General features: G+C 40.2%; 7 protein-coding genes across 8 annotated transcripts in view; 3 read left to right on the forward strand and 4 right to left on the reverse strand.

Annotated features, from left to right (window-relative positions):
* The window catches only part of hhat (hedgehog acyltransferase), a 24,821-nt gene extending 13,574 nt beyond the window's left edge, over positions 1 to 11,247 (reverse strand). Inside the window, exons 1-8 of the mRNA XM_030786433.1 lie at positions 11,204 to 11,247; positions 9,879 to 10,008; positions 7,266 to 7,333; positions 6,907 to 7,020; positions 6,511 to 6,705; positions 4,509 to 4,760; positions 3,763 to 3,925; positions 3,356 to 3,506 (exon numbers count right to left, since the gene is read on the reverse strand). Coding sequence (XP_030642293.1) covers positions 3,356 to 3,506; positions 3,763 to 3,925; positions 4,509 to 4,760; positions 6,511 to 6,705; positions 6,907 to 7,020; positions 7,266 to 7,333; positions 9,879 to 9,984 — 1,049 coding nt within the window. The 5' untranslated portion in view covers positions 9,985 to 10,008; positions 11,204 to 11,247. The remainder of the gene's footprint in view (positions 1 to 3,355; positions 3,507 to 3,762; positions 3,926 to 4,508; positions 4,761 to 6,510; positions 6,706 to 6,906; positions 7,021 to 7,265; positions 7,334 to 9,878; positions 10,009 to 11,203) is intronic.
* Positions 11,248 to 12,268: 1,021 nt separating this feature from the next.
* crip3 (cysteine-rich protein 3) lies at positions 12,269 to 19,929 on the forward strand. 2 transcript variants are annotated; one of them, XM_030786461.1, is made up of 7 exons: positions 12,269 to 12,384; positions 14,100 to 14,194; positions 17,064 to 17,121; positions 17,330 to 17,458; positions 18,447 to 18,521; positions 18,665 to 18,759; positions 19,343 to 19,929. In XM_030786461.1, exons 1-7 carry the CDS (start codon positions 12,342 to 12,344, stop codon positions 19,475 to 19,477), a joined length of 630 nt encoding a protein of 209 aa, XP_030642321.1. In that variant the 5' UTR covers positions 12,269 to 12,341; the 3' UTR covers positions 19,478 to 19,929. The 2 variants fall into 2 exon arrangements, with proteins under 2 accessions (XP_030642321.1, XP_030642322.1); XM_030786462.1 differs by lacking the exon at positions 17,330 to 17,458 and having other exon boundaries at positions 17,064 to 17,122; positions 18,451 to 18,521.
* A 3,622-nt stretch (positions 19,930 to 23,551) lies between these two features.
* LOC115822556 (solute carrier family 22 member 7-like) lies at positions 23,552 to 29,636 on the reverse strand. Its single transcript, XM_030786455.1, has 10 exons — positions 29,253 to 29,636; positions 28,541 to 28,644; positions 28,095 to 28,249; positions 27,774 to 27,942; positions 27,279 to 27,402; positions 26,930 to 27,039; positions 25,212 to 25,426; positions 24,234 to 24,342; positions 23,843 to 24,049; positions 23,552 to 23,745 (listed from the first exon to the last, which is right to left on the reverse strand). Exons 1-10 carry the CDS (start codon positions 29,631 to 29,633, stop codon positions 23,706 to 23,708), a joined length of 1,614 nt encoding a protein of 537 aa, XP_030642315.1. The 5' UTR covers positions 29,634 to 29,636; the 3' UTR covers positions 23,552 to 23,705.
* Positions 29,637 to 34,344: 4,708 nt separating this feature from the next.
* On the reverse strand, positions 34,345 to 59,750 carry dop1b (DOP1 leucine zipper like protein B). Its single transcript, XM_030786420.1, has 38 exons — positions 59,610 to 59,750; positions 57,969 to 58,150; positions 57,409 to 57,579; positions 56,482 to 56,671; positions 56,194 to 56,292; positions 55,190 to 55,313; positions 54,335 to 54,444; positions 54,003 to 54,114; positions 53,138 to 53,255; positions 52,137 to 52,256; positions 51,764 to 51,872; positions 51,249 to 51,470; positions 50,369 to 50,694; positions 49,776 to 50,182; positions 49,555 to 49,616; positions 48,832 to 49,029; positions 48,210 to 48,362; positions 47,516 to 47,616; positions 45,388 to 45,578; positions 43,424 to 45,062; positions 43,166 to 43,265; positions 42,731 to 42,901; positions 42,248 to 42,373; positions 41,996 to 42,130; positions 41,709 to 41,764; positions 41,125 to 41,229; positions 40,630 to 40,696; positions 40,114 to 40,267; positions 39,861 to 39,943; positions 38,985 to 39,094; positions 38,413 to 38,562; positions 37,670 to 37,731; positions 37,253 to 37,381; positions 36,940 to 37,076; positions 36,287 to 36,342; positions 36,029 to 36,166; positions 34,731 to 34,866; positions 34,345 to 34,575 (listed from the first exon to the last, which is right to left on the reverse strand). The coding sequence occupies exons 1-38, from the start codon at positions 59,748 to 59,750 to the stop codon at positions 34,345 to 34,347; spliced, it is 6,921 nt and encodes a 2,306-aa protein (XP_030642280.1).
* A 5,620-nt stretch (positions 59,751 to 65,370) lies between these two features.
* Positions 65,371 to 91,632, reverse strand: helz2b (helicase with zinc finger 2b). The gene is made up of 19 exons (XM_030787520.1): positions 91,162 to 91,632; positions 89,004 to 89,060; positions 88,319 to 88,426; positions 86,580 to 87,109; positions 85,764 to 86,396; positions 84,179 to 84,980; positions 84,007 to 84,082; positions 79,625 to 83,705; positions 79,116 to 79,201; positions 78,330 to 78,467; positions 77,626 to 77,781; positions 77,212 to 77,356; positions 71,536 to 71,655; positions 71,225 to 71,417; positions 68,718 to 68,858; positions 68,185 to 68,400; positions 67,867 to 68,023; positions 67,577 to 67,744; positions 65,371 to 65,477 (listed from the first exon to the last, which is right to left on the reverse strand). The coding sequence occupies exons 1-19, from the start codon at positions 91,630 to 91,632 to the stop codon at positions 65,371 to 65,373; spliced, it is 8,385 nt and encodes a 2,794-aa protein (XP_030643380.1).
* Positions 91,633 to 111,393: 19,761 nt separating this feature from the next.
* On the forward strand, positions 111,394 to 129,587 carry morc3a (MORC family CW-type zinc finger 3a). Its single transcript, XM_030786421.1, has 18 exons — positions 111,394 to 111,480; positions 113,253 to 113,325; positions 119,277 to 119,409; positions 119,687 to 119,913; positions 120,364 to 120,523; positions 120,779 to 120,926; positions 121,437 to 121,568; positions 121,871 to 121,987; positions 123,165 to 123,262; positions 123,463 to 123,570; positions 124,151 to 124,279; positions 124,387 to 124,461; positions 125,872 to 125,914; positions 126,553 to 126,607; positions 126,713 to 126,779; positions 127,115 to 128,408; positions 128,647 to 129,002; positions 129,171 to 129,587. The coding sequence occupies exons 1-18, from the start codon at positions 111,442 to 111,444 to the stop codon at positions 129,310 to 129,312; spliced, it is 3,396 nt and encodes a 1,131-aa protein (XP_030642281.1). The 5' UTR covers positions 111,394 to 111,441; the 3' UTR covers positions 129,313 to 129,587.
* A 3,442-nt stretch (positions 129,588 to 133,029) lies between these two features.
* On the forward strand, positions 133,030 to 141,999 carry chaf1b (chromatin assembly factor 1, subunit B). The gene is made up of 13 exons (XM_030787522.1): positions 133,030 to 133,155; positions 133,471 to 133,603; positions 134,549 to 134,669; positions 137,404 to 137,507; positions 137,875 to 137,971; positions 138,209 to 138,293; positions 138,914 to 139,007; positions 139,221 to 139,290; positions 139,491 to 139,582; positions 139,666 to 139,819; positions 140,043 to 140,594; positions 140,922 to 141,010; positions 141,839 to 141,999. Exons 1-13 carry the CDS (start codon positions 133,030 to 133,032, stop codon positions 141,997 to 141,999), a joined length of 1,878 nt encoding a protein of 625 aa, XP_030643382.1.
* Positions 142,000 to 144,179: the final 2,180 nt, after the last annotated feature.

A 144,179-nucleotide genomic window follows, 5' to 3' on the forward strand; every position in this document is an offset into this window, starting at 1 on the left:
AGAGAGAGAGAGAGAGAGAGAGAGAGAGAGAGAGAGAGACAGGGAGAGAAAACGAGAGAGAGAGGATCTCTATGACCATAAGGCAGTGAAGCTGTGAGGTGATTAAAAAAAACAACATATTCACTCACAATGACACTGATTTCAGACTGGCAGATGCATTCATTTAAGGAGTATGGAAAATGAAGGAAATAAAGTGTGTGTGTGTGTGTGTGTGTGTGTGTGTGTGAGTGAGTGATACTGTGAAAACTGTGTCTGTAAACTAAAACCATTGCCACAGGAATCATCTCATCGACTCATGGAAAGCTGCCATTAACAAGAGGCAGAGAAAACCCTAAAACGGCCATTTCATCCCTAGTGACTCCGTTGGCATGAAAACCTACTGACGTAAGTCCAATTCAGCCTTACATCTGTAAATCAGAACCTGAACAAAACAAGTGGGGAGACCTTGTGCAGGCTGATCTGATCTGATCTGATCTACAGGGGAGATGGGGTTAATGTTTGGTATGGTGTAACTGCCAGGTTAAGGTTACTGCTTTAAGCAGTGGGTATGTGGCTAATGTTTGATGGAACGGTTTAAGCTACGGAAACTTAAAGTACAGAGTATCTCATTTATGGGAGGGAGAGTCATTCTGTTGTCGGAGCAGTCTGTTCTCTGTAAAACTCCAGTGCAGGTCTGAGAGCCTGTGTGTTTATGAGAAGTGTGTGTACAAAGGAGGGCGGAGGAATGTTGACATCTCCGGACTTCAAACACGCATTCAATGGGATGAAGCTGAACCTGGGACAGATATGTAAACACAAAACAAACAACAGACTCTCAGCAAGAGGTAGAGACTCTATACACACAAAACACACACACACATACTCTGTATGCTAAATACTTGGGACCCTCCATTGATTTCCATTATGACAAAAGTAAAGAATAACATCCTAATCCTAAAATAATCGCTAATCTTAACTCTAATCCCACCTGAAAATATTCGCACAGTTTACATCACCAATAAGAGTGTCTTATCAGAAAGCACCTACGTCATTTTTTAGGAGTGGGAACTATAATGTTGACCCCAGTTTCACAAGGTTCAGTGTTCTTTCAGAAAAAATGTCCTCCTCACTTAGCAAAAACAATTATACATACACACACACACACACAAACACACATGCACACGCGCGCGCACACACACAAACACACAAATCCAGCATATTTTAATGAAGAAAAAAAATAAAACAGAAAACTGTGGAGGAAGAAAATTTGTCCCTTTGGTCTAATTACAGCATTCACAGACGGACAGACACATCAATCCGTCCAGCGGCTGCAGCGGGAAAAGCATATGAGAGATTTTAAAGCACATATGTTTTCTTGTCCGTAGAGGCGACTGATTACCCTTGGGGCTCCCGGAGACTTTAACAGCAGACACAAATTTTGTGTTGGCTAATGAATTTTGCGTTTAGGCTCCATTTAGGAGAAATCCAATTTATCTAGCATTGGATTTGTAATAAAAATGAAATTGTAAAGCCAAAGGACTGAATAAAAGAGCCCCTAAATTAATTGAAGGTGTCCAATAGTGGTCTAATTCTCCATAGTGACACCTAGTACAAAACTGCTGCCTCTGAAATTCACTACACTACTTCTTGTAATATTCAGTAAACCTCTGCCCTACTGTCTCTAACACCCAATAAGACTCACACATTGACTCTAAGACTTGCTTAAATGCTACATGTAGTTCATCTAACTACTGTTCCTCAGGTCTGATTCAGTCGTGAGTCATTCCAGACGGCTCGTGAAGAGGTGGAGACACACTATGTTTATGAAGTACACAGAGACTTAACTAAATGATTTGATTCATCAACCCCCAAACTAAATCTCACTGTACAAGCCCAGAAAACTGAAAATACTACAGTGGTACAACCAATCAATAATACTTTGCAGTATCAATAACATTTCCCCTTTGTTTTGCTCAACTTATAATGATTGCCAGGAGATACCTTCCTTTTAAATTATTAATTTCTGACACTCACAATAAACCAACTGATGTTTGTGGTGAAATAAATGATTTACTGCTAAAGATGGCAGGGTGTTGTGGATGTTTTTTTTTCTTTTGTGTGTGAATTGGATTGTCTGCAGTTAGCCTGAGCCTGTGTGTTTAAGTGTGTGTGTATGTGCATGTGTGTGTGTGTGTGTGTGTGTGTGTGTGTTTGTGCGCGTGTGTGTGTTACTCATGATGGTTATGGGGCAGACTCAGCAGTATGGCTGCTGGCTAAATGAAAAGCCTTTCAGATTAGTGGACCAACCTCAATCTGCTGAACCAATAAAACACTGTGTGTTAAACTGTCTATGCTAATTTACCAAAGGCTCTCACTGTCACACTCATACACACACATACAGGCAATCAATCACAAAACTCTTTGGAAAACAGATTGTCATTTCATTTTTTCTTTTATAAATTATCCAAAAAGGAGTGTGATAATAAAGTTGACAAGCAAGCAGGCCAGAGCAATCCATAATTCATGAACGACTTTTCTCTCAGGAATACGAGCAAGATGAAACTGGTCAATACCAGAGAGAGCGCTCAAAGACACGTGACAGCCAATAATCAAATCACTCTGCTATGATGTTGAGACTGTATATAGTACTAATGCAGAGCAGATATATAAAGCATTCATTTGCGGCATTAATAGAGTAGGTCAACACAATGGAAAAGCTGCATTGTCCTATTCACATCTCTATGACAGATCACTAACATTGATGTGAATTTTGTATGCTGCTCTTAGGCCCAGGTATATATGAATGACTAGGTGTATCTGTCTTGGTTGGGTGTGTAATTATGTTAGTGAATGTGTTTTTTTCCCATGTGACTGTAAGTGCATGTTCTAATCATGTGGGTGTGTTGTGTGTATACCCTCTGTGATTATCCCTGTTCTCTTTTTGTGGGCAGAATGTTTGGCTGTTCTGCCCTCTGCAGTCCAAAGGAGGTTCTGCTGGTGTTTTACAGTGATAAATTCGTACAGGCTGACTTGTTATAAAACCGTGTATTCACCTAACACAGACTCTGAACCTTAACAGTTGGTCTGTTATGAATTCATCAGTATTTTGTTCTGTGTCTTTCTGCTGAAGGTAGGGAGTGTGTAGATATTTCTGTTGTTTGAGGGCATGACCGTGAAAACAATGGACAGTTTGTCTGACTTCCCTGCAGCTGGGAAGATATATTTACATAAAAAAACATGATATGAGAAATCTCTCAGCATTGCCTCACATCTCCCTGTGAGTACCAGTTCTCAATAAACAACAGTCCTTCCCTGTCTATGTCTGAGGAGTGTGAGTGTGTGTGAGTGCGTGCATGCGCACAAGCATGTGTCTCACCTCCACATCCCAGTGAAACTGTGCATTACGCTGACACAGCGAGGCATTCTGGGAGGGTTCAAACCGTCGAGTCGTACCACCAACGCCGGAGCACCGAACAAGACCAAATACTTCACATAAAAGAACTGCACCAAAGCTAGAGCCAAACCACCTACAGAGACAGAGAGAGATAGAGAGAGAGAGAGAGAGAAAGAGAAAGGGAGAAAGAAAGACAACATCTCTCTCATTATTATCTTCTGTATGTTTAAAAGTACCCAGCTCAGAACAGACATGCAAACACACAACACACCAAAGACTCTGGTTCATATCATCATGGTGTGTGTAAGTGAAGAAACACAGCACACAAACACAGACATAAATGTGCCCCAAACAGGAGCAGGGGTCACATGTGGTTCACTCACACTTACCCAGTGCCCAGGGTGGAAGGATCTCCAAGTAGGTCTCATTGCTCTGGATGGCATGCATATACATGAAATGAATCATAGCTTCTGCTATGCACCACCACAGAATCACACGTACTACACTACCCAACACACATACAGCATCCAACTTAAGCACTGGCCTGTAGATCTGCGGGGGGAGGGGGGATAACATATCATATATTTACAAGAGAGGAGAGAAGAGAAGAGAAGAGAAGAGAAGAGAAGAGAAGAGAAGAGAAGAGAAGAGAAGAGAAGAGAAGAGAAGAAAAGAGAAATCAATATCAAAAACAATTCCTTCCATTTGAATGCCTAAAACAAACATACACAAACACTTGTGAACATGAAACTTAATTTAAATGCTTTGCTAGGCTATAGTAATTGACAGGCACATAAACAGTATTTGCTAATACTTCATTAATTTAATATTTTAACAAATTTTGCACATGAATCATCATAACTCAATGCACATAGAAGAAACCAAGAAACCAGAAATCAGAATCTTCCAAGAAATCCAAAAAGAATAAAAGAGAATAAAAAAGTAGACATCATATGGCCCTACCAAAGCTTTGGGTACTCCAACCAAGGAGATTTACCTACCTTTAACCAGCTGATTAAACACTGATATATAAGGGCACTTATTAAACTATGAGTTTAACATGTCTCGAGGAGTGTATTTTAGGAATGTGTGTGTGTGTGTGTGTGTGTGTGTGTGTGCGTGTGCGTGTCCTCACTTGTTGGCTGAAGTCTTTGTAGGTGATGACTGGACCATTGTAGAACAGTGGGTGGTAGAAACAGTAGGATGTGAGGTTATACAGTTGGAACTGAAGTTTTCTGGCTTTCGGAGTGTAACAGAGCTGATCTGATCCTCCAGTTTGAGCAAACTGCCAGTGGTACTCCAGACTGAAGCTTATGCAGCGCAGAGCACAGACAGCAATACTGAAGAGCAACAGAAAGTACTGCTCCTCTGTCTTGTACCAACTACGCTGAAAAGAAAAGAAAATATTTTATTTTCTTTTTCTTTAACCTTCACTTAACATCAGTTTATGATTCATTAAACTTTCTTTTTTTCCACTGAGCTCTCGCCCACAAAGACATTGGTGGACCCAGGTTGGAAACATCACAGCACAAAGCAAACCAAACAGGAAACAGACAATGACTGGACAACAGCCGACGGTATCAGAGACAGAAAGACAGGACCACAGCTAAAAAACATCAAACAGAGAGACAGGACCACAGTTAAAAAACATCAAACAGAGAGACATGGGCAACAGCTGAAAATATTTAACAGGCACAGGATAACAGCTAAAACATCAAACACTGGACAACATGGTCTTTAAACATTAAAAATATGCATGCTTCTTCACAGTTCAGTATATTTCAGTCTTGAAATCCATTTGCAACACAATTCAGAAAAATGTCATATCTATTTAAAAGCACCCTAAATCTCAAAACACAAAGACAAATTCACATATTAGCCAACCACAAAGTTACAAATGGTCAAAGACAGTAAAACCTTCACTGATCTGATGCTCTGGACCTCTGATTGAAAGTTGATAGCTGTAAGTGACTCTGAACAAGAACATCAGATAAATGAATGACTCAGGTAATTAAAATGAATTGTGTTTTCTTTGTTTGGTGCGTTAAGGTACGACAAAGCAACAAACACTCCATTCAACTTGTGAATGATTGGTCGGTGAACAGGAAAACATTGTAACACTTTCCACAGCCTGTGTTTGGGAGGCATGTCTATCAGTTGTCAATCAGTAGAGTGATCAGAGAGTGGGTGAACACACCACTGTTTTAAAATGAGAGAGCAGATAAGCATCTGTCACAAGAGGAAAGATAACCTCCAAACGTAGATTAAAACAAAGACAACACATCCTTCAATGCAAAGAAGTTTGTCTTTACACTTATCTGAGACTTACACAGGGAACAAAGCAGAGAGGACAAAATAAACCCTGACAGAGTGGTCACATAGTCAAGGAAACACAAACAAAAACACAAACACGAACACACAAAGCTTTATAGGATCAAACAGCCATTTGAACTCTCAACAGACATAAAGTGATAATCAGCTGGGCTACAGTCAGGATAAAGACACAGTGAGAGACAGAGAGAAACAGACAAAGATGGAATTTCTGCTGCAGACAATGTCAGTAAAATCAACATTCCATCTGCAGAACACTGCAGACAGGGAGTGTGGGGGGAGAGAGAGAGAGAGAGAGAGAGAATGAGAGAGAGAGAGAGAGAGAGAGAGAGAGAATGAGAGAGAGAGAGAGAGAGAGAAAGAGAGAGAGAATGTGTGTGCTCACAATATTTACAGTGAGTGTAGATGGAGTAATATTTATACATTTTAAATGCATGTACAGAATGTGTCAAGATGGGATATTGCACATGTAAGTAATACAAATCAGATACTGCAGTTGCAATGAAGGCAGATAGGGTTATGTAGATGTAATGCATGTAGAAGCGGTAATGTACATGTAAGAAATGGAGATGGTAATATAGATGTAGTATATGTAGATTGCATAATACAGATATAGTAAATGCAGATGGTGTAATGTAGATGTAATGCATGTAGAAGGATAGGGTAGATGTAACAAATGGAGATGGTGATAAAAATGTAATATATGCAGACTGGGGTAATACAGATGTAAGGAATGTAGTTGTGTAACATAGATGTAATAAATGTAGATAGGGTAATACAGATGTAGGTGGGGTAGTGTAACTCACCTGTATGTCCTGCAGGCTGCTGATGTGGAGGGTGGAGAGCAGCAGTAAAGCACAGCTCCAGGACAGGGTGGGGCTGTGTAGCTGAGCAACAGCCAATGAAATGCTTAGATGGAGCATCATAACAGCCACACCCTTCAGGCCCAAGAGACAACAGGCCAACAGAAAGCCATACAGTGTAAGAATGGCCACTCGGAACTACAACACAGACACACACCCACACAGGCACATTTACACAGTGAGAACAGCAGAGGAAAGACTACAATGCAATACAAATATCAAATGCAGTTCAAATCAACGTGCAATAAATCACATGTACACACAGAGCAATATATCTAACACAAACATACACACACACAGGCACATAAACAGGGCTCTGACTGTTCATCACAGACAGACCTGAGGCAGAAAGAGAGCAGCCAGCCTGGACACCACAGCATGGCCAATCAGGGACCAGAGCAGAGAGTGCCGTGCCCACTCACTCCAGAAACTCCACTCAAAGTCTGTGGGATCCTGAGAAAACACACACAATTATGTGTAAACACAAATAAAGACACAAATTTTAAAATCCACCCCCCCCCCCACACACACACACAAATGTACACACAAACATTCACAGCCACCTTTTGAATAAATGAAGATTTATGAGATGAGTTTCCTTTTATAGTGTGAGTGTGTGATGAGTGTATGTTAAGATGTGTATGTAATTAGCGTGAGTGATGAGAGTGTTTGGGATGATTGTTGTGCTGGTTTCTGACCTTCTTGAAGCCCCAGATGAGAAATCCTCTCTCCAGGTCTACCTCTCTGCCAAGGCTGGCTTCATGTCCTGATGATCAAACACAGGAAATCACCTCATACTCACACAGAGACTCAGGAACTGAGCTTACCCTCACGGCCAGATGCAAGAAATGACTTCACACTCACAACGGAGAAAACACACAGATCACACAGTCTCACCCTCCGCTGAAAACCGTTGAACCCAATAAACTGGATCCGTTACGCAGCTAGTATCTGACATCTCTTTCAACTTGTGTTGAAGCACAGAGTTGAAACACACTTACAGTACAGCTTCACACTTGTGTTAGTACAAAGGAGAAGTTCTTGCAGACAATCGCCTCCTATTTAAACTGGTGATGTAATTTTTGTGATATCTTATTTCAGCAGAGCAATATTTGCTAAAAATGCTCCCCGTTGTTGCATGCTAACAATATAAAGCTAACACAGCTTTACATCTGTTACATCTTAAAGACCGACAGTGAGTGGCTTCTTTGTCCTGACTCCTGTGGGAATGAATGAGAGCAGAGCTACACAGGTGTCTGTGTAGACCTGCTGTATCTGTCTCTCTCTTTGTGTTTCTGTCTGTGATTAAGGGTAGACCTGCTGTTCATTTGTGTGTGTGTGTAGAACTGCAGAGTGTGTCTCTGTTTGTGTGTTTCTGTCTGTGATTAAGGCAAGACCTACTGTTTGTTTGTGTGTGTGGAGACCTATTGTTCGCTTGTGTGTGTCTGTAGACCTGCTGTGTGTGTCTGTGTGTTAAAGTGGACCTGGTGGGTGTATCTGTGTGTTGAGGTGGACATGGTGGGTGTATCTGTGTGTTGGGGTAGACCTGCTGAGCGTGTCTGTGTTTTGGGGCAGACCTGCTGTGTGTGTCTGTGTGTTAAGGTGGACCTGGTGGGTGTGTCTGTGTGTTTGGGTAGACCTGCTGAGCGTGTCTGTGTTTTGGGGCAGACCTGCTGTGTGTGTCTGTGTGTTAAGGTGGACCTGGTGGGTGTGTCTGTGTGTTTGGGTAGACCTGCTGAGTGTGTCTGTGTGTTTGGGTAGACCTGCTGTGTGTGTCTGCGTGTTTGGGTAGACCTGCTGAGTGTGTCTGTGTGTTTGGGTAGACCTGCTGTGTGTGTCTGTGTGTTTGAGTAGACCTGCTGAGTGTGTCTGTGTGTTTGGGTAGACCTGCTGTGTGTGTCTGTGTGTTGAGGTGGACCTGCTGTGTGTGTCTGTGTGTTTCGGTAGACCTGCTGTGTGTGTCTGCGTGTTTGGGTAGACCTGCTGAGTGTGTCTGTGTGTTTGGGTAGACCTGCTGTGTGTGTCTGTGTGTTAAGGTGGACCTGCTGAGTGTGTCTGTGTGTTGAGGTGGACCTGCTGAGTGTGTCTGTGTGTTTGGGTAGTGCTGCTGTGTTTTTGGGTAGTGCTGCTGAGTGTGTCTGGCTGTGCTCCTATTCAACTCCAGAGGTAGAAGTGTCTCTGCAGACTAAACACAGGGAAATCCACAGCTCACCCTCTGCCCATCACACACATACACACACACACACACACCTGCCACTGTACTCTGCAATGCAGGGACAACCTGTTTTTGTTTTGTCCTCTCTCTCTCCTTCTCTCTCCCAACCTTTTATCACCTTGACAGACGGCTTTCCTGCATGGTGCAGCAGAAATCTGCCTTCACAACAAGATGCTAGATGCACACATACATACACACAAGCATATGTGCAGAGCAAGAAACCAATACAGAAAGAGTGCCATCTAGTGGTCAATCTAAGAAACAAACTACAGCAAAATAAAAAAAGTAAAAAGTGAAGAGCAGAAAAAAACTGTTTAAGACCTGTATCACCAAAACAAAATAATACCATATAACAAAACTCCTTTAACACTTTTTTAATCCTATTACATGTAACCATGGCTAACATCTGGATAACTGTCTCCATATTTAATTCTGTTCCATGGACTTTGTGGGGACAGGATTCAGAGTATACACATATCCTTATGCTAATCTTTGGTATACACTAAACTGATGGTTCCACATGGGCTACTTCTGAAATTATATTATTTACCATACTTCATTACAGTATGCAGTGATAGACAAGGCACTGTCACGCGTAAATGACAGTCCTCTACATGTTAAAGTCAACTTAGAAACACATACTTCATGTACTCCACAGACACGGCTTACTAAATGTGATGTGTATGCACTAACTGTAATGACAAATACTGAAGTGTACCATTTCCTACACAATCAAATGCATCCAGCTTTAACAGTACACCAGCCAATCCCCATCCAGCAGTAGCACCAGCCAATCCCCATCAAGCATAACCACCAGCCAGTCCCCTTTCAGTATTAGCACAGAACTTTTATTTGTTCATTCTCCATTCTTTGACACCACCCCTAGAAAAAAGTCAGCCACATAGAAATCCACAATTTACTCACCACGAAAAAGACAAGCAAACTTTGAAGGTGTTCACCAAAACACCTATCGAAACAGATCCAACGCAAAAGGGAATGCAAGTTCTCGCATGCACTGACACACACACAGTTGCTAAATGATGTCATTGTAGCATTTAACCAGAGTCTACCTCAACTGTGATGATGTCTCTTTTACCTTTAGAGAAAATATGAAGCTCGTAGAAGGAGTAGAGGTGTGAGCCAAAAGAGAGGAGCCAGTACAGAGTCATCTCCCACTGAGGCAAAACCCCTGCCATCACCATGGTTACATACTGGTCTTAGTGATTCTGCAGTGAGGTAAAACATATAACAGCAACTGAATTTCATACATCAATATTACTGTGCATTTCACCCTACCTAGTTTTTGTGTAACTACAATGCAATCTATAGGTACTTGTTTGAATGCCAAGATTTGTGGGCAGAGGAAAAAACAGCTGATATCACTGGTTAAAGATCTGAAAGAATTACACCTGAAGATTTACTTTATGAAGTACAAGACATGTTAGATTCCATTCGAAATAAAAAAATCCAGAAAGTTTGTGTACAGTGCCAGCACTGGTTCGGATGGCACAACTTTTCATTAACTAGACCATAAGAGGAATTATTAAGTACAGCTTACTGCCCAGATTAAAAAAATGAGAACATGTTTTAATAGGTAACTGGGTTACCACAAGCTATCAGAGTAGATTCAGTCCACCTTGGTATATGTTCCACAAATGTCTGGGTCTGTACCAAACTGACATGGAATCATTCTTCTACAAAACTCCATCATTTGCTGTGCTCTACAGTGGAAATAAATACACAGTTTATCTCAGCTTCTCAGGGGTGGAGTGGACCTAAGCCATGCTGGGAGAATGTACCTCCCACAACAAAAAACTGCCAGAACCCTTCACCGTAGAGAACCAGCACCCGGCATGTAGGTCTCTTTTGACATGTACCATTGATACAGTTTTCTGACTGTTAAGAAAAAGGCGAAGAATGAGTCATAAGACTATATGTTCTAGCGGCCCACTGCCGGTGCTCTTTGCACCACTTTACCCTCATGTGTAGCCAACAATTTAGGGTTGTGAAAGTGCTTATGCCCTGCAACTTGACCGCAGTATACACCATTCTGAAATTCTCAGTGAGATGCTCTTGGGAAACCGCCTGGTTACGTATAGGAAGACTAAATTAAGCACTTCTCTACTGGAACCATTTAAGAGAGAATGACATGAAAGTTTCCTAATGATTTTTAATAATTCTCGGTAGCATATATGGCATTGTCGGACTGACCGACAAATGAAAGACTTAACAACTGCCGTTAGTTGTGATAGAAAGTGGAAACCAATGCTAACTGAAGGCTTATAAAATACACACAAAGTAGACTGAACCTCTTTAAATACACATAGAACAGGACCGTGTCACATTAATTCTGGAGACACAAAAATTGTTGAAAACATGGGGGAAATGCCATTACCTTCGCTAATCAAGTCTTATACTTACACTCACAGATTTTGGACATGCTAAGTGGTCTCCGCTGTTTCCGCTTTTTCTGCACGGCTCCTCAGTGAATGGACTGTTTGCTCAGTAAAACTCCGCCCAATATTTCCATTGGTGGATAGTCTGTTCCTGTTAGGTTGTCTGAGGCTGGAATTGAGGTGTGCTGTAATTCCATCTGATGCTGATCAGGGTTTGACAGAAGAAAGCCTGACAGGACTTAAAATGAGAAGACATGACAGAAGGAACCCTGATTCAGCGTGTCAATATATCCACTCATTACGCACATACACACGCACGAGCGCATACAGACACATAGGCATGAAGATGTAATAAATCAAATGTGTTTCTGGATAATTCTTGATAATAATACAAGCGCGGGCGCACACATATACACACAGACAGACAGAGAGAGAGAGAGAGAGAGATCTGCCATAGGATTGCACTGGGTTTATGTACTGATCATAGAAGGGGGACATATGACATAAGGAAAATGGGAATAGTGATAAGTGGTGACAGGAACGGAGAGTGGAGTAGGAGATGAGGAATAGACGATTAAAATCGCTAAAGAACTGAGAGGTCCTTTGGGCAGCGCTAAAAGGAACAGGTTCCATAAGAGTTGTAGACGAGAGATTTGAGAAAAGAGCTTTGAAGAACTTGAAAACAACAACAGCAACTTTAACAGCAGTTAAAAGATTAACTACGATCATCATAAAAATAAACACACACAGTAATGCTGATTAAACTCAGCAGACGGCGCTGTGTGACAAAGGATTTGATGGCAGTAGTATTATAAATATCATCACTGCGAAAACAGTTTGAACACCATCAGAGCAGCTTGCCTAAAATACTTAAATATCAATTTAAAAATCTAAATAAAAACAGCATTAGTTCTTTCCTTCATATTGTAAATGGCGTTGTGAAGTTGCTTTCGAGGAAGCAAACGGATTTTAAGGGTTATTGAATTTCTGACCAATCACAGTCGGCTGGGGGAAACCTTATACGAGCACGGCATTAAGAGAAGGGGCGGGAGCAAGAATGTCCTAAAAGTTAAATAAACTTCGTGGCGGTGAATGGTGCATCGCAGAGGATACCTTGGTCATACATACCGACGCGCGTCCTCATAGCCACATCGCTCCGAAGAATGACGTCTAAATGCCCGAGATGCGAGAAGCCCGTGTTTTTTGGTAAAATACCGATCACTGAATTTTAGTGTTGATGAATCGTGTTGGAAAGGAATTCATTTTTGTGGCACAGCCGTCAACTAAGGAGTTGACGCCGTAAATAATTCACGAGCATTCAGTTTTATTCTGTAAATTTAATCGAGTTTAGATTTGTTAAATTAACATGTGAGGAAGACTGAAGTGAAAGTTTGTCTTTGAAGAGGTTACATAAGAACCAGCTACTAGATGAAAAACACATTTATTCAAACTTTGTCCATTTAATGTTCAGAAATTTCTGAGATGTAAGATCTATTGATGACTGTAACTGAAAGCGAAGTGTTTTTGCAAGGCTTAGTTATTGTGATGACAAAGGAGCAGTATTGTTCAGTCAGCTGTTACTGACGGTCGATTCCATGGTAAATATTCCGCAGAGTTTCTGCTGTCCTTTGGGTCCGTAAATTCTTTTGCCAGCAAAAAAGAGGACGAGGCATGCTATGCTGTTATGTAAAGGTTGGCGAAAAAGAACTGTCACTTGGATGGCGTGTTAAAGTGCGGTTACAGAGGACACTGAGGGGTGGAATGCTTTCCTGTCTGGGTCAAGCGGACGCGCTGTGTCTTTTAAATAGTTCGTTTGTATTCAGGACCCCCCATGGTCTTGAGACCTCCACCACAAAACATTTCTCTTGGAGATTTACATGCATTTTGGGAAGCTCTCTGGAATTCCTGTGGTGGTGGTGGTGGGGATGTGTATGCGAGTGTTTATAGAGTCCAAGAGTGTCCGTTCAGTTTTTGTTTTTAACTTCCTAAGACCAGATCTAGTTTTCACAAACAAGATTAGGTTTTGCTCATTTTTTTATTGACATTTTGCTGGCTTCTGTTTGCTAAATGTTAGAGGAGATGATACAGGGAGGTCAAGAGAACCAAGAGCAGTACAGAGTTCAGTCTCTCTCTCTCTCTCTTTCTCTCTCACTCACACACACACACACACACACACACACACACACACACACACACACACACACGTGCGCGCGCACTCACACACACAGACCTACACCTATTACAAATACATACACACCAGTTACAAAGCCACATGCATACCAGTCTGAATTATAAATACACACCAGTCACAATTCAACATAACTACTGAGCCATAACAAAGCAAAAATATCCACTGTATTGACAGGAGCTGGGTTACATCGATCAAAGAATTCAGGGCAAGGATTGACTATTTGTTTACTTTATTGTTTTAAGGGGAAAAGTCAAATATCGGTTTATTTTGGGTGTTGTGCTTGTGTGTGCTTATTTCTGAGGGGCTATTATTGTTTGCAGTGTACATGACAGAGAAATGTTTTCATGAACTGGCAGAGTCCTTGTCAACTGTCGTATAATTCCCACACTCAGGCTGTGAGAGAAAGGCCTGAGGAGATGAGCATGACACAGCAGTGGCATCTTATGTAACCAGATAAACTCTTTAAACGACACAATTGAATCCTAATTATCAAGAGATAATTAGGATTCAGTCGTGTCACAATCATCAATAGATGCCTCTCTACAAAGGTTTTGCTTGTATTCTCAGTGAGGAGAAAATCATCTCATTGAATAATTCTTTAGCACTTGCATATCTATGGAAGTTCTGAATAAAAGTGCATGATGCAGTAAGATTGGTGTTGTTAAGTGGTACATATGTAGTAATGGCAGAGTTAATTGTGTGGTCATCTTTGTGTTTTGCTGTGTTTTAGCTGAGAAAGTGAGCTCCTTGGGGAAGAACTGGCACCGTTTTTGCCTGAAATGTGAACGGTGTAATAAGATTCTCTCTGCCGGCAACCATGCTGAGGTAAGAGGGGTATGTTTAGCCCCAAGATGTGTGTTGGGTGGGTGTGATGTATAGGATGTATAGGATGAGTAACACAGAGTACTTCAGTCTTCAGCTGATCATTTGAGCTTACCAAGAGAAAACTGAATATGGAAATACATATAGCATATCAAGCAAATGTGGGGAATTATCAAGATGCTATTTTTAGTTAAAATTGCCCAGCCCTATCTTTAGTGTGGTTGTCCTTGTGTTTGTGTTGAGTTTGTCTAGGATGAATGTTGCTCACCTCAGTATAAAGGTTTTGACTATAGTTGTGCTCGGGTGTGTGTGTGTGTGTAGAGTAAATGTAACTGACTGTAGAACAGAAGGAATGAAAGTTTCTGTGGTGCTGTGCTTGGGTGTGTGCATACTATTTCTTTAGTGTTTGGACCTGATTATAGCACAGTGATCATGGGAGTTTGAATATAGAGGCATGTCTTTGAATTCCTGGGTGTACATATGTAGAACTATCACCCAGCTAAAACTTGTCACTCCTTCTATGTCTACCTCCCTATCACCGTCACCCTCCTCTCCCTCATTTTCTTTGTGTCCGTCACACCGCCCTGCCGCTATTTATATACAGATAGACTCCCATGGCATGAATCATATGAAAATGTAATATTTTATCATCACCAGAGAATGAAAGGTTGGACAGATAATGTGTAACGTCAACTGAGTTCTCATAACTACACAAACACCAACTCAGTGCTGTCATCCAGCATTTGCTAATATAATACCGATATATCTACTTAAGAGTGTATCAGATAATTGTAAAGCGTAGTAGAGTTAGGGGTCAGATTCAATTTTTTGTTGTTGTTTGAAATCTTTCAGAAATTTTTACTAATGTTCAGATATCTTGAATTGAAATATCCTTTTCCTCTCTACCTCCTTAAGATGCAGTCACTCGGAACAGCCTGAGTGGAACTCACAGGCAGTGTTCTTACATCTCTGTAACACTGAAATCCCAGTCACACAAATGAACAAAGACAAGCCTTATCCACCCGCAGAAGCCCAACCATTTCTCATGGTTCATTTCTCTAGATTCTCAAGAGAAGCTTGTCAACTCTCATCGGTCATTTCCTCTCCCTGCTCGTAACTTTAGACGATTCTGAGAATGAATGCACTGGATGTCTCTGTTTGCTATAACTGGTCAATGGAAAATTGAAGCATTTTATAAACACTTTTCACCCAGCAGAGTGTGTGTTGAGAGGTGAACTTTAGGTCAAATGAAGGGAGAGTATCTCTGGATAAGAATGATTTAATGCATGAAATCGTTCACAGATCTTTGGTGAGTGGTTGAATGAACATTCATGTCGGCCATGACTAGTTGAATCAGTTTAATTGGTTAGATACGAGTGTGTACATGGAGGCAGATTATATTGTAGTTGTTTGATCAGAATTATCACATTTCTCCATATCAAACCACCTAGAAGTCACTTGTACATACTCACTCATACACACAACGTCACACTTGTGATGCACATGTGATTCTGATTCTGATTCTGGTAGAGAATAGTATGTGCTTTCTTCTTAGGGAATGCTTTTACACTTTAACACACACACACACAAACGCACACATGCCGCATGGGCACAGACACACACACACACACACACACACACACACACACACACACACACATCTAGAATGTGCCCAGTTAGGTTATGACCTCACTCATAGTGCATTTGCTCTGCTGACACTCACACATACATTTACCGTGGACCTGCACACACACACACAGACTCACACAAACACACACACACACACACACACACACACACACACACACACAAACAAAATGTCAGCGTATAATGGCATATATATTCTTGCCGTCTTAGTCACACTTTTGTGCTTCTATTTAATTAACAATTTTCCGCTATCTCTTATTTTACATACTGACATACACTTGTCTGTGGGTTTAAACAAAAACTTTTCTAGTTCTCATGAGTGCTGGGGTGAGGTCTCTTTCATTCCTTCATTACAGCAATTACAACCTTTGATGTCATCTGCTGTCTGATGAACAATTTACTCTTGCAGATTTTTCATTGCTTCTGATAATCTCCTCTTTTTTTGATGTGTGTGTGTGCGCGTGTGTGTGTCTGTGTGTCTATGTGTATTTTAAGGACTATAAAGGAAAAGCATTCTATGGGTGGGCCAGGAAGGAACTGCACTTTTAAAAACTTCATATGAAAACATTCATAAATGGCTTGGGAAGTTTGCAGTTTGTTTGTTTGCAGATTGGTGATGGTGTTTGTGTCTGTAAGTCTATTTCTGTATGAATAGTAAGGGTGTTTAGAGCTTTAAATCTCTAATAATCTGAAGAATAACTCTGGTGGTAATAATGTTTATCTGTTGTTATTTGAGGAACAGTGATAGAGTTTTCATAGTATGAACAAAACAGTCGCTACTGATCTTGAGTCCTATTTCTGATCTTGTGCCGCTGTTTTACTTGGAGTACAAGGGTGTTTTCTTGTCACTGATATGCACACCTGTCTCTTTTTCCCTGAATCAAAACTTTAAAACCTCAGATATAAAAAGCAGAAGCAGAAAGTGCTATGTGAAATGTGAGAGAGGTTTTTGCCATGTAGGAGTTGTACAAGTGTATTAACAGAATGAATTAATGGTATAACACAGATGTAAAGGCATTATTAACTTATAATATATAATATTCATATTATCTTTGCTGTGTCAAATTTTAGAGGATTATTCCATTACCCAGTATTTTTAAATTTATTTTACGGGAGAGTACTGAAGTGATTTTGTAATTCTGTGAAAACATTTAAGATTAGTTCGTGTAAATGTTCATTTTAAGAACATTATTCAAAATAATTTTGCTTTATCTCTGTCCCGCAGCACGATGGGATGCCTTACTGTCACCAACCATGCTATGGAATGCTGTTTGGGCCAAAAGGTGAAAGAAAACTTAAATTTTCACATATTTATTCTTGGACTCAATTAACGAAACATAAAAAACACATTTTGTATATCTGTGTTTGCCGCCCCACCTCTCTCTCCCCCGCTCTCTCCCTCTCTCTCTTTCTCTCTTTGCAAGCATACATTTGTCACACACACACACACACACACCATAATAAATGTTTCTCACATTTCTGTCTTTGCAGGTGTGAATATTGGGGGGGCAGGGTCTTATATCTATGACACGCCCCCTCAGACACCCGTCAATAAAACATCCGAGAGCTCTCCCACTACACCATGGACCCACTCAAACTCCGACAGACAACACAGCAAAGGTATGTTACTTACAACTGCACAGTCATTCCCACACACACACACAGCCTAAACATTCCCACACACACACGCACACACGCGCGTGTGGATACGCTGCCCTTTAGCGGGGTATGTCTGGAATGATCTTGTCAAATTCTCCTACCTGGAAAGCAATACTAGATAGATAGATAGATAGATAGATAGATAGATAGATAGATAGTTTATTGTTCTCAGATGGAAACTGTATAAAAAAAATTAAATTACAAATGAAAAAGCAGCTTCTGAAATATGCAGATTCCAGAAGGTTCCTGAATAGACATACACTTTTTTTTCCCCCTATCTCTCTCTCTGCGGCTAGTTTATCAGGTCTCCACTGTGGTCATGATGAACTGGTTAAATATAGAGACACATGTGCATGCACACTTTCTTTCAATGCGGCACTTCTAGAGCGGACCTCTCCGTCCGGACAACTGCTGGAATGTTAATTGACTGCTTTGATTAACTCACTTCCTGAACTGTTTCAGAAACTGTGCTCTCAGAGGCTTTGAGTGGAATGTCAGGGGAGGGTTTGGGAAAACACTAATTTTAGGAAAATGCTCATTTAACGAAAGGGAGGGTTAAAGACAGAAGAGAGGAATGTTAAGGAGCTGCCATGGAAACATTTCTGTCCTTAGTTTGTGACCTGTAATACAGAGTTGCATCTGTGACCGAGAGGAACCAACGTTTGAATGTGAAATGTTTAACGTGTTAGAGTTAAAGTTAAAGGTTAAGGTTTAAGGTTGTTGGTTAGGGTTAAGTTTATAAGTTACATGTTAAGGGTTCTGTTTAGTCTGATAAGCCATGAAATGTGAACCAAATTAACACTGTTCTTTTAAGAGACAGGAAACCTCCCTTTTAAGGATGCTTTCATGTGAGTTACGTTTGCTGAGGGACACAGAAAAATGCAATGAACATTGCAGTGAAATTTCTTGTAAGAAGTTGTGGTGATAAGACTCTGGTGTTTGTTCATAGTGATGCCTGTCCAGGTGAAGACATTTGCTGGTGAAACATCTCTGTGCCCTGGCTGTGGGAAAGTGGTTTATTTTGGTGAGTTAACACTAAAATAAGCTTAACTGTGGCAATGAAAACATTCACAGTGAGACTGAGAAAGCTCTCAGAACTTCCTAAGGGACTTGTGTGTGTGTGTGAAATTAATGCTTGGGGTTTCTTCTCCTCTTTCTGTCATCCAGCGGAGAAGGTGATGTCATTAGGCCGTAACTGGCACCGACCCTGTCTGCGCTGTGAGAGATGCAAGAAAACACTGACCCCTGGTGGCCATGCTGAGGTATTATACATACAGTTTTTTAACATTATCATTTGAATTTTAGTATTGTTTTCAATGGTTGCAATTCCAGGAATAACAATGTTTGTATCCTTATGTAGCAGTAAGTGAAACAATTATGATTAGTGAGATGATAGACAGTCTTGTAGTAATAAATTAACAGGTTTTAAAATTTATCTGAAGTGGAATGTTGCAATTCTGTGAATGATAAATACCAACCATATTTTTGCAGTTCTGAAATTAGGGACTGAGCATAGGACATTTTTCTGAATTAAAAATATTTAGGCCCAAGTAGTGCAGAATGCCCTTTTTCCTGATTATCTACATCAAAAAGTACAATCTATGATTAAGACTCTTTAATTAGTATATCCACAAATTTAGAGTGCTGTTCTTGACATAGAAATCTTTTCTCTTCCCTGGTGTTTGAACTTCTCAGAGGCCATAGTTTTTTTGGTACATCATTTTCTTGATCTGTCGGTCAAGACATTCCCATATTTGTTTGGTGTTGAAATACTTGATTCAGCTTTGTGCTTTTACTGTTAAATGTTATTTAATTATATGTTGATTTGTTTCATATCTGTGATAGCATGAAGGACGGCCCTTCTGTCATGTGCCTTGCTACGGGTACCTGTTTGGGCCAAAAGGTGTGAACATTGGAAAGGTGGGCTGTTACATCTATGAGAGAGACATAATGGAGGATGAGATTCCTAATCAGTCTTAAAAAAGATCTGCACATCTGCATGCACCCACACACGCCCACTCATACACACACGCATGCACACACACACACACACACAGACACACACACACACAGGTTGGATTCTATTCATCCTGATTTTTAGAATATAAATGTATCAGTAATGGAACAGTTCTAGACACTTTACTGAATTATTTAAGACTAAATTACACTATTTATGTGGTACACTGCATGACTCTGAAAGCATTTTATTTGCAAACACTTACATTACATTACACTTACTTATTCAGTCATGAAAACACACACACACACAAATGCATTTCCATGCCTTTGTGATGCATGTACCCCTTTGGAGACATATGTGGAAACTATGTGACATCACCTTAAACATTACTGTTTTCATTGTTGTAATTATTACATAATGCTACAATCTGTTGTAAAATATCAATACCATTTGATAAAGATAATTTCAGATATTCTGTTTTCTTGTGTTTTACTCTCTCTTGGCTGGCTTATTTACTCTGAACTACATCAGTGATGTAAGAGAAATTTCTGCATATTCCAGAAATTTAGGTTGAATATATGAAAAATCCCTGCTGTTTGGTGACCAGAGCAAATATCAGATTATGATAAAGTGGCTTTTAAGGAGTGTAACTATAAGCCTTAACTAACTGTTTATCACTACAATAATTCATTAAAAGTTGCATCCCTCTCTCTCTCTCTCTCTCTCTCTCTCTCTGTCGGGCCTCATTATTGTAACAGTCACTGTCGTTTACTTTTATCTGTATGTTTGTTTTAATGAATTAAGTCACAAGTTTTATAAACTGTGACTGACAGAATAATAACCAGAGAACATTAGTCAGATGTCTCACTCAGGGTCAGTTTTTTCCCACAAATTAAATCAGTGACTGTAACCTGGGCCAGAAAGATAATAAAGAGGTAAACACATAAATAATATAACCAACAGAGAGGCAGTCAGAACTATTTAGAAACACATTTGAGGCAGCAAAATTATTTGTATTTGTATTCGAATAAAAGTGGAACTAGGCGTAACAATCCTGTTTTTTTTTTTATAACACTTCTAATTTTGGGATGTTAAAGTGTTAATATAAGTGTTCAATAAACTATTATAATAATTATAATAATATTCATTTATGGTATTCATAAACCCAGCAGTAAACATGTATAACCGCAATCATTATTGAAAAGAATATTATTTTAAAATTAACAATGAGTTTCTAATCCACACTCCACACATGCCTATGTGAACATTCTGAACCCCGCCACCACCAGCCCTAATTGGAGGACGCAACCATGTGACACACAGGCTGACTGAGCAGTGAGCAGAGTGTACAGGTGAAGTAACTAATAACGACACAGCCAGAGCTAACATAAGCTAATCTTCTACGTGGAAGATCCTGTGGAGTTATACTTTAATATAGGTTTCACAAATAACGAAATACTTCACCTTTTGGCACATCAGCACCATATTATCGTAAGTATCAGGACTTTGAAAAGATTGTGCAAGAAACTGTGTCTGTTCCGAAGAAAGAACCACACGGATTTGGAGGAAATTGCAACGAGAATAAAATCCTATTTAAAAAAAAAAAAAAAAAAGTCATAATATCACGAGACTTAAATCGTAATTTTCCGAGAAAAAGTCAAGTAGTTTTAGACTACATTTTAAGGGGGAAATTTCAGAAGAGCAGCCTTCCTCCTGCGTTAAAATGAGGAACGTGGAGCATCTTGTAAAGTTTTACTTGAGTATAGGTTTCACGAATAACGAAATAATGAATCTTTCGACACATCAGCACCACATTGCGGCAGACGGCTCTGCTGATCGTCTTATGCTCTTCTGAAATTAAGACTTTATTCTCGTAATATTACGACTTCATTCTCGAAATCTCAGATTTTCTTTCCCTTAACGTGGCCCTTTTTCTCCGTTGTAATGAGGAACACCAGCTTGGTCTATTTGACATGTTGTTTTTTCTTCCCGAAAACAAATATCTTTTAAAATATTTGTATGAAATACAATACGTAAAAACCTACTATTTGTGCTTTGCCGAATATCGTATTCAGCTGCACCCTCACTATCTATCTATCTCAGATAGGTAAAACAAAGAATACACTGCGCCTTGTCACTTCATTTTGGATTCAGAATTTCCCTTAATGATACATAGATTAATTTTAATTCGTAAGGTTTTGGTAAAACAAGTGAAACTTGCCCAAAGCAAATTGCACCTGTACTCATGTAGCCTATATGATGGAGGTCTCAGGGCATGCAGCAAAGTGATTCCATATATCAGTACAACACTGGAATGATACAGGATATGGATATTGTACATTTTATTATGCTTACTTTAAAAATGCAAAACAAATCAAAGTTTTAAAAGTGGATGTAAAAAATGTTTTAAAAATACAGACACAAAGCAATTACTGAGCACACATTCCTCACAAAGCAGCCATCATGGCTGACATTACCATCATATTGAGACAGCCGTGTACATAGAACTGTCCACTGTTTGCTGTGTCAGTACAAAAGCTTATAAAGAACATTATCAAAAATCCTTCATCCTGTAAGAACATCTAGGTGTCATAGTGCTGTAATGATGTCATGCGTGGTTAGGTTTGTATGTCTTGCCCGAACCAAAAAACAGCATTTCACTGCGGGACATCTTAAGAGCAATCTGTGAACAGCGAAAATCAATCCTAATCAACTTTTAGACAACTTTGATAAATGACCTGTGTATGGGTGAGTGTGAAGCAGGGTTGCTGAAAATGGCTTTCCAAGGTTTCTGTTTTGGATAACTGAAATTAGCAAAGTGTACTATGGGGATCAAATTGAGACACTTGTTTAAAATGTTTGATTTAAGGGTCATCTAGGGTAGAGTACATGCAGAACAATACTTGTGTCTATAACTGTTTTTTTTTTTTTTTCTTCATATGTTTTCAGTATTTTATCGTGACAACATGCAGGACCATGTAGTGATTGACACTGAGGAGGTTGAGGAGGAGAATGGGACTGATATTAGACACCACCTTGATGTCTCTGAGAAGGATCTAGAAATGCTTTGTGAGGCTGCACAGGCAGCAGACAGAGACGCTGGCAGGGCAAATTAGAGACATCTTAAAGAAGGCGTGGCATGAGGAGAGAGTGAGGCTAGAGAAGGAAAGCAGGGAGCAGGAGAAAGGATGGAGGGAGCAGGAGAAAGGAGGGAGGGAGCAGGAGCAGGCTCAAATGTGTACTCTCCCCACACCAGAAAATCCACAGGGCTTGCTGATAGAGGAAACCGATGACAAGAAAAACTTGGGAACCTGTCATGAAACACTGGACAAAGAGTTGAGTCTGCTTTGAAAGAGTTTGAAGAGAAGGTGAAAGAGCTGCTGAAGGAAGGAGTGAAGATGGATGGAGAGAAAAAGAAAGAAGTGACAATAAAAAAGGCGTGCTGGTGGAGACAGCGAGAGCTTTGAGTAGTGAACAGCAGAAGATGAAGGAGAGCTGGACAGAAAGGCAGAGAGAAGACTCGAAGTGTTTGTGACGGCACTGAATCAAAGAGGGCCGTACATTACAGCCCCTCCAGAAAGAAAACCAGAAACTGAGCTCTAGAAATGAAGAACTGGAGAAAGCCTGGACTGGACTCTCTCTCTCTCTCTGCTGGCTCTCATACTTAATGATTTAAGGCATAAGTTTCCTAAAATGTGACTGATAAAATAATAACTTCCCATGGCAACCTGCTAAAGATGGCTGTGTACACTTTATACACTGTATACACTTTAGCTCACTTTACAGTAGAAATCTTAAGTAATTTATGTTTGTGTTTAGGGAGTTCCCATGGCTACGTGCCTGAGATGGCTGTTGTTTTCTTGGCTCTTCCTCAACTTCTATATTTTGTTAATTTATTTGCACTAAGTTTGACACATGATGGGGTAGATTTGTTGCTGACATTCTTCAAAGCTAAATTTCTTGTGGTATACACCTTAACTCACTGTAGTATAGAAATCTTGAATAGTTTATATCCGTGTTCTGTTGTAGCATTTAAAAAATTTACACGTTTTTTTTCTGTCACATCTGGGTTTTGGGGGGGGGGGGGGTTTCTTGCCCGCTATGAGGATTAAGTCAGGGGGTGCCATCCTGTTTTGTGTGCATGTAAAGCCCTTTAAGACTTTAAACAGTGATATTGGGCTCTAAATAAACTTGAAAATGACTGGGGTACATTGGACAGGCTTCCTCTCATCTCCACTCTTCTCTCCTCTACTCCTTGTCATTCTTCTCACTCAAGATCAGTTCTTTCCTATAAATAAAAATAATAACAAATAAAAAAAAGATAATAGAAAAAGATCTATCTATCTGTCTATCAGTCTATCTATGTATCTATAAAAATGTGTTACCTAGTTCCCTCAATGTCTTCAATGGTTTCGGGCAGACACCTGTTGCTTGTCTCAGGCAACAGACGGGCAGCCATAGCACCAATCAGAGCAGTGGAACAGAGCACCACCTGAGGTAGGTCACTCCACACATCCTCCAACAGAAGAATGAGAGGAGCCATAGATACACCCAGCCGAGCCATGAAGGAGGTATAACCCATCCCATTCTGTCTACAAAGGGGAGAAATACATTCAATTTCTATTTAAAGGGCAACATAACAACAACGACAATAATAATATTGAAGTTTAGGTTGTGAGACAGTCTCATTTGAACGTATACAGAGTATTTCAGTCACTCTTACTCAGTGTCCATCATTAAGCTGACCTGATGATGAGAATGGAATGGGCTGATTACCTAATCACGGTCGGATAGAGCTCAGAGCTGTACAACACTATTGTCCCAAAGGCAGCTGCACAGAAACCTCTGCCTAACACAGCCACTGTAGAACGAGCAATCCACTGATCTGAGAGAGAAAGAGAGAAACAGAGAAAAGAAGACAGAGACTTCTTGTTGGTTTATGGGTGTAAAACAGTTTTGATCACTGGGAATGGCTAATTTATACAGAAATCCAAGGTTTATGTTGAATATGCACGGCAGCAGAACTGACTATCAGGAGAGCAACATTATCAATTATATCAGTTATACTGATAATATCAGTAAACACGGCTCCTACACCAATAATAATATGAAATGTTGTATTTCCCCAGGAGAATCAGCCCACTCTGCATATACCATTTAAAAAAGAGAATATCACATCGAATAAAATAGTAGATGGAACATAAGACACATTGAAGGCTGCAGACCTCAGCAACAATAACAACAACAACAACAAAAAATGAAAAATATGACTTAGGCTAAAGCTTAAGGAAAGAGAATAAAAAATTTATGAGTATTACATATATATGTAAATGCACAACAACTGATTGTGTGGAGCTACTTTTGACTGTGTCCACTGATTTGTTGCCTGTACACTGATAAAAAACTTTCCTGTAAAATTACAGTAAAATACTGGCAGCTGTGGTTGCCATTGTTTTACTGTGTTTTTACAGTGTCACTACCGCAATTTATTTCTACAGTTAATTGCTGTAAAAGTTATTACAGCACTCTACTGTAGAATGTGAGGTTTACAGTGAACCAACCTAAAGCTTCAGCGAGTGCAGTGAGCTGAAGTAACGAGTGAGGAAACGTAATGGAAGTACAGAAGAATCAAAACGCAAAAACCCGGTTCAGTTTCTCGAACTGTTTGAAGGAATCGACTCACTAAAACGAATCGAACCACTACTGTTTGTGGATATACTGTTTTTTTGGTTGGATGCAACACAAATTTCTCACCTTTGGATATGAATATGTTAATCATGAGACAGACCCCAGCCAGTAGAAGAGATCCAACTTCAGTTTTCCTCCGCCCAAACCGATCAAGCAGCCAGTAGACACTGAATTTAGAGGGAATCTCGACAACGCCGTACAGAAACTGAGTCAGGTATGGATTCAAGCCAAAGCCAGTGATGTTGAAACTTATGCCATATGCAGTAGTGGCAACGCAAAGCCTGACAGAACAGAGGCCAATGAAACCAGACTGTGATACACAATCAAAGCCACAGTAAAAGTAGACTGAGTTACAGGGCGATATATACAGTAAGATGCAGAAGTCCTGTATACACCTGGTATTAAAATGCACAAGCAGTGCACCGTGTGCATCAAGCATTAATGTTTTTAATACTAGTAATTCACATAAAGGGAAGCTATTCTGAATCTGTAAAATATCAGTTAAAACAAAATAGAACTTTGACCACAGAAAACTGCGCCTGTACTCACGCATATGGTTCAGGTCACAGAGTATAGAGGGAAATGGTTCAATAAACGACACTGAAATTGTAGGCCTTTCATTATGCGTCAAAATGCAATGCGATCTCACCTTAAAATTAAGTTTATCTTTTAAACCTAATCGAATCTATACCTGTAAATAACTGTAAAAGATGAAAAAAATAAATCAAAGGGAAAACGTTGCAAAAGATAAAGAAGTTGACGAAGTTAGTGAAACATCAGCTAAAGTAAGCCAGAGCAGCAGAGGTGGGAGAAGCGAGCGGTGATAATGTTAGCACCCCCTCAACTACAAATGACGTCTTGGCTGCGATCAGCACACTGAACTTTCCCAGCGACAAGACGTTTACTGAACTTAATGCATTCCTCTCAAGTCTGAAATCTAAACTTGCCGGCATGAACACCGGGTAGTGTATAGATGCGGACGAGAATAGCATCGAAGAGCTGAAGAGACAACATGCTAATTTCGCATCTGCGTCCCTGCAGCAGCAAGCAAAGCTACATGATCGGAAGGCGCGATCTTGCCGGCAAAATATCCAGACTATTGGAATCAAAGCTAAAGATGGTAAACCGAGATCCATCGTCGCTAGGCTGCACCACCACGGATCTAGTGCCATGACTGGCCGGAGAAAGTGCCACAGGCAAATATAACGGTTCCGGGTTTTCATGTATTGATTTATTTTTTGTATGTTTGTTCTCGTTCTCCCTAAGACTTTTAAGCGAAGACCAAAAAGTGACAAAGAGCAAAATGCCCAGTAATAAGGCATGAGAGAAAAATAGCGAAGAAAGAAATACACAGATGAAACAGCAATGGCAAAAAGATTAATAGAAATCTGGAAATCTGAACCATGCTAATTACACCATAGGCTGAATGACCTGTTGTACGATCTAGAGATATTTTAATAAACGTTCACTTTAAATTTTTGGGTTGTACTGATATACACAAATGTGTGTGTGTGTGTGTGTATGTGTGTGTGTATATATATATATATATATATATATATATATATATATATATATATATATACATATATACATATATATATATATTTCACCTCACAGAATTCAACCATGCCAATGAGTGAGGAGAGGGAGAGAGAGAGAGAGAGAGCAAGGACACAGTCACAGCTCTGTGACTATATCTACAGTAAAAAGCAGTATACAACTAAAATTGAACAGATGTGAATGTATAAAATAAAACTCTATAATTTGTTGGAATCTCCACTCACCAAGCAATACCAGTGAACAAAGCAAGTCTCCTAATCTTTGGTGTTCTCACCAAATCCAGATAGGAGTACTTCCTGGTTCCTTCTTCATTCACTATGATAGACTTGAGGGTCTAAGAGAGGTACAGGGGAATGGAAGGGTGACAAGTAGTTCTGTCCAATTGACAGTTCAGTTAACAGTTCAGTTCTGTCCAACTAAGATGTTGCATTCTGCTCAGTTTTATTTGTGACCAATTTTTACAGTACACTTTCTCATAAAGCACATTTACTGAACACTAGGACAGCAAGCCTTCAAGAAGCTATAATGGCCAAGACCATCTTTCAAGGTCAGCCAAAATGTCATAAAACGCACCTGTGGTGTAATGGTGGAGATGGCTCCTTCCCTCTGGTTCATGATGGCACATTGTTTTAGGTAATGATGAGCTTTATCCAGCTGACCAGTAGCTACTAGCCACCGCGCAGACTCTGGGACCCACCTACAGGAGAAAGATATCTACTGCAGATTAACTCTTGAAAAGCAGTTTTTCTAAAATCACTATCACGAATGTGTTTAAAAAACAACGACAACTACTACTACTATTAGTAATAATAATAATGATAAGAAGAAGAATTACAATAATAATATTAATAACATACTTATACTGAAGGAAAGCCTTAGAGAGTTTACTTGGTGTCATAAAGTAAATATCTTAAAATTGTTTCATTGTCTTAGAGGAGCCTGGTGATTGCTCATGTCCTAGGTAGAGGTTACTTCAAGTGAAACTAAAGATGTGGAATTTGCCACATATGATTGGAAGGCATTGTGTGTGTGGGTGTGGATATACACGTGCATGAGGTATGAACTGACCTCCAGGAGATGATGCCCAGTGTGATGGGTAATGTGACAGCAACAGTCAGCCATCTCCAGTCTCTAACACAGTATGCTATCAGTGATAAACACATAATCCCAAACGTCCATGACAAGCTGTCAATCACCCCCACCAACTTCCTGTATTTGACATCTACCCACTCCACATCTAGGACATAGAGCAGAGAAACACACACACACACCACACATATTGAAAAAGGAATGGCATTCTTTTCTGTCTGTATGATGTAACTGCACTGTATTTTCTACAGAAATATAACATTTGATAGAAGCAGATGAGAGTAGGAGAGCAGTTCTCACTGAGAACAGTTGAGACAATGGCAATTCCTGTGATACTGAAACCAGTGAAGAATCTCAACACAGAGAACATGATGAGGGAGGAGGCAAAAGCACTAGCCAATCCAAAACCCATTCCAGAGATATATGACACCAACAACATGATCTTTCGCCCGTACCTGTGGACAAACATAGGCTCTGTATAAATGGTGGGCATTTAAAGTTTACGCTGAATGTACGGTTTATATCATTATAGGCTTTAAAAATACATAGTGTTTTAGTGTCAAGTCCAAATTTAAATGGTTTGTCACATTGTGGTACGTCTGTGCAGGTAATGCCTCTATTTATTGCGGTCTATTCTGATAAATTCTTTGTAATGTTGAGAAATGGAAAAGTACTTTGTAAATGTTTTGCAAACATTGTGATGTTTGATATTTGCTCTTTTTTCTATCAGAAATAAAAGGGTAAACCTGTCACTCAGGCTGCCAAACACAGCTGCTCCAAACATGACCCCAACAAAGAAAATGGTCGCCATGGCTTTATTCATTGCTCTCTTCTCACATACCAAATCCCACTAAGGAGAAACAGAGAGGGACAGAGTGTGTGTGTGTGAGAGAGAGAGAGAGAGAGAGAGAGAGAGAGCGAGAGAGAGAGGGAGAATGGAAGGCTTTGCACTTTTAAAGACCGACTAAAATCTTCCAACTAGGCACAATCATAGACCAAGGGCAAAGTTCACAAGTGAGATGCAAACACGTATTTTCACTCACGTGTACTCCTTCGTCCTGCCAATACACACACACACACACACACATGCAAACTTTGCTTAACATGTTGCTTAACAGCCTCTTTGATTTTTAACTGTGTACACCGTAAACGATATTTATCACTGATGAGCTGTGTGATTTTGTTTACTACTTGCTTGCTCAGTAATCTTCATTTTATTGGATCCTGTTGGGCTAAAGCATACTGTAGAAGAACGTCAGATATTTTATTTACTCCTTATCATTTACTTTCATAAATAATTAAGATTTAGGATTTGTTTTCATTTAATTATATTTTGTTCCCTAAATTTTGTAAATTCTACAAAAATAAAAAAATATTTAAATTACACTCCCAATGTGTGATAATATTAAAGAAAATCAAGCTCCAGTTATTGTCTCTTTGAGAGAGCGGTGATTTTACCTGAGAGGCCAGAGTGCTGACGAAAGTGCTGTTGTCGTAAACCCATCCATCCAGACACGCCACCGTCGGGAGGTCAGTAGAATTAGAGGAACCCGTCAAGAGCTGGAGCTGAGGCTCTGTAAACATAAGACAAGAACTCCACTTCCCATTTTTCATCACTGGAACACTGACAGCCAACCTTTGTTCCTGACTAAGGTTTCCAAAAACATCACTGACGTCCAGAGCACTGATGTCACAATGGTGAGTCGGAATAGCTGCAATGAAATTGTTCAGCAGGAAATGACATGGTATGGTGATACGACAAAAGAAATTGATGCACAAAATCATTATCTGGAACTTTCCAAAACCGTTAATCTCTAATAGAAGGTCCTCAAACTTCATCTTTAGTCTCTGAAAACTGCTACCTCACGTAAATAACTCTTGTTTCAAAAGATATTTCTCATTTCACTGGTTTTTCTACCCGTTTGGCATGGGTATTTTCGTTCTGACTTCTAACTTTTAGCTGAGGTCTATACTCTTCTCATTGTCTGTGGTGCCACTCACTCTACCCTTTACTGTGTCAGCCTCATTCTGATCGTAACAGGGTCATATACAGGGCTTTGCTTGGGTTTATGAGACTCCAAAGGTGAAGGACGGTTAATTTGTAGAAGTCTTTAAATTAACCATTAAACATACAGTGATTAGACCCTCACAGAGCTCTCAGCACTGTAGTGTGTATAAACCTGAGGTTCAAAGAGGTTTGTCAGTCATAAGGGCTCAGCCAGAGCTCCCTGAGAGAAAAATGGTGGGTACACAAAGTTTAAAGACATGAAGTTCATTGCACATTATGCTGCCTGTTTAAATTCAAGGCCCATTGAAGAACTGATATCTTGAACTATCATTAAAGTGTAAAGCAAAGAGTATGGGTCAAAATGGCTAAAAAAGAGATTATTGAGACGGTTAAAATGCAGCAGCTAAGAGGCATCACATAGGTTACACTGTGCACTTCACACTTTAAGGAGAATGCAGGGGATATTAGTTAACCACTGATATTGTTGAATAACCATTTTGATTATGAATTATCCTGTAATATTACTATATTACAGAATTGTCCATTGTTCAGGGCAAACAATGCTTTTAAGTGGACAATTATGTTAATAGGAACATAGATTTCAACTTATGGTTATGAAGCGACATTAGAAGTGCATTGCATGTTAATGTCAATAAACTAGTCCAGAAAATCAAAATTTGGCAGTCTCACTGTCCTAGCCTGGGTTCGATTCACAGTCATGTCATTCACAGCCATTCACAGTCAATAGTCATGGAAGGTAATTTTGACTGCAACTGTTACCGTCGATTCATAGAGCTGTAGTACAAGGCACATGGATGCCTCAGCTAAGGCCAGGTGAGGAAAATGTTCATGTCTCCTGTCAATGTCAGCAAAGTTCAGTCAAGATCTCCTCTAAGACATCTGGAGCGTATGAAATATGCAGACTTATAACATATCTACAAACGATTTGAAATTTTACAAAGAAATTAATCTTTGTTTAAAGTTGACAGGTGAATCACATCAAGCTCTGTGAATCATGTTTCACATGCACTTGTTTTTAAGAGACAACTGAACTCATAAAGTCCTGGTCCATTTGCATATATAAGACTTTTCCACTGAATCTGGCGTAAAGAGTCCAGTCAAGTCATTTTATCTATACAGCACATTTAAAACAACAGGAGTTGACCCTAGGTAACCAAGGTAAAACTGAGATAAAATGAACGAGTGAAAGGAAGAACACAGAAAAGGCAAGATGAAAATGATAAAAACATAAAACAAATAAAATGATGAAATCAGAAACAGGCAAGACGAAAATGAAAAATACATAAGACCAATAATCAAAATCAAAGTAGTAAAACAATAAATTAAGAAACACTGAAGAAAAACCAAGAAGAGATTAGAATCCAGTAAGAGGATGCTAAAAATAGATTAGATTAAGATAGATTAAGAGTGGACTTGACAAAATGCTTGGGGCAACCTCAGACTGAACTATAGCAAGAGAAAAAAGGTGAGTCTTTAAATTTGATTTAAAATTGTTGATGGTAGGGAGGGGCTTAATGTGGAACGGGAGACTATTCCAGAGTCTGGGGGCAGCAACAGAAAAAGCCCAGTCACCTTTGGTTTTGAGGCGTGAGTGGGGGACTGAGAGGAGTTGTGAGGATGACCTAAGAGATCTAGGGGCAGTTTATGGAATCAGAAGATCAGTAATGTATTGTGGGGATAATCCATTAAGGGGTTTAAAAACAAATAGTAAAATTTTAAAATCAATTCTGTATTTCACTGGTAACCAATGCAAATGAGCCAGAACAGGGGTGATGTGTTGTCTTTTCTTAGTTCCAGTTAAAAGTCTAGCAGCTGCATTCTGAACCATTTGTAGTCAAGACAGGGTGGCATGGGTCAACCCCATATACAGGGAACTGCAATAGTCCAGCCAAGAGGTGATGAAAGCATGGATAACTGTTTCCAGGTCCTTATGAGATAAAAATGGCTTTAATTTAGCTATGGTTCTAAGTTGATAAAAGACTTCCATTTAAACGATTACTTAAACTCTTGATGATGTGAGCTATGATTAACAGACACACTTACAGCTACACCAATCTGAGACTTCAAGAGAGAGACGCTAGCCTGCAAGTGTCTTCTTCATGAGTAAAAGAATGAATGAATGTGTGACCAACTGAATGAATCATTCATTTCTAATGGCATAAGAAATGAACATGAGAAATAAATGATTAATGACATGCCAACCTTGAGATAAAGCACTCTTACCATATCCCGTGCAGAAGGCTGGTTTTTCAAGGCTGTGATGACAAAGATGCATGGTTTAGGGAATCTGACTCACTGAGCTTAAAGCAAAGGGAGGTTCTCCACTTATACATAGAGATGATCTGCTTAATATTGTAAATGGTTTCCTCAGTATTATGACTAGCTGAATCAGATGTGTGCGTGTAGTCTTACAAAAGCCTAAACTCCATTCTACAAATACTTCAGGCGTAAGGCTACTCTGCCCCTGATCCATCCATCCATGGGCCTGCTGAGAGATTAGTGTGTAAAAATTCTGTGTTCATTCTCTAAGTTGAGGAAATCATGAAACAATTACAGCTCACACAGTAAAAATGTAGATATAATATGTTTATTTAGTTTCTTAAACTTATGTGGCACATATATGTGTACTTATATATTAATTTGACAAGCAATTGCAAGTAGAATTTCACTTTAAAACACAAAACAAATTCCAGAGAAACATTCAGGAGGAAAGGCAGGAAGAATGTACAACCCGCAGTGATCCACTGCAGAAGGTTTCTTCAGATCATACAGATGTGACTTGAAGCTTCGACAAAGGTTGCATTCGAAACCCTTCACAGTTTCTATACGTTTCCGATTCTGAGCTGGTAACACTTCAGGTATCTGCTCATTTCAGTAATGGACCTTTCAACAGAGTTCGGCAACCACTGCTACTGTTCAAGAAATGTTTAGAATGACAAGATTGGTTACAATTGTTTTCAGTGTTGAGGCTAAAACCCAGCCAAAGGCAGTATAAAAATGGATAGCAATCCAAAAACGCTTTTTGCTATTTAATGTTTTCTAACAAAAAAAAAATGTAGCATATACTATGGCAAAAGTTGGAGAAACTAAATGACCAGTTTGGAGCAATGATCCTTTTTTTGCCACTGTTGCAAATGGAATCTCAAAAAATAATAATCAGATTTAAAAACATGATGACCTATCTCACAGTCTGCTAGAATGTACCATGGAATCTAGATTCTATGTTAGAAATAAAATGACAGTATACAGGGAACAGTCCCAAAGAAAGTTCCATCACTCCAATGTGTCACAAAAACAAACCCAGAGGAGACCAAAATGTTATCTCAATGAGCAAAGCGAGCTGAACACTATCTCCTCTTCACGCACGTTTACCTTTTCTACTCTTTATTGGAAAATGAAAACATTCAAAGTTTACCCACAATGAGTGGAAAGACATGAAGAGCTTGTCCAGTGTGCACCAGTGTTGGGTTCCTGAGCTCATGTAGGACAGACACATTCACAGACTGACACACTGAGAGAGGAGAGACTCAAACTCAGCACAAAAAAGCAGGAAGAAACGTAACATTGGAAATAAACAAATACAGATACATTATTACATAACCAACATATACATTCATGGAAAACCGGAGAAACAGAGTAAGGATGCATGTGATACTGTTCAGAACTGCCACACTACCAAAAACAGAGTTCCAAAACAAAACGCTTGACAAGCGAAACATGTTCCTTTACCCGAAACAACTGAAAAGATCAAGCTACTTATTACACAACTTAAAATATTAGATCTCACGTCACTGAACTGATTTGAGATATTGCATTTCTCACAGACTTTTGAATCCCAATGGTTCTTAAATTTCATACAGTTAACTGAGTTGATAAACTAAGTGAAAGTTCCATTTTATTCCCTGTAGCTCATAGAGTTACAATAGGCTAGGATTCCCTCTTTCCCAGAATATTCTCCAAAAAAGTGTGCTTAGTCTGACAGTGCACATAATATTTACATGTGCTCATGCAGTGTGCCTTGTGGAGACACTAGGTGCACTAGCCAAAATAGTAAAATGGCACCACTGGAATAGCCGGTGATAGTAGGAACAATGGGAAGGAGTTGGGAAGATAATTTCTTTTTGATAGTTCCCATGGTTAAGCAAATGAACTGGGCGAAAACTGCACTCCCACCCACCCTGAGATGGGTGATTGGGTAACTCATCCATACCACTCCTGAGCTCACGCGCTGTAGCTCAAATGATTAAAACCCAAGTAAAGCAACAGTAAAATAAACTACAATCTTAAATCACACTGATAATCGCCCCCTAGAGAAATGCTGGGAGTTGTAAGTATTTAACAGACACATGCAAATGGTGGCCGTTAATTCTACTGACTATAAGAACCCTATAAGAGCCCATTGCTGTTATGAGATTAGCAGCCGGTCAGATCACTGCTAACAAATGGGGTTCACTCACAGTATCTCTCTCAGTTTCCCTTGCCCACAGTCCCTGTGTGTGTTTGTGTATAATGTGTCACTCTCTAACTGTCCATGCCATCCAGGAACTCTTCTTCAATGACCTGTTCCAGGCGTCTCAGGACCCTGTCTGAACTGACGGGTGGGTACTGAGTTGGTGGGTCCCCTCCATTAAAGGAGGAACAGAGCACTTGAAAGAATGGAGCCAGCTGGGTGATGGAGGCGAGAGAATGGTGCGTCAGCAAGGGAAATTCCACACGGTCTGAAGTAGATTCCCCCACAATCCCGTTCATCTCCTGCAACACAAGGGTGGTCATTTTTCTGTGGCGTTCTCAAAAACCAGTCGTTTACACATAATAATAGAGTGCCTGCACACACACGCACGCACACAAACAAACAAACAAACAAACAAACACACTTTAATTTAGTTTCAGTGTGTGAGCTGGTTTACCCCATAGTGGTGGCGCAATCCCTCCAGCACCTTGACGATGTGAGGTTTACACTCCTGTTCTCCTCCCTCTAAGAACGTGTTCTCTGGCCCACTGTAACTGTTCACATCCACCTCAGGCACAAATGCCCAGCGATACCTATACACACACACACACACATGTGCAAACACACATACACAGACTGTTAAATATTTGGCAGTCAAAGTAAGCAGGTAACACACGGGTTTTTTTTGGAGTGTGAGAAGCCAAGGATTAAACCAAAGCAGAAAAAAAGGAAAATTATACAATGAACATGATCTGCTGGACACTGCTCCTTGAACACTAGATGGACTATAGGCTCCTGAGAGCTGTTCATCTGTGGACTACGGTATATGTGACTAAGTGGACAGTGTTTTTGATGGACAGTGTAGGTAAAGGATAGTGAAGCCTCTCGATGGACAGAGAAGATGCAGAGTGACAGACCTCAGAGCATCACTCTGGCCTAACTCCAGAATACCAACCCTACTGTAGTATGATTTAATACTTAAGTTAAATACTAACCATTCAATACTGTTTGTAAACTAAACTGTAAACTACAACAGGACACTCTGCTCATCTGTTTTCTAAGAATTCTGCTAACCCTTCACTCTGTTTGCTTACGTATCATTGTATGTTTTGTGTATTATAACTGTGATCAGCCTGAGGTGATTTGGGGTCATTCTTGGCTAATTCCTACTTGTAGAAACCTAATTTCTCTGTGCAGAGTGAGACACAGCTGCCTAGAAGAGTACAGATCTCAGTCTACTCATTAAGAGAAATATGATATCAGTCACACATTTGGTCTTGTGAACTGAGGAGAGTCTATACTTATATCTCAAATGGATCTAGAGTTTCAAATATAAAAAGCAAGAAAATTCAAACAACTTTTTCCCACGGTAAAGAACAGGGGTTGAAACACTGGCGTTGCTTCCTACACCAGTAGTGTACTGTAAAATTCCAGTAACACAAATAAAATACATATCATTAGTGACCTTTGTCCTAGTTACATAAACACAGTCAGTGGCAAAGGCTGTCCTTTGACATGAACTGAATTTACTAAGTGTCATTTATGTAACATCTCAAATAAATGAATTACTCTGAGCGTTGAACAGCTGCTACACATTTCTGATATCTTGATTTGCATGAAATGTCTGTCATATTATGATTAGAACTGATGATTAGAAAACAAACCAACACAGACATCAACGCACACACACACGCAAACACGCGCACACACACACGCACAAACACACTTTAAGGCAAAAGAAGCAGAGTCGCTCACATCTGGAAGAGGGGCATGCGCTCAGGGGGAAAGGACACAGCTATGTCCAGGAACTTGCACGCTGATAGGTACATGTCTAAATCAGCCTGTGGGAACATCAGCAAACCATTTCTCTCATGACCACCACGGCCCTTCTTCCTGAGATAGAGAAAGAGAGAGATCAACAAATGATGGATTTAGCACAGGACCGGTGGAGCAGAGGGCTGAATGGAGACACAATAAGGACTGTAAGAAATGTAGCATTGTAGACAGACTCACTTCGATGACTCTTTGTCGTCCTGCAAGGCTTTTTCCAGCCGAGTAAAAGTACGCACCTGCAATGAGCAGTAAAACACACAGTGAGCAGAGCGGTATGCACACACTGATTGAGAACATTATACGAACATACACACACACACACACACACACACACACACACATACACATATTTATGCTATATGTACATAGATTCAGAAAGTTATACAGACTTTTATTCACAATGCTAAGCACACGATGATTCAGGGCACTGTACGCACACACTAATTAAGGGCACAAAAAACATACTGAAAAACAGAAACACACTGACTGACTCAATATCACAAACACTCAACTGAATTCACCCAATCTGACTTGAAACATATAATAATCATAAACTCTTAGAAGCTTTATCCTTTAAAAATATACACTCATGCCAAGTCGTTTTAATGCGCACACACACACACTCACAATGTTAAATATACTTACAATACACAAATGAACACACAATAATACATACACAGAGACAATATATACATCAACATATCACACATAAGCAATCCAAACTCATCGTAATACATTCAACTTCGTTACCCTACAATAACTACTCAAAAACAGTGTACATATGTAGGCCTATTCATAAAAAACTTTGTATTTGTTTACAGGAAGAAACTGACCAGCTCAGTGACCATGATTGGCCAGAGGGAGGTCAGGTGGTGCGGAGAGATTCTCAACAGGAGAACACGGAACATCAGGAACATCTGAGCAGCTACGGATGGTGCCTGACACGCACGCAGGTTCTCCGTCAGACGCTCTACAGCACACGCGTGTGTGTGTGTGTGTGTGTGTGTGTGTGTGTGTGTGAGAGAGAGAGAGAGAGAGAGGGAGGAAAGTCACAAATATTTATAATTTCATGTGGACATCTGATCCACACAGTCCCTGTGTAAATGAGGCATGAACAGACACACACACACACACACAGACAGGTACCCTGTATGAGAGGCAGGTAGAGATGGTACTGGTCTGTCTCTCCACTGAACACAGCAAAGGCCTGTCGCTTCAGTAACATTGGCTTCTGATCAGCACTGTTAAACAGCTTCAGAGAACTGCTCTGCATACCTGCAACACACACACACACACACACACACACACACACGTTAGCCTGCTATACACAACTACCACATACAAATCATAATACACAACACACACATCCCTGATCTAACAATTAACATTTCACATAAAAACACAAGCAGTAAACTAGAGTTATGGCAATGACACATACAACATCGAATACACAAATAACTTAAACACTCACCAACACTCCAAACACAAAAAGACAACCCACAGCATGTATGTGACTCAAAACACACACACACACACACGCACACACACGTACACACTACTTACTCATGAGATCTTTGAACACAGTCTTCTCATGAGTCAGAAGGTGGTCAACGATGGACTTCCAGCTGAAAGGTCAAAGGTCAAACCTTAGTTTCTAAACCCAAATAGTTGCTGTGATAAAATGTGGCTTTATAAATAACCAACAGTTTGTATAAATGTCTATGTGTGTGTGTGAGTGTGTGTGTGTGCGCATCTGTCTGCTAATGTATCTAAATAAGGGTTCAAAACTGTTCATAAATAAAACACTGCAGAGGCCACAGGAGCCCTGCTGGCAGGTCCTCCCTTATTCTGATCACTGCAACTCAACCTCAGCACTCATGTCTGCCACTGCTAGTTCCTCTGTTACCTTTAACACCAGTGGCAGTATGGGAATACCACTGACCTTGTGTATGCTGTACATTAGAATTACTGGCTGTCTGTCTTTGGCTCAGACAAATGAAATTAGATAGCTACACTCTAACTTTAAGAACAATAAGGGGAATGGCTCTCTGATAAAGGTAACCACTTGCAAAGTGTGAATGTATGTGAGTCTATGTATGTTTGTGTATGCACTTCGGTACGTGTGTAAGTGTTACTGTGCACGTTAATGTATGTGTATGCGTTAATGTATGTATACTATCATAGAAGTGTGTATGTGTGTATATGTCTTTGTATATGTGTGTGCGTGTGTGTGTGTGTGTGTGTGTGTGTACTTGTATTTGTGTGCATGTGTGTGGATCCTGTCTGAGGCAAGTATGAAGTCTTACTGGCAGATGCAGTTTGACTCCATGGTGAAGAACTGTGGGTCCATGAAGAGTTCCATAACCTCTTTTTTCCAGGTGCGTTTAGTGTAGGCATACCCACTGAGACTGCTTAACAAGCGCGCAGATGCACAGAAACTCCGCATATTATAGCCGCTGACAGAGAGAGAGAGAGAGAGAGACAGAGAGACAGAGAGAGAAAGAGCCACTGTGTTATTTAAAATAGCTGTGCATATTATTGCAACAGAGGCACATATATTATTCTATGTGTGTATAGTATTACTATACTGTTACTATAGTAAAAGACACAAGATTATAAGAAACAAGAGAAACATTCTGAAATTCTTCGAAGTTAAAGACCATTAAATGTTAACTAAACTCTAGGACAGACACGCAGGTCTTGAACATGATATTAGATGCAGTAATGCTTAACATAACATGACTAGAAGCATTCTTAAAGCTTAACTGTACACAGCACAAAGGCCAGACATGAAAGGCCTTTCAAATCTCAAGCTCTCATTGCAGAATACATCCCAAAGCTGGTTGTTGTGGTTACAGGGGCATGTTATCATGGTTACCTGTGGTTTTTGAGATAGGGGAAAACATAATACATGATGCGTGAGATCAGAGGCACAGCTTTCTCCTTCTCATCACTACGATACACCATGTCCAGCAGGGGAGCCAGGACCTGCCCAACACACACACACACACACACAAACAAACACAAAATCATACACAAAAACCCAGTGTTGTTCTGAAAACAGGCAACATTACGTAACATCTAGATCCTCCACACTGTATATCAGTGTTTTCTCTGTGAGTCAGTCCTCTGCTAAACTTTGGCATGAGGACTCCGCAGCATGGCATCACACTAATTACATACCAGCCAATCAATGATTATGGGACTGACTAGTCTATCTCAGTAATTAAAGGGAACCAAATGAGTATTTTTGTGTGTGTGTCTTGGACTGACCACACACAGAAAACATGATAAAACCTAGCAATTTGAAACTTAATTTACTAAGTCCTGCAGTGTAGCTGTTAGTACACTGCTACTATGTCACATATCTAGCTAATCAACAACACTACACTAGTTTCAAAAAAGGTCAAAACTAAATTGATACCAGTGAAACAGATGTCTGCCCCTCTTTCTCTGAACTGCTTTAGTGCTATTAAAGAGAATTTATCGTCATGGCCATCTGATATTATTCAGTCTCTGACAGAACAAGTCTCCCCCATGAGGGGCATTAAACACTCATTTAATCTCTAACAGAATGATTGACTGATTCAGTTCTGTGTGTTGGTGTGTAAGTTGTTTAGATTGTGCGTGTTTTTTCTTTTTTTGAAGGAATTTTGGAAATGCGTGAGTGTTAATGGGAGTGTATTTGAATGGATGACTGTGAGTGTATAGGACAGTTTTTAAGTAAGAGAGAGTGTGTGTGCGTGTGGTATACCTCAGCGAGCAGAGTCAGAGCCTGGACACTGAACACAGAAGGAGCAGAGGAAGACACCATTGCATTACCCTGATCTACAGAGTCTGAGAGAGAGAGAGAGAGAGAGAGAGAGAGCGAGCGAGAGAGAGGGGAGGGGTTAGAGATACAGAGCATTGAATGATGATTTTTTAAAAAATTATTATTTATTTATTTAAATTTTTTTTACATATGTTTGTGTGTGTTCATGCGTGTGTATGTGCGTGCATGTGTGTACCATAGAGGTCATTGTCCTCAGGGTCCTCTTCCTCTTCCTGTAAAGAGATCTGAGGCTGTGGTTTCACTTCCAGGTTACGACTGAGCCAGCTGGTCTGTTCCAGAGATGATCCAGCCACAACCCCTACTGCTTCCAGGACACGCACGGTCACTTCCTGTATGGACATTAGCATCAAATAAATAATTTTTTTTTCTCAAACTGGAATGTCTCACAACCTTTGATTCCTCCTCCCTCTCACTCACACAAGGCATCTTCTGCCTCTGACGCGCATGAGGTCAAATACAGTGACTTTTCATTTTACAACCTGAAAATGCTCTTGGCACATCACAGACTGCCAGTGACCTCTGACGAACTGTTACAGTTAACAAACATACATTCACATCACATTTCTGTCCTACACCAGACCACCAGACCATGTGTGTACACCATACACTTGTTTTCACTCACACCTTCACTCTGACTCTTTCTGTCTCTCTCTGTCACTATCTCTTTTCTTTGTACCTCTTGCGGTCTTACCTGCAGTTCCTTGGTGTCTCTCTTGTTGTCCATATTGGGAAGTCTGTTCACCATGTCATTCAGGATTCTGTGTGAGTCAAATGAACATAAATGAAATGATGTACACGGTTGTGGACTTTACTGAGTCTGATGACTCTTTTACTCACAAACTTTCAGGCTACATGAACAGTGTATATATCCAGCACCTGAATACTGAATCAAACAAAACAGAAAGTGGTGTGATTTTATATGCTATTTTAATTCATACATTTATGCATTCAGTTGTTTAAATAACTATAAATTATCAAAAATTAAATGCTATTTATTTTGAAATTGACTTCTTTGAAAATATTTAATTGGTGCTTCTGGAATAATCTCTCCTTTGTGCTCCACCTGGACTGTTGGGGTGTTTGTTATGCTAATTTAGATTAACATGTATGTGTATGACCATAGTGGGTTTTGTATTATGTGTTTTTTAAAACGTTACTTTTTTATGGATTAAATGTTGAGACTCACCCAAGCAGCAGGAAGTGTCCAGGTGGAGCAAGGTTCAGCTGCACAGATTCACGCAACAGAGTGAGAAGAGACACCATGTTCTCCTGGAGACCCTGAGCAGACAGACTAGACACACACACGCACACACACGCGCACACACACACACACACACACACATGCATGCACACACGCACACACAGGCACGCACGCATGCACACACGCACACACAGGCACGCACGCACGCGCGCGCACACACACACACACACACACACACGCACACACACGCACACACGTGTATACACGCACGCACGCACACACACATACATGCACGCACGCACACATGCAAGCACACTCAACTTTATGACTCAGTATTAACTCCAGTAGATGCAGCATCAGTGATCTGAACAGTCACTCTTAATGTTAGGATAACGAATCTCAAGTAGTTATCCGATGTTAGTATCAATAGCAGATTTTGCAAAAAGACTGTAATGCTATTTGCAGAATATACAGATTCAAGTTCAACTGTGTTTAAAACCAACTCTAAGTACATTCAGGGGATCTCAAATAAAACTGGTCGGACAGGCTGACAGGTGTGTCTCTCCTACCTCTGGATGTAGGCATAGCTGAACTGTAGCATGGGAACATCCACCAGGGCTGACTTCTGAGTGAGAAAAGAGAAAAAAAGAAAAAGGACAATGAGAAAGGAGAAATAATGAGAATGAAAGAAAGAAAGAAACTGAGAGTGAGAGAGAGAGAGAGAGAGAGAGAGAATGTAGGAATTGATGTATGTGAAAGTGTGTATGTTTGTGACAGTGTGTCGGCATGGAGTGTGTATGTGTACAGGTGCATATTTGCATATATGTGTGTCTGTGCATACGCTCGTGTGTTGTACCTGATCTCCTTTAATTTGATGTGGTTTCTTCACCACCTCTCTGATGAGCTGTAAGACTGTGTGTGTTGACAGAGTGCTGACTGACTTCACCAAATCCACCAGAGTCAACTGAGAATCACTGGCAATAGGTAGGATCTACACACATATAAACACACACACACACACACACACACATTCATACAGTCATTACTCAGCAGAGATTACATGTGGGTCTTTTGTCATTTGTAGGTTGTTTAATGGCACAGTGCTTACCATGTTTTTAGCGCGTCTTTTACGGTTCCTCCTGCTGCTCCACACAGCTGCCACAGACGCCATGATCTGTACACCAAAATGCTGAACCAGCGGAGTCAGAAATTCCAGAATCTTCTGCCTCAGAATCTGCCATAGTATGAAATACACACACACACCATGAAAACACACATAGCAACACAATGAAATAACAAGAAACAGAAGAATGTGCACAAACATGCTGCTTTTTGACAGCTGACAAAGTAATCTCAACCACCTCCAGTTAAAATGGGCTTCTTACAAAACTTTACGGCAAAAACATGGAACACAGATTTCAGAAAAACAATTTAGTGACAGCTAACTCACGCTAAAAACCTGGCATCCTGTTCCTGAATTTTATTGGACATTATTGTACAACTGTACAGAATGCCTACAGAATTTCTACATATGCAATGAAACACACACACACACACACACACACACACACACACACACTGACACACACACCTGGGAGTTCTTAAAGTACACAGATGCAGGCGTGGGTCTATTACTGTGGACAGAGTCAGAGGTCCTGACCACACTCCACAGTAAAGACATGGTATTGAGTATCCGCGGCAACTCCTCCAGGATGGCATTAGAGGCGTTCCTTATGTCTGCAGCATCAAAGGCACCCGCAGGCTGACAGAGAGAGAGAGAGAGAGAGAGAGAGGGAGGGAGAGAGAGAGAGAGAGAGAGAGAGAGAGAGAGGGGTTGTACCAGTATATTTATATGCTATGTTTTTTGGGTTCTAGTGGGTTCCAGTTTTTCTTCACTACATGGACAGGAATAGCGTATCTTTGGGGACAGAAACAATGTATCTAGGAGGTCATTATGTAGGGGAGAGTTAGAGATTCTACTATGTGTTTGTGTGTATAAGTGCTTGTTTGAGAGTTTGTGTATTACCTTCTTTTTCTCCAGTAGGCAGAAGTGTGTGATGGTGGTCAGTCCTTCCAGCAGAGTCAGAGGATAATCAGGTGCAATGTTCTCTCTTCTCAGATTAGGACTGCAGACATACACAAACATTTAGAACAAGCCAACACAATGATACAAATCATGAGTCATCACCGCGTGTATTTATCATCCCCTCAGTGTCCATTCACTCACACACAAACAACACACACTCTTCACACACAAGCCCATAATCATGTTCACAGTCTGTACCTATACGTAGACTTGATCCCGTCATGTTCATGCTGTTTGATGAGTTCGTTGAGGTTTTGACATATTTGCGAAAGTACAGGTGCAGTGATGATGCCCAGCGATCTGCCCAGATACGGCAAAGTGGCACTCAGCAGTGTCACCCAAGCAGGGTGCATGGCACAGCCGTACTGCGGGCACAGAGCCTGGACTGCCGCTGCCACAAACATGCCCTGAGCAGTGATTGGCTGATTCGGCACATAGCGCGGTGCACGAATCGCCTGCTGGAACATTTGTGCACTCTGCCACTCGCGAGCGAGGGAGGACGTCGCCGTGGAAACTTCGCTGGCGGTGTCCGGTCGCTGGTGGTGGCTGCTGCCGTTGCCGGGCGGCGCGCACACACAATGCTCCAACACAATCAGCGCCTGGAGAAGTTTGAGCAGCGCCAGTTGGAGAGGGTGCTCCACAAAGGGGTAACAGCGTCCCAGATTTACCAAACTCTCCTCTGAAATATGAGCTTCTCCTTCCTCCGCACACTCCTCCTCTTTCTCCATTTCTCCTGCTCGTGCCGGCTTCTGACACGCGTACATAGAGGCTGAGAGGGAGAGCAACACATACTGCTGCACCTTACAGTTACTCAGCAACCTGTTGATGGTATCCAGTCTAACACTGCCTGCACTGCATGTCTGAGCTACATTGACCAGCTGTGTGACCACACACGTCAGCACCTCCACGCTTTTCACCTGCACTTCACGGTTACCGTGGAGATAGCGGTTGGGCACGCCTGCGTAGGAGGGGTAGAACGAACACAGGAAATGTAGGCAAAGAGAGACGAGGAGTTCCAAAAGAAGCGACGGTTGAGGAGGAGGAGGTGGAGGGCAGGAAGGAGAGGAGGGCGAGTGGGCTGACTGAGGGGGTGTGTTGCTCTGAAGCGGGCCGTAGAAGCTGTTGCCCTCCTGTGCTTGGCGGTGTCTGTGTAGAAGGTTCTGGATGAGGTTGAGATGTGCGGTGGAGCTGTAATCCAGCTCCGTGCTGGCGAGAGCGTCTATGAAGGGTCCAGCCGTGTTTCGCAGCAGCGTCTCCAGAATGGAGAACCCGCAGAGGACCCGCTCACACTCGTACGACTGCCGGTAGAGCAGGACGTGGCGGAACAGCGAGTCCACGGCCTCTTGTCTCTCGCGCCGCTGTTTCAAACGACGGGAACGAGCCATCGCCTCTAACTGCCTGTCGTCCTCGTCGCTCGACAGCGAGTCGGACGCCTGCGTTTGCTCCGAGTCGGTACGGTGAAGGCCGTTGGCCACACCCAGCTCCTCCTCGTTGGCTCCGCCCGGGCGGGTCTGAAGGTAAAGGACGGAGCTGGAGCTGGAGTTTTCGGTGGAGAGCTGAGCTCCGCTCGTATCGGCCGACTCGGTGTGCTCGCTTTCCTCCTCCTCCTTTTCCTCCTCCCCCTCCGTCTCCTCGCTTTCACTTCGAGATAGTTCCCTGGAGTCAGGCGGCGTTTCGCACTGATTCGGCGTGCTCTCCAGCTCTGCCCACAATGCCTCACGGTCAAACAGAGTCGCAAGGCTTTCCTCTTGCTGGTTACCCAGCGACATGGTATGTCCGCGGAGAGCAGTGCTCTTTGTGCTGGACTTGTCTCTCCAGGTCAACACATCTAAATTACCTGTGAAAAGACAACATTCATTCACATCAGCTGAATATCACAAACTGGGCATCGCTTTATTAAAATCATGGTTTTATTAGCCATTCATGAGTTTATATATCAATAACAAATGAGTATTTTTATTTTAATGCGAGTTGAATTAATAAGGTTTTCACTGTAGAAGTGTGATGTTGAGAACCAGACACTTAATGGACAGACTGAGCTTTTTAATAAAAGTGCAGAATCAGTTGAACTCTCAAACTAGACTGTGACTGTCATCAAAAGCAGCACAGTCAAAGAACATGTGAGTTTGTGTGTGTGTGGGTGTGTGTCTGTGTTGACTCACCCAGAGACAAGTTGTGTTTGACAGTCTGGATGGATGTTCTCTGGGTTTTTGGGTCCAGCAGTAAGAGCAGGACAGGTTCTAGTATTCGGACAACGTCACTGAGAGAGAGAGCTCTCAACAGCCAGCTCTGTCCTGAGGCACTTACACTACCATCCTGACTACTCAGACTCTGCAACACCACAAACAGAGACCTGAGAGCCCAAGAGAGAGAGAGAGAAAGAGAGAGAGAGAGATTTAACATGCATTTATCTTATAAACAGGGCAACATGACATAATCTGTGCAGTGTGTCTGTAGATTAATGAAGGTTACTGCAGTGTGTATTTGTATAGTTTAATTCTGTGTAAGAAAACTGATGCAATTTGTATGCAACATGTATGTACATCTGTGAAGTGTCTTGTGTAGTGTGTGTATTTTAAAGTGCAATGTGTGTATTTATAAAGGCTTTGCATGTGTGTAGATCAATGACAGTAGAGGTGTGCATGTTGATAAGTGTACTCCTACCACTCCTTCAGATACTGAGTCACATGTCTGTGGCTTGTTATATGAAATAGACAGACAGGCACTGAGAGATCCAGCTATTACTTGACTAAGTGTGAGAATGGTCAAAGCCAGTGAACTAAACAGCTGTGTGTCAGAATGGTCAAAGCCAGTGAACTAAACAGCTGTGTGTCAGAATGGTCAAAGCCAGTGAACTAAACACTGAGTGTGAGAATGGTCAAAGCCAGTGAACTAAACAGCTGTGTGTCAGAATGGTCAAAGCCAGTGAACTAAACCCTGAGCGTGAGAATGGTCAAAGCCAGTGAACTAAACACTGGGTGTCAGAATGGTCAAAGCCAGTGAACTAAACCCTGAGCGTGAGAATGGTCAAAGCCAGTGAACTAAACACTGGGTGTCAGAATGGTCAAAGCCAGTGAACTAAACACTGGGTGTCAGAATGCTTAAAGCCGGTGAACTAAACACTGAGTGTGAGAATGGTCAAAGCCAGTGAACTAAACACTGAGTGTATGGGTGCTCAAAGCCAGTGAACTAAACAGCTGTGTGTATGGGTGGTCTGACAATCTGTCACAGGGGTGCTGGTTCCAGCATACACATTTCACACCTTCACACGACAACATACAGGGTTTACGCTTAGTGAATGTGTAGATTAGTGCTATGAGTGTTTTGATTTGTGCAGGGTGCATGTAGATTAGTTAATTGTGTGTGCAGATTACTCCAGTCTTTTTATATTAGTTCAGTTTATGTACAGATTGGTCCAGCGAGAGCAGATTGGTTCAGTTTGTGTACAGACTGGCGCAGACTGTGTTTAAAGTGTTAGTATAGTGTGTGCACATACCAGATCAGACTGTGTTTAAAGTGTTAGCATAGTGCATGCACATACCAGATCAGACTGTGTTTAAAGTGTTAGTATAGTGTGTGCACATACCAGATCAGACTGTGTTTAAAGTGTTAGTATAGTGTGTGCACATACCAGATCAGACTGTGTTTAAAGTGTTAGCATAGTGCATGCACATACCAGATCAGACTGTGTTTAAAGTGTTAGTATAGTGTGTGCACATACCAGATCAGACTGTGTTTAAAGTGTTAGTATAGTGTGTGCACATACCAGATCAGACTGTGTTTAAAGTGTTAGTATAGTGTGTGCACATACCAGATCAGACTGTGTTTAAAGTGTTAGTATAGTGTGTGCACATACCAGATCAGACTGTGTTTAAAGTGTTAGTATAGTGTGTGCACATACCAGATCAGACTGTGTTTAAAGTGTTAGTATAGTGTGTGCACATACCAGATCAGACTGTGTTTAAAGTGTTAGCATAGTGTATGCACATACCAGATCAGACTGTGTTTAAAGTGTTAGTATAGTGTATGCACATACCAGATCAGACTGTGTTTATAGTAGTCCAGTATGTTTAGGTAAGTGCATCATGTGTGTAGATTAAAGCAGTGAGTATACATAACAGTGCTGGGTGAAAACAGATGACTGCAGTGGGTGTGTAGATTAGTGTAGGTGGTGTGTGAATTAACACAGTGGGTGTGTGGATTATTGCAGTGGGTGTGTAGAGGACTGTGGATTAGTAGAGTGTGATTAGGTTTGTGTGTGTGTGTGTGTGTCTGTGTGTGTGTTCTGACCTGTCAAAGGAACGCTTGTGGGATGAGCTTCGATTGTTTTGAATCTCACGAGTCAGATGCCACAGAAGAGAGAACTTGTGGAGAGCCTCCAGACGCACCATCTAAAACACACACAAAAACACACAGACACAGAAATGTATGAGTGTATTTGAATGACCTTGAATGTGGATGAGTGAGTGACAGAACCAAAGAGCAAGTGTGTGAATGAACGAGCGACTATAACAGATCGTGTTTTTTTATGGCGGGTTTTTTGTAAGGCTGTATAGATGATGTGTGTGTGTGTGTGTGTACCTAGGCTCTGTGTAGTAAGGCTGTGCGGACAATGTGTGTGTGTGTGTCTCTGTGTGTGTGTGTGTGTGTGTGTGTCTCTGTGTGTGTATACCTTGTCTCTGTGTAGTATGCCTGTGAAGATGATGTGTGTGTGTCTGTGTGTGTGTGTGTGTGTGCACCGTGCCTCTGTGCAGCAAGGCTGTGTGGATGATGTCTGTGTGGATGATGTCTGTGTGTGTGTGTGTGTGTGTGTACCTTGTCTCTGTGCAGTAAGGCTGTGTGGATGATGTCTGTGTACCTTGTCTCTGTGCAGTAAGGCTGTGTGGATGATGTCTGTGTGTGTGTGTGTGTGTACCTTGTCTCTGTGCAGTAAGGCTGTGTGGATGATGTCTGTGTGTGTGTGTGTGCGTGTGTGTGTGTGTACCTTGTCTCTGTGCAGTAAGGCCGTGCAGATGATGTCCTCACAGATGGCTGCAGATGGAGCCAGACAGTGCAGACGGTAGAAGAGTTCAACACATGATATGTGGTGTTCCCTACGCTCTGTATCCAACTGAGCCCACAGGCCATGTGCTAGCCTCTGGCATAGAGGAGAGGGAGAGATAGATAGAGAGAGAGAGAGACAGGGAGAGGGGGTGAGAGAGAGAGAGAGAAAGAGAGGGATAGAGAGAGAGCAAATGAGAGAGAGAGACAGAGAGGGAGAGATGTTCATTGTTGTTGATAGGAAGCCTGAGGTTGAATGTCCTCCTTTCATGCTGATTCACTCCACAGTGTACGCAGCATTAATAAGTGTGAGTTTTCACTTTTCACAGCACTACCTACTGGAGAGACAAACATGTCACTTCTGGAGTGTTTTATATCCACTAACAGCAACATCATCACATTTACTGTCACAAGGCGGTGCTGTTGTCAAGTGCTCTTCAAATTACATTTACTTTGGTGAGTGTGGATTACATGAAGACAAAACAGCTTCTATATAATCCACACTTGACACTCTTTTAACACTGGAGAAGTTGAGGTGTGACGTTGGGGTGCTTGGGGGTCAGTACCTGGTAAAAATCTGTCTGCTCCTCCATGGCCCTGAGGAGAGCTGGGCAGATGGGGGGTAGAGTTACCATCTGCAGTTGCCCACTGAGGGGGTTCATGTTGGAGCTACTGTGACGCTGAAATTTGTCCTTAATGACCAGAGCTAACGACTGAGAATGATTAACCAACTCCAGCAGAGAGGAAATGGCCACCTGTTGCACCTGCACCAATTAAAACACACAGACACATACACACAAACACATGCAGCCACACACACACACACATATATACAACCATACACACCGTGAAGAATGAAGAGAAATAAAACACATATCTATTTCATTTGAAGATGCTGACTTCATAAACACCATCCTTACTTCACACATCAGCAGAACTTATATCTGTACCGAGTGACAGGGTTTTCTCCCACTTTACTAGTCCACCCTTTGTATTTGTTCATGTACACACAACCACAGCCATACTGGGGGGTGGGGGGGGCGGGGACCTAGCATGTCACTCAGCTTAACTGTACAATGGCATTTCTGATGTATCAAAGTTGAAGGTGTGTTTTTAACTTTATGATTTCTGATGTCTGTATTGCAAAGTATCATTAACTGTAATTAATTTTTGTTCTCATAATTGATGCAGGAGGCTGTGTAATAGCAGTTTTGAGTACATTCTAACACATTCTACTATCTACTATACATTCTACTTGTCTCTGTGACATTAACATTTTAACATTTTACCTGGTGATCCTTACACAAGCAACACAGTGCCATAAAGGTCCTCAGCCACTCAGGCAGGGAGACTGCCAGACCGCCTGGGTGAAAAAAACAAACCAAAAAAAAACAAACAAAAAAAACACAAACACAAACAAGTGGTTGTAGTAGGGTGACTGGTTGAGTGGTTGTAGCTGAACAGCTTATCACTCTTGTGTTGTAATATATTGGTAAGAATGGGTTTTTACCAGTCTCCCCAGTATTGCTGAACAAGCTAATATATAGCTGTTTGCTCTCCTCTTCTGTCAGGTAGATGGGGAAAGTAGTGCACTCCAGCAGGAGGTGGCAGACAGCGGTGAAACTCTGTCTACAGTCTTCTGAAATTTCCCCCTTCCCCCGCGACACATACCCCTCTATCCACCCCTGCTGCTGTCCTTTCTGGCTCTCCATTGGTGCACCGTCCTGGTCTGAAGGCCTGAGTTTGTTTGGGGTGAAGAACCCTGCCAGTCGGTCTTTAATGAGCGGGATGGACAACTCTCTGCTCTCCTTACGCCCAGACACAGAGCTCCTCTTCCTCTCAGAGAGAGCACTCTGGCTGGGCACACATGAGCCATCCTGTCCTTCTCTCTCCGGATCTACCACCTGTAACAGGTACCTGAGAGAGGGGAAGGAAAGAGAGAGAGAGAAAGAGAACTGTAACTGGCAAGCACAGCTGCAGATATTCTATGATCAGATACACTATGCGTGCATGTGTATATGAGTGTGTGTGTCTGCTAGGACGTTAAAGCCAAGTGTGTATGCCTGGTAAGATCTGAGTGAGTGTGTGTATACCCAGAAATACCTGGTAATCAAAGAAGTGAGTATGTCCTGCATACATGTCCTCATGCTTTCCATACTCCCTCCTCTCCTCCATGAATCATCTTTCTCTGAGTCCTTTGTTGAAGGATCATCCGGGAAACCGGACGTAGGGTGGAGGTGCTGTTCAGAGGGTGAAGCACTCAGACCCAGTCCGCTGTCTTCAGAACGCAGAGGCGGGACTAAAACCTCTCCAGGCTCCGCCTCCTGTTCAGCCTGCCCATTCACAGCTGCTTCATCATGATGAATGTCCTGGTTACTATCCGTCTGGTCAGTTCCTTCATCTTCTGTCTTTTCATTTTTCCCCTTCTGCTTTCAGAGAAATGAATGAATCAGTCGGTGCTCTCATTTGGCACAACTCACAACTATTTTCAGTTATGTCACAGCTCGTACACCTCTGGCGAAACTCAGACATTAATGTTTTACTGAAGAGGACACTGGCAGAGAGCCATTACGCTTTGGAATTAACCTTATAACCTCACAGTTACTGGACTGTTTTTCTTTCTCACAAAACTACCACCACCTTGCGACACCCACACAAACACATTATTAAACAATTACTGCCCCATGTCCAGAGGGAGACCTACAGCCCCCCAAAATGATGGTATAGATTTATCTTCCCCTAGTAACTGAAAAATGCAATAAGGGAAGGTGTAGTTTATAAGGGGAGTATGATGTTGAATAATGTTATTCATGTGAAAAGACAAATCTGACTGTACAAATACAAATTTGCATACCGAATCTTTCCATTAAATGTAAGAGAGGAAAAGTAATCGACCATAACGATATTTCCTTAATATATTTTACTTATATGCAAGATTAGGCATATATGTAGTGAGTACAGTGAATGGTACAGTTAGCATAACAGATAACTGTTGGAATCTTGCCTCTGTGAGTTCGTCGTTAAGCTCCGCCCCCACGTCCATATAAGTCACAGGCATCTGGATCTTACTGAGCACCTTAAAACATGCCCTCAGACCTTGTGTCAACTCCGACAAGCTGATGGACGTCATGTGATCACGCAGACCCTGCAGCATGAGACCCAACATCTGGGGTAGGTACTGTGTTTGGATCTCAGTATACAGCTCCTATTGGATGACACACAGGAAAGACATCACAGTCACACTCTTTTGTTCACATGGGTTAAAAGGGACTGCAAACACATTTTAGATTAACTGGTTCCAGATAAACTGATTAGTGATAGCAATGAACCAGTTCTTTTTTGGATAACAGAGGAAGCGATACAAGAGAAGGGTCACGACTGAATGTGAGAGAGAGAGAGAGAGAGAGAGAGACAGAGAAAGTAGTATAAAGAGCACAAAGTAACCAAAATGAATAAGAAGCGATATGAAAGAATGGTGGCCATTGACAACACTGTTACCATGGAAATAACATCCAGAAGAAAGATGATGAGGGTGGAGAGCTCAGACACAGTGGGCCGGACACTGCAGTTTGTCTTCGGTGTTGTTACATCTGGGTCACCTGGTGAACTGAGAGATGCCAGCAAAAAAATCAGGTTTGTGTATGTATGTGCGTAGATATGAATAAATATGGTTATGGGTGCATCTGTGTTTACCGTGTGTGTGCGAATATTGAACTGAGACAAGTAAAAAAAAAAAAAAAAAAAAAAAAAGTGTGTATGAGTTTGTGTTTAACTAAGACAGGTAAGAAGCATGCTTGTGTATGTATGACTTTATCTAGGCTAGGTAAGCATGCAAGTGTGTGTGTGTGTGTGTGTGTGTGTGTGTGTTTACCTAAGGCAGGTGAGGAAGCATGCGGACATGTAGTTCCACAGGTACTGGGTGCCCATGGCACCAACTAGCATGTTAAAAGTCTTTATAATCTCTGATGTACTTTTGTTCTCCTTTATCTTACTAAAAATAGAGCACACAAAAAACAGAAAGATGATCATCACAAATAACAAAAATAATAGCATTATTATTCATGTGTTGCTTTATTCAATAATATACCAGACTCCAAAGTTCTCTAAAGACAAAGTAGGCCTGTAGCAGTACGAGAAAAATTCAAGTTAAGTTGTAACTTGTATGCATGCCCCTGGATGAAGTTCAACATCCAGGCTAAAATGTCTTGGCCATGATTCAATTCGATTCAATTGAATTTTATCTGTATAGCACTTTTGACAATTGACATTGTCACAAGGCAACTTTACAGAATAGAGGCCCTGGGCCCCGTACTGCACAGAGCAACTGCACATGGCCTTTTGGAGCTGTTCAATTTTAACTGTGATAGCATTTTTACTAGACCTAAGGTGAGCAAACTACAGGTTCTCCTAAACCTGATCACCAATGGATTTGATATGAGCTAAAGACATTGGTTTGAACAGAATATAATGAAATGTCTTGTAGATTCCACACACAGCCTATTTAAAATGTCTATGTTACTATACTGTATTTCTTTCGTAACTGTATTTCAACTTTACATTTAAATGAAAACATTTGATGTGGGGCTTTCTGGCCAATAGTAATGTTTTTATAGAACTCTGATTCTCATACAACCGTGTTTTTTTTTTTACAATAAGTAATACTGATCATGGTGATTTATTTGCAATATATATCAGCGATGAAATCGAGAGAATGGGGCCGAATTTCTGAATGAAAACAATCTGTATTATTTTATTCACTAAAGACAAATGTATTTCAACACGTGTCTGACAACATTCCTCTCAGGGTATGTATGCACTAACAGTACTCTCTCTCCCTCTTTCTGCATCTATGTTTCTCTCTGCTTCTCTCACATGTTGAGTTGGTGGCCGGAGAGGCTGCAGTTGAGCATGTTTTCTCCCAGTGTCTCTCTGCAGTAACTGTAGAATGCCCTGACCACCTCCAACAACACGTCTGCCAACACCACCTGGCCTGAGAGAGAGAGAGAGAGAGAGAGAGAGTGAGAGAGTGAGAGAGAGAGAGAAAGAGAGAGAGTGCGAAAAAAGGAAGGAAGAGGAAATGAACTGTGTAAATAGTTATGCAATTAAGTGACAAATTAACTGTGAACTTGTCTTGCTTCTGAGCTTAGTTGTTCCACAGTGTCACAGAGGATTTTTAATCATATTTAGTGAAAATTTAGGAAATTTCTAGAAAATTTAGATGTAGTAAAATTATATTTTGCACCACTGTTACCTAAAACATTGGTAAAACTAGCATTTAAGCAGTTTGTCATGGCAAAACAAAGTTATTACTCGGTTAGACTGAACAGCCTTATGATCTAAAGTCTCTGTCATATAAGAATAAGCTGTAAGAAGCAGGAGAAGCCAGAGGAGTGAATCCGGACTGTCAGTGCAGGACACAGTCTGTCACTGCCCTGCATTCAGACATAATGTATACAGCTCTCAGAGAGCAGAACACACTCAGAGGGATAGTCTTCTCTCTAATGATGTGTATGCATCATCAGAGGTTAGACAGCCATGGTTAGTATTAACCCATTTAAACACACAGGCTTACTTAAACGTTTAAAGGCAGTACATGTGTACATACATACACACATACATACATACATACTGTACATACATACATAGTGCATAGTGTATGGAACATGTTGCATATCTGTCTGCTCAAGGTGAGTGTACACATGTCCATGCAGCCATGTGTGTGTGTTTTTGTGCTTACCGATCTCTGGTTTGTCAAGCAGGCTGATGATAATGCGGAATGGCTTAAGATACTCCATAACACTCTCTGGGTCTCCTTCTGTGTTCTCCCTCTTCAAAATGTTAACAAGAGCCTGAAAGACAGCACACAGACACACACACAAACACACACCACAAATGTTACAGAAGTTTAATGGCATGTCTTTGTGTGTGTGTGTGTGTGTGTGTGTGTGTGTGTGTGTGTGTGTATTTACCATGACAATTGTGCAAGTGAGCATGTTTGCATGAGTGAGTGTGTGTGTGTGTGTGTGTGTGTGTGTGTGTGTGTGTGTGTGTATCACTGCAGTGTGGTACCTGCAGGAGTAGTCCTCTGGAGTACGTGTTGAAGTAGAATGCTGTGTGCCCCTCAATAGTGGATGACAAATTTGGATCTGGAGCCACCATGCCTCCTTTAATGTCAGTGCCTGATAATACACACATATCAAAGACACAGATATGTCATCAAACATAGATGACTTCATGTGGAGTGAAAACAGTTCAAAGTCACTGTTACCTGGTGACCCAGAACCCAAAACAGAACTATAAATTACCGAACAAAAATCCATAACAATGGCTTGTATACAAAGTAAAAACAGAACAGTTAAGGGAAACAGAGGAACAACACACAAAATGCAGAAACAGAAAGAAAGGACCAAAGTCAAATCAGGAAAAAACACAGTTACAAAAAAGGGAATTCTGAGACCAAATAACAAACCACATTTTCAGAGGTGCCCAGGACAGGTTCCCCAGGGGACTAAGACAATGCATAAAAATAAAGTGACATTACTTAAATGTTTTTAGCCATCTACGGGAATTTGAAAAACGTAACTAACACATCCCAGGTAGTTTCATGCCTCCACCTGGTATAGAATAGTGCCAACTTAAATAACATTTCAAACAATGTTTCAATATTCCCACCACAGATTTTGTCTTCCCTTAGGCACTGCTATTTCATCCAGGTGAATACTCCTGGAGTCCTGCAGCGGCCGGTGCCCCCTAAATGCAGCATTTTGTTCTGGTTCTGCTGACGGGGCCACGTTGATGCTCACTGCCGTTATGTTGTTGCTCTTTGATTGCACTGTTTTTTTTCTTTTATCCCTCCTTTTTATTGATTTGTTTGGGGTTTTTTTGTATGTGTGTGAATATGCATAATCAGAGTATTTATGGCACCTAGCATCCATGCATAGAGTCGGCGATTCAGTGACATGTCTCTCCTGAGCAGTGTGAGCGAGGCTGCAGACACCACAGTGATCATCTCTTCTCGGGTTATCGGAACAGCGCCCCCCTCAGGATCCTATAGCAACAGCAGCCACAGGTGGACCATGAAACATACAACATACAACATATCTGACTCTTCCACAGACAATGGAATATACATTTCACTCAGCATCACATGGTTTTAGGAGGAATCTCTTACAAGGGAATTCCACTCTGTCTCACTCAGCTAACTTTTGTTCACATCACAAATTAGATTAAGGATGAACTAGGTTATTGGTTCATTTTTTTCCCATCAGGCAAAATACTGGCCTGGTATAGATTTCAGATTACACTGTGTTTAGTTGAGAAAATACTCACGTTTACAGGCAGCCCTTTGCTACAGTAGTGGCAGATTTGTTATATAGATTCATATTTTTTAATCTGATTAAAATGCCAGCTATAAAACCTTACATGCAAAGCGTTAATTGGTTCAATCTATTCCAAAAGGGTGATATTAAAATGACATAAATACTGATAAATTAAAGGTCATCTAAATAACAATAATTCCCAAGGACTGACAGGTTACAGCATGATTAAACTTAGCATCCATTTCCAACGCACATGTTGACTGACTAAGATCTTATTGTGAATGCAAACTGGAATTATTCCACTGAAACTCTGAATTTGTTTTACAGTTTCACATGGATTTAAGTTTTATGGTGCTCACTGTGATTTATAACACTTCATTCATAACCACTTCAGGCTTGGTGTTATGAAGACTGCACCACAATTTTTCTGTTTTTTTTTTTTAAATACAAATTTCAATAAAATGCAACACTGCTTCACAACCTTACAGGCAACACATGGTCAGCAGGAAAATCTAGTTTAGTTTGATTCAGAACATAGCTCAACGTGTCTCGATTTAAAAACACAAAAACAAAAGGTCAGAAGGACAAGAAAGTGAGAGATGGGCTGACCAGGCAGGTGACAAAAGGGAAGAAGTAGAGTAGGATCTCCAGCATGTTTCTCTGGACCAGAACATTACAATCTTGCAGAGACAGACAAATTGACTTCACCTAAAACAGAGAGAAAGAGAGAAAGAGAGAGAGAGAGAGAGAGAGAGAGAGAACAGGAGACGAAGACAGGTGGAAGAGGAAAGGGAGAAAGAAAGAGAAATGTAAAATGAAAAAATTCTTCATGTGATTAAGAAGCATCATGTCACACAGAAAATTTGTACCAAACAGAAGAGAAACACAGACACTCACCACAAGACGGTGGTCTGTACCCAGCATGTATCTCTGCTCCCGGCCAGAGGCCATGCGGTCAAAGTGTGTGATGATGAAGAGAGAAGCTGGAAGTCGAATCAGTGGACACACAAGGACTGATCCCCACAAAGCACCATAAAAGACACGCTGACCCACCAACATAGACAACTTCAGTAACAGTGCATCCGTCCTGAGAGAGAGAGAGGGGGGGGGTGAAAAAAGAGACAGAAAAAGAAAAAGGAGTGGAAAGAAAAAGATTAAAAGAATTGATTTTTGATCAGATCTGTGGTCCTTCTCTCTGAAAAACCATTCTCATTGTCTGACTCACCCATGTGTTTGTTTGGACAGATCTGAGATGTTTCAAGGCAGCTAGTGTTTAGTAAAATTACATCAAAAAATAAAAGAATATGCTTTTATGAGTGATTCAGACCTGCACTCCAATTACTCACCCTCCTGTCATACTGGATTGTTCTTATTGTGTTTCTCACTGTTAAACTGTTCATAAAACCATCTCTGTCAAAGAATGGGATGGGTGTATATCAAAGCACTGACAGTAGGCCTATTGGTTCATTATATTATGGTATACCTGATCTTCAATTGAGAATAGCTGTGGTTTAACTGTACTTTAAGTGGAGTCATAGCTGTGGCTTAGCTACTTTAGATATGGTTTTCCATGGTTAAGCTATAGATAAGGTTTGGATTTAGTTTAGCTGCAGCTGTAAATTAGATGGTATTTAGGTGAGGATTAAACAGGGTATAGATCTAGTTTAACTGTAGTTGCAGTTCAGATGGTGTTTATCAGTGGTTTAGATGAAGTTTAGATGTAGTTTACATGTAGTTGTAGTTTAAATGCCATTTAGATGTGGTTTAGGTGGCATTTAGGTGTGGTTCAGCTGTGACTGTTTTTTTTATGATAATGTTGTTTACCTGTCATACACCTCCAGGCCTTCCTCTAGACCCGGCAGGAGGCCCATGACAAAGGCCTGAAGACTGGGGAGCAGTGCCCTCTGAAGGGGGAGGAAATAACGCTCGTACAGCGTCAACAGAGCTGGCTTTACCGACATCGCTGCATGACTCAACAGTGGAAACAGCCCAGAGCTGAAAACACACACACACACACACAGGGAGATTGAGACACACACATTACACACACCAGTATGCAACAAGCACACAACACGACAGCAGCGATGAAGAACTTTGGACACACACAGGTTCACATACAAAAACAAAGACACACACGCACGCACACACACACAAACACAAATGCACTTTCACACACAAGAACTAGAAGAATGCGAACAGTCTTTGAGAAAGGGAGGAAGAACAATTCAGTATTTGATGTACTGCAAGGCAGAGAAACGTCTTTTTTATCAGTAAAAATAGACCAATGGAGCACACTCTTTCCAAAACACTAAGTGTATTTTTCTACAAAGCGCTAAGGTTAGAGTTTCAATCTCTCTGCGCTTATCTGTTTATCACTCGTTAACCTGTAGATGAAGAGGTCCTTGGCCAGCCATTTTGTGCCAATGATTTTGAAGATGACCTCATAAGTCTCCAGTGCTTTAAGATGAACTCCACTGGGAAGGGCGGGGTGCAAGCACTGAGCCAAACGCTTGCCAATGATCAACCGCCTTGGCAACAGAGAGTACTTCAGATTACTCTGGAGAGCCTGAGCGACAGACAGAGAGAGAGAGAAAGAGAGACATGATCAAACCCGTAATATCATTTATTCACATATGCAACAGTTTTAAATTTAAAAGAAAAACATGCGCATGTTAAAACTTCATTTTCACTTGACATATTGAGAGAATGTTACAGCTTTTAACCTTACACACTCTTAAACACTAATGTTCACATGATAGTGTTGAGACAGAAGGAACACACACAGGTTGGTGCAGTAATGCAGGTCCTATCCGCTTCACACTGAACAAACAAGATAACCGTGAAGCATGACAGGAGTTACCAGGAGAGGGAAGAAATGCAAATGACATGGACTGACCAAACGAACAATGGTTATAGATATGACAAACATAACCATCCTGGATGAACACACCTCTAGTAATCAGACAAATATTTCTTAGGGGGTTGAAATATGTACCATGCAACATTATGGATATAATGCCCAAATCTAATCAATATCAGCGTTAGCTTCGAAAGCTATTCTAAAATCTTCCAATTCAAACGCTGCACTAAATGTGCTTGCAATGTTCAGCAGACTGTACAGAGACAATGGCTTAATTAATGGATTAATTAATATCTCTGTACCACACATACCACAGTCTTCTTATATTTTACAACAGTATTTGTTGTCAAGGATACTCTGTGCAATGGCTCTGGATTCCCTACAGATCAGAGGTATATAGAGAAGTGGTTCATGTGTGTAGTAATATCAAAGCATGATCCGTAAAAACAGAGAAATATGAAAAGTGAAACTGTTGGTCTAACTGGCTTCACAAGGATAATTCTGTGAAATGGGGCCCCAAAGTGAAAGCTTTTCACTTCTTCTGTTGCTACCCTAACTACAAATTTTTGAAAATGTACAATTCCTGTTGTGTTTGCTGTTAAAACCACATTGAGAGGAACTTTATCACCATCATGAACTCAGTTTTCACAAGAGCGGCAAAAAGTGCAGTATAACATACAAAACCAGTAAACCAGTAAAACATACAGAAAAACAGACACCATGTAAACAGAGAAGCAGAATAAGAAATCACACACCCAAGCCAGGCATTAAATGACAAAAACACATATGTAATCAGAGTCTCTAAGCAAGAGAAGCTTTCGTTTCACACCTACAGGATGAAATGACTCTTGTGAAAGAGATTAAACGAACATTAGTAACACTGGACTTCATTCAGACAAACCAAACTCTCCAAAAAACCCCACTAACACACCAGTGGCATTGTGTTACAGAAAGATCCTTTTTGTATGTTTCATGGGTACGTGGCTGGCTGTGCACATGGTGTACACAGTATATTGTAGCTATGATCATTCATGAGTGTTCATGAGGAGCAGGGCAAGTTATATGAAGAAGGAGAGACTGGATGAGACTGGACAAGTGTCCCTGACCCCATACAGGCAAAATTCTATATGTGTGTGTGTGTGTGTGTGTGTGTGTGTGTGTATACCTTGTTGAGTTTTCCTAGAGAGGAGATGAGGTCAGCCCACTCAGTGGATGACTCGAAGTTCCGCAGCGCCTTCTCAATAACCGCTGCGTAACTACGGTAACGGTAGTCATTCTGAAGCTCCGCCTCCTCGGGATCCATCATGTATCACTCTTGTCCCAACATGCTCTTATCCTGTGTGTGCAGACAAAGGTGAAAAGGCAAGAGAGACTTGGATTAAATGTGAATGAATGTGAATCCTGGAGATGCACTCTGTCTCTCTTTTGTGCTAATTAACTAAACTTTACAGGGGTAACATCTAGTCACTTCACTTATATGTGAAAACTCATTGTGTAAAATGTGAAAGTCACTTCATTTGGACCACTCAAGCATGTTCAGGCATTAGATAACTCTGTGAACAATATGTGAAGTACAATACACACAACACGCAAATGAGCTACACGGACATGTGAGAATTTCTGCAGTTTATAAAGCTTGTGTTATCCTGACAATGGCCTAGGTAAAAGAGGAGATGACCATATAATCTACAGTTTCTGGATTAAGGGAATACCTCATGAAAACAAATTTAGCTGTGAGTGCAATCACATGTGGGCTGCCATTTCGTAGTCATGATTGATAAGAACTTCAAGTTTCTTGATGTGAACCATATTCTCTTAAACTCAAACAGCAAAAGACAGCAGAATAATTTCAAAGTAGCTCTAACTCTATTTATAACACTTTTGAGAATGATGAGAGCACAGATCCTTTTCTGGTTCAAACATTTATGATTTGGTTACCTTGGAAAGGTGAGTCAATCAGGGCGCCTTACATGTAATTTACATGTGATCTCCAGCTGCGTGGCATAACTATTAGGCCTACATATATATTTATGCTACATACACTATTACAATTTTGTTAAATCATTCGCTACATACCATTTTACTAAATTAAACTACATGATGGTAACATGTGTAGTTATAATAAAAACTATATTAAAAGTATAGTGGATTTAAACACAAAAGGTATTCCTAAGGCAGGACATGACAGTGCAGACGGGTGCAAATGGGAGCATCCTAAAGCACGTGGAATGACATGATGATGTAGTAGACCTCTTGATAAAAGGCGACATGTCCATCTACAAGGGATCAAGAGCACTCAATCCTTACCGTTGTTAAGCCTGAACCAGGGCAGGTTTTAAAACTCAATTTAAGCTGTGTCAGGAGTAAAGCTGGATGGAGAAAACATGCACAGCAGTATCTCATATTTTTGAGTCAGAAAAAGAGTCTTGGAGAGGGATGGTGTCACAGTCAGACAGCACAACAAACATCAGCCTGTTACATAACATAGCGCTCACAGAGAATGAGGATCACAGTCAAATGGAAGAACAGATGGGTGGGAAGGGCGGGGGGGGGCAGATAGAGAGAGAGAGAGAGAGAGAGAATATTATAGTCTAAATGATATCTCCAGTCAAAACTGCTCTCATAGCAGAAGAATAAATGATGTTTTTATAAATGTTTTTTTTAATCAGCATTGCGTTCTCCAGAAAGGCCATCAAACTTAATACAGGAGCTATGATGTCATCCTGTTATCACAATCCTCTGGGCTTTACTTCATATACACTCATACACTCAAATACTCTCTCTCTCTCACATGTATACCACACCCATAAGATGCTCTTTCTCTCTGTAATCGAACAGATATACATACATCATCAGAAATCTCACTGGAGTGGACAATGCAGAGTTAATATAATATGACTATCATTTTCCCATAAAATCTTGGAGTGTTTGCGTTTAAAGTCATAACCAACAACAGGGCCCTCATTTCCAGCAATGCCCTTTGACCAGAGATTTTTTCATTGCATGCATTTGCAGTTTTCCTCAGTGCAATAAACAGCTGCTTGCCATCTCTGTGCATTCATTGCTGGACACTCACAAAAAAGAGGAGATGAAATAGTTTGTTAGAATGGATGGGTTGGATATCTGTGGGGGAGAGAGGCATCTAGACCAAATTTTGCTTAGGGGCACTAAGATGCCATCCAGCTCTGGGAGGGAGAGCAGACAGCACTGGCCTTACAGGGGCTACAAATTCTGCTTCCATGTCTTTGACAGAGAAATTTAACGTTCATGCTTCAGGAAGCTTTATAATTCACATGTGACATTTTGGACAAGAAGACAGACTATCGAGAGAAAGGCTTGGTAGAAAACCTATGCCTATGTGGTTAAATCTGGTTCTGAACAAGGAAAAGGACATTTTAACGGAACATTCTGTAGTGTTATGTCTCAATGATGCCCATCCTAGTTCGCTCACTACCCGGATCCCTGGCCTCCGGGCACCTCTAGCACGATGTAGAAGAGAACACTCGTATAACAGACGAACGGTATTTTAATTTAAAAAAAACCTTCTGGAGTTTAAGTCCGCGCTTATGCGGAATTAACTGGTGTAAAACCGGACAGATCCGTGAATGACTCACCTAAAGCAAGAAACTGGACTGTGGCGGGAGGAGCTGATGTGTACGCCGTGTTTTGTTCACTGAGCCTATTGATTCAGACACCCAAAATCCGACTCAGTAAAGGGAAACCAAGTGAAAGTATCCTCATTTAAACGACATCAAGGTATTTTCCGTAAAGGTCATTTAGCTTTGTCCGCGAGCCTTGATCTCCAAAAATCCAGTCGCTCAGCTGATTTCTCTTAGCAGTGCTGTGTACACTTCCTGATCAGCGGCTATGGAACGCGATAGTACGTTAGGGGGAGACTCGCATTAATATCACGGACAAAGGTAAGATTAATAATAATTAAAAACCCCGTCTGTTTCACGGGACAAGAACCCTTTGAGAATCATACAATTTTCTCGCTACCGTAGCAGCATATGCAACATATCTGCAGCATTTGCCGTTTTCAAACAGTTACGTTTTATTTGTGAGCTCAGTCCTCTTGGTACGTTCCAGGATGTGTTCTGTTTACAAAACTAACACCAAGCTGTCAGATAGTTCCAACTGCACACAGAGCTAAACCCCCAGTCGGGCAATCAGAAAAACAATGGTAGAGCAAGGGCTCCACGCCGCTGACACTAATTCACCCGCACCCTGCGTATTGAGGTGAAATGTAGACAAAAGTTATGTCAAAGCGCGCTAACCGTGTTCCGTTAACCGAGCAGCGGTAGATCACTACAAACAGCATTTTCATCCAGCTGCAGATCAGGAGGCACATCCTCAAGTCATTTTACACAAGTCTTTCTTATCTATCTATCTATCTATCTATCTATCTATCTATCTATCTATCTATCTATCTATCTATCTATCTATTTATATTCAGCAGGGCATACCGAAAATTGTATAGTTAACGATCAATAATATAGAGGCAGACTCTCCTTCTGCCTAGTCAATGACAAGTTTGAAAACCCCCGTGTTCCTCTAGAAGTGGTCTGAAGTAGCCGAACAGGCCCAGAAGGTCAATCAAACATCTTAGCATATAATGTAATGTTTCATCTCTGAGGAGTTAGATTAAGAGCAGGTGGTTTGACATCACCACAACTTGAACACGTCAGCACATAATAGAGATGGCATAGTTTAGAAATTAACAATGGAACAACAATATTTGCTGTATCCCTATTTCCATGATGGAAAAAGACATTAAGATACAGAACTGGGGCAAATGAAGAAACTAAAAACAAAGAGGTTTTGTGGCTCTAAAATATGGTACTCCCTTTTGATAGTTGAAAGCTGTTACACTCACCTGTTCAGGTTAGTGCCATTACATCACCACTGGTCATCAGACTTTGTGCTGACCAGAGGCCATCCCTGACATATGGGTATAAGCCCATTTTGTAAATAAATATAATTAAACAATACTTGTTACTTCCAAAAGACAGCGAACTTTTGACAGCATTGGTTTGGGGTCCACACATGGAATACTGGGGACTAAGTTTAAAAATTGGGTCTATGTAGAACTGTAGTGGAAACTCAGGAGGATGGTGGTCCTAATATATCTCACTAGGACGCTCACTGGGACTGGGAAAATATCCTCAGCAGTGCTTCATACAATAACAGAGATAGTACTCTCTGGCTAGATCTTGAGTGTGTTACTGGTCTTGTGTGGCAGAAAGCTCACACAGGGATGCTGAGTGGGAAAGAAGAGGTGTTGCTGGTTCAGATCATGAAGTGGGTGAAGAGGGATGTGTATAAAGCTGTTGGGTGGCAGATGCCTGGTTTTCTTCCTGATTACTGCTGTTCAGTTGTCACGCAAAAGACACCTCAGTGAAAATCTCGGTGGATCAAACCGAGGAATATAAGGACTAAATATAATGAATGAAATGTCAATGACTTAAGCTTGTCATTAAATCCAACTAACCCCTAATTCTTAACAACATACGGTACGATTTACAGGCCAAACTGACACTGGTCTGTGGATTCTTTGAGACCCTATATGAGCTCAAATTTAGTGTCATCAGCTTGTCCCTGGTCCTTTGACATCAGGATAAGATGGTTTTCTTTATGGGGTGAGGTGTGTTATTGAGCGTTATAAATTCCTCTTAAACAGTGCCATCTACAGGTTATCTGTGGGCATGTATTGAATGTTGTGGGTTAAAGAAAAATGTCCTCATATTTAGAGGTGCCACACAATATAAAAGTTTTCGAATGTTTATTTCTTTGTTGTGTTTATCTGTGCTTTTGTATTTCATCAACCATTTTATAGCTCAACATATTCTCCAAAAATGTTGAAAATGCAAAGCCATTAAGAGGATTCCCATGTGAAGTCCAACCCACCCCCACTGTTTGGCAGATTGTTCTGACTGATCAAGTAGACTGACTGCTGTTTTGAACCTTATACTTCTCTGCATTAACAGTTCACATGCATGACCTGTAGGAATATGCATAGTAAATGAACTGATTTACTTTTTTCCACTTACATTACAAGTTTGTAGTTTGTAGTGATCTAAATTTTGTATTTCTGAAAACAACAAATCATTTCAACAAGATATTTTGTGTTGCTACCAATTTTCTGTGAGTTTTTTATTAATACTGATGTTATGCAGAATGTTATAAACCAGATGCTGACTGAATGATATTAAAACCCAGCTGTGTGCCCAGATGTTCAATATAAAACACAAAGGCAAGAAGAGTGTGTTTTATTAAATTATACATCAAAATATTTTACACATTAGGCTATAAAACCAGTGACAGTATATTCCTGTAAACCATACATCCAAAGATAAGGAGAGTAAAAAAACAACAACCATCAGATGTGTCATCAGTTCCACAGAATATCATTCTGCAAAATTAAATGTATATTAAATAAACAGAGATCATATATCCAATGATGTCATGCTGTATATAGAATATGAGAGCAGGTGATAAAATATAGAGAGTGCAAAGCTCTGTGTGCCTACTCAGAACAGCCCTTTGAGTAATATATCCAGAGGTAAAAACAGCATAAATACATGTATAATAATAATAATAATAATAACTTTATTTATACAGCACTTTTCGAAACAAGGTGCTTTACAAGGATTGGAAAATTAAATTCAGGCAATTACAATAATAAAATAAAATGGATGTAAAGAAAAAAAATTGAAGATAACAGTAATAAGAAAACATAAGACATGTAGGAAATGTGTCACCTTAATTAATCTCAGTTTAAAATTTTAAAATACATTTAATAAACAGTGCGGTGATAATTTCAAAATGCTTCTAAACCCATTTTTTATGTATTGACTTCTTACAAAAACTTTTGTTTGTCTATTTCAGTGCAAAGGCTTTGAAGATGAATGTTTGAGTGCTAAGATTCATTTGATCACTACGATTTGGTCTGCTCTGACGACACACTGCTTCCCTGTGTAATGTGCCAGAAGCTTTTTCCAGGATGGACTACAGTTTAACAGCTCCTGGTTACCTGTAAGTAGGAAAAAAAAGCAAAATCTCATTTAATCATTAGAATCTCATAAAAGCAAAATCTCATTTTATCATTAGAAGGAGATTGCAATAAAAATGAAGTACAAGGAATAAAGAGGAACATAGTGCTAACTAAAAAGACTATACAGACACACACACACACACACACACACACACACACACATATATATAAAAACACACAATCTAAACAAAGTCTTACAGGCAATCAAGTTTGTTTTTCATTTTGAGACATGTTGTTTTTCTGGCACTGCTTGAGAAGAAAGATTATGTAGTTTTCATGCACCTTTAAAAGAAAATGAATCAAATAGCATATTTTGTGTTGCGGTAAACAAGGGGAAGTGTGTTGGTGAACTTCCCAAAAAAAAAACTGAAAGAACTTTTGACACTCTTTCAGAGCAATGCAATATCTAATATGCAATATCTAATATCTAATATGCTATATTCTTGCCTCTCCCATTACCACTGGCTCTCATGTTCTCCCCAAAACTGGTCTGGGGCAGTGAATCTTTTGCCTGTGCCCCTTATATCTGCATGGTGGCCCTGTGTGAGCAAGTTGCTTGATTACTGTGCCGTAATTGAATGAAAGTTTGAAAAAAGAGTATTGTGAGGGCTTTCAGGGTCTAGCCAAATTATTATTTGATGACTTAAGTTAAGTGGTATAAATGGACACCAGCTAAATAAATAAGTGAAGTTTTTATTCTTGTCTATATGTCATGCTATACAGGATTGTGGTATGGGCCTGATGTCCCAGGTTTAAGGCTTTTTAAATTATGTTCTAAGATTGTGGGCCAGCCTCTGAAGCACATGTGAAAAGAATGTTAAAGCAATCTGGCATTATTTCTCTCCATTCCTCACAATTTATTATACACAGAATCCAAACTTTCAAAACATAAAGACAATTCAGAGTTCCACATTTTAGACATGAGAGGTTGTGGATGTCATGAGGCACCCCGGGTGGCAGGTGGCAGCAGAGGGTTGTATACCCAGGAGACTACAGAGGAGTAGTCTTCCTCACACCTGAGCCTCATCCTGAGCCTTGTTGGTGTGTGCATCTACACCCTGTTGTTTTGGTGTTTCCTTTTTGACTTTAGTTTGTATGGATGCCGCCTGCTCTGAGGGACTGGGCCCTAGTGTACTTGTAGATGTATTGGTTAATTTGAGAGCATTGCATCTGTTTACTTTCTACTTGAAGTTCGTCTTGAGTTTTGTTTCGTTTAGCAGTTAGTCTTATTTTTTGGTTTAATGGTAAAGGTTAAGTTCAAAATCTCCACCTCTTGACTGGTCCCTGCAAGTGGGTCCAGAAATTTTGGTAAACTGAATGTCGCCATGAATGACTCGTGATTTACGAGCACTTTTGGAGAAATCTGAGTCTAATCTTTCATGTCAAAATTATAGGAACATTTACCTAAATGAAATTCATGTCAGAATGTATTAAAAATGCAATTTCTTGGAAAGTTTACTTTGCTACCCCTCTCTTATGAAAGGAGAGAGGTGATGGTAGAAGGGATGGAAGTGCTGATAAGCTGGAGGGATTTCACTAATGCTAGCTGCTTCAGAGTCAAGACATTGACACTGGCCTAAAGAGTAGCCAATAGAACCACACCGGTCTACATCCATTCTGCAATCACACCATATGCCTCACAGTGCCCACATAGATGTGCTTCAGCAAGATGCCTAACAGTACCAACTGGATATGTGTTCAGGTCTCAATCTTGAATCTTTTCACACCAAGCTCCAAATTGGTGAAACAAATTGCCTTTTCCATCAGATGCTCAGATACACTGAACACATTCAAAAATAGCTGGAAACTCCCCTCTTTCAAATTCTTAACCACTAACTTCACTTTCCTTGTCTATAGTATAGACAAGGAGTAAGTTTTTAAAAAATTAATTGTTGACTCCATAAAGCACTAAAACCATAAACGGCCCTTGGATTTGTTCTTTGCATCAGTTCTGTATACTGATACATCTTGATTTAATTTGCTTGTAGTCAGCTGGCATCTTCCAAATTGCTAAATGTAAATGTCTGAGTCTTTAATTGTCTAATTCAAAATGTAAAGCCTCTCGTGCATGCCCTTACCCAAAATGCAGAGCCCCTGCTGTGCCCGGGTAATGCCCACGTTGATCTGGTTGGGGTCACCCACAAAACCAATTTGTTTAGAAATCCATTCCCTCTGAGGTTCCACCTCAATCTCCTCAGCAGGACATGAGCGAACTGTTGATAGAATCACGTAACGCCACTCGCTGCCTGGAAAACACACACACGCACACAGGTCATCATGTTTGTCAACGTTCCACAAAACTTCAGAGCCTTTGTGTGTATGTATGATTCCAGTGAGGTAGAGGGAGACCTTAACTGCAGACTCTCACCTTGACTTTTGGTGATGGTGCTAACACAGATGTTGCAGAGTCCTTCTTCCCTTAGCTGATCTCTAATGAGAGCCACCTGGGCATTGTAGGGGGACAGAACAGCGACGTGTTCCTGCTTAACCTCAGCCTCCTTCACCAGAGACACACATAGCTCAACCTGAGAAAACAGGGTTTAATCAGAAAAGAGACATCAACAGCATTTCACTACATTTCATCATTTACCTCATCCTGTATGCAAGTCATCTTACTTGAGTCTCAAATAATCAGTGAGTGCCTTTTAAGACCCTCCACCAATGGGAAGCATACATGTGAACTTACAGCTTTTTTTGATTCACTTTTGTTGGCCTTTGAGTTTTCATTGCCTCGGCCTGTTGATACGACTAGACTGGTCTCCTCCCCTCTGATGTCTCCAAATACAATGTGTTTCCTCAGTGTCCCAGGCTGCACACAGAAGACACTATGGCCTCGCTCCACTGCTGTGTTTAATCTCCCATTGTAATAGACCTCAGAGGGAAACTTGCAGATGTCTTCATGCTGTGAAACAGACACACAGTTCTATTTGTCTGTGTATGTACATACAAAAGTTTCTCTCTCTATTCGTGAGTATGCATGTTGTGTTACTAGTACATGCTTCATGGGACCAACAGAGCAGTGTTGTAATGCTAGAGGACAGACATGAGTGTGTTAGAGTAAACACATTTATGCTTCTGCATGCTAAGATTCCTCTTTGAATAGCCTAGTGTATAAAATGTGTGTTCTGTGAAAGTATGTATGCAGTATGTGGTATTATGACCTATTACATGAGTGAGCTCTAATTAGAACATTTCAATGACATCTTTCAGGCCGCCCACCATTCTGTACTGAGTGTCCAGCATGAGATGTCGAGATCTCCTCACATAACGTTCAAATAGGGACTTGGACATGCCCATTTTCCGTGCCAGATCATTCTTTACAATGGGCCGCAGCTGCATATGGTCACCCAGTAACACAACCTGGAGAAGTCAATATTGAGACAATTAACAATGCAACATAAGCAAGTAAATTAATGAAATCGCTAAACTAGGGATGTCCCGATCAAGTTTTTGGCCCCGATGGCGATACGAGTCCCAATCCGATACTTGTATTTTCCTAGATAAAACATTTGCACAGTGCACATTTCAAGTACATTAAAGGTATTAAAATCAATTCATTGTATATGCTTGATGACTGAATAGGAATGCATTTTTTTTTTTTTTTTTTTTTTTACAAAATAACAAAGTACAACAAGTGGTTAACTTATCTAAGTGTCAGTTTCATTGACACTTTTTCTGAAAGCCTCTTTTTGTATGCTTTCGTTATTAGTCCTTTGCATTGGTTAAGCGACTGTATTGCTCTTTGTGGTTGTTAGTTTAGGCTAAATCGCATACATCACATACAGCTAAAGCGTTAGGTGTTTCAAGCATTAGGTGTTGCTGAATTTGAAAGCACCTCTGCATTTGCTACCACAGCTAAGGGCTGGTCATCCAGACCAATTGATTCAATTACCCTCCCAGTAATCTTTTTGGCCCTGTCACTGTCTTGAGGAAATTTCTCTCTCCTTTTAAATGTATATCCTCCAAACGTGTGTTACTTCGGAGTAGCCTTTGCATGAGTTACCTGAGTGAGCTCATTGTATTCCATTGAGGGATTATTTTTTAGGTGCCGTATCAAAGCGGCAGTACTTAATGCAGCTCCTACCGCCTCGCAAAATGCGCATTACAAACGTTACACGTGGCTGCTGAACTGCTTTCATTTGCCAATTTAAAATATTTCCACACTGCATTTTAGCCAAGTCCTGCCACTAATTATGCTCTATGTTTACGACACCTGTGTGACTGCTGATGTAAAACAAAGGATCGGGCTTAGGGTCGTACTCAATAAGGCCGATACCGATCAGTTAAAAAATGCCTTGATCTGCCTCGATACCAATCTTTGAGTTCGGCTCGGGACATCCCTAGAATAAACAGTTATTCTCTAAATATCAGACAAACCTTCATGCAAAAACAGGAAAAGGGCTGTTCACAACAATTCTTTTTGAGTCAGTTGCAACAAGCATGGTTTAGAATGAGGTCAGCAGAGTATTCGACAAATTACAATCCATAGTTTGTGACGAATTCCCATCTGGCTGCACATCTGCTGCTTATCTCTCCTCATTAGAAGTGAAAATTTTGTGAGCATGTCAATTTTTTCTGGTTTTGGAAACAAATTTTATATTTTACAGGCTGAATAAATGTCCAAGTCTTCTCCTTCTTGTAACAGTTTGTCTCTTTCACATTTCTCAGTAATCCTTAAATAGAGCAGGTCTAAAACAGCATTCCCATAATTTCTTGGAAAGTGCTCTTGGGCTTAAATTAACCCTGGATAGGAGGTTCTGAAATGCCTGTTCAAACTATATTTGTTCTTCAGCTCAAGATAATATAGGTGAATAAACATTAGAATCCGGTGATTTCACAAAGATGTTTGTTGCAATTGATCCAACAAGTTTTAGTTTTTTTTCACAAAAATAGTAAGTAGAAGTCCTCATGCAGCCATTACACACATGCTAAGATGGACTTACTGCAGGACTATGAGGATCTTCATACACATCAGCCTCTGCTGGATCGAACGCCCATTAAAAACTTTATTAACACACACACACATACACAGACTAAATCCCTGTTACTCTGCCCTGAGCCACTGACACACACATTCTCATTTGAGTCATACCTACATTAAAAACTTCATGCTGCCATTTCTACTCATTCTTAACTCTTTGCATACCACATCTCAGAAAATATTTACAAATGCCACTTTACAGTGGATTATAATAACCAGATGCAAACAGCTAACTCCACGGTAGGGATTAGGCAAATATCAGTGTCCACCACACTGGAACTGAACAAATGCAACACTTGGTTTTCTCACAGAAGACAAACCAGTTCTTCTGCTGTATGCAATGCTTAACAACAGGTCTGTTTACACATTTTAAAGACACTGTCCCTTTTCATATTTCTAAAAAAGCAAAAATACTGCACAAATGTGAGCTAAAACATTACTGTCTTAAATGTGTCCTGGAGCTCATGTCAGCTCAAGCCTTGATCTTTCCTGATGGGCATATTTGGAGCATGTTTTTGTTACATGAATCTCACAAAGTAAATAAAAATAACCTTTTGGCCACTGTATTTGCTGCATACATGTCATTTATTCACATGGTAGTGTTCATGTGCACAGCTACTAGGTAGTATTTGAATGTAAAGGTCCCAATATTAGAAAAAAACATGTATAGAGTCATAACAAACCTCTGTGCTGATCAACAGTATTATGTATGAATTTTTGATGCAATATAAAGGGGTGGACAGACCTTTTCAGGTTTGTAGCTAACCAGTGGGACAAGTGTCTGAGGTTCTGTTGCCATGGCACACTCATCAATGAGAATCTGACGTGCACTGATGCTCTTGGTAAGGCCAGGGGCGGAGGAAGCAGTGCATGTGCAGAGGATGACATCATGCCTTGCCAATTCAAACAGCCGCGCTTTGTTCAGCAACTTTTTATACCTGAAGAGAACAAAATGCACAGACACATGCATATAACCCTGTTATATTAACTGAGAAACTGATTCTTTTTCAGCTTCATGTCAAAGCAAATGTTTCCTGAGAAAAAAGTAGTACTTACTCCTCTATCTCAGCGTCCGTCAGTGAATTAGGTGCTTCTTGAATTCTCTTATCTAAAGCTACAATGCCACTCGAATATGGATTTTGGTTAGTTCTTATCCGATGATGAAGGGTTATATCCCTGTTAACATGACACATAAAATGTTAAAAAATTTCTTAATGTTTTCAGAAGTTTAAAATCATTTCTCATAATAGAGTTTACATTTTAACAGTTTACACATCATTCCCAGTTGCCAAAAGAACAAATTTGTCTCGCAAAATTCGTCCGATAATTTCTTCAAAACTTTTTCTGATTTGAATCTGCCATGGCCAAATGCCTTATGCTCAAATTGAAAACATTATGACATAAAATGAAACAACTAAATCAAAGCAGTAACATTGTTCACCCTGTTAAGTCATTCATTAAATGCTGACTACAGTCAATAAATAAACTATACCCTCCTTTTTTTAAATCTCCAAGTATATGAAAATGGTAGAGGTAAAATGTATTTAAAAGTTGTAACTGAGCAACTGAATGATGCAAACTGGCCTATGTGAAGCAGAGATTGGGAAATAGGGATTACCTGTTAACTAATCTGAAAGACTGATAGTCTTTTACTATCAATCCTCTACCACACTTGGGGGAAGTTGCCATCTCACAATTATTCCGATCGATCAGCAAAACCTATTTTAAGTATCAGCATTATATGGTATAGAGCAGCTTCCTCAGTCTGAATTCTGTTTTTCTCAGTTCACCCCAGTTCACCTATTTAAGAGGTTGGGCATTTCTTTGTATATCTTCTTCACACATTGACTTTTAAGGACTTTTAAGACCTTTTAAATACCTCTCAAAGGGAGAAAATAATACCATTACTGCAGCAAAAGAAATCGACAAACTAGACTACAGTATACACAGTTACTGAGTTTTATTGAATTTGAATGACAGAAATATTCAGTGCATATTAGATAACATAACTGCCTTCTCATTAATGGAAATAAAGCTGCATGGCGATAGACCCAGTCCAATGGAAAAAAAATGTCCCCCTGCATTTACCACCACAGTAGCAGTGAACAACTCGATGGGCATAGTACTTTTTGAGTGCTGGCATAGTGCTTGTGCCTGACGCTTGCTCACATCATTGTGGTATTGGTTTTTTCCTTTTTCCCCGGTGCAGTCCTCAAATCGTAAGCTGGATAAACACATTCTTCCTCTAGGTTAAAATGCAGATCACAGCCACATAAGCGGACACACAAGCACCTACCGAAGCGGAGTGTACGCTACCTCTTTAACGTAGAAACAAATAGGTATTGGACGTTGCGGAAATGGCCATTGTTGTGGGATATAAAATACCGGTAAAATTAAAAATAAAAACTGCACAAAAAATAGACACTCATTCATTCTGCACCAGATCAAATTTAATGCCTCCCCTCCAACAATTCCAGACATTTTAAGACATTTTAGACCTGAATATCAAAAACTAAGTTTGAGACGTTCTAAAACTTTATGTTTTACATGGATTTTTAAAAGTAGCGGTTGTAATCACTGTATACTTACGTCCTATTGCGCTGCAAAAGTACCTACCCTGAAGTAGGAGCTAAAAAGCCCCTCAATATGGCGTTCTACGAACTATAATTTTTCCTGCAGTGCGAACATGGGAAAAAGGGGGTACTTTCTCCAACAGTTCTAGTAACTATGGAAAAGTCCTCCGGTGTGAAAGCACCTTATGTCAGAAGTAAGATCATTCAAATGCTACACAGCCCACTCTAGGCCACTGTCACTCTACAGGAGCTGAAGGAAGCCTCTGAACAGGATCTGGTCCTCTCTCAGCTCTGCATCTACAACCAAATGGGCTGGCCAAATAAGGTGACAGGGGAGCTGTCAGCATTTTCTCGCGTCAAGCAGGAGCTCTCCTGTTGGAACGACTCCTGTGTGGCACGTGGATTTTGCACTGTGGTCCCAGGTGCCCTTTGTGCGTGTGTTTTGGCTATGGTGCATGAGGACCACCTGGGCATAGTGAAACTCAAGCAGCATTGCCGTGACCTTGTGTGGTGGCCAGGCATAGACAAAGATATTGTGGCCCTGGTTAGGGACTGGCCTGCATGCCTTGTGAGTGGTAAACCTAGCCACCAACCTCCCCCACCCCTACAACCTGTGGCCGGGCCTTCCCAGCCCTGGGACCACCTGTAGTTAGACATCTGTGACGAGGTCCATGGAGCCCCCACCATCAACATTTCTTGGTCATGGCCAATGATATGCACTTGAAATGGCCTGAACTGGCCACCACCACCTCCGTCAACTCCCAGGTCATTGTGGACTTCCTTGAGTCCCTCTTCTCATGCTTGGGCCTCCTGCAGACCATTACCACAAACAATGGCCTGCAACTCTTTCTGCAGAAATCACCTCATACCTGCAGAACAGAGGCATCCGACACATTAGCACACTCTGTATCACCCACAGGCCAACGGTGGGGTGGAATGGTTCCATTAGTCCCTGAAAAATGGTGGCGGAGCACACCAGGCCCAGGGGTGTTCCTTTAAACAAGCCATCCAGCTGACTCTGCTACACCACCGGGCTACCCAACACTCAACCACTCAACTGGTCCTCCCCGAAGCAAATTGTCCGCCGGCTGGATTCAGCCACATACCTTCTTGACGAGGGCACCCGCTGGCATGCCAACTGCCTCCGCAAGGTGCCCAGGCCACCTGCATCTTCAACCCAAATTAGCGGGAGCATGCTACACACCACACCCAGAGTTCAGCAAGAGGACCCCATACCACAGGCAGCTGTGCGGTCCTCAGACACTCCGTTATCACTGCACCCTGTGTCCCCATCACCATCAGCACTGCACCTGCCTCCAGCTTCCCCATCACCATCAGCACTGCCCCTGCCTCCAGCTTCCCCATCACCATCAGCATTACCCTCAACCTTCAGTTCCCCTAGACCAGTGTGCATGCGGTCACAGCCTTACCAGGACTTTGTGTCTACCATTCACGCCTGACAGCCCTCAGGGAGGGGAAAATGTTATGCCTGTCTAGGGTCGATTGTTCTGCGATTGTTCTGTGATTGTTATGTGATGTCTGACTGTGTTTGAATGAAGCGCAGCTGTTTTGGTCTGTTTTAAAAATGAAAAAGAGAAGAGAGTTGGTGGTCAAGTAAAAGTTAGTGTTCACCATTTCCACATCCAGTGTCCTCCTTAAAAATACAACACAACAGTTCCCTGCAAGTATAATGTCTAAATTTGTACTATGTGTTAGCAAGGAATGGTTTTATCAAAATCTTGTAATGAAACTCTGGGTTTCTCATGTCACTGTGTTTCCCCAGGAAAATCAGTAATCTTAGCGTAAGTTCCGTTTACTGAAATGTCCCTTTTAACCCTAATGTAATCTCTTGTTGATATGCAATTATATTACCTCTACTCTACTTAATTTACAGTACCGTATATATTTCCTCTATCTGAGCCTGGGTGAAAAGGGATTACATATGCAGTAAAGTAAATAAAGGAATAAATATATGGTGCACTTTTACACACTCTAGCTATGTCACAGATGCCATTATATACAGCTACAGGACAGCAGAAGTTTCAGGTAGTAATATGAATATCAGTTGCATTTTCCACGAGATGATCTATACACCCCTTTTTTTCTTTATATAATCAAATGATTAGACCATTTTGCAATTTCACGGTTCACATGATATGATGCCTGTGAGGATAGAGTCTTCACCAGTTCAACTCCCCAGGGCCTTTAACATGTATATTGAAGCAGTTGATTACAGTTTTTGCAGATTGCTTACACACTGGAAGTGAATGCCTAGACAAAAGCTCCAAAACCTTAACTTTTGTAACCATGCCTTAAACAAAGGCACCAAAACTACCAACACATTTTCTGCTCTGCACTCTGTTTGCAGTTCTGCAGCACACTGTTTGCAAAACACTACATACTGTTTCTTACATTAGACACATTGTTCATGAATGAAACCTCTTGTAACCATTGGGAAAACACTTCTGTTAGAAATGCAAAACATACCTGAAATTGGCAACACCCAAACACACATATGGAAACACTTATAGAGTAATTGAACACCAATCAGCATTAGTACTACAAATAGACCTCAGGTAAGCTTTTGGTGGGGGTGGGGTGTCTGTGGGGGCTCCTGCAAAGAAACTGCAAGGTGTTCTCCATCACCATGACACACTAAGTGGCTACAACACAACACACTTAACCACATTTCTGGAGGCACTACACACTGGTACTGGACAGACCAGAGCAGCCCAGGTTTGTTGTGATCTGGGATAAGGTTAGTTTTCACTAGGCTGCCCTGATCCGAGACTGGTTCACCAACCACAATAACTTCACAGTTGTATACTCGCCCCCTTACTCCCCGTTTCTCAGTCCTACTGAGGAATTCTTTTCAGCTTGGCATTGGAAAGTATATGACCACCAATCACATGCCCGCTTGCCTCTTCTGCAAGCAATGGATGAGGCATGCAGAGACATTGAGGTGGGGTCAGTCCAGGGTTGCATATGGCACGCAAGGCAATATTTCTCCTGTTACCCAGCCAGGGATGACACTGCTTGTGATGCGAATGAGGTGATGTGGCCAGACCCTAACAGCAGGCGGGATCCATAAACCATCCACGCCATCCCTTACAATCCCTTACAATACTAATTTTTGTTTACCATTGCACTGTAATTATTTTTGAGTTTAGTGTAACATGTACACTAAATTGTATTGATTACTGTACTGCAATTCTATTTTTCTTTGTGTTTTCTTGTTGTTGTAAAAACCTACAATGGCGAAAAAAATAAGCTGTGTATATATTTCTTCTGAAGCCTTTCTTTTTTTGTGTTCATTGCAATGAGAGTAGATGTACTGTACTACAACAATCTTTCACAGGAGCCTGTAAGAGAAAATTAAAAAGGTATACGAAATACTAAAGACAGCAGTGTTTTGCAAAAAGTATGTCAATTGCTGCTTTCAAAGAGGACTTCAATGGTGCATGTGTGTATCATTTTGTTGCAAAAAGGCCATTTTGAAAAAGAATTATGTTTGGATTGCAGAGTTTCATTTTGACATGGAAATGAGATGTTTATCTCAAAGTGTTGTGTCTTATTTGGCTTGTGTGTAGAGTTTTGACACAATGAGCCATTTATGGTATTGTTTTAGACCCCTTCTTATTAGACAATAGTAACGGATCAATATTGATCCTCTCATGTTATGCATACAACTGTAACGACTGAAATGTTCTTTGTGTAAGAAGGGTGTAGATTCTTATGAAAATTTCTTTTCTTTTCTTTCCTCTTCTCATTTTATTGGATTGTAGAGAATTTTAATACTTCAGTAAATTTTTACATGCATTATAACCTGGGCCCCTGGTGATTTCTTATAAATTTTTATTGTCATAATTCGTATACCCCTATGGTATTCTTTTGGATGTATTTGTTTGCTATGAGGCCCCATATCTTATCACCTTCCTATTTCTGGTCAGCCAGAAATGCTGGTTTGTTGATTTTAATGATGGCATTATTTTGTGCAAAGTTCTTAATGTTATAGAGATGTGCCATTTTAGCTCCTTTAATGTGTGTGTATGTGTGTGTGTGTGTTAAATAAAAATGTTTGGAACACCAGTTCATTGTTATTTAACCTCAGGAGTGCACAGCATCTGCCAGCTTTGTTATGATGGCTAAAGCTCCTTACCTGAGCTCTGGTTTGGACCTCTCGTGGCGTAGGGATTTCTCTGAGAGCTGTAGGCTGCTCCCTGGGTAAGGGTACTCCTGCATCTCCATCTGTCTACTATACACACGTAACAGCTTCATGGTTTCTCCAAACTTCAGCAGGTACTCTGCAAGACAGGCACGAACCAATCCTGATAAAATTTCCGTGCCGCTCTCACATACAAACCTTGAGGGTTATTGTGTTTACTTGGAGGGTGTATTTGTATGGAGAACAGCTTCAATGAGCCACCAATTATGACTTGGAAGACCTAATGAACTGCAACAGGAATGGATCTGAAGATCATATTTCTAAGCACTGTAGAAAATCATTTCATTGCTCGCCTGAGACTTAATGAAATAAGTGTGAGTGTAATGGAGGTGAGACAAATCTACTTGCCAGAAACTACATCAACAGATTTGTTAGATGGGCCGCAGTACAGAATGACCTCCTTCTTTTCCTTTTCTTTGGGGTCTCTGGGCTTGCTGGCTGTTACAGAGTTCAGCTTGAAGAACCAGTAAACAATGTATGCCCCTACTACTGTTTTTCCAGTCCCTGGAGACATGCAGATGGAGAATAAGATACGCAGTTTAAAATATGAAGAGATTATCCACAGCTAAATTACAGATTAAAATTTCTGAAGTACTGACAATGACCTCCTTGAAAGGTTTCCTGTGTCACAAGAAGGTAATTATTGCACCTAAGACAGGACCAAGTATACCTAGTATAACCAGACTATAACACAAACACACACACGGCTGTCACCGTGCATACACAAACACATTAAACACACAAACTACCACGCACACACATGCACAGTTACCAAGGCATGGACCTACATGCACACAGCACTTTGTACACACTGAACGCTATTTATTATTCCTCTTCCTTACTATTTTTGCTACTATTTTCCTTTTAATTTGTACTCACTTAAAACTATTTATGTTACCGCTCCTTAATATTTTTGCTATTCTATTGTTATTTATTACTGTTGTCGCTGCAACTGTCAACGAGCTAAAACCTAAGAATTTTACTCTCTTACACTGTATAATGAGATGGAATCTCAATAAAAGGAATCTCTTGAATCTCTAAAAATATCCTACCTGGAGGCCCTTGAATAAGGGTGAAATGGTTGTTCAGAGCATTATCTAATGCATCATATTGACTTGTGTTCAGCCTGGGAAGTCCAGCAGGAGGCTGCTCTCTCATGATCACATGTTTTGGAAAAGCTGGTGTGGAGTCTGGAGGGTCAAACATATCAGGGTTACTCTCAACTCTGTTAGTGAAGATAGATCTCACATATTCTCATTTGGTCTGTGGCTCAGTTCTGTTGAATAAATGAGAGCAGCCACCATAATTATTTTCTTTTTTTTTTTTACCAAACAAGGACCCAAAGCATTATAAACTGTTTTTTTTTTTCACTTGACAGTGTGGGACATAGAAATACTGCTTTGTAACGAAGTTTAATTTACTGATGCCACTGCCACTGGAAATCTACATTTTTGTGCAAGAACATCATATTTCATAATGAGAATACATCAAAATCAGAATAATGCCATGTTTTACAGAATGCACCAAACCAAGTGCAGATAGTATCTGCTTTAACATTATAAACCAATGTTTTTGATGTCCTGATGGACATTATAATGTGCCTGAAGAGTAATAGATGCCTATGATTTGACTGCTGTAGAAATTTATTCAAATATAAAAACAAAACAACAGCAAAAAAGCAACTACAGAATTGCAAGTGGTGCTTGGGGAAAAGCAATAGTAGTTCTACAATCCCTTCTTCCTCTGGACTAGACCAATGTGATCTCAAAGCTTTAAACTTAAGCCCCAAATGTTGCAGATTTTGCTGAACATTGTCCATCAGAAAACCAAGGGCTTGCCTTCTTGTGGAATCCTTCGCCCAAGTGCTATCCCCTGAACCAGGTCATTTGCCATTCCAATGTTATTCACGGCATTTTCCATTCGTCTAAATGGTAATCATGCAAAAAAGAAAAAAACAACAAGACAGTAATAAATACATCAAGGAGAAATACAGAGGTATTCTGTACTCCTGAACACACTGTGGTGAATTTGCAGATTAAGCTATACATTGTTAACCAATACAGGACATCCTAAGGACCAGCACTCCAACTATTAGGCTATTAACATCTTACACACCTATATCCCTGATTGTTACCCTGTTTCTGACACATATATTCTTAAATAATGTAATTTTGCCTTTCCTGTCCAGTGAAATAAAAATGTCAAATACACTCAAAATACTTCATTTTTTTAAACTATTAACAGTCACCATTGGCAACATTCAAGCTGTTTATATCACATTTTATTACTGATCTATTTCTAGTATGCCCTCGCACTTTAATGTAAATTGTAGTATATCAAAACTTACATATCTGGGAGAAGCTTTGGGATTAGCTCCACTGTGAACCTTGTGTCTCTCTGATCAACACAGTTTGGAATCGTGTCCATTGACCTGTGATTGATTTTGAAGTCAACCTTTTTAGACTTTTTTTTAGAATTCATTGCTAAGTTGCGACATCCAGTTGTGATGCCATGGGCAACCCAAGTAAAGTGATCTGGATCTATCTGATCCTGAGATTGATTCAGAGATGAACTGTGCAGCAGTCCTCTTTTCCGTATGCAGAGTAGGCACCTGGCCAGGTTGAATTCAATTGCCCATTTCCTTTCATATTCTGAAGGCAAATCAAATGTGCCTGTTAGCTGTCCTTCAGCTCCCCGGGTCCATGTGATCCGTAGGTCTTCTATTATTATACTGTCACTATCATCGACAGCATTGGCTGCAGACTCCATTTTACAGAGGGGCCCCCAAATCCTCACATATTCTTTTTCATTGTTATAAGAATCTTTGGCTGGGTATCCAGCATGTTTGGAGAAGCACTTGATAGGGTTTTGTGCATGCTCTACACAGATCTCAAAGCTTGGACTGACATTCAGCAGCTGAACAGTTGGTGCCAAGTATACCCTACCTTCCCCTGGAGCAATCTGGACCTGAAGAGTGTCTCCAGCTTTTAAAAAGAGAGACAGATTGGTATAGTGCTCATCAGCACCAACTTGTTGTGGTTTCATGAGAGACAGATTGGTATAGTGCTCATCAGCACATATCGGTTGTAGCTTCTTTTCTTCTGTGTCAACATTCAAAACAAGGGAGGACACTACTTCCCACTGCTCTTCATTGACTGCTTGTGCAATGGCATGCCAAGTCTGTAGTTCTATCTCAACAGATGGACTACAGTTTTTGCCTTGGGTCTGTGTCGTCTCAAATTTATAGACTCGTTTCTTCCAGGTCAGCTCCATGTATTCCCCTCTCACATAAAACCGAGGTTGATCCTCCAGCTGTAAATCTCTGTACATTATTGGAAGGCTGTCTGGGAATAAGCCTTTGCCAAATGGAAATGATACTCTGAAACAGTGCCCTTCAGGCTGGACATCACTCGCAATAGCCAGTTTATAAATGCTTTGTGCTTTTAGATCAAAAGCCAGGGAAAGTTCTCCAGCCTTTTCTTCGTACTCTTGGGCCCTTTTGCTATTCTTTTCAAACTGGCTGCACAGCATGTCAATTTCTTGTGGAGAGTATTGAGCTGGAGCACTACTGAGAGCTGCATGGAGGAGTCTTTGGAGGACCACGTCCATGTATCGCCGTATGGGCGACGATGCTCGAGTATAAGAATCGAGCTTTAGCGAATAATGCCCAACATTTGCTTCTGGGCATGAGTTTGAGCGAATGACATATGCTTTTTTGAGAGCCTTACGGAACTCTCTTACCACAGGTAATAGCTGAGGATGGATATCATCAGTACCAATGAGGTCAGCCATTCTGTCAAAGTCACTTTTTGAGGCAGCTTCCTGGATCTCTTGCCAAACAGATCTTAGAACTCTGAACCTTACACTATCTGAGTCTCCTTCAATCGCTAGGTCTGCTCCGTCTGCTTCACTAAGGAAGAAACCCATATTTCCATAGTCTTCCTCAAGTTGCCTAACCACCTCAGGTGAGGTTGTGATGGGATGCATAATAGGAGAGGAGTTTGGGCTTTCATAGTCAGTGACAAATTTGCATGCTTCATCAAACAATGTCTGAAATTCCTCCATCATCAGAATTGATTTGCCTTCACTTGACAGACAGAAGTTATTCTCATTTCCATGTTGTCTGTTTGCCCTCTGAGCTTGTGTAAAGAGATAAGCCACACTGATACAGTCTTCTAGTGTGTCAAACTTTTGGCTTTCTCCACATTTTTTACTGATGATGTCTCCAACCTCTTCGTGAGACAGCTGTATGGCTGGATTTATCCATGAAAACTCCAGGTTCTTTGCAGTTATTTTACCTGTTGCCTTTTCCACTTTTACCAGTAATGACACTGCACGACAGTCTTTGTCAGGTAAAAGACTCCAAAGTTTGCCTGATCTTTGAATGTCTTTTGGATGATGTGCTCCTTCCAAGGTAACAAAGTATGCAGCATCAGCTTTGTGAACTCCAATCTCAAAATAATTCCTTGAATGATTAACACTAATTGCATTCTTCAAATATTTTGATTGCTTGGATTTCACACTGAAAGTGGTGGATTTTCGTAAATCTGTCCTCTTTTTGTCTAAGTGGTAGGTCAGGTGCACAGACAGTGGTATGAGTTCCCTATGTTGATCACTGATCTCTTTAACTACCTTTGGTTGAGGAGCAGCCTGACATCTTAAGGGAGTGCACTGAATACTTTGCATATTCTGTGTTAAAAATTCAGAAACAGCATGGTTGAACATCACACTTAGCTCCTGAATCATTAGACGAGATTTTCTCTTCCCTGGTCTCTGATGGTCATTGATTTGGGCGTAAATCCAATCTCCATGAAGTCTGGCCTTGCGATGCATTTTGGCAAAATGATAAGCTACATAGACACAGTCCCCCAGTGTATCAAACCTTAGTGTGTCAGTGTAATGTTGGTTGATGATACCCTCAGCCTCTTCATATGAGAGCTGTTGTTTGGAAGCAATGCGAGAGAGATGAAAAGACTGATCCGTGATTTCTCCTGATGATTTCTCTACTTTGACAATTAATGAAACAGCCTGCCTTTCTTTGCCAGGTAAAAGACTAAAATGGCTGAGGCTGATTTCTTCTGGAAACATGGGATGACGTGGATTCCCATGACAGTAGTAAGTTTCTCCTTTATCCTTTGCAGTCATATCTAAGAAATCATCTTTAGCCACAAAACTTGCAACATCAGTGATGTGAACCCCAATTTCATAATGACTTTCCATGTCACAGACACTGATTGCATCATCCAAATTTTTAGCCCCTCTACCGTCAACAGTAAAAGTTAACAGCTCTGTGAAATCCTTTCTTTGTCTTTCATCAGCAGGTGCATCACGCATGTACATAGCAGGTGATGGACTGAGTTTAAATTCCAAATCCAAAATTCGAAGCCCTTCTTCCAAAGAGCTCCCTTTGGAAAGAACATCTATAACATGACCCAGAGGAAAGAGACAATGCTCTTTCCAGCAAATCACTCGGACAACAAAGACATACTCCTGTTTTGTCTCTTCATTCAGGTACTTATAGTGTGTGATCTTCCAGTTCCCATTGTCAAGCTTCCATATTGGAATTTCTCTGCGTCTCTTCTTGTTCACCAAGACACAAATTTTGGTTGTGTTGTTACTGATTGGGACCATTATTTTGCGGGAAAAATTTTTGGTGGATTTTTCTTTCCAAACATAATCTTCATCTTGGAGAGTACATACAAATTCTGAAGCAGAATCCTTCCTGCTTATAACTCCTAAAACCTTGCAATCCAACTGGCCATCTTCAGTTTGTTGTGTTTCCACCACCACCTCATCTCCAGTGAAGGACATGCCAGCATTTTTCCTTCCCCTAACTTGGATGTGTTCAGCTGGGTTATCAAATGGTATGAGGTAACCTGAGCAAAATCCTTCAAGCACTAGCTGTCCATGTTTGTACTTATTAGGGTACATCTTAACCAACTCTAAAAGCTTATCTTTTTCATCACTGTGGTAGTAAGGCTTTTTTCTTCCTTGGACATGCTCATCATCAGTGGTCTCTTCATCCAATTCTTCAGTGTCAACACCTGCATAATCATCAATTAACTCTTGCAAAATTGGATCTGCTACCTCTTCAGGTTCCCAAGTGTTGTTATCATTTACTTGTTCGGGCCTCTGAAATCGAGAGATTTCCATCACTTCTTGCTTGATGAACTCTTGAGTAAAGTATTGTGGTTGGGCACTGTTCTTGCTAATGCAGTGTTCTATGTATGATCTCCAGACTGTAGAACACCTCCCAAAACAACAAAGTGCGGCAGCATCTCCAACCACAACGACTTGGGACCGAGCTCTGGTCATGGCCGTATTGAGCACTCGAGCGTCATTAAAAAACTCCAGGCTAGTTGAGTCAGCCAGAAGAAGTCTGTCTCGGGTCTGAACTGTACTCAACACTATCACTTGGAACTGTTTACCTGACAATAAAGCAGAGCATAATGATTACACAATACTGACACTGTTTCTATGTACTCCGATGAGATACCCGTAATTGAATGCAATAAGCAGTAAGAGTTACTTAAATGACATTGATGTACATGTGTTATAGTGTTATACTGTGTGTAGATATTGTGCCTTTAATGGCACTGATAATTCAGGATAAAAACTGAGATAAAAATGTTGAATTTCACTGAACTGGTAAAATCCTTACACAGGCAAAACTTTCAAATAATGCAGTCAGTGCATGGTGTTCTATAGTATTTAGTTTTGATGTGATACCTTGAATGTTGCCTAGATTTTGCACAGACACCCCGCTGAGTCTTATTTTACGAAGTTCACTTCTAATGAGATCAACCTGAAGAAATGTTAAATAGTCAGATGTATGAAACATAATTTGGGTCATCCTCAAATTATAATTAATTACTGTTAAATAAAATGAAAAGTTTTTTACCTGCCGTCCTTCTGTAACAACACAAACTTTACTCTGTTCTCTGTTTCCCCATGCACCAGTTGGCCACTCTCTGAAAATCAGCTTCACAGTATCTACAACACTTGCAACCTCAGCAAGATTATACCAAGACATGGTGGTTTGGTCCAGGAGACACTCTCCTCTGACACTGACAAACATCAGAGGATGTTGTTCTGGGTGAGGTGGAACATTTCCACTGGCTTTAATAGACTCACTGTCACCAGTATAGAAGTGAGTGGAAACAAACTCCACTATTTCACTGGTAGAACGATAGTTCTCATTAAAGATGATTCTGCTCTTCTTGGCGGCGCTGTCATTTTGTGACTGGTAGAAATGGAAGAGTCGGTTGAGCAGCGTATGGTTTGAGCGTTCGTCTGTCCCGACCAAGAAGAGCTTCGGTGCCATCTGCATGTGATCTCCTGCCAAAACCACTCGAGTCTTATCGCTGGCCAGGTCAAGAGCAATCAGAGCCTCACACTCAAGCATCTGAGAGGCTTCATCAATGAGGATGTGGGTAAAGTAACCTGCAGGGAGCTTCAGGTTGAACAGGTGCTGTGCCATTGATGTTGTTGTTATGATGACACGATGGGAATCTAAATGATGACGTTCAGGAAGAATGAAAGACTGACCATCTGCAGAGCAAAGGCAGTATCCCAAGGTGATGTTATCAGTAGCTCTGACAGCTGTACCATCCTTGTTTGCTTTTATCCTGAGTGGCTTGAGTTCTCTATGTCCAGAGATGATGTGTGGGTGGAAATGGTCTTTGACATATAAATCTGCAGAACTGTAGCATAACATAAGGCTCCACATTAGTATCACAAACAAAGATAAAAGTTCTGCATCAGATGTAAAGACTTTTTCATCAGTTCTAATGGTACTGAATATACTTTTAATGAAATTTTCACATATTTTTATACTTTTAACAAATTTAAGAGCATACTTTAAATACTAGAGTAATTTTTCTCCTAACAAATGTAATTTTTTCTATTCTGGAAAATAATTTACTTTGCAGATTATTTAACATAAATTTTTAAACATGTCATTTGTAAATTAATTCTGTTTGGCACGTCTGGAGGGGGCAGTAAGCTACGATAGTGAAGCCCCAAACCACTTTGACTTCATGATCTCCAGGTAAATGTCAAGATTTTTCATGACTCCCAATTAACTATGTTAGCTGCATTTTATTTTTTTATTTTTTTTTTTTTTACCAAACAGAGGTTTCAGAAATGCCCATGTATCATGAACCTATTTCAGATCATGCTGGGGAAACCACCCCATTAGCAAAATTCAGTGAGTCTAGCTAATGTTACAAAGCATTTTAAAAGATGTCAGCTGTATTTATTTGGTTGATGGAAAACTCATCACCTATCTCACATATGGATCACAGAGTGATTTGCCTAACTTACCTTAGCAAATAAAGTAAGCACAAGCACATGAAAAAAAGGCTTTTGGCCACTAGTTTCCACTACCTACATCAACCAGAATGTGCAATATCACATCTTAGACAAACTTCCATTAAAGAATGAATGTGCACATCATATCAATACAATAGACATAGGAGGGTTACCTGTTCGTGAGTGTGCATATCAGGACTTTGGTGTTGGGTTGTCGGACCAGTTCTTTAGCTGCACTTGCCAAAGTGAATGTCTTCCCTGTGCCAAACGGTCCATAGATCAACAGAGGAGCCACATTCTGACTGCTGTCTCCAAGTATGAAGTCCATTGCAGCTTGTTGCTTTGCATTAAGCTTGGGGTATTTTATCTTATGTACTGGGATGTCGCTGTGGCCAAAGTCTGGCAGCACATTTTTCAGGTCTTGTAGGAGGTCAATGGCCTTGTGCATCTCACAGAACCACAAACGTTTCAGCTGGAACTGAACTTCCATTTCACACAACGTATTGTTCTGTAGCTTCAGCTCAGAGCAGCATCGCTCTGGCAGCTGAAGGTAGATTTGTCTCTCACTGCCCCTAACTCTGAGGACCATTACCTCATATACTTGATTACTCCCCTTCTCAGCAGAAACATGGCTCACTAGAGCAGATTGTACACTGCGTTTCAGTATAAGACCCTCTGGAGCATCAGCTGTGAGAACATATGGCAAATAAACAGCCGCAAACAGTTCACCAGGACAAGCACGCCACAACCCAAAATCATCTCCACAGACCTGTGCTGATAGCTCAACCGTTCCTCGAACACTCAGCCTGTAAATTTACAAAGATAAGTCAAATGAAAAGGGAAAATGGTAGAAATTGGTGATCTAGATGATCACTTGCTCTAATAAATTACTTTCAGTTCTACAAAATACAGCGTTATGAAATTGTCCTATAATTAAACAACTGTTCCTTTTATAAATTGATTAGATATGACCATACTATTCTTATTACCTGCTAACCACTTCATCTTGTGCCAGCTCCTCACTGTATAGAAAGTTGTGCATTCTCTCCCTGTAGTTTTTCTTGTTAAGAGGAGAACTGTCATGTGATTGTGGGGTAAACTGCAGATTCATGCGGGGAGATTTGTACTCCTTCATGAGTTCCTCGCCCTCCTCTGTTTCACTTGAGAGGGGCACTATGACCTTGTTCCCTCGATGCCACCGTTCCATTCCCAGGGACACTGCTGCCATGGTGCTCTCTGTTGCCTCCTCTGGTTGAGGTGAGAACTGCTGTCCGACTCTGATTCTGAGCTTTCTCAGCAGCACTGGCCTCATATCAAAGTCAAACACTAACCACTGCTCGAACACACCTGGTTGTAATGGCCAGAAACTCACACTCACATCATAGGTCAGGTCAGAGGAGCGGAGATCTTGACCTTTACAGTAAGTCTGAGGTTGGGGGGAGCTGTGAGGGCTATTATGACCCAGAGTAAAGACAGCACCATGTTCCTTCTTGAGCAATGCCACATGAACCAATGATCTCTAGAACCATAAAACAGAAACACAGCAGTATCAGCCAATGTTCTCCAAAACTATACATATGACCTACAGATCTTGGCATGTAACCACAGAACAGACCCTGAGTGTTCATGAAGTCACTGACACACACACATATACAGTGTATTATTTTTTACATAAACTGATATGAAGAGAAAAATCAGAAGAGAAAAGACCCTACATAGCTTGTTTAAAGATCCTTTCAAAGCTCTGTTCACAATGTAGGTTTTAATATTTCTCATTTTAAATTAGAAGATCATTCGAATTTCATTTCATGAAACGAAAGGTATTATACTTAGACATATCAACCAGTCATGTCAGCTCCTCCAAATGTAAAAAGAAACAATATGTGAAAATCAAATGTGTGTATGAGAGAATAAGCAAATGGCCACAACAGTGCATAAGCTAAGTAGGTGAAACAGTGACTACAAAAATTATTGTTTTTGGAGAAACAAACCCACACTTTGGGTCACTCCCAAATGCACTGAGTATGGCAATGAAGCCCCAAACAAAGGAAATTTCCTGTTGTTTTCTATATGTGCGAGGTGGGCAGTGAAAACCTAAAGACAGTGAGGAATGGAAGACAGGAAGATACATCCAGTGTAGTTCTACTCAATATTGAATTGGGACGAGTTGGTCCTATTTGACTGTTCTATCTGCTGTGCTTTGTTTAGTGCACAGTATGTATGTAGTGAACCTTGTTTTTTTTCACCTAAGCTCTTACAAATCAAGTTTTTATTTTCCAAATGTGATGCCATGCTAATACATATTCCTCGGATAGGAAAACATTCCATGCTGTGCTTTTAGGAGCTGACAACCTTTTCTCTCCTTGAAGAGTGAATGGTTTAGATTTCTGACACTACTGATGTGCTCAAGTAAAGCAATTAAACCCACACTTCCTCTTCACTGCTGGTGCTTGGGACCTCTGTTACAGAAAATCTCACGTGTGAACCAGCACAGCTATATTGTCAGGGAACCAGTTTTCCATTGTGAAACGGGCACTAAAGGTTATCTTGAAAAAGAAGTGATTTTTAAAATCATGGAGTTCCAGAGGGCATGTTTATTCAGATGCGCGAGATAGGGTATGTCTATGTAGTTATGGGGGATAAGGGTTTTGTGTCATTAGTAGTGTGGGACAGTGATATATTTTAATATGTATATGGATATGTCTACATAACAATGCTAGATAATCACCTCAGTTTTGATTTGAAATCTCCATGTTATCTCAGACCCCATTTCATGACAGTCCAAGCAAAGGTCCTGATTATGAATCACACTCACATCATCCACATGTTCAGACATCTGAAAAGTAAACACACTCAGAATGTTCAGATGATTTCAACCCTAAATCCTAACCCTCTAAACCTCAACCTAGACCTCTAATCCCTGGCCATAACCACCTAAATCTCAATCTAAATCCCTAATCCCTGATTTTAACCATTTAGTCCTCCACCTGAACCTCATCCCCGACTGTGACACCCTAAGCCTCAACCCAAACCCCTAATCCCTAACCCTTTAAACCTCAACCCAAACCCTTAATCCCTAACCCTTTATACCTAAACCTAAACCTCTAATCCCTAACCGCTTAAACGTAAACCTAAACCTCTAATCCCTAACCCCTTAAACCTCAGCCTAAACCTCCAATACCTAACCCTTTAAACCTCAACTCTAATCCTGCCCATGAGCCCCCTTAACATCAGCCTTAACCCCTTAAATGCTTACTATGTGTGACCCTAACCCTTAAACACTGACCTGAAGACATAACCAAGACCAAATCACTGGAAATGTAGGGAAAAGGGCATTACAGAGAGACTGAAATAAATTTGCTCTAGGAGGGATATTTCATGAAGGGTCTGTTTATTCTCTCCTTAATACTCACAATGCAAATCTCATTGCTACTTTCTCTATACTCCTGTAACAGACAGTCCTGGTAGGACTGCAGTACTACACTCTCTTCATTTGCCTTCATTAGGTTCACTTCCTCTGTCTGGATCTTGTCCTGTACTTGTTCAGTATGGTGGACTTTGGGACAGCTGGCTCCATGCTCACAGCTGAAAAACCAAAGACGAACACAGAGTGAATTATCTATGGGACATTCCAGAAATGGAGGACATGTTCTGTGCCACCCATGAAATTTCAAATAATTCATGCACAAAATACTAAAACATGCACTTGTTGTGTAAATTAAACTTGTCCTGAGACGAAATGTATACAGTTGTAGAAAAAAAGTGGATCCAAAATATTATTTAAAATACCAAATAGCTCTCGAGCATCCCCTAAAATGGCATTTTTCGCTTGTCCCACCTTCTTGATGACCAACTTGCATATCAAATATAACAGTTAATATGAGTTTTAAATCTACATTTTTGGGTATCATTTTGTGAATATATGTCTCTTATAATTGTTAAAACAATTTGTTTAATCATCAACATATTTTAAATAATAGTAATTATGCCCTAAATTTGTGTCCCACAACATGCACACAACCCTGTTCCCAAAACCTATTTAGCCTGGCAGAGGAAGAGAAAAAACAGTGAGTTACATGACACAGAGGAAATGTTAAGTCATTTGCTGACACGATGGGTCTTGTCTTCTATTTTTTATCTTTTCAGCCTTGACTGAGTGTGTCACTCTAACCAGTGCAACCCTGTTACTCAAATTATCAGAGTAAGACAAATGAATTTCAAAGTTTTCTTTCCTTATTTTTATAACTACGTTATATAAATAAGGATCTTGACAGTAATGTTTCATTCCACAGCTAGCATCTATTCCTGAGAAAAAGCTAACATTAGCATTGATTTGCAACCCTGTTACTTTAATTGCAACCATGTTATTGTCACCCTTGCAATCCCATTGATCCTTCATCGAAAAGATATTTAAAATATTATTAAACAACATTCCTGTGGTCCTGAATATTTATTTGTCACATTTATGCCACGATCTACAATCAAAAGTAATGTACCCATTCAACCCTTTTACTTTGCACAACCCTGTTACTCTAATTTCAACCCTGTTACCATATCATTTTTATTAAAATAATCTTAAATGATTTTCTCAGCTCATGAGGGTATAAACTATCGTCCTTTTAATAGTTTTAATGATTATATGCATAATGTATTTGAGCAAATATTTGAAAATGAATACTGAAATTAGTAAAAACAAAAAAAAGTGTTAGCACACAACAAATAAAACATTTCATAAAAATTGTACCTTTGATGCCTGAGTGGGACAAATCAATTTATTTGATGAGTTATTACCTGTTTTTCTTAAATACATAACAAAAAATGATAAAATAAAGGGTCAATTTTTCAAAAGTTTTGATGCCCAAATTGTCCTCCAATTCTGGAATGACCCCTATATCCATATCACAACTGACTTCATGTGAATGAAGATTTAACTAATTCTTCCATTGTGGCACCACCTGCAGCATTACACTAATACATGTTCCTGACCTGGTACTGAGGCAGCTTGAAGGTGCACTGTTCAGGTGCTAATGTGATCTGATAGTGCCTGAACTTTTCTGCTACATCTTGAGGTGTTTACCTTTTACACAGCTGTAGTTTCACCTTCTGGTTGTCAGTTTGTAGGTGAGTGTCAGCTGACAACGTATTATTCTCAGGAGATGAGAAACTCTCCAGGGAAGAGATGACTTTGCCATAGATTCCTGTTCCTTTTCTTGGAGTTGTCTCTAAACTTTGTGGTTTTAGCCAGTGGTTACCATTACTGAGCAGTGGTAGCTCTTGACGATTCCAGTGTCCACCTATTTCCTCTCTCCACACTGCCATTTCCACCTCATTGTGAGCAAACTTGCAACCTCTGGTTCCATGACAACAGGCTAAACTATTTGTGAGTGGACTACAGAGCTCTAGAGAAGCATTTTCAGGGAGAGGTCTTATCTCCGTATATACTTCCTTGCCCTGACCATCTGTAAAATGATAAACAAGGACAGGTTTCCAGTCATGGGCCTCATCTGCCTGACAGTTGTTTCTCCATCTTTTTAGGATTATTTTCCGTGGAACACTATGGAAGCATACTGCACAGAGCTCAAGGAATTTTCCTGGAAATTCAGACAGTATTTTCTTGGATGTGATGTGTTGTTTATGTGTCATTCTTTCTGAGGCTCTCTCAGTCTTTTTAGCAAGCAGAATTAAAGAGTTGTAATCCAAATTATGACGTTTCTGGAAGTTCCACACCTCTGCCTCTTCTGCACTTCGAGCAAAGGTACAACCATCCCGATGCACTGTGCACCCAGAACCTTCCTTAAAGAACCAGCACACCTCATATCGACTGGGATTGGGAAACGCAGGCCGTTTGGACACTGGCCTCCAGTGACACCCATTGTGCCTGAACTTAACCAGGAGTAGATCCCCAGGGCAATGGTGTTCAAATATTGTGAAAGAGAAAGTGATTTCATTGTGCTGGTTAGTGCATAGAGAGCATGTTGTTTTCAGCTGGCATGTCTTTGAAAGCTTCTCCAGGTGAGCTGATGTAGCGTAGCTCTGCGCCATTGTGAAACCCTCACTAGCAGCCCATCGAATCTGAGGTGGTGCTAAAACAGACAGAGAGGAAGGGTCTACCTGTGACTCAATTCAATCTAAAGGAGTACACACCAACAAATGCATAACTACAATATGATTTGAACTCAAGATTACAATGAAAGAATCAAAATGACCAGTAATTATATGTAAATATTGATCATATTTTAAGATAACCACACAAATACCCAGAGAAGAGTTTGGGAAGAAGTAAACAAGGATTTTGACTCGAGAACTATGCCATTCTGTTTAAACGCTTATGAGAATTCTTTCCAAAATGACTTTTTTTTTTGTGTTATGAGTCCAAAATGCACTTATCTTTTAGGTGGCAAAGGAGATGAATATCAGTCACGCAGCTGTAGGACATTAGTCTGACTGTAATGGCTTACATTATGTCAGTCCTCTCAGTTTTGATAGATATTTATAGTTGTATTGAAGACAAAATAACTGCTGAGTAGTTGCATACTTAACAGTTGTATTACATCACTCCATTTTCAAGGCTCATTCACTTTTGTTCACTCATTTTGTTCATTTACCCTTCCTGGTTTATTTACCTGGTCTTCAATTATATATATCTTGCCTCAGCATTTGAGATTTGTCTCTCAAAAAAGTATGTATTTTAACAGCGAAGACTTTTGCATTTTTTCCAGTGCAAAACGTTCTCTTTTGGGGGGGGGGGGGGGGGGGGGGGGGGGGGGCGCGACCAAGATATGATTATGTCAGATTCTGGATTTTCATTTTAATTATCTTATCAAAATCCAGGTTAAGCCTGAAGTGGCAAAAATATCTGTCAGAATTCGGTCATTAGTAGCTGTTGGTAACTTCACCCACAAAGTTGCAGGGTCTTGATAGCTGCATTAGGCTTGACACAACTTAAGTGCGATGCAAGTATTGTTACTAGGTACTGTATGTTATTGAAGTATTCCACGTTGTAACTTTTATAATGTGACCTCTGCCACGACTCCTTATATGTGCACTTTAACTATAGCGAAGTGAATGTACGCATACGGGCTGAAAAAGTAAGATCTTTAAAAGAGAGAATTGGACCGCAAACTAAAAGATTGTGATTAAACATGTAATACAAAGTTATTATTATTTGCCTGTTGTGGGGGATTGCACACCTTTTCTCGGTCACTCATACATCGACTAATACTGTTTCACATGCATGCAGTGTAGTTGTATCAGTCTGCATGGATGACCATGCGGGGACTATTAAGAGGACTGTTACACACGATAAGTAAAAATGATCAGGTACACATTAACATTCATCATTTTCTGCCCTGTATGAAATTTGTCAAATACATTTATAATTGTATCAACGGATAATTAATGTAATGTATTCTCCTTAGTTCAGCGACATTAAACCTTATGAGAACACTACTTGAAATTAAACGGATCACTTTACTGTTGCTCTGGTGACGTTCGACCGCACCGACGGGCTCGGAACGCTGTCGCCCTCGTGATTATTATATTTCATCTAACAAATTCCTTACTCTGCAGTAAAGAAATATTTAGTTGGACACTCACCTTTTAAAACAGAGCAACAGGTGTCTTCGTTGTCTTCTGTTTTTGTCCTTGGGTAAACTCACTATTTGCTGAAATGTCCTAGTTTAATATAGAAATATGACACTCCTTCCTGGATGACAAAAACACTAGTATCGTTTCTTCCGAAGACAGTAAGTTTCGTTTCATCTGAAACGTGTTTGTATAAGCTTTATAGGCTACATACAATAAAAGCTGGACTTCCTCCCACTTACCTGTATCAAAGATGTCATGTTGTGATTCTACAGCTTATTGGCTCAGTCGTTTGTTCTGTGCAAACACCGAAATACAATTAGCATAGAGAGACTGTTCTGCTGATCTTACAACCCGTCATTTCGGCAATACGCCGCTGAGTTCACTGCAGAGATAAACAGACGCGAACACACCCAATCACATTTCGGTTAGTAGAACACATTCAGAAATCCCTTGTTTTTGTTAAAATCAACAAACGATTCATTTCAGAAAGCACTGATAAATAAACACATTATTATTTACACTGACGATTATTCACATTAATACGCACGAATAAAACTGAAAATGTATTCACAAATGTATATGTAGACAAAAGATAAAAGGGAAGTAGATCACAGTCCAATCCCCTGGACAATCCTAGTTACCGTATGTAAGATCAGTTTATTTATCTCATGCCTAACATAAATTTACGGATTCTTAGAGCAGTGCCGTATCTCTTTCGCTCTTTGTCCTCTCTTTAGAAGGCATTATTTAATGCGGAATGCAATTTGCAATAGTCCATATTTACAAACTGCTATAATTAACATAAAAGAAAACAAAAGAGGCTTAACAAGTTTGCTAGATATAGCTCTGAGCGTCGTTTTATGAAACACTATGGGCCTTGCCAAGCCCCATTATTAAGCGACGTTTTCCTCTTTCACTGACAAACATTTTCGTTTTCCATTCGACAGATGAGCTTCAAATAAGAATTTCTGTTTACAAAAGACTATGCAAATCGTAGGAAAATACTATGCAGTCCAGAATATTATCCCGGCTGTTGGTTTATCAGCTCTTTAATCCCCTGTTACAGCTATCTAGATTACAGCTATGGCTATGAAAATAATGTTGTTTGTTTGTTTATTTTCAGAAAAAAAATGTTTAAAATGGCTTCTGATCTAGGCAAAAGATTTATATAACTGCACAACGAGATGGGTGATTGGGGAAGTTGTTTTTAGACAATTAACCCTTCAAAACTGAATGTGGTGAGAAGTGGAATTATAGGCCTACAGTCACAAATTGACTCACAAGGTCCCCTAACTCCTAAACCATTCATTCTGGCGTTACACATGCATGACTGGGTAATGAAGCCAATACCATCAAAATGTCGCTCAAAAATTTTAAAATGCTTCGGAATTTGCTGCCTCCTTGATAGTTATACTGTAACGTATTCCATTGTTTTAGGCTTTTTGGATTCAAGGTATTTACGTCCAGACAAATTTTTGTCCAAAAAAGCTGCATTTAGGACCCATCTGTTTCAAACAGGTAACATATAATTTCATGCTTAATCCCCCATGAATGTTAATTAATCTGTTTAAAGTCATTCATGATTTTAAAGGTTATATTTCTAATCCTTTCAGAGAGTCACACCTAGAACCTTGCTAACTCACTGTCCTCCAAATTCCCATGGTACTGGCATATTGATGCATTTGTACTAGGGCTGTTAGCAAGGCACTTAAATGACATTTGTTTCTTTTGTTTGTTTTGTTTTGGTTTTTTTTCCATAACAATTTCCATGATTTCAGATATATTCAAAGCAAAATGCTTTTATCTGTTTGTTTGTTTGTCCCCCATGCAAGTATTACATGTTGGTAGCACTTACCTGGTCTATGCACAAAGTACTCAACGAGAGGAACAGGCATCCAAAATATAATGGATTGTTGCGCTATTTATAGCATTTATATATTTAACATTTTTATTTTTACCACATATGTAACATTGTAATATTTATATATTTATCACTAATGTATAATTTATATAACAAATTTGTGTCTTAAGAAAAAGGAAACAGTCTTAAAATTGATGTTCATTTTGACTGCTATACTTTGTAAACACAAGGATGACTGATTCTGGTGTAAACAGGGGGATACCTTTGGGTTGAGTCTCACATCGTCAGTTGATGATACGCTAAAGTTACTCTGTTATTTCAAGTGTGTGACTGAAAAATTGCAGGAAACAAGAAAGAAACATATTTCTTGAAGAAAACTGCAAGGCATCATGGAAACACCCCCCCTCACACACACACACATCTCTAAAGTAGGGCTTCCAAACCTTTTTTTGTCACCTGAACCTCTTAAACCCAAATTGTTTTACTCAAGTAGCTCATTGAGATTTTATCCGACTTAATTTAATTTGACATTGACAAATGAGATCACATCACATTCCATTACAATCACATGAACCTTCTACAGTACTGTTACAAACCCCACTTGAAAACCCTGCATTACAGTATATTATTATTATATATATATTTATTATAAATTATTATATATTGTTAACCTGTTCACCCAAATTATAACTGTGGTGTAGTCCTCAAAACGAATACTGATGTGCACATAAAGGAAGAGATGTTTGCAATGTACATACAAACAAATAGCTCTTACAAAGTTTAAATCTTGGACCCTATTTATGGGGTTCTACCAAGACCCTTCTTCCCATTTTAAAAACTGTGTAAATAAATGGTATTCACTGAACCTTTGTCTCTTTGCTATTGTCATTTTGTAAGACACTAGTACAACATTTGCATTGTGGGAAAAACATCGCTTTGCTTTAAGGCTGTAAATTCTTAGAGGGAAAATGTATGTCATGACTACTATCATGATGAAGTATTAATAGTATAGGGACCTGTGCTTGCTTAATTACTATATGCTGCAATAATGTAGGCCTATCTGTGTGTTAGAACAATGAAAATTTATTACGTAGAGGACAAGGCCTCTGTGTGTCTGTAACATCTGGGAGCAAACACCAATTATTCGGTGCTCCATGAAAGAAGTTATCTTGCATACCCCCACGGATGTCCTTGGAAGTCTGTCTCACTGTATGAAAAGCTTTGCACTCCTTAACCTCAGTGAGAACTGCACTTCATCTCTGAGGTGTGCTTCTCCCATGGTCATGTTATGAAAAAAGAAATGATTCATCACATCAGAAGTTTGCTGTCTCTGAGAATTAGCAATTCTCATTACAGGGGACTCCAAATTTCCCTAACATTATATGGTGACGAGCATGGGATGGACACCCCACTGACCATCTCCTGAGCCTGGACTGAAGGTTAACCATGCACAGGGGTCTTAAAATCTAAAAGACTCAGGGAAAGTTCCGCTCCACCAAGGAGGACTGGGTCCTCCACCAAGGAGGAATGGATGTGTTCAGCATAAGAGATGCATGTACTGAGTGAAGTGAAAAGTCTAAGTGAAACCCTCCGTTACAGCTTGTGTGTCGAGCTTTTAACTGACTATCTGTGTGGATGCGCCAGAAATTGAAAAAAGAGAGAGAAACTTTGACATCAAGTAGATCACAACAGTGATAAAAGCACATGATTTGCAGTCTTCTGACGCTCAAAGGTTAATATATTAATTTGAACTTTGAAAAAAAAGACAGTTTTTTATGTTGTTCTCTATTGTGCACTTTGTCTGAATATTTAGTGCGTGTGTGGGGGGGGGGGCTCTCTGTTTGCTTGCGCATGCTTGTGTTCTGTGTGTTTGTATGTGTCTTTGTATGTGCGTGTGTGTCAGAGAGAGAGAAGGCACTTGAGAATGTGTGTGTGTCTGTGTGTATGGAGCATGTGTAAGATGAAAAAGGGAAAAGAAAAAAAACTCTTGTCTGTTTTGTTTGTTGATTTAATGTGATTATCCAAAATAAGTGCAGTGTCTGGTTCACTGTTGTCACCCGAGTCACATTTGGCACAAGACCACCCACTGTTGTAAGTAATGTTTATATACGACTGAACAACTTCAGTTAAGACATTAACTCCTGTGTGTTGTTTTGTTAAAGCTGGATTGATTTATAAAAAAAAAAAAACCCATTATTATTATTATCGAAACTATGTCCTTAGGTAATAAACTCATACTTATAAGAGTAATATTTGTGCTTAGGTGACTGAACTGATTATGATGATATTCCAACTGCTGTGTCGTTGCTGTGTTTTCCTCTTTTAACGTGTTACATTTTGTTTTTCCTGGCGTTTTCATATTATTAAGGCCCAGATGTAAAATAATAATAATAATAATAATAATAATACCTTCATATATATGATAGCAATAAAATATGATACCATTAATATTTTGTCAAAGTAAGGACAGAATGACAGGCTTACAGATGACCCTAAGCCACCCATCTGTATCTGATACTTTAGTTATTATAAGAATAGATACTGATCTGAATGTTTGGATTATTTCATTCAGCTAAACTGGCAAATCGCATAAGACAACTAAAGTAATTATGTGAGTTATGTAACTAGAACAATGATTTCTGGCTCTCAGCCATCTGTAGTCACTGATGTAACAGTGTGCTATAGATCAGTTATAATTACAAAGATCAAACATTTCTTTAGCTTCTGGGCTGCATGTATAAGAACTCCTTGGATTAAGTTCTTACCTCTGTGTATTTTCTCCTCTGTTTGTTATTTTATCTAGTTTTTGTTTGCTGATTTAAATACAGAATAAGGGTGGTGCTAGAGGACATACATTATAGAACATACTGGTTAACGCACAGAGAGAGAAAGGGTGAGCGTAGGCAAGGTAGGACATGTCAGGAAGGAAAAGCAAGCAAAGACACTGCGAAAAGAGAAAGGCTACAGTAGAATGAGATGATGCAAAGTAGAGCAAAGATAGAATAAAAGAATGTAGGGACAGAGAAAGGGAGTTTAGAGACCTGTTTCCACTGTATGCCGTTTCATAGAGCGCCCAAGCCGCTAAAGAAGAGATGAATGAAGACAACAGACAAAGGCAGACTGAATATCCCATGACCATCATACAGCCCCACTTCCTAACACTGCAGAGAGTCAGCCCCTCAAACCTAACCACCGTCCATGCTGAGGAAATTACAAAAAGTAACTGGTGAAATTAACTGTGAAAGTAACTGGTGGGAGGCAAGTGAGTCATTTGTGATAAGAAAGTGGAGACAGTGGGTGACTGAGGAGTTTGGGAAAGGCATATCAGAGCTGATTGAGGATTCAGACTTGCCCATATTGGTGACATAAAGTAAGCTAAGCAACTATCAAGATCTAAAATTTAACAGAATAGAAAAGTGCAGCAGTGACTTGAAAACTGTGAAAACTGTGTTACAACTTATTTATAATTGTTTGTTAATTATTTATAAAGTGTTTACAAGCTAATTAACAACCTAATTGTAAGCCATTTATGAATCGTTTACAAGGATAGTGTTATTGTAAAGTGGTAACAAAAATGTTATCCAGTCAGTACATGCCCATGCACATGCATTAAGGAGTAAACTGGCAAGTGGATGAAGAAAAATGTAAAGCTTTGTTATCTTCCTTGCTATATATGCAAAATGTATATGATGAAGAATTAATAGAGGTAATAAAACAACAGACGCATAAGGGTGCTAAAGTATTTCTGTCTTTGTTTGTGGTTGCCTTCATACCGCTGTAGATTGCCACACTCAGTTGGATAAGTGAGTATAAATGGAGGATGATGTAGAGACTCAGTTTCTGGCTGGAGCGTACAATATAGAGATTCAGCTTGCGTTAAACACAGGCGGGATAAATGGCTTACCAGTCTGATTTGTGGCAAATTACCGAGTGGGTAAATTTACAACGGATGCAGGCCGAGTTTCCAGATATTCAGTGGGCTTCAACTTTGAGGAAGCTCTGGAATGCAAACACTTTGCAGCCCATATTAGAGAGACTATGTCAGGATCCAGAGAGCACTGCAACCCTACAGCTGAATCCATTTCTTGGGATACCGGAAGATTTTGCTGTTCAAGGACCAGAAAGAGAACTGATTGATCCCAGATTGTGTATAACTATTGAGCCACATAGAGTTAGGTGGGAAACAGGTAAATGGGCTGATATAATTAGATCTGCAGCTAGTCCAGATGACTCAGAGAGGGTTAAGCATTGCTTTTGGCACAGGCCCAAAATATAAAACAGCTCCAACTGTAAGAAAAATTGTTGTTTTGATCAGAACTAGAGACAGAGATGACGAAATTGAGATACCCAGAGGTTCACAAATTGTGTGCTAAGGGTATCTGGGCACTGTAAATAAAGCCGTAAAAAGATGTTGGGTGTAAAAGAAACAACTCGGCCAAGAGATTTCGTAATCAAGAAACATTCACATCATAAAGATCAGACTTTAAAATGTATGAAAAAGATGAAATGTGGGAGAGACTTCCAAGTCAGGGCCAGATGTGACTGTGAGTCCCAACAGATGTGATGTGACAGATGTGAGTCCCAACACCACACTCTAGTCTTTCTCCAATGTTAGATCTTCAGCAAAATTCTAAGGCTCAAGAACAGCCAAAGTCTGATGCAGTGCAAGTTAATGGTATTCAGTAGTGAGCAGAATATAACAAACTGAGTCAGGTCCCAGGAGTGACTGACTCTACTACAGAAAATCACATACTCTTATCCAAAAACCTTATCAGTGTGCTAAACCTAAACATCCGACAAGCACCTGTGGGAGAGACTCCCCGGTCAGGGCCAGATGCGACCGAGTCCCTTCTCCACACTAAATGCTGTACTTCCTATACTAAGTTCTTCTTTAAAAAAAAAAAGAATTCCAAGTTTCAAAAAGCAGTTAAAGTCTTCAGGAGTCCGATGCAGTGTAAGTTTATTGCATTCAGTAGTGAGCAAAATACAACAAACTGAGTCAGGTCCCAGGGAGTGACTGAATCTAATACAGAAAATCATTCACTTATATCTAAAATTTTATAAATATGCTAAACCTATGTATCCAATAAGCGCATAACATGTTTGTATGGTAACACCCCTTACATCATCCGTTTTTTGCATGGTCCAACCCATTCACTTCCAGAAATTTCCCCAAATTTTACCAGAATTTATTATTCCATACATCACTGCTTCCGACGTTTCCTTTTTTTGCTAAGTAAAAAATGATGATTCAGCCATGTCCTCACTTTGCTTTGGATGCTCAACCATGTCCCTGATCTCACCTCAGATACTTTACCCTTAACACAGGTGTTAGCTATCAAGCGATGGGCTAGTCCATGCAAGGCGGACACTGAAGCAACTACGCCCCGGCCATTACTTATGCTTCCCTGTCACTATAACCTAGATTTCACCCTTTTCATATTGCCTTCATGTTTTGCGGAACTTGCCTTTTCCCTTTTTTGGTATACCGAGGCCCTCTTCCGTTGGCTTCAACATTCAGAGGCCTTCTTCCATTTGAGAGGCCTTCTTCCATTTCTCCAACACACCTGACACTGTTGGAGAAATTATATGCGCCCTTAAGATAATCATTGTAGCAATCATGATAAACAATGTAACAACAATGTATTCATTATTATAGGGGTGAATCAATGTAATCATTTATGTTTAAAGTTATAATTATACAATCTTTTGTATTACAAGAAATATCAAGTTCTCTGTGTTCAAAAAGAAGAGGCCTGTGAGGCCCTTTAGGGGCTGCATGTGAGATAAGGAAGGAGCCTCTGCCAGAGTGTTGTATTCCTTAACAATGCATGTAGAGGGTGAAACTTTCAAGGTTTCATGATACGTCTTATTCCACAAACGAGCAAGGAAATATTGGTGACAACGTATGCTAGATGTAAAAGGAAAATGAGAAATAATGATGTGATGTAAATCAGAGTTGAGAGGGAATCTGTGAGGCTGGGTCAGCAGAGGCGCCCCACTACAAAGAGATGAGGTAATGTGTATCTTTTTTTTTTGGAGAGAATATGTATAAGAATCGGTGCTTTGTGAGAATGTGTCAGCGAACCCCCGGGACCGGCACCGTTTGTTGTATGCTGCATTGAGTTCATGCAATAAACGTATACTGCATCAGACTCTGAAGACTTTGATTATTTATTTTGAAAGTAAGTGAACAGTGTGGTTAGAATCTTAGCCATATCTGGCCCAGGCTGAGAATTTTCACCCACAACAGGGTTGCATGCTCACACCCCTTACATCATCTGCTCGCCTGGTCCCACCCCATTATTTCCAGAATCTTCCCAGAATTCACTATTTTATACACCATTATTTCTCAGGTTTTTCCCTTCTTAATAAAAAAATAATATCTGACCCTGTGCTCAACTTACCTCAGATAAGCAATGGGGCTAGTCCATGCAAGGTGGATACTGATGCATCCTGGCCATTACTTATGCCTCCCTGTCACTGTGATCTTGTATTTCCATTTTAATATTGCCTTCCTGTCACTATGACCTTGTATTTTCCCTTTTAATATACAGAGGCCCTTCTTCTCTTTCTCCAACACAGGCAGTCTGCACTACCAAATATCATAACTCTTATGTTGATTTAGCAAATGCATTTTGATTCAATATGTTGATGATTCTCTTTTATGATTTCCTAATGAGCAGGCCCGCAAAACTGACACTGTGTCATTATTCTGTCTTCTGGCTGAAAAAGGTCACAAGGTATCAAAGAACAAATGCAATCTGTGTCACAATCTGTTCGTTATTTGGGTCATATTATAACTCTGCAAACTGGGCAAACAAGCAATCTTGGACATTCCAAAACCACAAACCAAACAGCAAATGATGTCCTTTTTGGGGTTAGCTGGCTACTGCTGCCCCTGGATTTGTGATTATGCGGAGATCTCCCTACCATTGTATGTCATCACACATGGTGGTAAACATTTGGCCATGACTGACTTACTGACTTGGACTCCTGATGCTGAAAAGGCTTTTGTAAGCCTTAAGACGCAAGCTTTATCTAGCTCTCCCTGCTTAGGCCTACCTGATCACAACAAACTGTTCAATCTGTTCGTCTCTGAACATGACTGTTTCATGTCTGCAGTTTTAACCCAGACCCATGGTGATAAATGCCCAACTGGCTATTATTCAAACTGCTTATCAACCATTGAGGGAGCTATGGTACCATGTTTGCGTGTTGTAGCAGCCACAGCTGGAGCTATGTTAGCAAATGCTGACCTTGTTGCAATGAATCCTGTGACCGTACATGTACCTCATGTTGTTCACTCTCTCATTTTACAGGCCAAGACAGCACATCTAACTCCTGCAAAGATGTTGCATTGGCAAAATGTTCTGTTCACTACGTCTCATGTCACTCCAAAATGTTGCATTGTCCTTAACCCTTCCACTCTCTTACCCACAACTGAGGACGGAGAGCCACATTCCTGTGAAACCATCGTGAACGATAACACAAAGCCCAGAGAAGATTTGTTTGACACCCTTCTATCTAACCCGGATTCTGTCTTCTTTGTAGATGGTTCTACGCTGAGACATCCTGATTAGGGTGACCATATTTTGGTTTTCAAAAAAGGGGACGGGGGGTTGTTGGAGTGACGAAGCATTCCCCTCCTAATTTGCAGGGAAATTTAAGTGTATGTCGCTGTTGGTTCCTGTCGTTGTGCATGTAAGGCTGCTGCTTGACAATGCAATGTGAAACTGCACCTGTACTTAACTGCTGCAATACATAGCCAGCTAGTCTTTAATAAGACAAATAACTGCTAGTATACTAACAGTGGCAAGATGACCTTATTTCTTTCCATTGAAGCTTTGGTGGCATTTCGGCTGCCTTAAAGTCTGTTGGCTGTTACTGTGGTGTTAACAGTTATGAGTAAGATGCAGTTTAACCAATGTTTGTGGCATGACAGTGTACACTTAATGTCCGTTGGTGGCGTGCGAGAGGGCAGGGCCTAAAGAAAAAGGTCAAAGCAATGCAAATGCACACACAATGAATGGCAAATGTGGACAACAAAAGCCAAATCCTGGACATTTTTAGCAATTTAGAAATCCTGGCCGGACGCATTTTGTAGGTCTAAAAAAGAGGACATGTCCAGGAAAACAAGGACGTATGGTCACCCTAATCCTGATGGTGGTACACCACGTGCTGTGTACACTGTATGTAGCCCACTTGTGTAGAGAGATTACCAGGAATTCTGGCACTCTCAACCACAGCAAGTGGCTGAATTGTTTACTCTAACCTGTGCATTTATTCTAGGAAAAGATCAGAATGTCACTGTGTACACTGATTCTCAATACACATTTAATGTTTGTCACAACTTCCATGCTCTCTGGAAAAATCTTGGGTTTCTTACTTCCACAGGAAAACCTATGAACCACAAGTCACTCACTGAAAACTTATTATCTACTCTCTTACTACCACTCTCTGTTGCTGTATGCAAATGCACAGCCCACATCCTATCCTAACAATGCACCTCTCTGTTCAGGAAAATGTGTTCTGGTCTAATGATGTCTCACTGCTGCAGTCAGGAGCTGATAAGACAGAACTTGCTTCCTGGCCCAAGAACGACTGCATTCTCAACTCCAATTTGTTATTTTTATTTGGACCATTACCACCTGTTCCCTGAAATACATGCACATTTACACCCAAAAGTGGGTAGACACCCGAGTATGTGGTTTTCAAATATCACAAATATTTCAAAATGTTTGCAAATTGTTCTCAGATTACCAAATAGTTACTGATGTGGACATAAACAATGAATCCAAATGTTTCTTTTTTTTTTTAATAAAACAAAGTCAAAGTCACAGAAGAATGTTGATTAACACGTGGAATCTCTCTCCTCTAAATACTTCTTTAAGAGCTCTTTCTTCCATGAAGACACCATTCATCTCATAAGGAGCTCATGAGGAACCCTCTCTAAGGAAAAAGGTTTCTCATAGTCAAACACCCCTAAGCAGAACCTTACCCCTTCAAAAAGAACTGTGAGGATTGACAGACCAAGACCCAATCGCAAACCCACTAGGTAAAATTAAGTTTTCAAAAAAAAATCAGAAAGCAATGTCCAGTCCAAAGTCAAAAATAGAAATCCAGAGAGCAAACTAATCCAAATCGTTAGGCAAAAGTTAGGGCAAAAACCAGAACAAACAAGGTCAAAGCCAGTGATCCACAGGGCAAACAAATCCAAACCAAAAAAAACAGTCCAAGGTAAACACATGCACGATTTCAAAATCACAGAAGGCAAAGGTGCCCACAGTCAGGCACAGAGAACAAACCACCCCAGTCTGATGAAGAGCAGGTACAAAACACAAGACTTAAATGCACAGAACAATTAACAGCAGAGACAGACTATTGGTGGAAACAAACCAGATAATAATAGGGATCAGGTGGGGGACGGAGACAGGAGCACACAGGAACAAACAGAAGCACATGGCAAAACCAAAACACAGACAAAAAGCACAAGGCGTAACATTACACAGAATGGCCAGCAGGGCAGTTAAATTTCACAGTCCTGATGAGAACCATTTTGGAGTGCTTATTTCCAAAAGTGTGGTAGAGAGGAGACAGAGAATCAGCTGAAGTGATTTTTATCACAAACACACGTATAGAGGAACAAACCAGAAAGACAAGGAAATCCACATTCCCCCTATGCTAACACAACGGATGAAACAGACGAAACACTTATCATCCCAACCCTCCGAATCCTTTCAGAATATTCCACATCTAAAGAACATAATCACAAGAAACATTTCTATATGGCATTGAAGATGATGGAACAGTACCTAATGGATCACATGGTAGACCATGGACTTTCAAAACGTATTGACCTATGAAACATATATGAATACACTCAGCATGGAAAATTTTGTCTGTCCCTATCAAAGTCTGGTGAAAAAAAGACAAAACAAGCCAGTCTTGCATAACAGAGTCATGAGACAAATATATCCTTGTGACAGTTACACAAGGAACCCTTCTTAAGCACATATGAAGTGAAACTACTAATAAGCCTTCATCTGGATCATGTGGAGAGCTGCAAAGGCTAATTCAAATGGTTATCAAAAGTTATCAAACCATGGCACATATGAATAAAAGTACATCTGAACATCTTCAGGAACTTCAGACACAACACAGCTCCATCTCCAAGTATATGGGTATTTGGTTGATTTTTTTTATCTTGGGTCACAATGTATCAGGAGCACAGTTGGCTCCATCACAAAATCAATAAAACCATAGATCTGATATAAAGAAAAAACAACATTGTAAGGGAGTTGTTCATTTTTATTAGGAACATGTAGTGTGTGTCTTGGTAAACACTACCTATCACTCTGCTCAGTAGAAGAATAGTAGGGCTGACGCATTTCCCATTCAATATCTGATCAAGAAATGTTTTATGTGGAAGCAGCTACTTCATATTACCTTTATGTTAGAATTGTTCAATTGTTTAAGTTAGCCTAAGGATCAGCTAAGTCTCATTCATTTAAAAAAAAAAAAGCTTTTGTTTCAAGATAAAAGACGCTGATAAGATATTTGACAGTTCATCTCCTTTCCCAAGTTTAATCAAGGTCTCTAATCAGTGCCAGCCTGTCTGTATGAATGTAAACAATCTTCAGATAGAGACTCATAAGGACGGCGTTGTATCAGTGTGTCCTACTGTTGCAGGGGAAACATGAGAAGGGAGCTGCTACAGAGACGTGGGGTGGAGGAGCTGCTCATAGTGTGTACTGTCTCACATAATACACAAGACTGACAGATAGGGAAACACAACCAAGGACTTCTCTTTTCCACTGCCAAGAGGAGTCCAGTTTTCATTATTTGTTCCTGTGTGCTCTCCTCCCTCTGCCTTCGCTCCAAAGTACAAAAATGCCCTCTGCTAATATAAGCTGCGTCGACTTTCTTTTAATGATTTTTTTTTTTCCTCTCAGAGTGATCCCTCACTTGCTTGACCTTAATTAGCTCATGGAGATCTGTTTCGAGTTTGACAAGCCTTAGAAATGGTGTAGGATTTATACTTGTTGTGGCTATTGCGATTGTCTAATTTAATGCCTGTTTTGTGTTGCTTCATTCCTCAGAGTATACTGAAAGAATTTGCGCAAACATTTGGAACAGGTTAGGCTCCACAGTTGGGTCCTACTGCTTCCTTACTTTTCCTCACTAGGTGGTACAGTCGTGCATCATTATTCATTCTAAACACATTCAACGGACACATCTAGATGCTGTATATTGTCTTGATGCTGAATCTCCAGAGGACGACAGGACACGATGTTTATTTTCTGCTTTTACAGTGATCAGTTCCTTAATCATAACCCCTCACCCAGTGCCCTGAAAACACTTGAAAGTTTGGCCCAAAGGAGTAAGAGCAACTTTATTATTCTGAGTAATAAGCATAGCTAGCCAGTGTTTTCCCTGATGAAAGGTACTCATGACTCAAGGTCATATTATCAGAGTTTACTTTAGTGTGACACGTTGATTGAAATTTCATTGTCCCATTGTTTCCTTGGCTGCTGACAGCAACAGCATGGTGTATTGGTGCTGTTTGTTTGCTGAGTCTGATTTTTATTTTTGCTTGAAACTCTGTTTTATATCTATATCAGAGTATGCCATCTGCTTTTAATTATTTAAGTGTAACAAGTGTGACATTCTGCCTTCACAAAAGTTTGAATATTCTGTAATCCACTCTAAAGGATCGTCTTCAAAGAATATGACAAACAAAACTGATCTTCAACAGTCCCAGAGCTGAGACAAACTGTGCCCGACTTGGCACTCACCCAGCTGATGTCTCAGCGTCCCTCCCATATCCTCTCTGAGATTTTTTTGAGCGTTTTTTTTTTTTTTTGTCCCTTTTACTTCTCTAAAACAGATGAACAATGTTCAGCTTCAGCTCTAAGTGCTGGGCTGCCAGGCAGAATAGGATGTGTCTTCATCACTTGAGTTCTAATGATATTTTCTCCATATTTACAGTCTAAGGGAGTTTAACCTTACTTTTACTCTATCCTCACTTTTATGGTTTCAGGTATCCTCACTGGGGGTGCCAGGGCCAGAATCTTATAAAGCTACTTTGTAATAATGTCTACTATGAATTGAATCTTGTAATTCATAGCCAGACCATACCTATGGGCACATCAGCTTTCCCCTGTTCTGCATCAACATGATTGGAAGACAGCACAGATGAGCATGTTTGTGGGTTATGAGGCATGGGAAGCCCCAGGACAATGTCTTGAGCTCCTTTAACAGATATACAGCAGTATACAGCAGATACATAGTACAGAAGTCATGTTGTCATAGCAAAGCACTGCCCAGTCAGCATGACCATCACACGCATCAAAGAATACTTAAAACAGTTAACACAACCTCATAGAAAATCATAATGAAATATACCAGCCTGAGACAGATGTTCTCAGTTAGCCCAATATTGCAAATGTTTGGATTAAAACTCAGGCTTTGGCTAAGCACCCAGTTTTGTTGACCACTGGAATAATTTGAGGTCAAAATCTGGAGATTTAGCTAATCCCAGCCACCTTGAGTCCAAATGCACAACAATGTGAGAGCTTAAGTAACTCTGATCCTGTACACTGCATGATTTTTAACTTCCAGGGAGTATTGTCTGCTATAAACACAAATATCTGGATTCTGCAGACACAAACGAGTCTTAAAAGAGTCAAAAATTAGACAAGAATGACTTCCAGGATAATGCACTAAGGAATAGTTATTACGAATATTTCAGCAAACAGAGTGCAAAGTTAACAGACTTAGCAGAAGATGGACCAGCAGAGAATCCTGTATTATCACTAAAATAATATTCAGCAGCTAAATTATCCTATTAAGTTATATCAAATGCTGAAGTCTGCCTTTTGGGGCTCTTCTGGGGCTGTTGCGCAGTGTAAGGAAAGGGTCTTTCTCCCTCTTCTTCCTCTCCCCAACTGAACAGAGAAGAGTAACCACCTTTTTGGGATACTGGCCAAGTGGAGAGATATACCTTAGAAATGTACACATGTGTGACACTTCTTTGACTACTCCGTGTGATAAAATTCATGTTTTCTTTTTAAAGGCATTTAAGAGTGAAGATATCACATAGTTTATGCAGCAGATAAGCAGTCTCTAGGTTACCTCAGTCCAAGCAAAAATAGCCCACAGGAAGTCAGTCAAAATTTATTCCAATTTCCATTAACATGTTGAATGTTAACCGTAACATTTAACGGTATCTTTAGCTTGTATAGGAACTGGACATTATACACAAACTATAAACACTGGAAGTAGTATTGGATATTACATCTCACCATACTCTATTCTGAACTGTAAATTGTTTGTTTCTGTGACTTTTTAAGCCTTCAGTATTCCTCACCAAATTTCCACATGTGTGAACAATAAAGAAATAAAGTGCTATTTTTCTAACTAAAATGGATTGTTGGAGAAATGAAAGAAGTCCTCTGAATGCTGGGGCCAACGGAAGGGGGCCTCTGTATACCAAAAAGGGAAAATGCAAGGTCATGAAGATATGAAAGCAATATGAAAAGGGAAAATTCTAGGCCACAGTCACAGGGAGGCATAAGTAATGGCCAGGATGTAGTTGCATCAGTATCCGCCCAGTATGGACTGGCCCCATCGCGTGAAAGATAACACCTGCATTAAGTGTAGAGTATCTGAGGTAAGATGAGGACATGGTTGAATATTATTTTTTTATTTATCAGAAAAGGAAAACTTGAGAAATAGTGGTGTATAGAACAATGAATTCTGGGAAAATTCGGGGAAAGTTCTGGAAGCGATGGGGTTGGACCATGCAAGACGTATGATGTAAGGGGTGTTACCATACAACCGTGTCATGTGCTTATTGGATGCGTAGGTTTAGCATATTTATATAATTTTAGATATAAGTGATTTTCTGTATTAGATTCAGTCACTCCCTGGGACCTGACTCAATTTGTTGTATTCTGCTCACTACTGAATGCAATAAACTTGCACTGCATCAGACTTCTGAAGACTTCGACTGCATTTTGAAACTTCGAATTAATTTTAAACTTAGCATAAGAAGTACAGCATTTAGTGTGAAGTAGGGACTCAGTCGTATCTGGCCCTGACCTGGGAGTCTCCCACAGGATGACTCATCTTGATGAAACTTCCAGCACTTAGAAGTAGGGTTTAACCAATAATTGGATGTGCCAGTACTTTGAACCAATGTGTGTGTGTATGCATGTATTTATGCATGTATGTGTATATATATATATATATATATATATATATATATATACATCAGTGGCATGCGATGGGTTTTTCATTTAGGCAAGCAGAAGTCAGGACACGCCCTGCACCAACACACAGATATACAGATATATACAGACTACAAATTCCAGAGGGCAGTCTGGTTATGATGTATGGTCATAAAACAGTATGTGAGATTTTAATTTTCAATTTTTTTTTGTCTGTTTCTATAATGGACCACTTCAGACACCATGTGTGTGGATATCTGCACATCTGTGTGTTGCGGTGGCATATGGGGGGTGTGTCCTGACTTCTGCTTGCCTAGGTGAAAAACTCACCGCATACCACTAATATAAACCTTTTTCCACAGTGTCTGTTATTGGCTCCTCAGTATCTGTTTAAACAGCAGTCCCACTTGGCAGCACAAGTTGTGCTCACTCTGGTGTCCATTCTAAAAACTGTTTACTTGGTATGTCTCATGTTCAAAGTCATTGCTTAGAGATGTGAGAGCTGCTGCCTCATGCAGGACAGCATGCAAACCTGTCTGTTTCAGCCACCTGGGTAAGTATGCCTAATGCTGTTCTCCAACACACTGTGCCGTTGAAGATGCACCTGTGGATTCTCCATGTAATTTGACATGCAGTATGCTGCTGTGCCTGCTAATTCTTTACCCTTCATTAACAAACCATCCAAGACACTAAGACCAAGCACCCAGACTAGTGAAATTCTGCAAAACTGTGTACAATGCACAGAGAAGCAAACTATAATGACTGGAACCGAATCATGTGGGTATACTCATGAAATCATTCAAGCAAAAAATTGTTTAAAAAAAAAAACTACCTTTCAAAACCTCCTCATCCAGTTACACTGAAAACAAAAGACAAAATAATAATATCGAAAACAATGCAGAGTCTGTCCTTTTGATATTACTGTTATGGTTACAAGCAAAAGAATCAAAATTGCATAGTGAGACTATTAAAAATATGTTGAGAGCTGTCAATTTCAATACATGATCTATTTGATTTGTTTATGCATAAAACATATCATAGTATCTGATTTGAATAGTAGTATCAAATTTGTATATTTCATACAGAAGGGTTTAAGCCATGAGGGTATCTACAACAGAACATTTCTCAAATGATGAATCACTTTCCTTTCAAAGTATCAAACCAAAACATCAAATGGGGGGAACAAATAGCAGCCAAACTTAAAAAAAAACAACAAAAAAAACCAGACAGATATTTACCACACAGTAAGGTACAGGAATAAACAGAGTTGTTTATAGCCTATTAAAACGCCTGTATTGCTTGTCACTTTAGTCAGAGGCAAAATGATAGAGACTGGCAGGGTAATTTATAGCATTGCCATTCAGTTATAACTTGGAGCAAAAGGGTTTACAAATTCTAGGTGGAGCATCCACCTAGAAACACTCCTGTGGTGGGACAGAGGAGGCGTAAGTCTCTTTGATGTGTGACATTTTCCATGCACCTCTGTAACACCGATGTAACTTCGAGATCTGATGGCATTGGACCAAACTTGATGCTGAGACAGGAAATCAGTATAATCTGTAATTAGCAGAGTGAAAATATGTTTGAGTTTCAATATTTTGCACGAAAAAGCACACTCTCTTTGGAGGGGCAAACCAAAAGCCACCCCACTAATATGAGCCAACCAATTGTTCTTGTAGCTGTTGTTTTTTTGTGAGTTCAGTTTTTGATGTTGTTTAATATACAGACCACTTTTCTAGTGACTCTCTCCAGTGAAGTATTGAGCTGTTAAAATCATACACACACCACACACACACATTCAAATGAAAACCACAGATCTGTTGTTCATACACAAACGACCCACAACCAACATATGAGCTTTTAACCTTAGTTCGAGGTTTGAGTCTGTAGTGTCAAAAACAAGGTTAAGCCAATTAACCTTCACAGGCGTCTAATTTGGAATTTCCCACTGCGCAGTATTGATGTATTGAAACGTGCCGTTGGTCTAGGTCATTCAAGGCAATACGGCAGCCTGAGAGATTCAAATAACCAGAGCCCTCCCTACCGACACACCCATCCCATAGCCACATAGTGTTTGACGGACGCTGACAGCACTTTACAGTATTCACCGTAGTCTGTGGACTACGCTCTGTCAACTTTCTATAACATCTCTTCCGGAAGATAGGAGCTATGGCGACACAAACAGATAGAGGCATACCTCTTAGTACGGTAAGTTATTTCTAATTCACATTTAGTTGTAACAACGGAGCAGTATTTTGTACGCGTATTGAGAAATTATTTTAAAATATGCATTTTCCGAAATTAATCGCATTTGCTGTTCTGTTTATTTCTGATTCTGTTTAGGCCTAGTTGTCCTGCAACGTCAATACAAAGTGTGTTGTCACAACAGTCAAAGTGATTTTTGTTTGTTTGTTTTAACGTTGCATAACTGGGGCACTCCATCGCACCAGCAAAAAGAACACGCTCAGAAACGCTCCTCTTTGATGTGGTGGTCTTGTCCGTTTTTCCCGCTATGCGCCAATCTAATACGCCGTTTCAAAATCCGCTGGGTCCAGAGTGGGGGCTTGCTTGAATAAAAAAATCGTGGTTTCGTTTTTTGGAAAACGAAAGAACAAATTGTACTTGGCTGAGGATTTACGCGTTTGGCCGCCGCAGTCTATGTTTTCGAACTGTATTTGTTATTTTAGTGCGTCGGTATAGGGCCAAATGTAGTTCTATGGTATCTGTTCCAGTTTTTGATTCAAAGTGCAGCACTATGAGCCAAAAGACAAGGTCGTGTTTACCAACTTTGGTTCTAAATATTTTTGTTCGTTCAGAGAAGCTTTTATGAATACACCTGTCATTCAGCCTACTCGATACCTGCCTCATTCCCCTCAACTCATTCCAAACTTCCAATATTTAGCGTTCTAAAACGTTTATCGTGAGATATGTGGGGCAATATTTAAGGAGGGGGATGTGGATTGTTGTCTTTCTTTAATTTTTTTTATTTTATTTTATTTTATTTTATTTTATTATATGTCACAGGTCACAGCTTTACCTCAATGTCATACGTTGAGTAGGCCTAGTTTGAACTCTAGTATTTAGCGGGAAGGACTTCTTAAGGTGTGGCTATGACATTTACCACGTTGTTAACCGTGTCTTCATCGGAGGTGCAGGTAACCATTACATAAAAACGTGACATGCTGTCGTGCAGTGCACTTGAAATGTATTCAAAAGCTACACTGACAGGAATGTCAGTGGAGAAATTAATGTGGAATGCAGAGTCAAACCCATGTAGAAGTGTGCTGAGTGTATGATACTACCCAGACTATTACACACTGGTCTCCAGTCTTTACTGTTGACACTTGGCAGGGTGGATCCATGAACTCAACCTACTTATGAAGAATCGTTATGACAAAGCCTCTGAACTGTGTTTGTAGGACCAGGTGGTGTTTTTACACCCCTTAGCTGTTCAATATTGTTGATTGCAAGCTCACTGGAGCTGCTCCTTAGCTGACAGGAGGGGAATCCATTCTAGTTCTCCTGTTGTACCCTATCTGTGGCAGGTACTGATGGGTTCTGTATTCTGTGATGCTCCTCTATTTGCCAGTGTTGTCCTGTCCTTTTGGTTCCCGGTCTGTGATAAGTGCTTGCATGATTTTTTTCTCTTGCAACCTCTTGTATTGAGAACATGTTTTGTTCAAAGGTTTACTGCTGACTGGGTGTTTTTTTGTGGGTGTTTTTTTTTTGTGTTTTTTGCATTTTTCTCCATTTTTGCTGTTTCAAATCACTTTTCCCCATTCCTCTTTTAAACTGAACTGTACCTTTATGTCTGTCCACCTGCTTTATGTAATAAGCAACAACAATATGACTCACTGTTTGTAGTAGTGATACAGTTTTGTGAACAGAGTGGTGCAGCGGGTAAATTGGCCATGGGGAGTTTATTTTGATTTTCATATTTAATCAGGACTCATCTGATCTCTCCTATTTCCACACTACAGCTCAGTCCAAAGTTCCTGCATTCAAACTCCACCAGTCACACTTGGGCCTTCAGTGCTATTGCCGAGCTCATTGGTGAGTCACACATTAAAGAAAAACTGCTTTTAATCTTAAACCTTTTAGATAAGAAAAAACATTGCTTATCTGGACTAAGGGTCTGATAGTGAAAACTCACATACACACATATATACACTAACAAGGAAACATAAATACACAATTTTATGACTGTGTTTGTATAACTTTAATGTTTGTATAACTTTAATGTAGTACACTCTCTTATTTTAAACAGGCTTCAGTCCACTTACAGAAAAAGAGAATACACAGTCTTGTATATGCACAAGGGATGCAACAGTACAAGTTCAAGTTCAAGTTCAAGTTCTAGTTTATTTAAAGCCCAGTATCACAGTTTACAGTCACAGAGGGCTTTGCATGCCCACAGGTTTACAGTAAACAAAGCAGACAAAACAAGACGGCACCCCCTAACTTAATCCTCATAGCGGGTAAGAAAAAACTCCCCAAGAAACCCAGATGTTATAGGGCAAAATGGGACAAATCTTGAGATGGACCACAGAGAGAGGAGACCCCTTCATGGCCAGACAGGTGTGCAATAGGTTCCAACCCAGTGAGCAAATTGCAAACAATACAGAAATAATGTAAATGAAAACACAGTAGCAGACAGAAGAAAGAGAACAAAAGCAGCAGGGGGGTTGACCCGAGGTAGGCAACACAGCCACAGCAGCGCAGGAAGATAACCAGCAACGAAGCCACAGCAGCCACCAGGACGAGGGAGATGACAATGATGAGAAAGATGACAGGGGGCGATGGAAAGGACAGGGGGATGGGCAGGTGGGGGGGGCACACCTGAGAGGAAAGCAGCCACATTCATACAAGTCACTCATGTTTGAACATATGAGACACAAACATGCAGAAGATGTGGGAGGAAGAGGAAAACATTAGTCGGGTATCAGGACTCAACAAAATAGATAAAGAATATAGTGTATAAAAGCAGCATAGCTAGTGGCTGTGTTGGGGGCGCCATGTCCACACAGTGAGACACAGACATCAACCACTCACGCAGACAGAGGAGAAAAGGTTAGTTACAGAAAAGCAACATGGTCAAGACAAGAAGCAGAAGGGAGGGTGAAGAGGAGAACTGGGAGAGGCATCTAAACCAGTAGAAACAAAACTAAACTATGCCAGGAGAGCCTGCAGCAGAGTTTGAGCCTCCCTTGATGGTCAGTTCGAAATTGTATTGTGGGAGAGACTCCCAGGTCTGGGCCAGATATGACCGAGTCCCTCTCCACACTGAATGCTGTACTTCTTATGCCGAGTTTAAAACAAATTCCAAGTTTTCAAAAAGCATTCAAAGTCTTCAGGAGTCCGATGCAGTGTAAGTTTATTGCATTCAGCAGTGAACAAAATACAACAAACTGAGTCAGGTCCCAGGGAGTGACTGAATCTAATACAGAAAATCATGCCCTTATATCTAAAATTTTACCTGCATGCTAAACCTATGTAACCAATAAACGCATAACACGGTTGTATGGTAACACCCCTTACATCATCGGTGTTTTGCATGGTCCAACCCATTCGCTTCCAGAAATTTCCCCAAGTTTTCCCAGAATTCATGATTCCATACGCCATTATTTCCGAAGTGTCCTTTTTTGGTTAAATAAAAAAATAATATTCAACCGTGTCCTCATTTTACCTCGGATACCCAACCATGTCCCCAATTTCACCTTAGACACTTTACCCTTAATGCAGGTGTTAACTATCGAGCATTGGGCTTAATGCAGGTGTTAACTATCAAGCGTTGGGCTAGTCCATGCAAAACGGATGCTGACGCAGCTGCATCCCAACCATTGCTTATGCTTCCTTATCACTATCCTAGATTTGACCCTTTTTATGTTGCCTTCATGTTTTGCTGTCCTTGCATTTTCCCTTTTTGGTATGCCGAGGCCCTCTTCCGTTGGCTTTCAACTTTCAGAGGCCTTCTCCCATTTTAGAGGCCTTCTTCCATTTCTCCAACAGTATTATCCATAAGTTAGAGAGAACAAATGAGTCTTAAGTTTAGTTTTAAAGGTATCAAGAGAGTTTGCCTCTCTGGTCTCTTTAAGTGGACCATTTCAGAGTAAGGGAGAGCGGTAGGCAAAGGCACAGTAGCCATCAAACTTCTTATTAACTCTTGGAACAACCAATAATCTAACCAATAATATAATGCCGGCACAAGCCCATGAAGAATATTATATGTTAATAAGAGGACATTAAAATCAGCCCTGGCATGAATTTGGGAGCCAGTGAAGGGAAGCCAGGACAGGTATAATGTGGGAAAATTTCCTCATTCTGGTCAGGATTCTGGCAGGAGCATTCTGGAAAAGCTGAAGACTTCTGGTATTAGAGGCAGGCAGACCAGAGTACAGAACATTGCAGTAGTCAAGGCGAGATGTGACAAATGCATGAATAATGGTTTCTGCTTCAACCATACTTAGCGTGGGCCTAATTGTGATGATATTGCTGAGGTGATCAAAGGCTGTTTTGGTTGTGTTCTTGATATGAGTGACTAGCGAGGGACTAGAGTCAAAAATCACCAAGGTTTTTAGCTGTAACAGTACACATATGCTTAATGTGCAGCCTCCAGACCATGGTTTGATTTGCATACTCAAGTCAGTAAATTTCTTCTGAATGTAACGTAACGATTCAGCATCACAAATACACGCAGTCTGCAGGTTACACTGTATGCCAAGGCCTGAATAATATGGACGCCTGTAAGGAAGCTGAAAGCATGGTTCATTTAAAATTTAGGACCTAATAATGTGTCTTCTTAAACAAACAGTAGTTAGGAGTTTTTCTGAATGATTTTTTGTACAGCATTGGAGGTCCTTGAATGATTGTTATCCCATTCATTCCAGATTCTTGGTACTTTTAGCATTAGCATCATTAGCTGTAACTACAACATAATCTGCAAAGAACTTTCAGTTGGTTGTTTCGTCTAGATTTTGAACTCTGCCCAACAAGTCTGTAGTTGCTCCAGTGTTCCAACTTCAAAAGCCTTATACAGTATTTCCAAATAAGTTTGTTTTCAGAGATTATGATATATTGCAGGGGAGTGATTATGAAAAACTGATTCAAAAATTTAAATTATAAATATTATGATAAATGTATTATAATTTGTTTATTGTTATATTTCTTTTTTAAGTATGTGTTATATCAAATAGCGTTCCCACCTTTTTTTGCTTCACAGATAAAATGTGTTACTCTCTCCCATAGTACATTGTGAAATGGCATCATAGTAACACACTTTTCCTATTTAAAATAAACAAATAAAATGTTCACGGACATATCCCTATCACTAGAGAGACATTATTAATGAATACGTGGTAAAATAGGGAACTCCATTTCACTGACTGGGTCATTCCATGCCATCTCACCCAGAATTCAGAGCCTTTCCCTGTTTATGTCATGGATTTTCTAAAAAAAAAATTGTGTATAAACTTCTATTAAATTCAGGCGCCCTTGCAAAATCCTCTACTCCAAATAATTTTTTAGTTGTTGATGAATGTTTTACAGTAATCAAATGAATAAAAATAAATGATTTTTTAACTGAATGAACAATCTTTCATTTTTCAAAAATTAATATCTGTAATAGTTGTAATTCTTGCAACCATATTTTGCTTCTGTGTACTATTAATATAGTTGTATCACATCTAGACGTTACTTGGTCCTGCATAAAAAGTTGAGCGCCACAGATCTTGCTAAATGTAGCTTAGGAGCTGAAAAACCGACCTTTTAAGGTATTTTGATTGTATATTTTCCCAAGAAGTATTATTTTAATTTCCTTTAAAACTTTTTATGGGGAAGTGTGTTGGAGAAATAAAGATTGGTCTTTATGCAATAGCAGGGGAAAGGTGCAAAAGTCATGATGATCAGGATGCACCAGTATCAGCCTAGCATGGCCTGGCTCCATTGCTTAGAGCAAGACCATGTTTCATGAGTGAGTCGTCTGAGGTTAGCTGAGGCCAAGGTCAAGTAATTTTCCATTAGTCAGAAGGGTGAAACCCGAGAGATAATGGTGTATAGAATAGAGAGTTCTGGAAAGTTTTGGAAATAATGGTGTCTGTACAGGTGGGTGGAGAATATAAGATGGTGTGACTAATGATTATCCTGTATGCTCATTGGATGTCTATTCTTAGTACTTTGATAAGAATTAGAATATAAGTAAGTGATCTTAGAGGGTTGATTCAGTCACTCCTGGGACCTCTAGCAGTTTGTTGTATTCTGCTTACAAGTGAATGCAATAAACTTGCACTGCATCAGACTCATCGAGGCTGTTTTTGAGACTTAGAATTTCATTGAAGATATAGTATTGAAGAAAGGCATAAAGTTCAGTGTTGTGACCCAGTCACATCTGGCCCAGACTTGGCAGTCTCTCCCACAAGTGTTAATATTCATTGCGGATATATAAAAATTTAAAGATGTTGTATTACTCCGTCATTTAATAATTTTTTGAAAATAGCTAATTTTTCATACTTTTCACTGGCTATAATATTATATTCAGTGGTTTTATTTCATCGGTAGATATTTGTACTGTGTTGACTTCAAAGTTTTCTGTGTGATACTTATTTAGCCTGTTTTTCATTGGGTTCAAGAAATCATTCGGGTGAAAAATTATTTATTTTTTAGTAATTTGATGACTGTAAAACATTCAGCAACAACTGTTTACATGAAGACATGTTGCAAATTATCCTTAGGGTTTCTTGGATGTTCATTGCAAATTTCAAACCAATCCAGTGAAAAGTAAGCAATTGGTGAAGCTTATAATACACATACAAAGAATCGCAAAAATGATGAAATTTAACTCTGAGGGCCAAATTCATAACTAAAAAAGTGTTTGGAGTAGAGCTATAGGATTTTGCAAGGTTCCATGATTTTAATAGAAATTTTCACACGAATTTTTTCAAGAAAATCCATGACATGAACTGGAAGGCCCTAGATGAGTTTGTATGGAATGACCCTAATATATAACAGAGAAGGCGTGGATATTGCTGTCTAAGTGAAGTGGACAGCCTTGTACTGTCATCATGACAAGTTCTATCTGATTCTGAGGTGGGACTGTAGCTCATAAATAGACTTACTAGCCAACAGTAATTCATTACCTCTCTGGCTTGTCAACCCTGGACCATTTGTTAAAAAATGATGTTATCTTCTACTCTGTCATGTTTAAAATGACATGAACTGGCATCATAGGCTGCTAGTCAGCCATCATTATTTTCACTATAAAACAAATCAGGGCTAGCTGTATAGGCTAGCTATCTCTCACTCCTCTGTCAGTGACAGTGGGTCACTGCAATGGTCCAGATTGACAAGAATCGTATTGCTGGCCGTAACATCTGAAGTTACAATGTCGAATCTGGAAGGGCATGCCAGCACACAAATCAGACACTGTGGCAGGTACTGTAGCAAGTTACATTTATTCTTTCTACCGCCTAGCAGACTGTGTATCCACAGAACCTACATCAGATAAAACAAGAAGTTTTCAGGTTGATCAAAAAAAGAAAAAAAATCCCTGGGACAGTTTGTTTATTTTAGACTGCTGGGCAAAAACAAAAACAAAAAAGTCTCAGATGGCACACCTCAGACTTAGATAGGCAGGAAAAGCCATGTTAATGTATAGAGGTCCTATACACTTGCCTCATAAATCATCGCTACTCTTGAATTATCCAGAATTCGCATTCTTTCCACTTTCTTGCTAGGTGTTTATACACTGGTATGAATATATTGTTTTGGTTTTTTTTGTATTGAAACATTATTGTCTTAGTATAGCTGATTAGCCCAAATCATCTAAATAATTCAAGAAAGTCAAGTAATTAAGTGACGAATCACTATACACTATCTGGTTAATCAGTCTTACTGTCTTAATTTTATCTGTTGATGAGTTGCTGTATTTGTCAGTTTTCATGGTTTTAATAATACCTCAAAACATGAATATATATCACTAATTCAATGGAATTTTGTTGTCCTTTTTCCAGACAATGCATATGACCCAGATGTGAATGCGAAGCATTTTTGGATTGATAAGACATTGATCGAAGACCAGGACTGTCTCATCTTCATGGATGATGGAGCTGGTATAGACTATCAGAAAATGCACAAAATGTTGAGGTAGGACAAAGGAAACATTGGAAAAAATGTATTATTACACAAAGAAAATCAGTGAAATCCTCAATCCTTTTGAAACTTTCCACTAGTCTGCATGTTACAGACCCTCTCTTTTTTATCTTTCCTGCAAGTCCTACCATCCCACTCTTCCAGCAGTCTTCTTTGTGAAAATGATGATCACACTTTCATATTTCCTCCACTTTTAATTTTTTCAATTCTGCACCTCTTCCCTCCACTGCATCTCACTCTCTTTCATTCTTGTTTTCTTACACTCTTACAGCTTTGGCTTCAGTGACAAGACGACAATAAATAAGGTTCAACCAATTGGCCTCTACGGTAATGGCTTCAAGTCAGGCTCCATGCGACTTGGGAAGGACGCCATCGTGCTTTCTAAGACAGGGGACTCCATGTGTGTAGGCCTGCTGTCTCAGACATACCTAGAACAAATAAAAGCTGAGAACATCGTCATCCCCATCGTCACCTTCAAACGGAATAATCAGAACCAGTGTATCCATGCTCAAGGAGAGACTGGGAGGGATGAGTGGAGCTTAGAAATCAATTTACTTACTGTAAGAGATATGGAAAGAGATGGGATGGTTCTAAGGTAATGAAGCTTAGAAGGAGTACAGAAGAGAGAGGAAAGTCTGTTGTCAAGTCTGATCAATGCAGAATTTTGTATGTTTGCTCAAAATTTGTGATAGGCTATTGATATATCCCAGGATTGCTGAAATGTGTGCCAGTCACATCTTGACGTATAGGTATTCCTGCTTAACTGCTAATAACTCCATTTCAACTCTGTTGAGTTATATATATTGAGTATATATAAGGGTGTATATATATATGGGTCACTGTGGTGTATGACTGTAACATAGATTATCTGAAATTTTCGGTAGTCTATCTTAGTCAAAATTACACCATTGCAAAGATTATTACCTTGGTCCTTAACCTGTAAACCAGTTCAAGCCCTTCCAGAGCATGCAGCATGCCTAAGTGAAATTCTGAAGTACTCTCTGTTCAAAGAGGAAAAAGATCTGCTCTCTGAGCTCCAGGCCATAGATACTCCCTACCATGCCTCAGGTGGAACAGGAACACGCATCATCATCTGGAACCTCCGCAGGTAAGAACACAAGTTTAATAAAGATGGACACAAAGGAAAAAGAGAGAGAGAGTGTGTTAACATGTGAGTATCTTCTCCATGATCCTGAGCCATGATTCATTAATTCTTATTTTCCAGTGTGTGAGAATGAGAGAAAAATGGAAAGATGTTTAGGTCTACCCCAAAGACTCTCAGCCCCTGGCATAAACCACTAACTGAAGTATGAGTATTTGTGTCCAGGAATATGACACATGACAAATTTTCTTCTACTGACAGAAGAGCAGGACAGGAGCTGGAATTTGACCTAGACGCTGACCGCTATGATATCAGAATTCCAGCAGACGTGTTAGAAAATGAGAGGAGGAATTACAGACAACCAGATCGCATTATGCAGTCCATCCCTGAGAGTGACTATTCTCTGCGGGTGAGATGACTAACTTTTCATTGCTTGAATCACATTTACCAGTCTAACATAGAATCATGAGACCTGATTAAGGCAAGTGATGTAGCATCATTCGTATTATCTCAGCAATTAAATAGTCAAACTAATCACAGTGCTTTTAGTGGTGATCAGCCCTGTTTGCCTGCGTGCGGACGGGCAACAGTGACAGAACTGCAAGGGAATTAGCAGATGTAGTGCTGTTATTTTAGCCAGTACTTTACTCTTTCATATGATTGTAAACAAGAGGTTTAAACATAGAATGACCATATATATATATCAGTTATGATTTGGTAAATTACATTATAGATAGAAGGTTGTGGGTTTGATTCCTGAGCTTGACTCCACCAATATGTCTTTGGACAAGTTTGCTCACACGACACCTGACTTGGGAAAAACGAGAGGTCTCTGTGAATAAGATTCTGCTGAAGCATAAATGTAAATATAGGTTTACTCCTCTTTGTGTTTTTTGTATGTGTGCTGTGTTTGAATCAGGCATACTGCAGCATCCTTTACCTGAAGCCGAGGATGCAAATCATTATCCGGGGCCAGAAGGTGAAGACACAGCTCATCGCTAAGACTCTGGCCTGGGTTCGAAAGGATTGTTATAAACCCGTCTTCCTTAAGGTATCCTTAGACTGGCGCCCTGCAGATAAATCAGCACAAGTATGGCTGAGGGATTGAGAGGGGAAAAGATAATCAGGATAGGGAAAAACCAAAGCAAAAGATTGTCCCCTGTCTTACATCTTTTGTCTCAGGAATTGCACATAAATGTGAGAAAAAGAGTGACACATCAGATATGCATCAAATGTTTATCATACAGTGCATATATCAAGAGCAGTCATTATTGAACTCACCAGATGACAAGCATGTTTCCTGCACGAGCTGGTATTCTCTGATGGTTTAGAGTCCTTAAGTCAAATTTCCAGAGAGGTCTTCGGATCATTTTTGGCTACAACACCAGGAGCAAAGAGCAATATGGCATCATGATGTACCACAAGAACCGACTGATCAAAGCCTACAAACGTGTCGGCTGTCAAATCAAGGTGTGTGCCTGTGTGTGTGTGTGTGTGTGTGTGTGTGTGTGTGTTTATGTCTTACGTTGTAAGCTTGCACTGATGTAATGGACCTTCAAAAAGTAGCTCATTGTAACCTAACTGTAGACTCACACATTCATATTCCTCACAGTGTGTATCACAGAAAGGATGGCGTGTCTCTGAGTTTTGTTTTTAAATCATATATTTGCATGAGCACATAGGTATTTTCCTATACCATACAGAGCCTTGCGTGGGTGAGTGCTGAGTGAGAGTTAATGTACAAACATTTGAAATGGACTTGCCTGCATTACTTGCCCTTTGGTTATATCACAGACATCTTTAAATCTTGGTATAGACCAGTGTGATAACTTCATTAGGTCCATGATAGGGTTTGTTATGGATGTTGTTAGCATTGCCTTCAGCAAGTGGATTTTTTCCCCCTTTCAAAAGTTTCACATTAAATTTCATCTCATAAATTGTCAGGTCAGAGCACGTGTCAGGGAACTCTGATCCATGCTCAGCTTTCCACACTGGGTTTAGAATTGCATTTGTCATCCACATCAGCCAACCCTTGCTTGCTTTTGAATGCACAGAGAGAACATGTGCAAAGATTAGTCAAGGAAAGGCACGGTCTTATAGTACAGAAGTGCCTTCTAAATCTGTGCCAGTTAGGTGATGATTTACTCTAGGGCAGAATTAAGTATATAAGGCTTTCATCCAGGCATGTTATGCTCTCATTGAGATGCTTTACGATGAAGAGGCTCACGAGATCCTGGGAAACTTAATAATCCAACTTAAAGCCAAAAGGCAAGTGAGACAAGCTGCCTCCTCAGACCAAAATGTTTTCAATGAAAGAGGACCTGATCAGCTTGTAAAACAAAATGTTTTCCTTTGAGTTCCAAAATGTTCCACAGAGCATAATTCTCTGACAGAAATCTTCAACTTTCCTTCCTTGTAATTTGCCATCTTCAAATGTTCAATTAAAAATTTTTTGTCAGACACTGAGATATATAACATCAGATGGCAAAACTCACTGCTGTTCTGCTGTTCAGTGCTGTGCTCACTGTAATTCCTTTGTTATTTTGATTCAGTGCGAGACATCTGTTTTGCAGCTTTTTTTGTTTATAAGAGCAGTATTTAGTTTTGTTACTTTGAACTAACTTCTGTCCACTTCTGTCACTGCCAGGCCAATAACACAGGAGTGGGAGTCATTGGTGTAATCGAATGTAATTTCCTCCAACCAACACACAATAAGCAGGACTTTGATGACACAGAGGAGTACAGGTCTGTTTGACTGACAGCTTCTCCTCAACATATGTATTTTGAAGTTACGAAAAGGATAATTTTAGCAGTATTTAATGAGTAGATAGCTGAACGTTTTAATGTAGGGGTGGGTGTGATACGTTGTTGATATTAAGGAAGCTCCTTTATTTTTGGTAAATGCTCTGCTATCTAAATATAGCTTTATTCTGTTTGCTGTACAGGAAAACCATTGCCAATGTGGCGATAAAGCTGGAGGAGTATTGGAAAGAAATGCAGCATAACAGACGAACAGAGAACCCAAACTCCACTCTGCCTGTCGAGGACATACAGTAAGTTTCCACATGCAGTGGCAATGTGGCAAATAATGGCCTGAGTGTCCAGTACCATTCAGTTAATCTTACCTTTGTACATAGTCAACCTTCTTTCAGTTATTTGACACAATTTTGTGTCTTTTTAGCAGCTAATGCGAATGAAGCTGTGTCTCTTCTAATGCAGATGTGTGTCGTATATCTGGGTCTCGCTTTCTGAATCCCAGCCATAGCTTTTGTGTTGCTATCTTTCCATGAGTGTCTAAGAGAACAGATCTGGCCATGCAAACAGTCAGAGTGAGAGCAACCATGACCCAGGGGAACACAGCTGACTGTTTTCTGTCAGCTAGGGTCTCTCTCTGTCTTGTTGTTCAAGGGATGCAAGTGATGCTGATGCTGTGATTGGCATCATAAGTGTCAGAGATTTGTTGCATATAACTGGATATAGAGAATATAGGAAGATGAGAATTAGGGAAAAAAATGATAAAAAACTGAAGACTTGAATAAAGGTAATATGGAAATATACTTAGGTTTTGTTAGTGATTTGATAATCTTTTGTTTATGTACAAATTTGAATGTCTGTCTGTGTGTGGTCATTTAGGAAACGTCCAGACCAGAACTGGGTGCAGTGTGACAGTTGTCGTAAGTGGCGGAAACTTCCAGATGGTATCAATACAGATAAGCTTCCTGACAGGTGGTTGTGCCCCATGAACCTAGATCCCCAGTTCAGGTAAGCTGAGACTGGAGTGGCTCTCTCTCTCTCTCTTTCTCTTGTTTTAGTTTGTGTGTGTTTGTGTGTGTGTGTGTGTGCATTTAATAACTGTTTGGTTTTTTCAGGTCTTGTCAGGCCCCTGAGGAGCCAGAAGATTCTGATGATGAGCAGCGGCCATACCAAAAGACTTATAAACAGCAGTGAGTTGAACACACACACGCACACACTTTATTTCAGTCTTAAAGACAGTAAGGTCCGCTGCTCCTAACACTGCTCCCCGATCAACATTAACTGGATCAGTTAGATTTCCTATATTCTTATTAGTTACCAGACAATCAGAGGAAGAGAGGGACAGACACTGAAAACACAGAGATGGGCTGTATTGTTAGCAATGAATCTTCACCCTGTCTGTATGAAACAGCCTGAACAGGGCTAGAAGCAGTGGCTATAATGAGCACTGACTGACACAAAACTGAACTGTAAATGACGTAACTATGAAAGGAATTAATAACTGAAACAAACTGAACAGAATCAATAACCGATTTATTGGGATTGTTGTCTTATGTCAACATAGCTATGAACGTGATGTATTCATTATTCATTAAGTCGCATCTGCCAAATGAATAATTGTAAATGATCTAACAATTTTTAATCTGTTTACAATACAGTGTCATTAAAATTTATGACACAATATGCAAATTAGTAAACTATTTTACAGTAGATGACTGCATCTTCAGTATGAGGCTGGTTTTTTTTTTAATGTTTCACAGAGAAAACATAAAAAATGTCACAAATGCTTTGTGAGTGTGTCTTAGACAGCCGTGATCTGAAACACTACATGGCAAGATGACAGTCAGTATCTCAAGTAGATGGACTGGTCTCAAATAATTAGAAATAGCTTTCTACTATAGTTGTTACACTGTATGCTGAACGTTTTCTTCTTCTTCTTCTTCTTTACAGCTTAATTACATATTACATGATCATATTGTTGTTGCTGCTTATTACTATTCTTCTTATTAATATATCTTATCACCACACTGTTCTTGTACAGCATATTGTTATTGTTTATTACCAAAGTACTTTCTACTGAATTTGTTATTACCATAAGTGCAGCTTAACTTCATGGGACCTGCTTTTAAGAGTTACTTGTTTCCCTCTTTTTAATTATTACTTTTTACCATGTTTGTTTTCTTAGAACATGTTGGTTAATGACTGCATTGTAATATAAAACATTGCCTTGCTTACAGGAAGAAGTTAACTATTTTCTCTGCCCCATTAAGTTATAATTGGGGTTAAGCTGGTTACACTGGTTTGTTTATGATTCTTCTGTGAGATGCACCAGGACATCATATTTTTCGAATTTTAATATAGAATAGTGTTTCCAGAGTGATGTTAGTTTAGTGATTTTAGGTTGTTTTTAATGGGATTTTACACATATTGTTAACATGTTCCATGTAAATGTTTTTGTCGTTTCCTTATGCTAAATATTGAAATCTGTCATGTTTTACATGTTTATAGACATACATTTAATACATTTGAACTTTCCTTTTATACTGCAGTCCTTCAAAATAATCAAAATAATATTTATAGTAATGTTCTCTCTTACACAGGGAGAAACAGACTAAGGCGCAGCAAGAGAGAAGTATTCAACAGGTATTATGTTTGTGTGTGTGTGTGTGTGTGAGAGAGAGGGAGAGAGAGGTAACAGCATCTGTGGCATAGAAGTCAAAGGGAAAAATCCCACAAATCTTAAAGTTCACCCTCAAAGTTACCATCGTCAGGAATACCCGTTATTCATGGGAAAAGATGTAGCAAGACAGTGTGAGTAATGAACTTAACATCATGTTCTTGCCTTTTATGTGTATTAACAGGCTTTCAGTCTGAAACAAATGTATCGCACATGTTAGTGAAGTTTAGTCTTGAAATGTTGATATCTTCAATGATAAACAGATTATTTTTCACTCTGCACTAATCCTTGACAACTTTTGTCCTTAACTAAAATTCCTAAAAATAAAACTGAAATTGTAATAAACTAAAACGAAACAGAAATGAGTCTATGAAATAAAAACTAAATTGAAACTAATGAAACCACTGGTGAAACTAACTAAAATTAAACAGAAATTCAGATTGAAATAAAATAAAAAAATAAAAACGAGTTTTAAAATGGAAAACTATCATAACCTTGGTAGTTACAAACATCTAAAAGATAAAGTATGACTAGTCTGTCTTCCTTCATGTTTAGTGCTGATTGACAGTGCTATTTCTCTCTCTCTCTCTCTCTCTCTCCATAGCAATTGAGAAAGGCTTCAACTATGGCTACCACCAGCTCAAGCCCTTTCAGATGTAGTAAGATCCTCTCTCCAAACTGATCAGGTTTATCTATGTGTTTGTGTATATGTTAGTGTTATTATTATTGGTGTTGAACAAAATATTTGATTTTTCTTCTTGTAGCTCGCAGTCCTACTAACCGCATGCCCATCATCTCAGATGTGACTTCCCTTGCCACAACTCCAAAGAGGTGCACGTCTCTCTTGTTCTCTTTCTTTCTCTCTCTCTCACTCTCTCACTCTCTCTGTCTTTGTGTTTGGTTAAAATATCACTCTTGATTCAGCTGTTAGTGGGCTTCATTCTGATATACTAAAATATAATCATACAGGAGTGATAAGTCTAAATTACTCAGATGCACTAAGTGTGTACCATTGAGATGTGAGTGAGCTGGAAGACAGTAAGCATGTTAAATATCTCAGGAGCAGAACTGGTAGCACTGAGAATCTACACTGTTGAACGCATTGCCTGCTTTTCATTGTTCCACTGATTAAATATATGTCTGTCATCTCTTTCTCTGTCTCCCAGGAGAAAGAGAGGTGGAAGGCCTAGCTGGGGAAGAACAGAGATAAAGAGGTTGAGACAGAGTAATGCTGCCCACATCGCTGTCACTGAAACCCCTTCGTCATCTTTCACCACACCTGGCACCCCATCAACACCGATTGACTGTGATGATGGCGATGATGATGCTGATTATGATGATGATGGTGAGGATGAACATGAGGAAGATGATGATATCATCATAATTGAGGCAAAAAGCACACCAAAATCCAAGCAACCAAAAGACTTTGACATCTCTAAGGTGAAGCCAGAACCCAGGGAAGATGGGTATGACATGGCGATGGAAACAAGCACCGCCATGGAGACTAATATTGCAGAGGCTGCTTGTCCCCCATCCTCATCAGCTGATCAGCAACACATAGCAATTCAGACAGACAAAAAAACCGTCATGAAGGAGGAACAGGAGAACGAGGAAAAGAAGACAGCAGAAGATGAAAGAAGAGACATAGGAGGAGAAAGAGATGAGGAACATATGAGTACAGGAGACCAAGAGAACAGGGAAAATGAGCTAGAAAGGACAGAATTGCGAATACAGGGACAAATGGACAAAGAAGAGAGCAGCATGAACAGTAGTGATACTCAGAAAAAGGACTTCAGACAAACTCGCCAAAACACTGAAGCGGCAAAAGAGGAAATGACAGAGAGAGAAGTCACCGTAAAACCTGAACCCTGCGAGGATGGATTTGAGGAGCGAAGGGAGGGGCCAGCTGGACGGGACTACCTGACAGTGGAACAGCAGAGGGAGAGCAGGGGTGTGACAGCTTTCTGTGGAGACGGGCAGACTGGGCAAGGCCTTGGTCTGAGTCAGATTGCACTTGTAGACCTCCAAAGGCAGCAGGATTCTCTACTACAGCTTCTGGAGACAACATCCCAGGAGAGAGATGACCTCAGGAAACAGATACATGCTCTCCAGCAGCAGTTAGAACAGCTACAGAACAGGGATAGGAACAAGCACTGCCATCAGAGCACACAGACAGATGGTACTGAAGACTACAGATCACTGTACTTGCAGATGAAAGAAGAGATGGAACGGCTGAGGCGCGAGAGGGATGAGCTGGTGCGAGAAAAGACAGAGAGGGATGTTCATCTCCAGGGGAAGAGAGAGAGTAATCGATGGATGGGAGCTGAGTTGAATGGAGTGGTGAATTTGATGAAGGAAGATGACAATACTTCATCCAGTGATGACCTATGTCTTCAGGTGGACTGCCTGCTGAGAGAACTGGACCAGTGCCAGAGCAGTCGAGAAGACTTGAAGGCCAAGGTGGGTGGATAGACATACCTTTACCCTTACAGTGAGTCCCGCTACACATACTTAACCTTTTAATCACAGACACAAATGCATATATATACCTACACTCTCATTATGTGCATCCTCCCTCATCCCTCTTGTGCTCACACATGCTTTGTATAACACATACTCTCTCTCTCCCTCACTTTCTCCCTGTTTTTCTGTCTCTTTCTCTCACTTTCTGTCTCTTTCATTATGCATATACACTTAGTTGGGAAGCTTGGAGATGGAGAGAAACAGTCTGCTATCTGAGTGTGAATGTCTCCGGAAGAGCCTGCATGAGCTGAAGGAGAGAGAGCAGGAGACAAGAGTAGCAAGAGAGGAGGGGGGTCATGGTGGGGTTGTCAGTGATCAAGAAGGGAGTGAAACAGACACAAGCAGCCCTTCTTTGCTGTCTGGACTGCCAGACTGTGGTAGTTCCACAGACGCACCCCAAAAAGAGCCAAACGTAGCCAGAGAGCCTGGACAAACGCCTGACAGACAAGTGAGCAATGTGGGGGGAGGAGGAGGACCAGAAAACAGTCCAAACTCCACCAATCCTGATGACTGTGCATCAGACGCTCAGAGGTTAGTTTGTCAGCTATGAAAATGTGAATACAGAGTTACAGTCGTTTGCCCTGCACGGCACACTCACACCGACTTGGACTTACAGCTTTCTGAGATGCTGTTTCTGACTCTCTCTCTCTCTCTCTCTCTCTCTCTCTCTCTCTCTCTTTCATTCACTGTCACTCTCAGACTAAGGGAACTGAGATACAATGTAGCTCGTCTCCTGCTCACGTTTGTGCCAGCTCTGGAACTGGACCAGGTAAACTATGACTGTGATGTGATTGAGGAGATTCTGATGCAGGTTCTAGATGACATCTCTGCCCCCTCATAGTGCTGCTGCCATGCTAAGGTCTACCACTTCCTTCCTGTTCTTTTCAAACATCAGCACCTTAATGCACTTCTAGTCATTTTATTCATTAGGCTAGTGATCACATGTGTGTTTAAAAGTATTGCCTATATGAAAGTCATAAGTTAATATTGATCTGATTTGAAGTGTAAATGAAAGAAGAGATGCAATTAAATGGGATTTAGTTCAAATTAGTGTTTACCTATTTTTGTTAAAACAATTGATACTGTATAACATCACATTAGGACATATATTAAATGGATAAATCATTATAAAATGCATGATTAATTGTAATTTATACAACAGCTGGTTCCAGTAGAGTAATTTGATTGGATAAGAGCATTCCAAAGAGTGCTGATAAAGAGTATAGCAACACTGGGACGTTTTACTATTATGTATCACTTCGCTTTACAGACATTCTGATGCAATCATTGCTTACACCAGTGCAAACTTAATTCGCATTTCCATGTATGATAAAAAAGAACCTAGCTAACCTGCAGTTGGGTATGATAAACAATAGCTAGCTAGCAAGTCTACCATATATCTAGCCCATCCATGTATGCTAAAAAGTAGCTCGTTGACCTGTAATGGGCTATGAATAAAAGTGGCTATAGCTAGCCTTTACATGTAAGATAAAAAAGTAGCTGGCGAACCTACTGTTGGGTATGAAAGAAAGTAGCTAGCTAGCTTTTTCGTCCATAATAAAAAGCAGGTAGCTAGCTGTTGTATAAAATCAATATCACGCTTGAGGTCATGCTGTTAAACTGTATATCAGCATGGCTGTTATTATCTGCTGATATACAGTATAACAGCACTCCCTCTCATGTGATATTGCTTAATTATTACTTGTATTCACCAAAAGTGTCCTCTAAATTTCTTATTTTTGTAACTATTTTAGCAGAGCTGCATTCCATGTGTAAGATGCAGCACTGCTAAAACAGTTATAAAAATAACAAACTAAGTTTGTCTAAATTTTGAGTCTCATATCTTTAATCTCTTGTTTTAATAATTCCAACATTGTTACTATTTGTTTACTTTTCTTTTTTAGAATTGTTTACAACATGAGAAAAATAACAGTTGATTTTTCTTTTTATGAAGGTATTTTATTTCTATATGTGGATTCATAGATGTTGATAACCTTCTACTCAGGGTGAAGTTGCAAACCAAACTTTATAGATTTATTGCACTGTGTAATGAAAGTATACAGAAGGAGGTGTTCCATATTTCAGTACCAATGTATAGGATTGTTTATTATGTAGTTTTTACTCTTGGTTTTGCAGGAAGGGATCTGTAGCAGGATTAACTAGTTTTCTTTTTTCTGGTCCATATATTCAAGAAAGCACTTGTTTTCAGTATGAGTTACTGGTTTAACTGAATGTCTTTTAAAAGTTATCCTACATTGTTTAACTAATGTAATGTCTGCTTAAAACAAAACAAAACAAAAAACCTTTTGTGCTTTCAAGTGTTAAAGACTTAAATAGAGATGGAAACTATTAATGCAATATTTAAAAGTATACAGGAGTTGAACAGTAATGTGTGTGTACATATGTATATTTACATGTACAATATATGTAGTATATATGTTTACACAAGTTGTCACCTAAGGGTCATATATGTTTTATATTATGCCAAAATTGCCCGTTGTTGATATTCTTGCATTCTGTAATAAATACCAATTTTCTACTGCTTTATTATCCATTTGCCTTTATTAAGCCGTCATTACATTTTAATGTAATATGGGTACATATGTAGTATGTAAAATGTATAAGCTTTTGGTAAATGTAGGCTGACATTATGAGGGTTCCACTGTTTGGCCCCCATGACTGACCTACTTGAAACAGCTATGTTGGACTTGTACTGTTCTGAGAAGGCTGTGGAAATGAGGGCAACTGCACTGATAGCCATATGACAGTATATTTATATGATGGCCCAGTAACGGATGGGTGTATGACAGTCCTAAGACACTAAGTCCTATAACAGTCCTAAAACATTAAGCATGTGATAATGATGGCCCTGTGAGAGTTGGTGCATGACAATATGAAAGTCCACTGGCTTCGTACATTTGTCACCTCTCACCTTTTTCTGTTTGGTCCCTTTGTAATTCAGGAATTGCATCTAGAAACACTTGAATTCCCTAGCATGCTCCTAGACCAGCCTTTAAGTTAAACAGTAACAATAAAAGCTGTTATTCCAAAGGCCTTACATATCAACTGTCATTAATGTAGTTTTGAAAAGCTTTATTAAATAAAGCTGGAATCTAGCTAATTACAGAACTTCAAGAGAGGTGACCTGTTGAAGTCCACTGTGTATATAAAATCTCTACTTTTCATTTTCATTTTTAAATTGTTCAATTATGAACACACTTTCACTTACACCAGCCCGACTAATAGCTCTTGAATGGTTCGGGTTAAACAAAAAAGCACTGCTGAAAATTGTTTTTTAGAGTTGTTATTAAATATTTGGTTTAGCAAATTACACTCTAGTGAGTTCATCTTTGTTTCACCCGGACTTTTTGTTATGCACAGCGGATAAATATGTTGCGCATATCCTGTCTATCTTTTCGGTTGTGAGGCGTACATGTTACTGCGCATCTCAATTCATCACACCCAGCGGTATTGACGCTCATGAACTCACCTTACGCCACTACGTTTCGTTACGTCTGAACCCGCGAATTAAACGCTACGCGGGAACCGGAGTTTTTCTTGTACACAGTTTACGAGTGGAACAAAAACGGATCACGAATTTTTTATTACACTGCATTAATATCGGTGAGTCAAAATCTAATGCATACATTTGACATGTAATGATTAAATAGCTCTTTCATGATCAAAGTCATGCTGTACTGTTTAACTTTAGTAGCCGCTAAGTCAGGATGCTTTGTGGCTAACTTGTTTAGAAGTTAAGCATGACTTTGCTAGCTACCTAAACTGCTTTAATAAGCGACTTTTAAAGTCGTACATGTCGGAGGCCACAGTAAGACATCTAGTGACCACAAAGCATCAAGAAGAAGTAAGTGGTGTATGAGTAAACTGGTGTTAATTAGCCAAAAAACGTCTCTTATCTGGGCTCCCATTGAGGTTCGACTCACTTTACATATGGCTAATTAAACTGACATACCGAACGATATGTCCCATAAGATGTCTCTAATAGCTTAAAATTTTGGCTTGTCAGTTCTTTAGGCCACTGATGTAACTCAGTGCTGATAAGTTCCTTGTTGTTTTCTGTCGACTCTATGAAGAATAGATCCTGATTCGCATTGTGCTGAACGACATGACGTAAATCTGTGCTAAGCTGAGTAACTGTTTAGAGCGTGCAAAAACAAAACATTAGTTATGCACAGCGAGCAACATGTATTTATTCACTTTAAACAAGTACATTGTCAATATGTTCAAATTAGTTTTGCTGACTTAAATGGTAGAACAGGTCCAAAATCATTTTTGTACAAAACTATTTGTCTACAGACTTAAACGCTTAAGTAGACATGTAAACATCTGTCGATGAATTTCACACAGAATACGACCTTTCAAATAAGTGATTATTAATTTTTTAGAATGGTGTGAACGTTTGAATAACGTTTCTTTCGTTCGTCGTCCTTCTTTTATTTTAACCCATTCCTGTATCATCATCGCCTCTGTGGTATAATCTCTTGTCTGCATAATGTCTCTCTGTCTCTCTCTCCCCCTGTTGTTAATCAGTGTAAATATGAAGGTGATAACATGTGAGATTGCCTGGCACAATAAGGAGCCAGTGTACAGTCTGGACTTCCAGCACAGCTCAGAGGGCAGGATCCACCGCCTGGCCACAGCAGGAGTGGACACCACTGTGCGGGTGTGTCTAACAGATATTCTTACCCCCCACTGACTAATCACAGCTACCAGGATTGTTATATGTTCATAATTTAAATGTACTAATTTCTTAATGTCATGACAAACTGTTTATCGAACTGTTTACTAATTCGTCCTTTGCAATTTCTCATTGAAATCAACAGTCTTAACGCGCTATTAGGTTGTCCAAAAATTTAATATGGAAGAAATGTGAGTTTGAGATGATAGCATCATATGATGTGGACAAGTGCCACAGTTTCTTATTGAATGTGCTTCTCTGTCCTTTCTCTCTGTCATATTATTATTTATTGGAACATAGATGTGGCGTGTTGAGAAGGGTCCGGATGGTAAGGCAATAGTGGAGTTCCTGTCCAATTTGGCGAGACACACAAAGGCTGTCAACGTGGTTCGATTTTCGCCCAGTGGGGAGCTTCTGGCCTCTGGAGGAGATGGTAAGCTCGGTCTTTCGATCCAGGACGACCAGCTCAGTTGATGTTCTTATGTGTCTTCCTCGTTACAAAGAAATGAAATGTGTGCAAGAGAACAGTGTAGTAATGTATGAAACTTTTTACAAACTGTACTCTCGCATTTTCAATAGTAGTGCCATTTGTTCTTAAACTGGATGTTGGTGCATGTTAATCTCAGTTTGCATAAATTAATACCCCAAAAACCCTGTGTAAGAGAAGGTTAGATTAATATTGTGTGCACATGATTTTATCTGAGAGCCAAAGCTGTGCATTTTTTCTTCCCAAAATTTTAAAAGGTTTCAGAGAGAAAAATTTTTACAGATAAATATAAACAGACCAAAATGGTAAGTTTTCTTTTGCTGCAGTCAGTAATCAAAGGTTGTACCTATAGCATGTTAATCTACTCTGGCAACACTAATGTTGCTTTTATGATACAAAACTTGATGAGACACAACACATCTATCCTCTACTTCCTCTTATCTCTGCTTTGTTAAGTCTGCATTTGAAACGGTCGATCAAGATATTGTTTTACATTTGGGCATGTAACATTTTGTTTTATCATGTAAACAGCTTATTTTTTAATCATTTCTGAGCTTGTGCTAGTGTTGGAAAACACTTAACAAGCAAAACATGAGTGCTCTGGGCAGGACACTCAGAGGTTTTACTCTTACCTAAGAACAAATGCTGTCTAAGAGAGTAATGATGAATACAGAGGAGACTTACTCATGTTTTATGGTCTTTGTAAAGGTACGGTTCTTGCATGAGGCCGTGGATGACAGTGCCAAACTCTGCGCCTGAAACCTAGAGTGACCATACTTTAGACTGCAGTAGCACTGGAAAAACTACTAAAATCTAACTGTAAAGGTTAAAAGACCAAAAGTGAAGTGTGTGTGTGTGTGTGTGTGTGTGTGTGTGTGTGTGCATGTACAGATGCTGCCATCCTGCTGTGGAAGCTGAATGACAGTAAGGAGTGTGATCAGGCTGTGGTGTTTCAGGAGGATGAAGATGCCCAGTTGAATAAGGAAAGCTGGAGTGTAATCAAAACACTCAGGTACAATCTCTCTGTCTGTCTCTGTGATTAAAGCTTAGTGGTGGGTCTGACACTTCAGTGACACACACACATACACACCATCGCTCAAACAAATCAGTAGTGCGGAGGCCCGGCATGAACAGGTTTTGACTCCAGATCTTGAGTCTATAGCAGTTTAAGGCTTGACAGACAAACATGAAAATTCTATGGTTTTTTTCTCTGTAGTGCAACAGAGGAAAAATGAATCTCTAACCCGTTATAATGTCAGTGTTAAATGTGCACAGCTGACTCGCTAAGATGAATTTGCTTTGGACATACTCTGTGGCATCCCTCCAGGGGCCTGGCCATCTCTCATAGAGCGGGCACTTGTGTGATGAAATAGCCACAGAATGTCACCAGATGTTTGTGAGCAACCACAATTTGAGAGGGACAACCCACAACAGCTGAAGAGGTCCCCAAATGTCATGCCTGAGTCTGTATGTAGTGGTTCATTTTGAGCAGCAGGCCATGAGAACTAACACGGTTTTGCTCCAGTGCATTTAGAAACGTTGCGATTTGTCCAGGAGTTTTCTGACCATGTTCTGTACCAGTCTGCACAGCATCACCTTGGCCAAGGCTTTTTCAGCCACAGTCAAGACAGATACTGTCATTCTGTTACTGATTCTGTTATGGATGTATCACCCTTTACTTTATAAATGGTCGCTTTGTCTAGTTTACTGCACTTATTCTAATGCCAACGCTGGGAAAATATTTCATTTATATTTCATTTCTTTTTTTTTCTTTCTTTTTGTTTTTTAATATTTCATTTTCCCATGCAAGGGTGATTAAATCATATGTTGCTCAGATGCAGATGTATCTCTCCTCTATTATCTTTCAGGCAGAAACTCATAGGATGTTGTTTAGAGCTGTAGTTTCTGAATTAGTGAGTGAAATTTTCAGTTTTGGCTCGTTCTGGGGGCCACAGATCGTTAAGCCTGTTTTTGAACCCTGTGCTGTTGGCTCGTAATGAGGGCTTGATTACAGAGCTGGGGGACAAAAGTGTCTGGAGTCGTGGGTGATGTGGAGGACTTTCAGGACGTTGTTCGGCTCATTGCTCCGTTCAGGCAGTCTCACCAGCATTGTCTCTTTAGACGGATAACATCCATCAGCTCTCAGCCACACTTTCAAGACAGGCCCGTTCCTCATCACAGAGGGGGACATGCTGCGTGATGGTTCACAGTTTAAGACATTTAATGCGGTTCATCCTGTAGTCTAAGTCCCTCACTCTGGAGCACACAGTGCGTAGCCACTGGTCTGTATTTCTCTGAGAGCAGTACAGTGTCTGTGCACCACTGCACATTATCTCCTCTCCTGTATCAGGACATTTTACAGTCAGTGAAAGAAAGATAATACAGATACATAAGCCGACAGTCAGAGATTAGCTACAAGCTACAGAGTTACAAGCTACTGGAACAATGGAACAATTAGTCAAGTTATACCAAACAGTGAAGGCAGCATGCAAGCATTGCCCTGACACGGTGAAAGGCCAGGGTGATCCTTAGGTCCCTCTGTCCCCAAAGAGGAGGGGTTACGTACCACGTCAAGTCCTTTAAAAAAAAAAAAAAAAAAAATTTATATATATATATATATATACACACACACACACACATACATAAAATCAGTAATCAGTCCTGACCACACAGGGGCAGAGTGCCCACAAGTCTGTTGTCCCTGATGCAATGTCTAGCTGTGAGTCTACGAGTCTTTTACAGGGCATGTTTCTTCACACGCTGACACAGCTATTCCGGATGTTCGTTAAAATTACGTCATTGCTAACCATCTAACAACTCCCCAAACCTGCTTCAAATACACCAAGGGGGCCAAAGACAACAGTGTAATATGCACTGTATGTATATAATATGAACTGTATGTGTGTGTGTTAGAGGGTCGTATAGAGGGATGTTTGTGTATTACAGGCTTTATATAGATGTTGGATGTAGGACTGTGCGTTCCTTCGTTGCTGTTTGAATTTCCATGATAAACTCGATATCAGAGCAGATTCATAAAGATGAAAAGTTGAGGGAGAGGCACAGAGCAGAGGAACAGCTCTACTCTAGTATTACCCACACACATAAGTCTACAGTAGACTTGTGTGCGCAGTGATGTAATTAGATGGGACAAGCAGAGGGCTGAAAAGAGACACAGAAGCCAAGTAAAACAGTTGAGCATCAAACCACTATAATGAACAATCCTGAAGAAACAACCGAGACCATGAAGGTGGGTTGAGCAGGAGGAAAAGGGCTGATTACAAAAAGGAGAAGTAAATCTGTTGTGTGCCATACTTCGATTATAAAAGAGAGAACTGTTTGCAAACGCAGTATTTTTTTTTTCCCCCCCGAAGTGTGTCAAATGTTAAATAATCTTGAAAAATAGTTGATTTCATTGCGCAGGAAACACAATCTGTTCATTTTCAGGGTCTATACTTGCCGCACATACAATCAGAGACACTTTGATCTTTGTTTTAGCGAATTTCATATCACCATTGCAATTATGTAACAGCGTTATCATGCAACACATATTTTCTCCATATTGTGCAGCGCCTGTTGTGTGTGTGTGTGTGTAATAGAAGTCCTACAGAATATCTTATTGCTTGTGTAGTGTGTCTACATGTGTTAGGGATCATTTAGAAGGTATCTGTATGTTAAATAGAAGTCACAAAGAAGATCTGTGTGTGTGTGTGTGTGTGTGTGTGTGTGTGTGCGCACGTGTGCTCTAGGGGTCATATAGAGGACGTGTATGATATCAGCTGGACCAGTGACGGGAACTTCATGGTCTCAGGATCTGTGGACAATACAGCCATTATGTGGGACATCACTAAGGGTAACACACAGACACACTTGTGCAGTCACACACTTGTGCACCCTTCACACATCCTTATTTTGCAATCTTAATCTTAAAGAGGAACTTCCATTGAATTCGCTTTCAATTAGATTGAAATCCCTAACAAAGAAACATGTTCACCTTGTTTCAAATTAACCTTCAAACCTCTGTTAGAAAAAAAAAAAGTGTTTCAAAAATTGTATAAGAGCAAACAAAAAATGACAAGGGGAAAGTTTCATATTGTTGTGGAGGACTCCTTGGTGTTGAGTGTGCTAAAATGAGTGTGTGTGTGTGTGTGTGTGTGTGTGTGTGTGTGTGTGTGTGTGTGTGTGTGTGTGTGTGCGTGCGCGTGCGTGCGCATTGACAGGTCAGAAGATGTGTATCTTTAATGACCATAAGAGCTATGTGCAGGGTGTGACCTGGGACCCACTTGGACAGTACATCAGTACACTCAGCTGTGACAGGTACAGACATTGACTTAACTGTAAATGTCAGTGTAAATATGATGATTCTACTCATTTGTACTGAGCTGCTACAGATTCACTGTAAATAAGATATATACATTAGTGTTCTGTCATATAAACTTCACTGTAAATAAGATATATATATTAGTGTTCTGTCATATAAACCTCACTGTTAATAAGCTGTGCTTGTCATGTAGAGTAGGTGCTCAGGAGTCTATGTCTCTCTCTCGTTTTCAGAGTTATGCGTGTATACAGTACACACAGCAGAAGAAAAGCCTACAGCATCAGTAAGATGGTCTCAGGCTCTACAGCAGAGGGAGAGGTCAGTGGGAAGTCCTTATAGTGGCACAATTTCGGTTCTGTGTTTGTTATAATTAAGCCATTTCTTTCATGTGGGCACGCTAAAGGGTAAATTTAGACTTGCATCCGTATCCACCAGAGCTCTGATGCATGCTACTCACAACCACGTCTGGGTTAATGTTGGCGTTGTTTATTTTCAGGTTCATTAAACAAACAGAATCGTGTTCAAAAGTTACATCACTCTTCCTTTAAAGTTCTTGCAGATGTGATCATATTTACATCTCAGAATCATAACAAATTTACGGATGGCGGTCAAAAGGCTGTTTGCCACAATGCGCGCATGTGTCCAAAAACCATCCACCCTGCAGCAGCGGCCCTACTTTCCTTCCATTCCAATCCCCACACATGCGCACCAGGGGATCCACCATGAACCAATCAGCATCCACACCAACCCCAACTCCACAACTGACACCCACCTCCACATGCACCAGGCAGCACAACAAAAATGGCATCATTCAAAGCAAAAACACTATGAACAAAATCGTTTTAACAGTATCTTGCTCTTACAGTCCTCATTTTAAGTCTCATTAAAGTGACTGTTACCGTGTCAACAGGGCTGTTTATGTCTGATTGTGTGTTTAGGTGAAGAACTACAGGATGTTTCATGATGACAGCATGAGGTCGTTTTTCAGACGGCTCAGCTTCACACCGGACGGATCATTCCTGCTTGCTCCCGGTAAACACACACTGTTAACCCTGCAAATGGCCGAAACACACACTCACACACACACACACACACACACACACACACAACTGTTCATTCTAAACACAGACATACACACTTCCGATATATCAGCGGATCAAACCAGTGTTTGAGTTCCCAGCTAAGAGTTGAAAGTTCACAATGATGTCACAGTGATGATGTCATTACCGTGTGTATGTTTTTTAGCTGGGTGTGTGGAAGCAGGAGAGAACATCACCAACACCACATATGTCTTCTCCAGGAAAAGCTTTAAAAGGTATATGTGTAGTCCTTGTCCTGTGATCAACTGTATGTTTTTTGCTTTTTCCTGTGTATACAAGAGAGTGCATTTGTGAGGCTGGGCATGTGAGTGTGTTTTAGCTGAGTATCTGTGTGCATTTTTATTGTGTGCATGCACTCATTTTAGTACCTCTGTGTGTGTATGACTTTGTTACTGGTTGTGTGTGTATGTTTCAGGCCCATAGCCCACCTGCCATGTCCTGCTAAAGCGACTTTAGCTGTGCGCTGCTGTCCTGTTTACTATGAGCTCAGAACAGGAGACACAGATGGTGAGTAGATGCCACTCAATTATTCCTCTCTTTAAAGGCATGAGGATCTTTTTCTTATCTCCTTCTCTCTTTATCTCCCTTAGATGGTGCGCCAAAATCAAATCTCTTCCAGTTACCATATAGACTGGTTTTTGCTGTTGCCTCTGAAGACTCCGTTTTCCTCTATGACACCCAACAGAGTCTACCATTTGGCTACGTCTCCAACATCCACTACCACACACTCAGTGATCTCAGCTGGTACATGCACACATCCGGCAATAGACATGTAGAGAATCCAATAAGTGTCTAGACGCTCTCCATTACAGACAGATAACAGAATTTTTATATGTGGAGCCAGACTGCTCATGATGTCTGAAATGAAGCAGTATAAAACACACACACACACACACACACACACACACACACATCCACCATCACACTCAGCTGCCTCACAGTTAACATTCCTTCTCCCATTTTTCAGGTCTGGTGATGGTTTGCTCTTGGCAGTGTCGTCCACCGATGGTTATTGCTCCTTTGTGTCATTTGAGGAGGGGGAGTTGGGCACCCCCCTGAAAGAGCGCCCTCCTCTTAATATCATCACTCCCAGCGCCGCGGCTGAGAAGAAGGGCAAGAGGGCCTCAGCCAATGGCAGGATGGCCTCACCTGTGTCTCACTCCTCTGTCACGCCCACCGTGCAGGAGAAGGAAGCCCCAACTGCCCCAGCTACCACGGAGATGCCCAAAGCCTCTCTCCCTGAGGAGAAGGCCACGCCCGTGGGGCAAAAATCCAAACCTCAGCCCAGACGCATCACACTCAACACCCTGGAAGGATGGGGGAAACCCAGCACGCCGAAAACACCCAAAACCCAATCCCCAACCCCCACCACACCCAAAACACACACCCCTACCCCCACAGCTGTCACCACGCCCCAGTCGGTGCCCGGCAGACTTACTAGCCCCGCATCTTCTAAACCAACCCCTGTCACCCCCCTCAATGCCAAAAATACAGCCACACCTAAGGGACCCACACCCAGGTATGTCCTCAGGAACCTCAGTAACCCACGACTCAGGACTCAAGCCTAAATCTGATGACACTTATAGATGGTGCTATCAGCAAGATGACATGTTTTATTATCAGTATTAGAATTGAGCTCAAGTCTAAAAGACATTTTTAAACCTTGGGTCTTGTCATTCAGCCTTTACCTGTTTCTCTACTCTGATTGTCTTCATCTGAGGACAACTATCTAACATGGCTGCTTTACTGTGTTTGGCTTCATCTTTTTTCTCAGTGGGTAAAAAAAAAAAAAAAACTTAGGTGAGAGATGTTTTTTTCTCTCTCTCTCTCTCTCTCCCTCCCACAGACGGATTTCTCTCACTCCTGTTGTCTCCAGATCACCAGGTTCCACTCAAGCCTTCCGCTCTCCATCCTCTTCAGAAAAACCCAAGCACGGTTAGTAGGACAGAGAGGATTAATGACATAACATAAGATGTTAGGTTAAGTCCATGGTCCATTCAGATGGTAAGATTCTTGTAATGACAGTCCATCAAGCACTTATTTCCAAGTGGGAAATTCCATGGTGACCAGTAGTTGTCATGTATCGTGAAGTGTAGTGTATGTAGCGCATTTTTACAGAATAGCAAGGATAGAAGCCTGTTTGCTAGAGGAATCAAACTGAAGGGTTGTTCTAGCCTCAGAGGTACTTAGATGTATTCATGCCATATGTATGATTTAAAATGGTCTGTTGTGACTGTAAATGAATTGGCTAACCATGGCTTGGGAAGAAAATAGAGCTGGCTGAGAACTGCTAAACCAGTTTATCCAGCTCTGAACGTATGCTGTTAGATTTGAGCTATCCGCATTGAAGTGCAGATTCATTCTGTCTGGGGATATGACACCATTTGGGGTGCCAAATGTAATGCCTGTTCATATTTACACAGAATGTCCTTTGCGGTATGCAAGGCATGTTCTGTTACATAGCAGCTTTTGTGAACATGAATTGAAGCCTGTGGTCCATCAGGCTGAAGGCACAAAAGTCATTACGTGAGACATATGCATTGAGCCCCACAAAATACAATATACCTTCTCTCCACCTTGTCTTAATTTGGATAGAAGAAAAAGGTCTTTGGAGATATTTTTGCTTGGCTCTAGGTTGAGTAGATACAGTCATCAGTTGAGTTGAAAGACAGCTGCTCTGCTGTTGTGTAGGTGTCTGTACAGTACATGTGAGTCTGCTAACATGTGTCTCTGTGTCTTACACATCTGTGTGTGCTTCCCCAGAGAGACCCTCACCCCCCACTGACCCCGTGTGCAAACCCCCAGAGTCCAAACGAGCTAAAACTGATGGCGCTCCAGCACCAGGGGCTTCTGGCGACCTCTCCGCCAACAGCAGTGAAGTGTGTGGAGGATCAGAGTCCAGCAGTGAGGCTGTGGATCCATGACCTTTATTTCCTCATCCCTATGCAAAGACTCTCCTGTGACCCCCACTAACTGGAAACGACGGAGCATGGTCTTTTGTTTTTAAGTGCCAGCTGTCAGATAAACAGAGGCAACCACATGAAATCACTGATAATGTGTTTTGTGGACAAGGCACTTGTGACTGTTAACCTTTACTCAAAGTATTCTATTTACTGAGAGGATGAGAGGGAACTTGAGGTTCTTGGGGATGTTTGAGCTATAGATGTGTTATCAGTTTCTTATGGCTAACTTTACGTGGGTTAACCATATAGAAAAGGATCCCTGTGTTTATGTTGTCACTCTGTAAAGGTTTTTTTTTTTGTTGTTTTTTGTGTGAACACCTTATTATTCATTTCAGTTTATTTTGTAGGAGTTTATTTAAATTATAGCCCTTGAAATCATTGATTCAGTAGTCAGAATTACTGTAACCTGTTGGAAGAGAGGTTCACTAAAAAAAATTGCCTACACATATCTGGATACAATAGTATGTGCATATGAGTGAATGGAAATTACACGTGAGAAATTTGAATATGAGGCTGGGATGTGGCTTGTTCCATTTCCCGTATCTTTGAAGATAAAACATGATGGTGAAAAGATGAGAAATGAAGTGTTCCCTTTTAATGCCATTTTACTTTAACATTTAACTTGAGGCCATTTTCTGTAAACCAGCTGTAGACTGGCGAAATGACAGTAACATACATGGGATTGGATAAAAACTAAACCAGTTGTTTATCGTAGTGAGCAGTGACCAGCCTGTTGAGCACTGAGGATCTGTCAGAAAATGATCCACAATCTCTCACAGCTAACAGACTACCCCACTGTGTATACACACTCTACACACAGTTAAACTTCAGTGTGTCATTGTTAGTTATACCCATCTGTCAGAAAAGAGACATTTACAGAGCTGACTATGATCCAGGTTACTGTAAAAAATGAACAAAACATAGCAAGTTTATGTAAATATTAAAATTCACTTGTTTGCTTTTCAGTTTTGTGAAACCTATAATGAGTTCTCTGAGATCAGTATAATATCATTTTATCATTTTCATACTTCATCCTGTCATGTTATGTAACTGTTTTTGATTTTTTGTGTGTGTGTGTGTGTTTGTCACTAAAAAAAAAAAATTTCAGATCAAAGGCTGAAGGATAAAGTCTTATTTGTTGACATGTTTGTCTCTTGTTTATTTATAAAATCAATTGGTCTTTGACTGTTTACAGCCAAACCAGACTTGCCAACTCAGGTGAGTCCCGTGATGGTGGGCAACCCACACTGTTCATTCTCTAAGGCCTGTTGAAAAGACAACTACAAAGTCCCTAACGGGGTGGTTTTTTGTTTTACTGGAGCTTTAAAGAGAAACTAAGTATAACACGTTTTTGCTCCCATTGGACCAGTAACACGTCAAATACAAGCAAGTGCTCTTTAGTTTTCTTCTCATTAAGCTATGGACATGAAAGTTTTCTGATAATACTGCAGTTGTACAGTGTCATGAAAACATCTGCACTCTTCCTAGTGTCCACACTGAATTCAACACATCAGAAAGAAACAACATGCTTAATTAATCATTTGTAATACAGTAACTTTTACTATAAAACAATGTGTTCTTAAGACATTCTGTTGCTGATTTGCCAATGTTAAAATAGTGCAGAAACTGTTATCACATGGAAAACTGCTAACCTTCTATTTAATATGTCTGAAAGAATACTTTGTCATTATTTGTACCTAATAAAGGGTGATGAAATAATAAACTTAAGTGATGGGGGAGGGTGTATCAGTGGACAATTGTTTAACAATTTATTTGAAAAATAAAAGGCTGTAACAGGCCCTTGATGTTAGAACATCAGTAGTGCCAAATGAAAAATTAGCTACAAAAAAAAAAATCTTAGTACAAAGCCTGCACTGAGTTACTGAGTTGCAGAGCATTTGACTGCTGGGGCACCTTACAGGACTTGACAGACACCCACATGTGAGAGGACTGAAGCATTCTCACTATATGGCTCATACAGTCAGTGTCTCCACTCACTCTTCTGAAAAAGAAATTATTTCTGGTGCACAAAACAAAATAATCTCAGAAAACAGTTCAGCCCACTTGTTCCTGACTTTGGTTGAAATTGTGCCGTTTTTCCCCCTTGGTATATAAAAGCTATGGATCAGTGAAGCAGACTC

Source organism: Chanos chanos, chromosome 10, assembly GCF_902362185.1.
Source record: "Chanos chanos chromosome 10, fChaCha1.1, whole genome shotgun sequence".
NCBI classification, from domain to species: Eukaryota; Metazoa; Chordata; class Actinopteri; order Gonorynchiformes; family Chanidae; genus Chanos; species Chanos chanos.

Excerpts from the sequence above, each read along its gene's own strand:
- crip3 (XM_030786461.1), top strand. The coding sequence starts at position 12,342 with ATGACGTCTAAATGCCCGAGATGCGAGAAGCCCGTGTTTTTTG. Across the intron at positions 17,459-18,446 it reads CGACAGACAACACAGCAAAG|TGATGCCTGTCCAGGTGAAG; the intron begins GTATGTTACTTA and ends GTTTGTTCATAG. Across the intron at positions 18,522-18,664 it reads TGGGAAAGTGGTTTATTTTG|CGGAGAAGGTGATGTCATTA; the intron begins GTGAGTTAACAC and ends TCTGTCATCCAG.
- LOC115822556 (XM_030786455.1), bottom strand. The coding sequence starts at position 29,633 with ATGAAGTTTGAGGACCTTCTATTAGAGATTAACGGTTTTGGAAAGTTC. Across the intron at positions 27,943-28,094 it reads CATTGTCTCAACTGTTCTCA|ATGTGGAGTGGGTAGATGTC; the intron begins GTGAGAACTGCT and ends TCTATGTCCTAG. Across the intron at positions 27,403-27,773 it reads CTGGGCATCATCTCCTGGAG|GTGGGTCCCAGAGTCTGCGC; the intron begins GTCAGTTCATAC and ends TTTCTCCTGTAG.
- dop1b (XM_030786420.1), bottom strand. The coding sequence starts at position 59,750 with ATGATGGATCCCGAGGAGGCGGAGCTTCAGAATGACTACCGTTACCGT. Across the intron at positions 55,314-56,193 it reads TCCCTTTTGTCACCTGCCTG|GATCCTGAGGGGGGCGCTGT; the intron begins GTCAGCCCATCT and ends CTGTTGCTATAG. Across the intron at positions 37,732-38,412 it reads GAGTCAAACTGCATCTGCCA|CTGGAAGTCCATCGTTGACC; the intron begins GTAAGACTTCAT and ends TTGACCTTTCAG.
- helz2b (XM_030787520.1), bottom strand. The coding sequence starts at position 91,632 with ATGGCGCAGAGCTACGCTACATCAGCTCACCTGGAGAAGCTTTCAAAG. Across the intron at positions 78,468-79,115 it reads GCGAAGGATTCCACAAGAAG|ACTCCACACCAGCTTTTCCA; the intron begins GCAAGCCCTTGG and ends TTGACCCTCCAG. Across the intron at positions 77,782-78,329 it reads CCTTATTCAAGGGCCTCCAG|GGACTGGAAAAACAGTAGTA; the intron begins GTAGGATATTTT and ends GCATGTCTCCAG.
- morc3a (XM_030786421.1), top strand. The coding sequence starts at position 111,442 with ATGGCGACACAAACAGATAGAGGCATACCTCTTAGTACG. Across the intron at positions 121,569-121,870 it reads ATAAACCCGTCTTCCTTAAG|AGAGGTCTTCGGATCATTTT; the intron begins GTATCCTTAGAC and ends TCAAATTTCCAG. Across the intron at positions 121,988-123,164 it reads GTGTCGGCTGTCAAATCAAG|GCCAATAACACAGGAGTGGG; the intron begins GTGTGTGCCTGT and ends TGTCACTGCCAG.
- chaf1b (XM_030787522.1), top strand. The coding sequence starts at position 133,030 with ATGAAGGTGATAACATGTGAGATTGCCTGGCACAATAAGGAGCCAGTG. Across the intron at positions 139,008-139,220 it reads ATCATTCCTGCTTGCTCCCG|CTGGGTGTGTGGAAGCAGGA; the intron begins GTAAACACACAC and ends TATGTTTTTTAG. Across the intron at positions 141,011-141,838 it reads TTCAGAAAAACCCAAGCACG|AGAGACCCTCACCCCCCACT; the intron begins GTTAGTAGGACA and ends GTGCTTCCCCAG.